The sequence below is a fragment of the Gopherus evgoodei genome, chromosome 13 (genome assembly GCF_007399415.2).
Source record: "Gopherus evgoodei ecotype Sinaloan lineage chromosome 13, rGopEvg1_v1.p, whole genome shotgun sequence".
NCBI classification, from domain to species: domain Eukaryota; kingdom Metazoa; phylum Chordata; order Testudines; family Testudinidae; genus Gopherus; species Gopherus evgoodei.
In genome coordinates, this window is record NC_044334.1 from 20704243 (window position 1) to 20817290 (window position 113048).

Here is a 113048-nt window from a genome sequence, read left to right on the forward strand (position 1 = left end):
TTGATGGCATACCCTTCCTTAGCTGCATCAGGGAAGCTGCCATTCTTTCAGTTAAAAGAAAAGATGAATTCCTACTGACTCAGTTCAGGCCTTAGCTCGGCACTGCAGCCTGTATGAAATTACTTAGTTATAAGGCAACCTGCTGATTCAGCACTAATGATTTCAGGAGCTGTTTACTTTAGAACAGAGGAAAGCAGTTCCAGAAGTCAAGAGGAGTACCTGTCACGCAGGTTAGGTTGGACAGGCTCCTGATGTCTTGTTTCATCCATTGACAATAGCATATGTCACACCATGATTTTCCAGCTCCACAGTGCAAGGGCTCTGACTGGTCCAGCCTCCCAGACACAGGTCTGAAGAGTTCACAGGATCCAGAATCAGCTAAGAGACTAAAACGAAAAGAGAAAATGAGCCTGCTCTGTGACAGTGTCTGTCCCACGTTGATCATAAGCCCGTTGGGGCAGGCGCCATCTTTTCATTCTGTTTGTACAGTACCTGGGCACAATGGGGTCCTGGTCTATGACTACAGCCTCTAGGTGCTACAGTAATACAAATACATACTTACAAATCAGCTTCATTCTCCGTTGTAGCCATCCAACAGCCACATGCAACGCCAGCCTGGCTGAATCCATCCAAGGTGTGTATTAGTGAGGTGTGGTTGGCTCAAACACCACCTAGCTTCTACCTGTGAATAAATTTCACTATCCAAGGCATTGGATTCTTCCCTTTATTAAAGCCCCAAAGTGAATGTGCTGTTAAATATGCAGCATGGCTGCCCTCCCAGAAAAAGCATGAACCTGAATTAAATTGCATTTTTTAAATTTACAATCTTCCTGTGAGGATTGTCTCTGTGAAACTCAGGTCTTTGTTGCTAAGGGAAGCCATGAAGACAGCAGATGGCCTGTCCTCCACAATAAAACCATTATCGCTGAGGCTGATTACTAAACAGCTTTTTAAAAAAAGGCAAAATAGCTGCATCATCCACCTCTGATCAGGAAGGCCACCTCTCAGTGAGCACACTGGTGCAGTTTTACCCTACAGAGCTTTAAGCAGAACTTTCAAAAATCAAAAGGGAGAGTGTTCCAACCAATTGGTGGCGAATTTTGAGGGCATTAGGATCGTATGCAAATTAAGATTCTTTACTTTGACTGGGGGGGCTATATTTACACCACCTCAGTCTGTGACATGAAAGTGATTGAGGCAGTTGGCAAATTCCTTTAAATGCCCTTTTGAAAAAATACTGCTTTGAGAGAGTAAATTATATTTTATTATCAGAGGGGTGGCCATGTTCGTCGGTATCCACAAAAACAAGGAGTCCAGTGGCACTTTAAAGACTAACAGATTTATTAGAGTATAAGTTTTTGTGGGTAAAAACCCCACTTCTTCAGATGCATGAAGTGAAAATTACAGTACAAGCACAAATATACTGGCACATGAAAGGAAGGGAGTTACCTTCCAAGTGGAGAGCCAGTGATGACAAGGCCAATTCAGTCAGGGTGGATGTGGTCCACTCCCAATACTTGATGAGGAGGTGTCAATACCAAGAGGGGGAAAATGGCTTTTGTAGTGAGCCAGCCACTCCCAGTCCATATTCAAGCCCAAATTAATGGTGTTAAGTTTGCAAATGAATTGTTCATTGGCCTTGTCATCACTGGGGTGCAATGAGAGTCAGTGGGGTTGGGGCTCTCTCTGGGTATGTCTACACCGCAAGTGGAAGTGAACCTCTGACCCTGGGTAGACCAGCCTGAGCTAGCATGCTAAAAACAGTGGTGTGGATAGTGCAGCTTGGGCATCAGCTCAGGTTCTCAAGTGCACCTGACCCCTGGCTCTGAGCTAGGTTGGCTAGTCTAGTCTTGGCCAGAGCCATGACATCCCCTATTTTTAGTGTGCTAGCTCAAGACAAGCTAGTGGAAGTCTATCTACCACATCCTGGAGGCACAGCTGGGGTAGGGGGTCCTATGAGGTTCAGTGAGATTGAAGGGTTGGGTCTCTCTGGGGAGAGATTCTCAGTGAGGTTCAGCAGGGCTTGGAGGTCTTTCTGGAGAGTGCTTTGAGTCCCTGGGGCCGGAGCCTGTGCTTGGGTGCTGCCCTTTCCAGGATTGCAGATGATAACCTCCTGTTCCTACTACTCTGTGTCCCAGTCCCCCCTGCTGGCAAGCCTGTCCCTAAGAGATGCTGCTTTTCCCGCAGGCTTCTCACAGACTGCCGGAATGACACGCATCCAGTTACAAAAATGCAACTGTAAACTAAAGTCATAGTCCCCTGCTAATGGGAAGGGCACACACAAAATTGCCAATGTTATCACAAGATTACTGGAAATAAGTCAGCAAGATGCAAAATACGACTGCAAATTAAGGAGATTCTTCACCTATACTTATGGGTTCAGAACTGAATGCGAGTTAAACCTGGTAAACTGCTAAAAATGATGTTAACAGCAAATCAAAATGATTCTTTTAACCTCTTACGATTACAGGTCAGGTGGTAGCAGCTGTGAAACTAAGCAATGACTGTCTTTCATTTTAAGCTCTCCAGATACACCAATTCACTTTACTGAAATATTGATTGCAGGGAACTATAAAACGATGCCGACTGACAAACCTTTCACATTTGCAAAGTCAGAGACCATGCTTATGCTATCCGCATCTTTCAAGAGAGAAAATCACAATTCAGATTCGAGATGCATTCTTATTGCAATATGTAAGATGCAAGGATCTATTTTTAGTTTGGCTTTCTCTGAATGTAGCGTAATAGTTTTGGCAGCAAATCCTCAACCGTCCAGCTGTTTACTCAATCATATTATTATGACCCAATAAGGTAGCCAGTCCCCAAATTCTCTTGTCCTCCTCATGATGTTGCATGCCTTTCCTTCACTCCCTCCCTACTGCTAATAGCACTGCAAAATGAGATAGCAGCTTCTTCAACAGCTCACTTGGTGATTTAGAGCAAACATCAAGAGATGGTGCTTACAGAACTGTCAGCAACGAATCAGTCACCCTCACCAAGATCCTGTATTGGGTCACAGCGAGACTTAAGGCCACAGCAACCCCCTGAAAAACTCCACATGGGACACAAGCACTCTGCCAGTTGAGAATGAATTCTCTTACCTAAAAATATGCATTTAGATCAGGGGAGGGCAAACTACAGCCCATGGGCTGGATGCGGCCCACAGGATTGCTAGCCCAGTGGAGCTAAGGCAGGCTCCCTGCCTGCCCTGGCCCCCGCCCCCCACACTCCTGGAAGCAGCCGGCATCACATCCCTGTGGCCCCAGGGATGTGGGGGGCAAAGGGCTCTGTGCCCTGCCCTCACCTGCAGACACCACCTCCCACAGCTCCCATTAGCTTGGAACAGGGAACCATGGCCAATGGGAGCTTCGGAGGTGGTACCCACAGACAAGGGCAGCACGCAGCGGAGTTGCCTGCCCCCCGCCCCAGGAGCCACTGCTGAACATGCTGGAAACTTCCGGGAGTGGTGCAGGGTCAGAGCAGGTAGGGAGCCTGCTTTAGCCCCGCTGCGCACCACTAACATCCTGGAGCCACTTGAGGTAAGTGGCACTGGGCCAGAGCCCACACCCTGCACCCCCTGCCCTGAGCCCCCTCCTGCACCCTGCAGCCTCTGCCCCGAGTCGCCTCCCACACCTCAACCCCTTGCCCCAGCCCTACATTCATGGCCCTGCATACAATTTCCCCACCAAGATGTGGCCCTCAGGCCAAAATGCTTGCCCACTCCTGATTTGGATAGTGAATGAACTCATTCTTCCAGAGTGGATGGCAACAGGATTTAGTGAGAAAAGTGAGGGACACAAAGACATTCTTGAAATTCAAGATTTAACAAAAAAATACTGAGAACCCAAATCCAGGTACCAGTCTCTCTATTTCAAGATGGATTTAGAAATAATCTGCTCTATTATCAATATGCAATACTCTTCCAACTACAAAAAGCCATCACCTCATCAGCTATGTCCCAGGCAAGACCTGTCAACACACAACAGCACACAAACTCTCTATTTTGTCAGAAACAGATTTTATTTAAACAAAACCCTAACTGCTGCACCTAAATTAAACCCTTAAAAAAAAAAAAAAAAAAGAGAGAGAGAGAAAGTTAAGTCCAAAATTATCTTCGCTTCTGGAAAATGTTGCCACGGCCCATTCCACGACCTCTTCCTCTTGCAGCCACTGAAGAGAAAAAATAGATCATGTGGATCTGACATAAGTGCATGTTTGTAAGAATCTACATACATTGTATCAAAGGTATTTTTGTGGTGCCAATCACTATAGTATCTAGCCTCTTGAGCTGGGTTAGCAGTGTGGAAACTAGGTTACCCTGTACAGTTCAGAAGGTGATGTATTGCTCTAATTCCCAGAGTGCTCTGTGATGAGGAGCAGAAGCTATTGTTTACATGCTTCTAGTCATGAAACAGATGCAACTAATATTGGATTGAAAGTAAAACAAAATGAAACATTTGTATTCATTCCATTTGGTGGCACAAACCTGCAGCCCAGGGGATCTGTATTAAGAAGTCAGTGCCGTGCCAGAGACATTTTTGAATAACATTTTACCATCACCATTATTACATACCATGCTTGAATAGATTTCAAAGTGCTCTACAAACATCTTAATCCCTATGAGCAAAAACCTTTCAAAGCATAAACAGACCCAAAATATTTGCTCTTAATCGTTATGCACCAAGCCGCATAATTTAGGCCTAGACAAAGATAAAGGAAGTCTGACTTTTCTGGCTTTTAAGTTCAAATCCTTGTGTATTTAAGTGCCATTTTTATATTTAAATTAATTCTTCAGTGATAACTGAAGTAGATTTGACTAACCCAATGCTCAGAAAAAGAGCACTGCATATAAGATCTAAGTGATGCAAATAGCTGCTCCAGAATCTGCACACATATACATGGGAAGCACTAAGATCTCGATATTTATGTGGGAAGGTTGAGTTGAGATTTTACCAGGCTAAGTGTCTAGTTATTTCTGAACAAATATTACTATTTTTAAATTTTCTAAAGCACTAGAAATTTGAGTTTGACAATAAAATCAAGGTAAGAAAAAAAAATAAAGTGCAAACTTTGCAATTATATAACTCTTCCCTCTGTCTACCAAATAAACTCCTCTTACTCCTTGTAATGTTCACAAACTCTTTGTACTACAGAACTCTATGATGACACCCGCTTCACTTTCCTAACAAATTGACAGGAAACGTAATTACCAAACACAGAGGTACCCACCTTGGGCTTTAAGAATAGCTGCTTTGCCTCGTCCGGCCCCAGAACCCTGGTTTTTATTCTTCATGCTCTTTAACATAGGAGCATTTTTCAACATATCTGGTAAAATGAGGAACCGTATCTTGCTACCCCTGATGTACACCTGCTCCAGCTGTGCCACTCGCCCATCTCTGTATGTCACTGTGATGTTGGACATCTGGAAGTCATAAAACTGATCAGTGCCTTATTATAATGGCCTCTTAAATAGTGAAGTGTTCCAGTTTGTTTTGGCTACTGAATTCTGATTCAAAGAAGTCTTCTTTCTAACACAGAAAGCTGTCTGACCAAAGAATAGCATGAACATGTGCGTTCAACAGAATAGCTTTCCAGAACTGGTCTGAAACTGATTTTTGAGAGAAGTTTTCATCTGTTTTGTGCTAACATGGACTGGTATTTTTCAGAAGCTTCAGCAAGATGACTAATGTAAATGGAATCCCAGTTAAGAGAATACACTGAAACAGCAGAGCAAGATCACCAAGAATTTTTCACAGACATCATAGCCTTACATAAGTTTTGTCTTTTACTTGTGTGCAAAGTGTTTGTTAGAGTAATCTAGCCAGCAAAAATCAGATTCAATATTCAAGATCAGATCAGATCAGCATACAAGTACACAGCAGATTAAATTAGACTGGTGGGTGGGTGTGGAAAATGATTGGAGGGGGCAGGGAGGGGAAGAGGGCAAGAAAGAAGAGAATAGGCGATGGAGCCTGGTACACAAAAAATAATACCACCAAGGACTATTTAATCAGTACTCAGAAGATCTGTTAACTCTGGCACCCTTTGTCAATTGCAGTTGCTTATGAGAGACAACAGCAGTTTAAGCTATTTGAATTTTACTAATCCTGGTGATTTCATAGGGTATTTTGATCACTCCCAGAGTTGTATTTCTAGTAACAAATTCCTAAAGTTGTTCACATAAACCGAAAATAAGCTTTGAGAACTCACTGACAAGAAGAAATCTCTTTTCTTTGTAATATCACATATATTATATATTAGTTTATTCTAACAAAAGTAATTTCTCATGAGACGAGAATGATATGCGATTTGAACATGAAACCCTAGTCTTACAAATCAATTAGAATTATACCATATTCAAGTACCTGGCTTTGTGTGTGCTTTTAAAAAAAATGTTTAAGAAAAAGCTTTTCAAAACACTGCAGTGGAGAAAACATATCCTGAGCTAATGAGTCAAGAGTCGAAGCTAGCTGTTGATATAACATATGGTTTTAGCAGAAATGCCATTCTCTCAAACTTGTCACAGAACAGAGCTCTGAAAAATGCATAAGAATTTCTGAGAGGAACAGGGGCTCTTGCCTATACACCAAAAAGTTTAAGCTGTCCCCTCTCTAGAATGTGAGAAGTGAGAATGTGTCATTTTGGCAAAGCTATGAAGCAAGATGACTCATCTTTCTTTATCTCTGAATAGAAATGTCAATGTTTAAGTAAAGCTGACAATCAGCCAAAGATGGAACTTTCCAAAAATACACCATTCACACCCCCTTTTCCCAGACATACCTGGCAGTTCATGTTGTCCTCCGCCTCAATGAGTTTGCCACGGTAGACTTCCCCTGTATTGGTCTCACATGTCACAATGTGGCCCTCTGCCTCATGCAGCACTTTAATTGGCACTCCGATGGACATCTTTGCAGCAGTGCAGCTCTAAACCTAGGATCAAAAAAAAAAAAAAAAAAGAGGATTAGTCTGGTAAGTTTCTTTGCCCACAAGCTCTGCCTACATAATACAGATTTTCTCTTAGAAGCCTTTAACAAACTTTTCTAGTCCAGAGAATACAGAACTACTTACTCCTGTTTTTGTCGTCCCCCCCCCCCGACACACACACACAAATTCAGTGCCCTTAAAAACTGTCAACTTGATAAACAGGACTTCTGTCACCATGGCTATTCCCAGAACAGGTAATCAGGATTAAGTCTTCTGTGCACATTGAACTGCTATGTAAATGCCAAAGAGTTTTATTTTAAAGATCATGTTGGTCTCAAAATCTTGGTAGTAGGGAAAGAAATGGGGAACTCAGAGAGTCATGGAGGATGGGGGGGAAAAAAAAAAAACTTTTCACATTTTCTACATTTTCAAAAGAATTACTGAGGAATTTGATGGGTTAGTCAAGAAAGAGGAGTGAGAGGCTCTTTTATAATAATTTTAGAAGAGTTAAGTAGACATAACTAACTTTGTGATGGTCCATACCAGCAAAATGAAACCAGAGTAAGAATATCAAAGCAGAGGAATCAGCCGTGCCAAAACACTAGCTTGCTACTAGCGAAAGTACTACTTTCCTTTCAGTTAGAGATGCTGACTCTCACACAGTGTATTCACAATCTCATTTATTAATGGAAGTGATATTTACAAAGAGATAGGAACTACAAAAAGAGTATTCCATATTACATTGCTGTATTTTTGAGCATCATATTAAAAACATACAACATGCTGGATATTCCCCAAGATATAGACGTTAGTGTAAAGTTTTACAAGCTTGGGATAGAGGCATCTGTACCATGCAGGGGATTTCCTCAAGCTTTGGGAGCACTGTTTAGTACATACGTTTTCTGTTAAAGTGACACAGAAGCAATGTGACTTAAAGTGACATTCTGATACAAGAGTTATTTCCTTTCAGAAATGACTGAGAATATACTTGGCCTCCACTAGAAGAATTACCTTACTATACAGGAAAGAGTTGTTATAGCCGTGTTGGTCCCAGGACATTAGAGAGAAAAAGTGGGTGAAGTAATCTCTTTATTAACAGAAGAAGAGCTCTGTGTAGCTTGAACCCTTGTCTCCTTCACTAACAGAATTTTGTACAACAAGAGATATTACTTCTTTTGAATTGGAAAGAAATGGCTAAGCAGCCTATTAAAAGGATATGTCAAGGCCACTGATGTGCATTATGGCCTGATACTGCAAATCCTTACTTATGCATTCACAGACTTCAAGAAAACTATGTGAGTTAAAAAAAAAAAAAGTCATTAAGTAATTCTTACTAAACATCTAGAGCAGTGGCCCTCAAACTTTTTTTTTTTTTTTTTAAACTGGTGACCCCTTTCACACAGCAAGTCTCTGAGGGTGACCCCCCCCATAAATTAAAAACACTTTTTTATATATTTAAACACAATTATAAATGCTGGAGGCAAGTGGGGTTTGGGGTGGAAGTTGACCTCATGACCCCCATTATATAATGCTTACATCTGTAACTTTCACTCCATGCATCTGAAGAAGTGAGGTTTATCACCCACGAAAACTTATGCCCAAATTAATCTGTTCGTCTTTAAGGTGCCACCGGACTCCCTGTTGTTTTTGTGGATACAGACTAACATGGCTACCCCCCAATACTTGTCCCAAACCCGACAGGTCCCAACCCTTAGTTTGAGAGAACCCCTGATCTAGAGGGTATGTTTTGAATTATGTAAAACACCCACAACTGTCTAACTGACTAGACGAAGGACTCACCTGGCACCTACACCTCACTGTTTTGGTCTCATCTCACCCTATTCCTTCCCCCATTGTAACTAGGGCTGTTGCAATTAAGGGGAAGAAAGATAGTGGGAAATGGGGGTGGGGGCGGAAGGGCAGGGGGCGAAATGGGATGTTTCAATACTCAGTTGAAGGCAGTTCTAAAACTTTAACCCTTTCTCTGTTTTATTAAAAGTCAAAGATGACACCTGAAAAGGAGCAGGTTAGTCAGACATACAGAACCTTCGAGCGTCGTGCTCAGTGATACCCTGCCAGTGTCCTGGGCCGGAAAAAAACATCCAAGCGAACCAACGCTCCACGGAGAGCCCCCGACACACTCATGGAGCGGAATAAAACAAACCAGCGCCCGGAGCCGCTAACGCCACACGATCTATAACGCTCATGGCACCCACGGTACCTGAGATCGCACAACACAGGCCCTGACAGAGTCCGCGACCCTGGGCACCGGCGGGAGCCCGGGCCCGACGGTCTCTAGGGGGAGGGGAGCGCGCTGAGGAGACGAGATCCTCCCGGAGTCTCCAGCCCAGCTCCCCGCACACAGGGCGGCCCGAGTTCACCCACCCGCCGGTGAGGGGCCGCACTCCCGCCCGCCACTTACGCTCCACGAGGCACGTCTCTGCTCAGCGTGGGCTCAGCTTTAGCGCTCTAATGGCCTCCACCGGTATCCCACCATGCACCGCGCACCGGATCCGGAAAGGCCTCGCTGCCCAGAGAGAGAACGCTCTTCCCGAGCAGCGCGAGCGCCTCTCTCCTTTGAGCTCTATGGTTTGTGAGCCCAAGGGGCCTCTGGAGAGGGCGTCCCGCGGGGAAACACCAGCCCGGAACAAGGGTTCCGCCTGCTTCCCTGGCCCACGACCCGGGAAGCGAAACGACAATGCCTCATGGCTTTGCCGCTGCGAGTTTTAACACACACGGCCCCGAGGCAGGAGTGAAAAGCCATCCCCGCCCGCCGTGTATCACTGGGGCATCTGACCGGGGGTGCAGATACCCCCATAACGCCTGGCCTGTGGGGACTGCTTCGCTGACACCCCCCGCCCCGGGGAGGGGGAGCGCGCTGCTGACAGCTCTCGGGGGGGGGGCCGGGAATAGTCCCCAAGGAGCCTTGCCCTGCGGCGGGCATGGCGATGCCGTCCTGAGCGCAGCCGGTTCCCCTCTCTCCACCTTCCCCCAGTCCCCTCTGTGCGGGGCTGGGCCCGGAGCCGCAGCTTTCCCCGCCCGGCCGCATCAGCAGGTCCCGCCGCCAGCCCCGCCCCGCCTCTGCCAGGCGCAGCGCCGGGGCTGGCAGGAGCGGCTCCGCGCCGAGACATGAGGGGGGCCCGGTCCCACCAAATCTTGCACCCTGGCCCGGGCCCGGCGGCCGCCCACTGAGCGGCCTGGGCCCCTCTTCGCCGTCATGAAAAGCCCCAAGGAGGCCGCGGACTCGGAGCCGCCCTCAGGTCAGTGTGTCCCTGGGCGCGGCCGGGACAGGTTCTGGGGCCCAGCAAACGAGCCGCTTCCGAGTGACGCCCCCAGGGCACCTTCGCCAGCCCCTGCCCGGGCAGCCAGTCCTCCCCGATGCCTCGGATCCCTGCCGGGGAGGGGGGAAGAAATCGGAGTCGCCTCGGACCTCTCCCCCCCCTTCACGGCGCCCTGCCAGGGGGGATCCGAGCCGCCTCGCCCCCCCCCCCAAGCCAGGGATCTGAGCTGCCTCTAATCTGAACCCCCTTCCGTTCCACAGCAGAACGCCCGTTGCCGGGTTGTGTTTGTCACAGCTCTCCTGCTTTGGGCACCCTCTATTGCCTGCGTGTCACGAGAACACGCTGCCTGCAGCTACTCCGTATTGCCTACTTCAGACCCTTTCTGCATAACGCACTAACCCCCAATTGGCCACTTCATTTCAAGTGACTGCCTCCAACATGCGTTACCCCTTCTGCTTGACAGTCTGTCCCAAATTGTATTTGGCTCAGCGTCTCTGCTTCCTTCCCCAGACCTGAGGAAAGATCTCTGCGTAGCTTGAAAGCTTGTACCTTCCACCAACAGAGGTTGGTCCAATCAAAGATGCCGACCTTGACTCTCTCATGAGAAGTTTGAGGCATTCACAGGCCCTGGCTGGTCTGCAGCCCTTATCAGCAATAGTCCTCTGCACACCTGCTGTTGTGCACACTCTGATCACTAATACCACAGGTGAAGATTTAGAGCTAAAGCAGTATTTTAAAGGCTCGAGGAAATCCAGAAAAAATTACCCGTCCCTATAAGAGATATTACCCCAGGGATATTAACACTCTGATTCTGCAGAGACACATGGATAGGATTTTGAAATCAGATGCTGCCGATGAATATAACTGCATGATTGGCGTTGGGGGCTAGAATTAAACAGCTAAAATGGGGTCTATGCCTGCTTCCCTGAGCACTGTTCTGCAGTGACTTCTATAACCAATACCTTGTGCTGAAGCTTTTAATGTTGAACTGGGCTCAGTGTGAGGATTTGGGTATAATTTAAATACCAGATCATTATTTTCCAACAGAACATTCTGGGCTTTTGAGTGTATAGTGAAAAGAAAGGAGCCCTGGGACTGAATTTTTATCACTCTGGACATACGATGGAACTAGAGCACTCAGTTTCGGAAGATACCACTGTACCAGGAAGATATGGTGTCTGTGCAAGCTATCAGCAGGTCCTTCAAGGATCTGTCTTCCCTGCACTTCCAGGTCTATCAGATCAGGGATACTGATTGTACCAACCTGCCTAAAATCCATATTGAGGAGGAGGGTAGTGCTGTCTCCTAGGGTTTTTGAATTAGTGGCTGCTTTTTGTCAACCTGTCACATTGAGTACTGTATTTACCAAACTGGCAATGATCATGCAGTTCAGTTTATTGCTGGAACATACTTTTTCACTTCATTTATTCTAGGACTGCTGGCAATCGTCCTCATCTAGGGAGCTTGAAAAATAATATGAAGTTGTTGCAGCAAAGGGTGTGTAAGGCAAGGCAGGATGGCTGGCAGTTCAATAAATCAAAGGAAATTAGTTGACACGTTAGGCTTCAGTTATTACTGTTTGAGATTATAATGCAGAAAATGTGTTCTTTTCTTGGGATCTAATGGGGTAGAGTCCTTAGTGGAAAATGAGATTAGTATAATCCACCAACAGGAATTTATGACAAATGATTTATAATTCCTAATGTGAGAAGGCTTTGGAGATTAGCATTTCCTTTAGTATGAGTTAGTACATTGATCTATACTGGCCAGACAGACTAACTAAAGAGACTTGATGACCTCAGCAGGAACACTAGTTTTCAAAGCCAGATAGGAAAGGCTAGAAAGAATGTAATAGATAGGAATGTGAGAAATTTTGGAAGGAGGCCACAAAATCCATGATGGCCTGTTTCTGCTAAAAGTATTTTGGGCATACCTTCCCTAGAAAATTACATCAAGTTAGAGCACAACCTTGAGGAGCTGATGTTGACCATGACTAGCCCATATAATGTTGAACGCACCTTGTTCCTGTCTTTACACTGACTGCAATGACACAGTTCACATTGCGTTAACACAACTTCTCACAGTCTTGCTGTAGCTCAGTGTAGTGTTCTTGAGGAAACAAGTCCTCCTATTGTTCCTGTTGATCACAGGCTCAGTTAGCACTTACTTATGGCATGATATGTTTTTTTTGCTAGATGAACACTTGGCACATCTTTGATGGTCAGACTGCACAGAAGGTTGCAACAGTCACAAAATCTGTTTAAACCCAGAGACTCAGTTTTGGACACACCACAATAAAAGATGAAAGTCTGTTGTTCTGGTATCTCTTAGGGTGTGATTACCGCTTCGTGCTCATACAGGGACCATAACCAGGAATAGGTAGATCTGACCGGAAAGAAGTTGAGGAGGAAGAGGATGAATTTGCTGCAGAATTGGCCAGACCTATAGCAAAGTGGGAGTGTCAGGTTAAAACAGACGCTTGATGGTTCACTTACTTTTATAATTTGGAAAAAGACCTTTTTTAAAAATAAAAAATTAATTTATGCTGAGAAGCATAACCTGCTAATGGGACAAAATAAAACATGTTTCTCAAGTGCCCCAGGACAGCACTAACTGTGATAGCAAGAGGACTGCTAATACTAATGTGTGGAAGGATACACATATCTGAGCTAACTCACCTATCATGCTCTTCTAACGATGCGTTGTCTTTACTACAGCTGACTATGTCCAGTTGCAAGTGCCAGTTATTCAGCAGTTGTACCATTGGGACTGTGGGCTAGCCTGCTCCAGGATGGCACTGCAGTAAGTAACTGATTTTGGTTCAGAGGGGTGGGTTTTGAGCATAGGGCTTTGGGAATGTTACCCCCACTGTGGGACCCTTCCTAAAACCAGGATCGAATGTCAAAGGAAAAAAGTTGGGTGGGGCATCTGTGACTAACCTCACAACTTCGTGAGCCTATATTTTCCCCAGTGCCCCGCTAAGGATTACTGTTGCCTCACTGAGCATAGCACCAGTATTCTAGCAGGAGAAGAAAACACAGATGAAGGATAATTAACCAAGTTTCTTGATATATACAAAATATCTGATTAACTTTAAGAACTTTGTAGATTAGCATGTTTAACCCAATAGAATGTTATCCCTGCAGATTAGCACGTTTTGTCTGATAAGAATGTTCTCTCTGCTTCTTGTTGGAACTGTTACTTATCACAGCAATTCACTTGAATTCCTTTCTGTGTGTCTTCAAATGACCAGCAGGTTTCTTCTGTATTATAAGAGTTAGTATCTTGCCACTGTCCTGTTGGGCATCTGTTCTGTGGGGTTAATGTTTTCCATTCCAGGAATATGAGAGTTTCAAATCTATTCTCTGTGTTGCCCATTTTCTTTAACCTACTAGCTGTTCTGCTGAACTAGTCTTTCCTTCCACAGAGGAACACGAGCTTAGGTGCAGGAGAGTGAAATACCTATTTAGATGTCCACTTAGTAGATATGAAGAAGATTTTCATTTCTCTCCATCCCTTCTGCCAAGACGTTAGTCCGTGCGCTGGTAATTTCCCATCTTGACTACTGTAACCTCTGCCTCTAGCCTCTCCGTCTCCCCTCACCTCTTTTCCTTTCCACTTCATTCAAAACCTCAGTTGCCAAGATTGATCTTCTTACCCTGCCAATCTGACCTTGTGTCTTTGCCTCTTGAATTCCAATGGCTTCCTTCTTTTTTTCTGCATTGTTTGTTTTTTTCTCACTTCCAAAGCTCTCCATAACTTTTTCTCTGAATAAATCTCTGTCCTCCCACATCACCTTCCCCCTCACCCATGCCTCTCCTCAACTGTTCTTCATTCACACCACCCTTGGTGCCTGAGGCAACCTTCCTTTGAATATTTACCAAGTTCCTTTCCTCCTTCAAAACACTCCTCCTCAAATGTACCTATTCCATGAATCAATCCAGCTATAATTGCCATATCCCTTCCTGCATTTGCTCTGTTGAATTCGTGCTTTTAGATTGTAAACTCTTCAGGATAGAGTCCCATTATTTGTTTAGCACAGCTCACCTCTTGTACAGCATCCTGTGTATCTTTAGAACTGTAAAATAATTAAGACAGCACTAAATTTCCAAAAGGGAAACCATCACCTGTGATAAATCCAGTGAAAAGCTCCCTACCCCATTTCCCTTGCTTTGGAATTTGTGGTTCATTTGTGGGTTGTATTTTGGTTGTTTCTCAACCAAACCCTAATGTTTCAGGTTTTCCCTTTTGTGTTACTAAGAGGTTTTGGACTGTTAGACACACTTTCTGCTAACGTCTTTGCTTCCCCATTTCCTCTAATACCCTAGGTACCTGAATCGTTTGAATGATGAGGAATTTCAGAAAGCCATCCGGGAACTCCGGTTAACGAAGAGTATCTGGACCATTGACTTGGCTTACCTAATGCGGCACTTTGGTGTTAAGCATAGGTTCTGCACACAGACACTTGGAGTCGACAAGGGCTATAAAAATCAGGTGAGCATCTTCATTCACTGGGAAATATCAGGCACTTTCCATCACAATCCATCAGGGCCATGCTGGTGGAGCTGTTATTGATATGGTTAACCACCATTTCTGTAAGCAAGGATTGCCTGTTGCCAAACTGTCCATGAAACAATTCCAGACCCAGGTTAGATGTGGTCCCAGATATTTTCCAGCTTGCATTTTAAAAAAACAGTACGAATTCAGTGTTCATGAAAGGTTCCAGCCTATTTAACAGCCTTGGACACTGAAGCCCTCTATTTATCTACAGAACAGGTACAGCCGGGGCAGCAGCAGTGCTAGCTTCCACTACAGTTCCCCCGCCAACGTGCCTCAACCCTGACCTGGAGGAACCACCTCTAGAGGTGAGAGGGGAATTCAGTCTCCATGTCCGTTCAATCCTTGGCCTCTGTTGATATTGCCAACAAAAGGGCCAATTCAATCCAGAAGTGGTTATGTTTTTTCTTACGTGGAGTCCTGAAATCTAGGAACTAAATTGAGAAGACCACATTAATTTCACATAGGCAGCTGAATAGCCATCAGCTGGAGACTGCAATCACTACAGACCTGGACTGAATTTGAACTGATGAATTAGAGGAGAGGTTCTTATCCTGTTTCCAGTGACCTGAGGGAGAATGACACCTTAACCCATTATCAATCCTCTAAACCACGTAGTCCCTCTCTAACCAGTTTTTAATTGAAGATTCACTTTACTAGGTTGAATTTCATTCTGATGAATTGTTCATAAATCATTCTTTATCCCTCAGTCGTTCTACAGGAAACACTTTGACACGGAAGAGAACAGAGTGAACCAGCTGTTCGCCCAGGCCAAAGCCAGCAAGGTGCTGGTGGAGAAGTGGTGAGCTTGTCATTTCATCTCCTTTTCCCTTTGGAAACTTTAGGGGCCCAAGTTTCCTTTCACACTTGTGTAATTCCACTGAGTTACTTCTGACTGTGACTGTGTAAGTCAGACTGAATTCAGGCTCCACCCCCCTCTTTATTTCCTATATCTTTTCACTTCCATTGAGACAGAGGGAGGAAGCAAAATGGTGACTGGGAAGAAGAGCAGAAAAGTGGAGCCCCGAAGAGGGAAAAGCAGCATTTTGGATTTGCTGATGGGAAACTGGCTATTTATTTAGGCTGAAAATTTGGTCTTCCATTAAGATAAATGAGTGGGGAATGTCTTCTGTCTTCTAAATAGCTTTTATTAAATAAAGTTGCCATCAATGCTGAAGCGAATGTTGCGGTGGCACAAAACCCATTGTTCCTAGAGCTGTGCTAACACTGCTGAGCTCTGTACCTAGAGAAATAAACCAAAATCAGGCATGCATGCTTGTGCTCCCTTGGAAAACCTGTAATTTACAATATTTGCCAAATGAAGGATGACATCATAGGAGAAGGAACCTCCCTGGAGAGTGACTCAAACATAGGAGAGAGAAAATCACACACACAGCTTAAAACCTTATTGTTGACAGCAAAATTCGGAAGAGGAGAAAAAACTTTGGGTCATATTCAGTCTGACTATAAATGGGTATAAACTGAAGTCAAGAATTGCATCCACTTTCACCAGGGCTGCATTTGACTCTGTATATTGTTTACTGGGGTGGATGAGTAGTAGCAAGAGAAGAAAGGAAGGTACTATTTGTGCCTGGAAACAATGGCCTTATTGTGCTTTTACATGTTTTTTTAAACCTGCATTTGCCAGACTCTTTAGTGTCCTGTTAATGTACTCAGAGTTTGCATGGCAGCATCTATCCACCTAGTGCTGTGACCTGGGAGGAGGAGGAGGCAGCAAAAATCTAGGCCATATCTAGTACAGTAAAAAAGATTTAGATTTGGCTCACATCAGGGAGGGGGAGGCGGTTGTATATGCACCTGTGCAATACTAGGATTGAGAAGGCAAAAGGGAAGAGCAGTGCTGGAAGAGATTAAAAAGGACATCAGTTCAGTGAGGCGTTGCACACAGCCTGAACATTTGGATCTGATCCAGGGGATGAGTGCAGACTGGTATGGAATACACCATCTGTCTGTGTCTCTGAATGAAGAACTTCAGCTCAAATAAATGGGATTACCAGGTGGGCATGGGTGATTTTCGTGCTCTAAATTGGGCACAATAAAATATTAGAACAACAATCCTGGCAAGAATAGAGAGCCAGACAATGCAACTTTATAATTGGGAAACTATTCTTACCTGACAAAGGTATCTTAGAATGCAGAGACCAAGATGATTGGGGATCTTGTGCCATCCAGTCCCTCAGCTGATAAAGACTTCATGCTTTAGAGACCATCTGCATTTGGGCTTTTGGATGGGTGGGATGGGATTCTACAGCATCCCCCACTGCCCCATAAATAAACTAATCTCCCTAGTGTTGAATGGTTGTCAAATACTTCTTACAAAAATGCTGCTCCTCCAGGGCATCTGGGACATCTTGAGAGTCCATTCATTTTAATGCATGCTCTACAGAACTTCAGACAGAATGGCTCTGCTCTTCACTGGCAGTGAGGGTATAATAGACTTGAATGGAACAACTACTGTCTGCGGCTGCAGTAGAGCCCTCAACAACAAAGATATGTAAAATAATCGTGGCAACCACATAACAGAGATGGACATCATCCACACTCACACTGTTGGGAGAGCCCAAACCAGTGAATACAGATCTCTCCTGAGCTTCTTTGTGAATGTCTGAATTTTCTTCTGCAGCACAGTGACTGTACAGGACATTCAGGAGCACCTGTCCCAAGGTCATGTAGCCATTGTCCTGGTGAATGCAGTCTTGTTGCTGTGTGAACTTTGCTCAAGTCCCGTCAAATATTGCTGTTTCCTCCCTATTGGCCAGAAGTGCTTCTGCAGGAATCCTGACTACCAGGGCCATTTCATTGTGTTGTGTGGCTACAACAAAGCCTCAGGGAGTGTCTACTATAACAACCCTGCCTATGCTGACCGTGAGTAGCTCTGAACTTTGCTTCATTCTGTGTGGATTCTCCATCTCCTCATTATTAACATGTGCATAATCCAAAACCAGCTGGAGTTTCCCTGATACCAGGCATCTGAGTCAGGTGGCACCAGCTGATTGGCCCATGATTGTTCTTACAAAATTCAATTATTTCATTCTTTTCTGAGCTGCGATTCAGATGAAGCATTGGAAATACATTCTAACAGGTTCTTCTATGGCTTCCGTATCTCTGATTGCAGAAGCCTTATGATTATTAAGAGGGACACAGTTTCGGAGAGCTAAACTATACACATTTAGTATCTTGAAGAAAGAACAACATGGTGTGTAGTTATACAGAGCCCACTTCTGCAGTTGTTATGCAAATAAGCATTCCCCTTGACATCAGTGGGACTACTCAAGCCCATGAGATCTAGTTCTCTGTTTACCCAAAGGCAGACTAAGAGCTTTTTCATGAGCAAATTCTTCCCCTGGCTGAGCTTGACTAACACTCTACTCCTGTCTCACAGGAACATGCAGCACCAGTATCAGTAACTTCGAGGAAGCCAGGACAAGTTACGGCACAGATGAGGATATCCTGTTTATCTACACGGACAGCTGACATCCAAGCTTGCTGCTTTGTCATTTCTGGCGCAGTCTGCCCAGCACCCGCATGGCAGCTGGCTGCTTGTCTCAGGACTCTTACTGCAGAGACTTAGCTCCTGAATTGCAGTGGGATCTTAAACAACGGATGCTTTATAGACATTCATACATTTATATTGCAGTGTTGTCTTCATCTTTTTATTCCTGATGATGAAATATCTGATGTTGCAATATCTAACATGCACATTTGAGAGCAGTTTCAAAATGCAATCCCCTCAGAGTCCAACTATTACAGTTGGCTGTGAGGTTGTTTCTGAATTAAAGACTTGAAATAAAACACACCAAGTACACAAATTTAGTCTACACTTGGGAATTTGTGCACAGGTTCAGCTACATGAAGCAAGAAAAGAAAAAGAGGAAATACACGTTGGTTTGCCTTCAAAACTGCCAGAGCTGAGCTTCACTCTAGATTTAGTTATGTAATGGTCAGAAGGGTGTAGATAGGATAAATGATTAACGTGGCCCATGATTTTTTGATTTTTTTCAAGGAAGAAAATGACTTGTCAGCTGTTGACATACTGTGGCAGATTCTGTCAGCGTTGCCTGCTTAATGGGAATGAAATACCATTTACAAAGCAAGCTTCTTGTGTAAACCCAGCTTGACTGCTCTCACCACTTGTACCTGGGAGTTGAGTTTACAGTTTGATCTTATTGTCAGCAGAGGACCAGTCTTCCTGCTAAGGGCTATAGGCTACTCCTTCCAAGTAGTAAGCACCTAGTGTCATTTTGCCTACTGAGTTATCTTGCATGAGTTAAAACATCTCTAGGAATGGCTTGACCAGAGTTCTGTGTTGCCCCAAAAGGCTGACTGGTGACATTTTATTTAGGCCTAAGAAATTTTTAAGTCTGTGTGCAAAGGCTTGGAAACATTTTTCTACCCACTACACCACACACAACATTCTGAAGTATCTGGGGATCGAGTCTAGGTACAGTTTTTAAACTGTTGATTAAACAAATGCACTAAGTAGCCACCCAAGCATTGAGGGTTTATGCCTTGTGTGCAGGGGGTTGTTTTAAATGTCTGGCAGGAGAGAGAACAGATTTTGCGCGAAGTCTGTATTGTAATTTGAGGTTAAACATTTGTTGTTGAGATTTATTGAGGGATTTCCCAGGAATAGACACTGCCAGCAGCCTGACTCAGAACTCTGCTTCTAATTGAGAAGGCAGGGAGAACAAACTTCTCTTGGCTGAAGTCCAAAGGTGTTATACAAGGAGCCCAGACTTTCTACCTCTTCTCACTCTACAGCTGTGTTTTGGAATAAGCAGCAGGGTCCTCACTGCATTCTGATGCTTTAAGCTAAACTGTAAGATTGCAGCAGGCTGCGTGCAGCCCCTTTAACATATTATCTGGGATCACCTGCCTGGCAGAGAAGCACTGAAGTGTAGGACATAATTCAGCTTTGATCTTACACTTCCTACAAATTTTTACTCCCAGTTTCATCGCCTCTTGAAGTTTAGCTTTATGACTTTAACTACAATATAAATGTGCTTGGTTTTATACTTAGCCTTTTCAGCTGAGGATTCAGATAATGTACAGTTGGCTTAAAGATATGCTGGCAAATACTTTGGGCCCCAAATCTGGTCTACTCTAAAATTATAACAAGCTGGAATTCACCTCCAAATTCTAAATGATTTTAAAAACAAAAGAAAAAATGTTGCTATCGATGTAAGCACTATAACATGATATGTTTTGTACCTAGACAACCAGCTGAGGAGACACATCTTAAACCCACTGCCTAAAGCTGTAATCCCTGATGGTGCAGATAATAAAGAAAAGGACCCTTTCTGGTGAAAACAGTGTACAGGGAGTCAAGTGTTTAGCAACATGCTAAAGGATAAAAGTTGTAAGGAAAAATATTTTCTAATCTAGGTGGCTTGCAAACACTGGAGAGTACGCAAAAAGTACTTGATCTAGAGTGCTCCTTTCTTCAGTGCCTGAAATACAGTGGCAGGTGAGTAGAAATGCAGTTCCTTTGCAAAATCTGAAAAACGAGTTTGATGGAAACATGTTTTCATTCAGAACTCATTTACAGCAGGTGTGGCTGGAATGCACTTGGGCACCTGCTGCATGTGAAGATGACTGGGAATTAGGATACAAGTTATTGGCTGACAAAACAGAAACATCAGCAGTTCCATTACAATCACTGCAGAGGCCCTGTGGACAAAACCAGTAACAGGTTTTGCCTTATAATGCCTACAAAACTGGCTAAGCTACCAGCTGGCCACTGACTTAGAGAATTGTATGTCCAATACCATTTGTGTGTAATGCTTCACTGTGAAGGATTTTTAGGTATGTTACTAATAACACGTCTGTAAACTAACTATTCAGTATCTTTTGTTAATCTGTGCTTTTTTCCCCCCATCATATAACTCCTCCAATATAATTTAAGCACCATGGAATATATTTTCTGAAAGGGGTGTGTTCAGCCCAATGAAAATCGTTCTAACAGCGGGGTTAAGAGTAATTATATGTTGCCATATAGCTGGTTTGAGCTGGACTGTATTTGGTTCTGGTGTTCAGATCCTGGTCTTGAACCAACTTGAGAGCAGATATTAGACTGCATGTATTCAACTCAAAGGCAAAATGGAATCTTGTCTCATTGTGAGAATACCTAATGTAAATGATGGAAGCGGATATATGGGTGTAATCATTTTTACTGCTGTTGGGTTAATAAGTATTTGGGTGGCTGGGTTTTAAATAGTTAAATGGAATGTAAAGATTAAATTACAGCTGATTAAATGACAAAGAAGAAAACAGGAGCCCCTCACTGTCACAGGCAGGGAAAACAAGTGAAGACTGCCCTGGAAGATGAGCCTAGAGAGAAGAGGTGAAGGCCATATTTGAGTAGAGCTGATATTGAGTAGGCACGAGTCAAACTTTAGGTTAAGAAAGCAGTTAACTGGGCAAAAATAAAGAATGTCTATCTTTTTTCTGTTAGAAGTTTACTTATCAAAAAGCTAACCCTGAAAATGTTTCTGTGTAATACCTTGTTTTATTCATACTGTCCACAGCAAAGAAAGGGATATTTTACATGCAGAGAAATTTTATACATAAATATATTTTGTCTGTAATTGAGCCATTCTCAATAAAGGTTTTAAGTGAACCCTATAGCATAGTGTAGCAGCTGTATTTGACAACCAGTTTATTATGCAAACGTGTGAAGATCTTTAAAAGAAGTATGTATTAAACTAGAAATGATACAATTAGCTGAAACTGCCATTTTGAAACTCTTAAGAGACAAATATTTACTTCGGCTGTGGGTATGCTGTCATTAGGATTTAGGTTCGTATTCCTTTCACTTTTCCCAGACACATCACTACATCAGACTATACTGGGCAAACAAAAAGGGATGCAAAACTGGTTACATTCCAAGCTCAAAGCATTCCATGTACCACTGCTTTCCACACACTACAGTTGTCTTAGGCATCACACAACCAGTGGGTATCCTAGCTGAATGCAACTCTTTGATTGAGATCTTCAGCTCTGCACTGGTGCAATCTACACCAATTTCTCTGCATTGTTTGAAAGAAGCCACAAGAATTGCAACTCCTGCACCAATTCAGCTGCTCTTTCTAATTCCATTTCACAATGCCATGGTGGGCTTTTGGAGGTTCCTTAAAAGCCTCTATGCCTCTAGCACCATTACTGGTTACTACAGGAGTACCCAAAGGCATTTGTTCAACTATGGTGGTATGGTATGGGGTGGGTATATGTGCTAAACTGCTGCAAAGTCAAACTAAGGGTATGTCTACACTTACGCTTTTGCAGCGCTGGTAGTTACAGCTGTGTTAGAACAGCTGTATAGGCCCAGCACTGCAGAGTGGCCACACTTACAGCAACCAGCGCTGCAGTGTGGCCACATTTAACAGTACTTGCAGCACTGTTGGGAGTGGTGCATTGTGGGCAGCTATCCCACAGAGCACCTCGTCCCATTTCAGCGCTGTGGCTTGTGGGAAGGGGAAGGAAGTGTGATTGTCTTTCCGCTTCCTGTTCCAACGCCCCGTGGTGCTTTGGTACACATTCCGAGCAGTGTGGCAGCATTGTGATTGTACAGCACTTTTTCTGCGATTTTTGTTATAAATGGATCCTGAGCAGCTGACGACCTTATTGATGAATGTTGCCAGCACATCGCGCTTGGCAGTGGAGCTATTCCTTCAGCTGCAAAATGAGAGTGACAGTGAGAGTGAGGAGTCAGACGATGATATTGAATCGCCTCACTGTGAAGACAGTAAATTGCTTGTAGCAGTAACAGACGTGCTCAGCTCCGTGGACTGGCGCGTTTGGGCTCGGGAAACCAGCACTCAGTGGTGGGATCACATCGTCCTGCAAGCATGGGATGATGAGCAGTGGCTGCAGAACTTTCGGATGAGAAAAGCCACTTTCATGGCACTGTGTGCTGAGCTCGCCCCTACCCTGCGGCGCAGGGACACGAGATTGAGAGCTGCCCTGCCAGTGGAGAAGCGGGTGGCTATTGCAATCTGGAAGCTGGCAACTCCAGACTGCTTCAGATCGGTGGCGAACCAGTTTGGAGTGGGAAAGTCCACCGTTGGAATGGTGCTGATGCAAGTTTGCACAGCCATTAATCGCACACTGCTAAGAAGAACCGTGACTCTTGGGAACGTGCAGGACATTGTGGATGGCTTTGCAGAAATGGGGTTCCCTAACTGTGGAGGGGCAATAGATGGGACGCATATTCCTATTCTGTCACCACCCCACCTGGCATCAGAGTACGTTAATCGCAAGGGGTATTTCTCCATGGTTCTGTAAGCGCTTGTGGATCACCATGGGCGTTTCACTGACATTTACTCAGGATGGCCTGGAAAGGTGCACTATGCAAACATATTTCGGAACAGTGCCCTGTTCAGGAGGCTGAGGGCTGGGACTTTTTTCCCAGACCGCAAGATCACAGTAGGGGACGTCGAAATGCCCACTGTGATCCTTGGAGACCCCGCTTACCCCTTAATGCCATGGCTCATGAAACCGTATACCGGGAAGCTTGACAGGAGCAAGGACCGGTTCAACTACAGGCTGAGCCGGTGCACAATGACTGTGGAGTGTGCTTTTGGCCGTTTGAAAGCTCGCTGGCGCTGTCTTTATGGGAAGCTAGATTTGGTGGAAAGCAGCATCACCGCTGTTATATCCGCGTGCTGTACCCTCCATAATATTTGTGAAGGGAAGGGTGAAAGATTCAGTGAGGAATGGACCTCCGAGGTTCGACGCCTGGAGGATGAGTTTGCTCAGCCAGAGAGCAGGGCTAATAGGGAGGCCCAGGAAAGGGCTTCAAGGATTAGGGATGCTTTAAGGGAGCAATTTGATGCTGAGAGCCAGCAGTAATGTTTGATGCATTTGATGTGCTTTGCTTTACCTTGGTGTGTAATATTTACCACTTCCAGCAACAATAAAACGTAGTGAAAGAAATAGAAAAAAAAAACTTTATTCAACATACAGTACATAACAGGCAAGGGGGTAGGGGTGGTGGACTGTACATTTACAGGTTTTAATATGTCCTATTTTGATCAATATTCACTGTCTGCTGCACTTCAGGATTACTATGCTGCAGAATAATGGGGGTGGAGTGAACAGGGTAAGAATTATAGTTATCAGGGCTGGTAGGTGATCTTACAGGTGTTGGGGGAAGCTGGGGATAATACGGAACTGGCTGCTGGAGCAAGTTGTTTTGTGGAAATACTGGGGAACAAGGAAGAGGGCTTTGGGAGGGCTGTGGGTTACCACGGTACATATTTGTCTGCATGGCTACAAGAGACTCGAAAGACTCAGTTTGGCGAGACAGGAGGCTTATCATCTGCTTTGTGGTTTTTTTGGCAGACAATTCCTTTCTCCTGCTTTCTGTTTGCCTCCATTCATCTACACTCTTTCTCCATTCATGTACACTGCTTCTCCATTCATAGGTCTTCTCTCTCCATTCCTCTGTCTTCCTACTTTCTCTGTTGTAGTGGCTCATAACAGATTTTATCAATTCCTCTTTTGATTTTCTAGGATTCTGTCTCAAGTTCTGCAACCTACGTGAGGCCAGTGATCCGGCTGCAGCAGTCAAGGTCACTAGAAAAATGAGAGATAGAAACATGTAATACACAGAGGCTACATTGTTTATTATCACTTGGTGAAGGACTTTTTAGACTTTTGGTAGCATCCTTCTCACATCCCTCACATAACACAGAGAGGGCAGGCAAGCTAAGTCATGGCGAGCAATGGGGTGAGTGGTTTTGCCCCGATTTCCCCTTGGGAGTGGGAATTGACCAGTGGGTCACTGGGGTTTATCAGCAATGGGTACAGGAGGTAGCTGGTGTCCTGAAGAGGGGACAGTAGTGAACAGGAAGGTGGTGAGCTAGCTGCTTGGGGGGGGGTTTCTTTGGTCTGCGTTCACGCACTCCTGCTGGTGACGGGGGGGGGGAGGGGGGCGGAACGCGGGGCTGGATGCCTGCTTGGAAGGGGTGTGGGGAACACAGGAGCACACAGCGGGGCTGGATGCCTGCTTGGAGGGGGGGACGGGGAACACGGGAGCACACCGCGGGGCTGGATGCCTGCTTGGAAGGGGTGTGGGGAACACAGGAGCACACCGCGGGGCTGGATGCCTGCTTGGAAGGGGGGACGGGGAACACGGGAGCACACCGCGGGGCTGGATGCCTGCTTGGAGGGGGGGACGGGGAACACGGGAGCACACCGCGGGGCTGGATGCCTGCTTGGAAGGGGTGTGGGGAACACGGGAGCACACCGCGGGGCTGGATGCCTGCTTGGATGGGGGGGTCGGGAACACAGGAGCGCACCGCATGGCTGCCTACGTGCTGGGAAGGGGGGGGTGTTAAAAACAGAGCGCCATGGGCTGGGGAAACGCGAACCTGGCGCCCTGCACTCAATTATCCCTAAACTCTCCACAGGGTTTCCTACTGCCAGACATATCATTGCTGCGTGTTACCTGGGAAGAGAGGGAGGGTCTTCTACAGGAATGTGGATACCGCCCTGGCCCCTATGCAGCTTGCCTGTGTGCAGCCATGGTCCCCCCACCCCTCGCTGCACAGTGGATCGGACGAGTTAGCCTGACTGGGACAGGGACCACGGTGGCTCTCCCAATCAATTTGAGAAAGCAAATTGCAAACGCTCTTGCAGCAACATTTCAAGAGATTACCGAGGCAGATTACAGAGACGTGATAGAGCAAATCAATGGGCTATTCCACGTTTAGGCATGCATGTAGGGAGCCATAACCAAAATCCTCCTCTCCCAAAACATAGAAATCTACTTACCCCGATCACGATCCTCAGCTTCCTCCTCAACATCAACTTCCAGCTGCTGCGACTGGCTAGCCTCCGGGCTTGAGAAGAGCTCCTGGCTGCATGTGTCCTGGGACTCCGGGGGGTCTCCCTCCACGCCAGTAGCCTCACTGTCTCCATCCTCTACAAACTCCCCCACTTCTCCCTGCTCTGAACTCTCCATCGTGCTTTTAGGATTTGCAGTGGGATCACACCCAAGTATGGCATCCAGCTCCTTGTAAAACCGGCAGGTTGTGGGGGCAGCTCCTGAGCGGCAATTTCCCTCACGGGCTTTGCAGTAAGCACTCCTCAGCTCTTTAGTTTTTACCCTGCACTGCAAGGCGTCCCGTTCATAGCCCCTTCTCATCAAGGAGTGCGATATCTGCCCATACGTATCATAATTTCTCCTTCTGGAGCGCAGCTGTGTTTGCACAGCCTCCTCTCCCCAAACACTAATGAGGTCCTGCAGCTCTGCATTGGTCCATGCTGGGGCTCGTTTGGTGTGTGGAGGCATGGTCGCTGAGTGATTGATAGATTAATTGCACTCCACACCTGGCTGAGCAAACAGGAAGGTGATTTTTAAAATTCCCGGGACATTTAAAGGAGAGGTCAGGTGAGCCCAGGGCAGTGGAGTTTGCTTGATTACCAGAGAGGCTTCTTCAGGTATGCTGGGATACCTGCTTATGCCACGGAGGTCAACAAAAACGTTGGTGAGTGTCTACACCTGATGACCAGCGCTGGTGATCCAGCGCTGGATCCTCTACACCCGAGGCTCGACCGGGTATATGGCCAGCGCTGCAAACAGGGAGTTGCAGCGCTGGTAGTGCTGTGCAGGTGTGTACACATCCTAAGTTGCAGCGCTATAACCCCCTCACCAGCGCTGCAACTCTGTAGTGTAGACAAGGCCTTAGTGATAAACTGTAACATCCTGTCAATCATCCTTGCAATAGTTTCCTTTGTTAGTGTTTACATACTTTTAATGGGATCAGTACACAGAAGCCTTATCTGCACCAATGATTCCCAACTAATAGGTCACGTCCTGTTTGGGAGCCACTATCTGGTTCTAGGTGTGCTGTATTAATGCTTTATAATACAAAACAATAGAAGGAAAGCAATTAAATCCCAGACTCTACAGTTAAATGGTATAAAAAACAAATATGGCCAAATGTCAACCTGGTGGTGGTGGTGGTATACAAAGGAATAACAGAAGATAGGCAAAAATACCCACCAGGAGAAAGAGAACCAGTCCTGCTGCTTACAAGCATTTCAGGCAGTTTGTTTTGCCACAGAGCTGAGGTTCTCTGCTTTCTTGTGCTACTTGGATTAAGTGCTTAATGTGGGTGTGACATGGGGAGAGATAGGAAGGTAAAAGCAAGCAGACAGATCCAATGCATATCCTGAACAAAGCTGAAAAATATTACATTTCTTTCTCTGTACTGACCCCCCCTTTTCCCCACTCACATCACATGGTCTGTTCCTGCATGTAATACTGAATGAATTCCACTATCATTTGTTATACCCAATGGATCATGCAATGGTTGTATTTCCAGTGGGACAGTCAGCAGACTGAAGGTTGGAAGCTACTCGCCTGTACTACAGAAAAAGCTTCCTAGGCCACCTTCTTAATTTTTAGAAGGGTAGCCGTGTTAGTCTGGATCTGTAAAAGCAGCAAAGAATCCTGTGGCACCTTATAGACTAATAGACGTTTTGGAGCATGAGCTTTCGTGGGTGAATACCCACTTCCTCACATGCATCTGAGGAAGTGGGTATTCACCCACGAAAGCTCATGCTCCAAAACGTCTGTTAGTCTATAAGGTGCCACAGGATTCTTTGCTGTTCTTAATTTTTGTTGTTGTTGTTGATGTAATTTGCTTAGAAGCTTAGTTTCCTGTGTTTAAACACTGGCTACAGGACAATAAGACAACAAAATCCTGAAGTGCTATGGAAGTCTGCAATAGTAATACATTCCATTACCAAGTACTGAACACTGTTAGAGTTCTTTTTAGCTTGGCTGTAATTTAAAAAGATGTCTTCTAACAAAGCAGTCTGTCCTTCACAGCCAAACTAATCAATGCTCTAGAAGGCAACATTCATAATAGCTTTATGGAGTTTAAATTAAAGCCCTAATAGAATGTGTAGCATTTAATCCTGCTTGACTGAGATTTTTTTAAATTGTAGAGCTTTAAGATGGTTAAGATACAAATTGGATATTAGGGATTAGATTCTGAACTAAAATTTATTAGTATAAAACAGAATAATGCCTTTGATTTCAATGGCGTTACTCTGGCATTACAGACAAGTTTGGTTTTAGCATGGAAAAGGTCTACAAAGTACCCAGTGCTACCCCCTGCCGTTGTAGGATTACTTTCTCCCACTGTTTACTGATCACTTGTCATAAGTGTCCCAAACAAGGGAACTTCCACCAATTCTCTTAAGAAAATTCTACCATTAAATTTTTTTATTGGGAATTCTACAAACAAATCTTTTCCTTTTTTTATTCCATCCTATATACTTTTAGACCTTTGGCTCACTTTAAACAATTATTTATCCTTCAAAGGTTTTTCAATATCCCCCAGATCCCTTTCATCTTCACTAAGTCAAGCCAAACCATACACATTTCATTTTAAATCTTTTTTCACAAGACAGAAGCCAAGACTTTTAAAAATGGTTGCCAAAAATTAGGCTCCTAAATCCTTATTTGAACCAACATAAGAACTTAATTTCAGCCACTCCGTTTTTGGCCAGACCTTTTCCTTCTGTATTTTCCCCTGTAAAACTAGTACATGGGACATGCAATTCATTTTTTTAACTACCAGTTTAGATACACCAATGCCCTTAAGGCAGTGGTGCCCAACCTTATTATACTAGAAGGCCAAATAAACCTAAGCACAACCTAGTGTGGGACAAACAGATTCTACATATTTTAATAAGATTTCAGCTGACAGCAGGAGTCTTGACACCCGGGCTGACAACCTGAGCCCTGCTGCGGGCCTTATGAATGCTCTGGTGAGCTGTGTAGGATTACGGGCCATATGTTGGGCACTCCGGCTCTAAGGCGGATGGCGCAACAGCAATGCTAAGGGCATTACCTCCCCAGCAAGATAAATAACCTAAGAGGTACAATGTCCACAAGCTGAAATATGTAGTGTGGCAGCATCCATATAGTAAGATTCTAGGAATGGCACTCTGACGTCTAAAATGTCTGCTGAGTCAGTGTGAAGCAATGAAAACAGGTCCAAGCATTGCTTGAAAGCTGTTTGTTTAGAATATCGCCAGGTTCCATCATCACTGGGCTTCATTGCCTACTACCATCCAATTTTTAAGTTCTCAGCCATTTTGACCTTATGTATTATACCTGTGTGGTGTACAGCTATAGTAAGGCATGCATCTCTAGGCTATGCCAAGAGTTCTAGACCATTGTGAGATCAGAGGTAACGACTACCAACCAACCTTACTCTACAGCTAATCTGCATGCAGTAATTTCCTTGGTTGTACTAGGGAAACTGCACAGATGCTGGATTACCTGGCCCAACTGCCACAGCCACAAAAATCAACATAAATCTCCCAGCACATCATAACCTCCACACACATAGTCCCTCACTGCAGCCACCCAGCACGACACCACCCACCCACAAATAGACGCAACCAGCACACACTACTCTGAAGCTTAGAATGTCTGTGTCAATGTGAAGCAATGAAAACAGCTACAAGAATAGCTGATGGCAGTTTTTATTTAGAGCAATTTTTGGCTTTTTCATAAACATGACTTAACAAATTACACCTGTGTGACAGCACAGGCATTCAGCTACTTGTGACAATGTAAAGTTATCGTGAAGTGAGGGGAAATACAGTCAGTTCCTTATCTAGCACTTCCTTTTGGGAAGTACCAAGAGTCAATGCTTGTATTCCTGATACTCTTCTGAACCATATGACTGATTCAGCATCCAAAGAAAAGGAGACTACATGTGTCAGAAGGTCTCAGACAAAGCCTTTAAGTGTTGACATTTTTATCCCACTGAAACAAAGCATATAGGGAAAGTGCATTAGCATTTCCTCAGGGCCAGATTGGTTTTGTTTATGCTATATCTTTTCACCAACACTCATACAGTATAATGCACATTTCAGAATTTACGCTAAATCTGACCAGGTGAGTTCCTCACCCAGCCCTCTATCATTTGCTCATCACTTCGCCGTAAGAGCTTTATAAAAATGTACAGTAAGTTTTGACTCACTGCCAAGTTTCAGTTGCAGTACCAACTGTAAGATAATAGAAGATGGAGACTTTTGCAGACTAACATACATACATCACTTTTGTTTTGTAAAAGGGATGCTATCACCTTGGTGTGAGAGCTCTCCTACCAGAGGACACCGCCACAGCTACTCTTTAATAATATTGGGTGCAAAGTTAAGCTGGACAGCCTTCATGAGTTCCTCTGCATACATCTCGTATCTACCAGTCATCTGGAAAAGAAAAGCAGAGCTGTAGTCTATTTCAGTAACTTCCCATTAGCTGCTCCTTCTCCTCCCCACTGCCACGGAGGATTACGGATGAACAGTTGAAGGAATTTCAACAGAAAATACTGATTTACATCACTTTTTTTAAAAAGAAACATTAACTACCTAGAATGATAAGGTCTTAATTCCACCAGTCTTCAAAAATTACCAATGCCCTGGCATAAGCAGTCTCTTGCAAAAGCTAAACTCTCATTTAAAAACAAATTACAAATGGAGTTCTGTGCTTCAAAGTGACTGTAAAATTGGCACCGTCTTGCTCAGCACATGTACTCCCTGTGTGTGTGTTCAGCGTCACATTTGCTGAATTCTTACTGCTTTTTTTTTTAACCTGTGTTAGCTTTGCAGGACTAACACAGGTCAGTGTGAGAGCTAGATTCTCTTTGCTGTGCACTGACAGAATTATATACTTAATTTCAGTTACACCAATGTACATCCAATGAAGGCAGTGGAACTACACAAGTAAGAAGTCTTCACACGATGCTCTCAGTAATACCTGAAAAGCCCACTGCTCAATGGATTTGCACAGGTGTCACTGTTGCATTTGGTCTGCAGAACCTGTATCTATGTAGGAACTTATACAGCTCCCATTATGGTAGCATGATCACCTGGTGATGATGCACAGTAAGGGAAGAACCCATCTTGACTTTCAGATCCCAGGCAGAATTTTCAGGGATGATCGTCAGAAAGAACATTATTATTATATTGTTATGTGTGTATGAAAAAAATATCCATATAAAACATGAATTCCATGCTGCTCTTTCTACAGTCACTTTTCACACTAAGTTTATAGCCATTATACTTGTGAAGAAAGCTTTCTAAATGTGACTTGATACTTTCCACAGATGTTAGGTCCAGTGTGTCACAGAATACATAAGACCATATGGCACAGGCATATGCAAGAGCAAAATGCAAGGAAGCTGGATGTATTTTTGTACAGATAAAGACCTAAAATTCTTTGTTACTATGTCTGAGTTTAGACACTGGAATACAGCATCACTGAAGAACTCAAGCAGGAGGAGGATGACGACAGATTGTAAAGGTCACTAGCTAGAGGGTTTATCCTACTTGTTGCCAGGAGTCAAAGTGCATATTGGATTCCGGAGGAAAGGTTGATTTAAATTCCAGACCAATAGCAGTTCTGAGGACTAAAACAAAGTGCTTGACTACATGTGGGTATGTCTACACAGTGAAAAAGCCGTGGCTGGCCCTGGTCAGCTGACTTGGACTCACAGGGCTTGAGCTCCAGGGCTGAAAAATTGCTGTGTTGACATTCAGGCTCAGGCTAGAGCCCGGGCTCTAGGACTCTGTGAGGTGGGAGGGTCCCCGAGCTTGGGCTGCAGCCTGAGATCGAACATATCTCCACCGCAATTAAACAGATCCTTAGCCTGAGCCCCATAAGCCCAAGTGAGCTGGCATGGGCCACCTGCGAGTTTTTAACTGCAGTATAGACATACCCTCAGGAAAGTTCATCTAAATTAACTAAAAGTGTATTAGATTAGTTAAACCACAGTAAACCCCTGTGTGGATGCTCTGATTCAGAATTAAAGTGGCCTAAATGCCATTTAGCTTAATTCACTTCCAAAGTGAAACGGAGCAAGAGGCTTCAGAGGTGAATGGAGGCGGTTTTCATGTCTGGCTGCAGGCTGTCTACAGGCTCAGGAAGTGAGCAATCCACCACTTAACCTTCTGAGTGTGATCTTCAGAATCATAAGGACCAGAAGGTTTCATTTTTTAGCAATAGCTTAAATTCCACAAAAACTAATGTGTAAGGCCCATTCAATGTCATATAAAAGTTAGCAAAATCTTCTTAGAGAACTGGCCAGGTTTCTTTAGGGAATAAGGACTTACCTTAAAATTCCATTTGTCACTGACTTGCCTGCAAAGGTTTAGATCCACTTCAGCCACCAAAAGCCCATCCTGTGTGCGAGACAGTCCAGGTGTCCGACTGCCATCCGGCGCAGCCACATAACTCGAGCCATAAAAATATCCCAAGTCATGGTGGGCTTAATAAATAAAAAATATAATAAATAATAATAATCAACATAAAATGCCATGGGCAAATAAGTATGCAACCTCACATGTTGTTTCCTGTGAGAAACTCAGGATAACTTCCTCTATTTTTTCACCCAGCTGTGCTCTCATTTAACCCAAGCCACAGTGAAGCCACAGGAAAACTGTAGCTCTAACCATTAGTTACCTTTCCCACAGAGGAGAGCTTTCACATAGACAAACAGGAATCCATGCAACTTTCATAGGCTTTTCATAATGGACTACTGTGCTTGCTAATTATTAAAACTATTTGCATTTAAATAAGGGCTTTGTTTCCTTCTCCCATCTACAATCAAGTAAATGCTAACTGTGACATCGCAATGTGTTTCAAAGCAACTGACAGAGTTCACAGCATTAGCTCTTCAGTACAGGACCAAAGTATAAAACATTGAGATAGGAGGAAGAAAAATCTTATAAAAAATGCAAATATCTTCAACAGGATCAAATGATTGGCCACAAGATCAAGAGCATCAGACACCTCGAAAGTTCTGCACTGCTCAGTGGGGGCAATCAAAGTGAGTGATGGCAACCACCAGCTACCTTCATGTAGCAGCTGCTAATACTGAGCTCCAATTGCAGGCCAATACAAGGATCTGTAGCAAATGAGTTGGCTGAGACTCGGACTGAGGCCAGAAAATAAACAGAGAAGATGGTGGTTCCCATAGGACAAATACTGAGGTTACAAATGAATATTGGTGGGTTACATCTACCCCAAGAGAAAGCAGTTCAGAATCTCAGACTTCTTTTGGATTTCTGAATAGATAATCGGAATCTGATACAGCACAAGTTTATTTGATTTTTATAACTTATCCTTTTGTTCAAGCCTGTAGTGAACACGACAATGCATTAGGTTATTCTTTTCTTATTTCTGAATTATAATTAGTGTTTGCTTTTGCCTGTCATGTTCTCACCATTTATAATGATATAAATTAAAGAACAGAATAAAACTGGCCAAGTATATTTTGGTTTGCTCCTGTGAAACCCCTCTAAGGTATGTCTTCACTGCAGTTAATTTGGGCTCTTACTCAGGTGTTGCCCCTCACCCCACTTCCATTCACACAAAAGCCTCTCCCCTGGGTCTGGTGGTGCTTTACACTCAGGCTGGCTGGCTGTATAGGCGAGAGCTCCTGTGCTGCTTCCACTTGGGCTGGCAACTTGTCCACTTTGCAGGAAAGATGCAGGCTAAATCACTCATGCACTGACACACCTCCAATGGCTTCCCACAATTTCTTCCATGTGCCCAAGACAGACAAGTTCTACCACGATTCACTGGGAAAGAATCATAGGATGTCTCAGCTTACTGCAGCACAAAGAACGATGGGATATACCCTCAAAAGTCATAGCAAAATAGTGAATGCAGCATCAGTGAGGATACAGTCACACAGGTATTGCACTCCCCCTGCTGGGGCTAGATTAATCCAGGTGCTGATCACTCATCTTAACTCTGCAGTGAAGACATATCTGTTGGGAATTGCACATGTCTATTTACAGAATAGGCATTACAACAGGAGTAATCTGACAGCCTAAGGGAAGGTTCTGGGAGTCTGCTATAACCTCATCAGACTCAGACAATTGTTATAAGGAGGCAACGTTTTATAAAGCAGTAAAATGGAGAAGTCCAGTGACAGTGTCTCCTGTATGTCTTAGCTCTGCACCCCATCTTCAGCATCATGTGGCTTGGCATGCCAGAATCTATAACTTTATGTAAACCATTCACAAAAACACATGAGACTCAATAAGATCACCTGTGTGTCTGGATATGGACTATATGAAGCTAATCATTTTTCACATTAACTTGTGTATGTAGCAACAGTACTTGGTAAGAGAAGTCCTGGCTTTTATGGATTTCAAGTCAGAACATGAAGGTTAATGCATCATCATAAACCACACTGACATCATAGGGCAAATTTATGGGGTTTTGCCTTGCAAGCTTCCAGGTATCAGACAGACTGGAGTCCTTAGGAAGGATATAGCAGCCCTAATATAAGCACCTCCAATGACCATATGCCATTGTACTTTGGCTATCTTTCCTACTAGTTGCCTGTAGGTTCTAAGACTGTGTCATTTCTGGGAAGTAAAGCTGCTCTTAGATACTACCATTGTCATGGAAACTTCAGGCAGATAGCCGGAAAGATAACTCTTCATGATTCAAAATCAACTATTAGCAACCCATGAAGGTATTTGCTGAACGTACCTTTCCCACCATCTCCAGATGTAAATGCATTCACGTAGTATTCCTGTGAAACAAAGGCCAGTTTGAAATGAGGCTGTAGATGGCACTATAATCTCATTTCATGCAAGAGAATCTTGCTGCAATACATTTAATAAACTAACATTAATTAATACTTGGCATATATCTGTTAAGATTTGTCTGGCTTACCGTCAACACTGCCTGTAGAAGGGAATCTTCAGTGTCACCTCGTTTCTAGATTCAAGGTAGTGATTGTCTTGCTAGAATTTTAGGATGGACTAGCCTGGAAGACAGGCATTTGCTTGGGTGACAGCCTTGTATTCACAGCACTTTGGGGAATATGAGTAGTAATACTAGGGTGTCACAACTCTGGTCATGGCAGAGGCCCATGCGTGAAATCTTTTAATGTGGGGGAGCTGGTGCGCAGGCAGCAACCTCATGAAATTTGACAGGAAGGAGCCCTGGACCTGGTGGCAGGGGAGTCTGAGACAACTGGAGGTCTCCGTCCTGCTGCAGCCCTCATCCGCTCTCACAGCCGCAGAGAACTGACAAGTCCTCAAATACACCTGTTCCACCATTGGGGTTTTGAGAAGTCTGGACCGTGCTTCATCTGGAATCTCACCTCAGAACTGTTTGCAAGGGTGACCCTACCAGGAGTACAAGACTCCAGACGACATAGTTCTGAGGGTCATTGGGACACACAAGCCCTTGCACCACAACAAGTTAACGATCCAAGGAGAGGACAGCTCTGGTATGGGGATGGGAGAAGAGAGATTTAAATGAGGTAGTCTTTGCAAATAATAGAAAGGAAGAACATATGGTCTAACCAGGTGGACACAAAGCCAGATTCATGGAGAGCACCTTACAAAAATATACACACTAAGGTGCCCAACAAAGAATCTGCATGTGCATTAGCTCTGAATGTTGCAGTGTTGATGTTGTCATGCTGGTCCCAGGATAATAGAGAAATAACTTTGGTGAGGTATAATATTTAATTGGACCAACTTCTGTTGGTGAAAGAGACAAGCTTTTGAGCTACACAGAGCGCTTCTTCAGGTCCTGGAAAGGTACTCAGATGTCGCAGCTAAATACAAGATTGTTTAGTAACTAACACATGTTTTAAGGAACCATTCACGTTGAATTGGCCCATTAACACTCCTCCAGTCACAGGACAAAAAAGGGGGTTAATGGGTTGCAGATTACTGTAATAAACCATAAATCCACTGTCTTCATTAAAACCATGATTTTTAATGTCCAGCAAAATTACGAATTTAAACTCCTAGGCTCATCTTTTGAAGGAATTGTGCTAGTTTCCTCTGAGGACGAGGACTGATAGGTCAGATATGGATGGAGTGATCGTTTTGTGAAAAGTATTTGCCCATGGATGATATGTTATTTTTGTCTTTTATCATTTTTCTGTGAGTTCATTCAAGAGCATAATGACTAACTGGCTTCAGCCACATAGTTGTTACTGGAGCATTTAGTGCACTGGAGGAGGTACATCACATGTTGTGATAGGCATATGCAGGACCCATACATTTTGAAACGTGTGTTGTGGGAGATATTGACCATTGTAGCGGTAGCAATACATCGGCAAGTTTTGCATCTGTTTTTATGGCTGGGTCTCGGTGGTGTGGCAAGGCACCTTCTCAGTCTCTGCTGCTTTTAGCCCTGGTAAGACAGGCTCAGGTAATGCAGTCCCCCTTGGGACACAGGGGAAGTTTGCTCCCTGTATCTCCACCAGTCCTGGTTAGCGAATTCTTACCCGCTTGTGGGAGAAAGTACTGCCTCTCCTCCTGGAAGGTCTCGCTGTTTTGCTGCTCCTGCACTCGTGGCAGCAGGGCTTCTTCTCTCTCTGCTCTCCCCCCTTCCTTCCACAGGGAAGGGTTTAAAAAGGTCTCAGGCAGCCCCAAGTTGGAATCAGCTGGTGCCAATTAACCTCAGGTAGCTCCTCCCTCAGCTGATTCTAATTTGCTACCTTGGTAACCTTTCACAGCTGAACCTGATTGACCTGTGGTTGCCTCTCAGTTGATAAGGAGGAGGGCCTTTTAACCTTCTGGTACTGATTCCTACTCCTCCCTTGCAGCTATCCATCCTGAGTTTATCACACATCCCCCTGCCCTGCTCAACACTACAGGGTTGGGCTACTTGGGTCGGCAAACAATGTACCCTTGAAAGGTCATCCGCGTTGCCATGCTTGATTCCAGACCTATGTTGTACTCTGAAGTGGAAGGGCTGTAGCGACAGGAACCACCTTGTCACTCTCGCATTTTTCTCTTTGTTTTGGTGCATCCACTTCAGAGAGGCATGGTCCGTGACAAGGGTAAACCTCCGTCTGAGTAGGTAGTAGCGAAGGCTTTCTACGGCCCACTTCACGGCCAGGCATTCCTTCTCTACTACGGCATATTTACGTTCCCTGGGCAGGAGTTTCCTACTGAGGAACAGGACTGGGTGTTCTTCTGCTCCAACCATTTGGGAAAGAACTGCTCCCAATCCAACCTCAGAAGCATCCGTTTGCAAGATAAACTCTTTCTCCCAGTCTGGAGTACCAGCATTGGGTCGGTGCAGAGGGCGGTCTGCAGATCTGCAAAAGCCTCCTCAGCCGCGCTAGACCATCTTCCTATGTCCAGACCACGGGCTTTCGTTAGGTCTGTTAGCGGGCATGCCCTGGTGGCAAAGTGGGGGATGAACCGCCTGTAGTACCCAACCAGCCCCAGGAATGCTCTGAAACTTGTTTCTTCCGGACTGGTCAGGGCCAATTCTGAATTGCCTCTAACTTGTTGAGTTGGGGCTTCACCACGCCTCTCCCCACTATATACTTGGCTTCTGCTAGCCCAATTGTACATTTGGAGGGATTTGCAGTCAGCCCCGCCTTCCTCAAGGTGTCGAGGACTGCTTCCACCTTTCCCAAGTGCGTCTCCCAATCTGGACTATGTATAATGACGTCATCAAGATAGACGGCTGCATACTTGCCATGTGGAAGCAACAGTTTGTCCATAAGCAGTTGGAAGGTTGCAGGAGCCCCATGTAAACCAAAAGGGAGGACAGTGTATTGATACAGTCCCTCTGGTGTTGAGAAGGCCGTCTTCTCTTTGTTGGCCTTGGCCAAGGGAATTTTCCAATAACCCTTAGTCAGGTCAAGGGTGGACAAAAATCATGCTTTCCCCAGTCGGTCAATTAACTCATCTACCCGGGGTATGGGGTACGCATCAAATTGGGACACCTCATTCAGTTTCCGGAAGTCATTGCAAAATCTCATACTGCCATCCGGTTTAGGTACAAGGACCACTGAGCTTGACCATTGGCTATGCGACTCTTCAATGACTCCTAACTTCAACATTTTCCTGACTTCTGTTTTGATCTCTTCTCTTTTCGCCTCTGGGACCCGGTATGGTTTGACATTCACCTTCACTCCAGGCTTTGTGAGGATGTGATGGTGAACCTCAGTAGTCCTGCCTGGCTTTTCCGAGAACAAGTCCCGGTTGTGCTTGATCATGTTGATCACCTCAGATCGTTGGTCAGGGGTCAATTCTGGGGATATTATCACTTGGCCAGGTGGGTTGCTCTTGGGAGGAGGTGACCCTAGAGTGACCACATGAGCTTCTCTGTCTTGCCAAGGTTTCAACAGGTTTACATGATAGATTTGCTCCAGCTTCCGGCATCCAGGCTGTCGGACCTTGTAATCGACTTCTCCAATGGCTTCTATTATCTCATATGGCCCCTGCCATCTGGCCAGGAGCTTGCTCTCCGCTGTGGGTACAAGCACCATTACCCGATCTCCCACCTGGAATTTTCAGATCGTCGCTTGGCAATTGTAGTATGTTTGTTGGGCCCCTTGTGCCCTTTCCACGTGTTCCCACACTATGGGGGTGACTTGGGCTATCCTGTCTTTCATCTGCTTGATGCTCGATGAGGTTTTTCCTTGGGTTCGGCTGTTCTTCCCAGCTTTCCTTGGCAATGTCCAGTATGCCACGAGGATGGCGACCATATAACAGTTCGAATGGGGAGAACCCAGTTGAAGCCTGTGGTACCTCCCTTATTGCAAACATTAGGTACGGTAGCAGGGTGTCCCAGTTCTTCCCATCCCGGCTTACCACCTTTCGTATTATGTTCTTCAATGTTCTATTAAAACGCTCGACGAGGCCGTCTGTCTGCAGATGATAGACTGATGTACTTAGGGTCCGTATGTGGAGCATTGCACATAGGTCCTTCATTAATTTAGACATAAAGGGAGTCCCTTGATCTGTCAGGATCTCTTTGGGTATTCCCACTCTAGCAAAAATTTGGATTAATTCTTTAGCTATGATCTTGGACGTAGTGTTCCGTAGGGGAACGGCCTTGGGGTACCAGTGGCATAATCTATCACCACCAGTATGTGCTGATGGCCTCGGGATGATTTTTCTAGCAGCCTTACTAGGTCCATAGCTATTTGCTCAGAGGGGACTTCATTAATCGGCATAGGTACCAAAGGTGCCCTTAGGCGTGGTCGGGGCCCATGTAATTGGCATTCCGGACAGGAGGCACAATATCGTCGGACTGCCGCATATATTCCAGGCCAAAAAAACCTCTGCAGAATTCGATCCAGGGTTTTATCTATTCCCACATGGCCCCCGAACAAATGGCTGTGGACTAGCTCCATCACTCCCCTCTGATGTTTCTGTGGTACTAGGAGCTGTTCCACGACCTGCTCTTGGATACGGACTGCCCTGTATAGCAGATCCTTCTTGATCATATAATATGGCCCCGGGCCCTTGGCTCTTCCTTCCACAGGGACCCCATTCACCTCAACTACTTCTTTACGATTATTATTATATACTGGATCATTGGCCTGATCCTGCCCAAAATTCTCTAGTGAAGGTCCAATTTGCCCAAACTCAGGGGGTTCTACTTCCCTCTCCCCCTCGAGGGAGGTCCCTGGGGAACTGGGCCGAGTTGCTGGCCCCCCAACCTCCTGCCTAGTTTCCTTGTCAGTCTGACCAACTCTTTCCCCTATGAGTATAGCCTTCTGGTTCTGGGTCAGGATTCTCGTTCCTCTCCTCTTATCTGCCCTCCTTTCTTTCTGAGTCTTCCTGGGCTTCCCAGGGGGCGAGAATAAATCCTGGGCAAATTCATGGAAGGCCGGGGGGTCACTATCGAGGCCATCCCATTGCTTTCTGGGTCGTTACCACCTTCTGACTCCCCTCCAGGAAGTAGACTGCCAAACCCTGGGAAGTCTCGTCGTATGAGGACTGGGTAGAGGAGTTTCGGGACCACCCCTACCATCACCTTAGTGGAGTTTCCCAGGACCTCCATTTTTACTGGGATGGTCGGGTAGTAATTGACATCCCCATGGACACAGGATATCCCTGTGCGCTTGGCCCGGGATAGTTGATCATACCTGACCGGCTTTCCCAAGACCAGCGTGACTGCACTTCCTGAGTCTACTAACATGGTGGTCTTTATGCCATTCATTTTAACTGACCTAGTATATCTATGAGGGACCATCGCTACCCCTACTAGATTTATCAGGTCACATGGCTCTTCCAGATTTCCCAGGTCACATTGCATGGGCTCCTCTAGTTTGGGCACTGGGCAGCTATATGCCCTATCTCTCCACGTGCATAACATCGGTATCCTGTTCGGGGCAGCCCCCTAGTTTTCAGGCTGTGAGGCCTTACCACCCGAGTCTTTCTCTCCCAGTCCCCAAGTCCCTCCGAGTACCCTGGCTGCTCTTCGGCCTCCTTCCTCCCCTCCACAGTTTGGCCCAGAGCTACAGCAACTTGAGCCTTTGGTACATAAACTTGCCTCCTATTCTGGCGCCTCCCTTCCCCGGTGGTCTGAGAAAGTTCCTGCGCTGCTAGATGTCTCTTTACAAGGGCAACTAGCTCATCCTAGGAGGAGGGATCATTTTGACTGACTCATCCTCGTATGTCCAGCGGTAGCCCTCTCATGTACCTGTCCAGCACCATGTTTTCCACGATTTCCTCCGGCCGGTGGGTCTCGGGGCACAACCACTTCCTGGCTAGATGGATCAGGTCAAACAGCTGAGACCTCGGGGCTTTGTTGACCCGGTATTTCCACTCATGGAACCGTTGTGCCCTTACAGCTGTCGTCACGCCAGACCTTGCCAGGATCTCCGCCTTTAGCTGGGAGTAATCTGAAGCTGCTTCTGTTGTCATATCAAAATATGCTTTCTGTACCTCCCCACACAGAAAAGGAGCCAGAATACTGGCCCACTGGTCTTGGGGCCAGGCCTCCCGGGGGCCGTTCTCTCAAACGCAAAGAGGTATGCCTCCACGTCATCATCCATCATCATCGTCTGTAAGTAGTGACTTGCCTGCAGGGGCCGAGTCCCAGGGGGGCCGTGCGCTAGGGTGGTCAGGGCCTTTAACTGGTTCACAACCTCATGCAGGGTGGCTCGATCCTGAGCCGCCTGGCTCATCAGTGGTTGATTTGTCTCCTGCTGAACTCGCACTGCCTCCTGTTGGGCAGCTATCTGCACCCTGGTAGCTTCTTGTTGGGCCACAGCGGCCTGCACCAATGCCTTCACTACATCCTCCATTTTGGGTTTGTTTGTTTGTTTGTTTGTTGTTGTTGTTGTTTTTTGGTTGGGGGTGCTTTACCCCGCCCCGAGATGACTTGCCACGAAGTCTCACTCACATCCCACTCCTGACACCACGTGTGGCAAGGCACCTTCTCAGTCTCCTCAGTCTCTGCTGCTTTTAGCCCTGGTAAGACAGGCTCAGGTAATGCAGTCCCCCTTGGGACACAGGGGAAGTTTGCTCCCTGTATCTCCACCAGTCCTGGTTAGCGAATTCTTACCCGCTTGTGGGAGAAAGTACTGCCTCTCCTCCTGGAGGGTCTCGCTGTTTTGCTGCTCCTACACTCCTGGCAGCAGGGCTTCTTCTCTCTCTGCTCTCCCCCCTTCCTTCCACAGGGAAGGGTTTAAAAAGGTCTCAGGCAGCCCCAAGTTGGAATCAGCTGGTGCCAATTAACCTCAGGTAGCTCCCCCCTCAGCTGATTCTAATTTGCTACCTTGGTAACCTTTCACAGCTGAACCTGATTGACCTGTGGTTGCCTCTCAGTTGATAAGGAGGAAGGCCTTTTAACCTTCTGGTACGGATTCCGATCCCTCCCTTGCAGCTGTCTGTCCTGAGTTTATCACAGTGGGTAATGGTCTCTGGGGAGCTTGCTTCTGACAATAAACCTGGAGACATTATTGGGTTGTTTGAAGGCCAGAAGAGGAGGGTTGGATACACTTCTTTAGGAGGTGCTCCCCATCGAGTATGGGTTGTAACTGTTTAAAGATACCCCACACTGGTTCCAGTATGCCATGGTAGGTGACAACTTTGGGGGTGTGATTGGAGGGCCCCCCCCCCGGTAGTGAAGTAGGGTCTCTTGGGATTTTGGGGTGGCTCATTCCATGATGTGATCTACTTCTCTGGTGGAATATCCTTGTCTGGTAAAGGTGGTTTTTCGTGTGTTAAGGTGTGTATCCCAGACTTTCTCCTTGGAGCATATTCTGTGGTAGCTGAGGGCCTGGCTGTAGATAACAGATCTCTTGGGGTGGTTACTAGATCTGTGAAGGTAAGTGCGGTTATCCATGGGGTTTCTTATATACAGTTGTCTGTAAGGTTCCACTGTTGAAGCTAATCATGGCCAGGAAGTTTTTGCTGCTGTGAGAGTGTTCTAAGGAGAGTCTGATGGATGGGTGGTGGTTGTTGAAGTAGTGGTGGAAATCCAGAAGGAAGTTAGGTCATCTGTCCAGAGGATGAATATAATATCGATGTATCTTAGGTACACTGGTTTCACGGTGCATTTGTCCAGAAATTATTCCTCAAGGTAGCCCACAAAGAGGTTGATATCAGTATTATTTTCATCCTGTGGACAAATGATTGAAACTTCCCTACAGGTTTCCACCACAACTTCCCTTAAATGGTCTCTTAATATATGTGTTAACAACTTATGCTAAGTAGTTCCACCTTGTATTTAGCTGCATCACTCTGAGCACCTTTCCCAGATCTGACGAAGAGCTTGGCATAGCTCAAAAGCTTGTCACCATCACCAACAGAAATTGGTTCAATACAATATATTATACCTCATACACCTTGTGTCACTAGGTCTGAAGACAGGCCTCATCTACTGCACATGACAGTAGAATTGGTTCCATGATCTCAGCTGTTCAGGAGAGAAGGTGTCTGACTAGCAGGAACTAGCTCCGTTACAGAAGTGCAAGGACACATTTCATTTTCAATAATCCTAGTGAAGGAGACATTGAGTTCTACATAGGAGCTAGGAGAATTAGCGAGAAGGGGAGGAGCATTCATCTTAGGCCATGTCTACACTAAAGGGAAAAGTCAATCTAAGCTACGCAATTTGAGTTACGTGAATAGCGTATCTCAAATCGACATAGCTTAGGTTTACTTCCCGCAGGGTCCACACTATGCGACGTCGATGGGAGACGCTCTCTCACTGACTCCCCTTACTCTTCTCGATCCGGTGGAGCACAGGAGTCGAAAGGAGAGCAATCTACGGTTGATTTAGTGGGTCTTCACTAGACCCGTTAAATCAACGTTGATGCATGTATCGCCACTCGCTGATCCCCCAGTAAGGATAAACAAGCCCTTAGTTAAATCCTTCACCACAGAGAAAGAACAAGTCAAGAATAGGAAGGAGCCGCAGCAGAATGCAGGCTGCTGGCAGCAGGGCAGGTGGCTCACACTCTCCCTGCTTACTAGGTATCATAACAACACTTTCAATCTTCAAAGCACATTGCAAACGTTCATGAGAGAGGAGGTCTCATGCTATACAGAGGAATACAGGAGTTTTCCAGGTGTCCTAGTGCTACCATGTAATCCTGTTAGCATTATACAATTCATTAGCTAGGACTAAAATGTGCTCAAATGCATAGATTCTGAAACTAAGGCTACAAAGCAAAGTGTTCAAATACTTACCGTTCCAACTCGGTTTATGGCACATGTAAAACAGTGGTTAGCAATAGCTGCATTTCTTGCTTCAATTGGCCACAGTGACTCGCTGCAAAATAGTAACAAAAAAGGTGGTGATTATTGTTTATTTGCATGGCTCATAGATACATTTGGATATTTCATGGGCTATGGACACCTGTAATTTTGAGCCTCTCGATCAGGGAAACCAAAGCTAACTACAGCCAACTGCTGTCAATGATCTTGGATCACAAACAGTGGTCACCATTAATAGTCAGCATTTTACACCAGTTTCAGCATAGTTACCAACATTATTTCCATTCTACATATAGAGAGAGGCTATTTTATCTGGTAACTTGACAAAGCTGACTTTTAATGGTGACCACCATGATGAGAGTTTTAAATGCCTGGCTTGAGATGTCCAAGCAGTCCAGGGAATTTAGATATGCACCTTCCATTAAAGTTCTTGGGAGAAAAAATTTTCAACACAGTCTGGAAGACTTATACATTAATTTTCAGGAATCCAAATAATATTTTGCAGCGGAGTAGAAAGTTTCTCGCTCTAATTGCCCCCCTCTCCCTTTCTCCAGGAGCAGTTTCTGAGGCAGGCAATGGGAAACCAGATTGTCTGAAAGCTAGAAAAAAATTCCACCCCTTCTGCTCACCTTGTTCTACTTGCAGGTTTCATAGAAATTTTCAGCAAGTCATTCCCCTATGTTGGGCTGACAGAACAAAAGAGCAAGCTTGACAAAAGCTGCCCTGTAACATTTCAATCATTATCCGTTAAACCAGTCTCTACACTGTATAGAAAACCAAGAACCGAGAAATGGAAAGAATTCCTCCTCCTCCACCTTAACCCCTCAGTCCTTTTCCAAACTGGGATTCAATTTTGGAGACACTGAAAACTCAGTGTAGTTTTAGCCATGTCAGTCCCAGGGTATTAGAGAGACTAGGTGTGTGAGGTAATATCTTTTATTAGACTAACTTTTGAAGAAGAGCTCTGTGTGGCTCGAAAACGTCTCTCTCTCTCATCAACAGCAGTTGGGCCCATAAAAGATATTACTTCACTCCCCTTGTCTCACTGAAAACACAGGAAGCCTTCCTTTCATTAAGCATATTGAGACACAGGGATCAGATCATTTGAGAAGATATGGTTTGACAGTACCTACAGCACTGAGAAACAAGAGTGACTGGGTGTACACTCCTCTACAAAATCACCCTCATAACAGCAGGTAGCTGTCCAAGGGGAGAGTGTGGGTGGATGACTGTCATAAGTAAATCTCAAGAAGACTCAGGCATCTACAAGATGCTCATTGGCTTGATTGAAAGGACTTGGTTTATTATTCCCCCTCTTCCGCCCCCACCCTCATCCCCAACTGCTGAGCCAGCCTGCCAGCACTTCTAAGAAAAAGGGACTTCGTTGAAAGGCTCCTGCAAATTACAATTTCACAGAAGGAAGGAGAAATACTGAGGGAAAAGAGACTATAGCCAAGAGGTTACTACAGAACAGCATTCTTCCATTTTCCTAGAGACTCTTTTCTGCATGGGACTCAAGAGTCCTCTTCCTGCAATAAAAATTATACCCTCAAAAAGTAACCAAGAGAAGAAAACCAATAATCAGGAGAGCCTGGAGCACCCAGAAAAGCAATGAAGTGCCTCAGGAAGGCAGTGTAATTTCTGTTTGCTCTCCTCCTAATGGGCTGTAAATGGACCAACATCACAAACATTATTTTAATGGTGATATTTGTAAAGCCCACTACACGTGACTTTGTATTTACTAAATTCTTTTCTAAGGACATTTTCCAATATTAAACAACCTAAATCAGCAGTTATTAGCTCTTATCGGGAAACAGAATTGCCTTAGGCAGTCTGAGTGACAGGATGCTGTACACTTATTGATTCAAATTATAGTTCCCTTCCACACCACTCCAAATACACAATCCCTGTACTGGGCTTGGTTGTGGGTGCATGATTTATGTATTCACTATGCATTTATTTATCCATAATCACACTTCTCTAGCTACTGCAATCTCCCTACTCTGAGCGGCTCACGTATTCAGAATGTTCAAGCTGTTTGCCAGCAACAAAGACTGGCCTCACTGCTTCAATCCCTTTGGCTGATGCAGAAAAATTCCAAATGTACATGAAAGAGAAGAGGAGCCACGGGAGAGCACAGAAAATGGGGCTGTCAAAACTTTTAAAAAAATGAATCCCTTCTCCATGATTTAAAACTTTTCTGTTCTCTCCTGTTCCGTACAGCAGGGCTCTTGTTCCCAGAATAACTCATACATTTATGTTTACACAGTTTACGCTGGGAAAGGCCCCTCCCATCTCTTTGTTTTTAAAGACAATGAAAGCGAAGATATATTGCAATTATTCTGGACAGACAAGCCCTGCTGAGTCAGAGGAAGGGAAAGCAGGGGCCTAAAGGGGGTGCAGTTAGTTTGGCGAGGTTGATTCCTTTTGTAAGATTTTCTTCCTTCACTTTCAATTTGAATATTACATTTAAAATTTCAATAGCTTAAAACAACAGAACGGGCTTCCTGTTACCTTGATAAAAGCCATATCTTGGGGCTGACAGACTCAAAGGCAGAGTTTATTCAGCCCAGGAAGTGGTTATGACCTCAAATAGGAAGCACTATGGTCTCAGTTCTGGCAGGAGCTCTGCACCCCTGTAGAGTTCCTTGCATTACTGGGGCCTAAGTTATTAGAGTCTTCTAACACTACCTACAAATGTTCTGTTGAACAGCTCCTCACCTAGGGAAGGAGTGAGCTTCTGAAACAGGCTTAGCATTACTAAATATATTAATATTATTGTTATGCTGGAGGTTGGGCAATCACCCCACTTTGATGAAGTTGTTATGCATGTTATATTAGTTGCCTTCCATTCAGGCTATATGAGGGGAAAACTAAATGCCCCTTTGTTTAGTGATGGCTGAAGCAATGGAAACCACTGCCCAAGGACTAGACCCCGGGCCAAGGGGTTTCATGGGGGTCTTATGAACACAAACACAGGAATGGGATACTGATTTGATTACAGGGTGTGGGAAGGGGGCAGAGAGGCAGTACAAACACAACAGAAGCACACAGGAAAGGTAGCAAGGAAGCCTACCAGCCAGCCAGAGAAGCACTTGTAGTGTGACTTTGAGAAAAAGCTGAAAAAGAGCACATTTGGGTAGAGTGCTGGCTGGAAAGAGGCTTGGAACTGTGAGCAAATAACTGCCTCCTGCTGTTTGATTCCCAGTGCATTCAGGAAAAAAGGATTTTATGTACATTCTTTGTAAATAAACAGGATTGCACCTGACTCCATCATCAGTTTCTCCTAACGGAAACAAGTGCTTAGGCCAAAAAGAGTAATGTTATTATTTCTTATTGGTACTACATTAGCACCTAGATACCAACTGAAATTGGGGCCTCACTATGCAAGACACTCTATAAACAAACTGTGAGAGACAGTTCCTGCCCCAGAAATATATATGTTTGAGCTCGGCTTTTACTTAGCTTAACCCATTTGACTCCTAGCATCAAAACAGAGCTAATTAAGAACCTGATGTAGGGCAGGGAAGATGCCTCAAGGAATCCACTAATGCTATTTATGTATATTATGTCAAAATAACTAATTTATATAACTTCCTCCTTGATAATTTGACTCCTGCTATAAAACTTAGTGAATTTCCCACTTAGAGGAGCATCTTTATAAAGAGACAAACATTAAGGGAACAGAGAAAAGATAATATGGTATAAAATCCTAAAAAAAATGCACATTTGAATACCAGCATTTATACCACAGAGCATAAAACAGGATCACAGCATCTGTAGCCAATAGATAAGGGGTAGGTCTAAGTTAAGATAGTATTGCAATGAGCCCACAAACCTCAAGGCATGTAAGAGAATAGCTTAGTTAAACTAATTAATGTACAAGGCTCAAAAAGCCTTAGGACAAGCAGCTAACCCTAACCAAGAGTAACCCTAGATCACAAGATATCCCAAGATAGAATGCTGTAATATGCAAGAATGACTAAACTGCTGACAAGCTAACCACAAGATGCTAATTTATACCAGCCTGGAATATTTTAAATTATGAACATCAACAGATGGCTGACCATCAGATTGCCACAGTAATTAACTGATGTATATGCTAAAAAACTTGAGGTAAAAGGATTAGTAACTATAGGAGAAGGGCACCTCAACATTAGTAGGGTGAGGAAATACAAATAAGGAAAAGAGAATGAAACTCCTACTGAATATACATTTGGCATAGTGGTTTCAGTGTAACACATTATCAAAGTTGTATCCCAGCCTACATACCGTGGGGAGATGTGACTCTTGAGAGATGCCAGGATGGTAACCACTGGTGATAGTGAATCTGACAGTAAGGACATTGAGTAACATTTCGGATCCTTTTGCAAAGAATGGTGCGAGTATATGGATGTTCAGAAGCACGTTCTGTATTCTCTCTATCTACCTTGCTGGGTTGGAGTGTTTGTGATTTTATTAATTGTGTTAATAAAACTATTACATATACAAAAGGTTTTCCTAATTGAGAGTGTTGGAACCATGCATGTCGGGGCTCTCAACTGGATAGTAATTTTAATAATACTGGGCCTGATCTTGGGATGAGAACCTACTAATCCTCTGAGTGTAAGCAATAGAATAAATACATAATCAACAGGTCAGGCAACACGGCTTACTAGTAGAGGAGTGTACATCCTACAGAACTGGATTTCTTTCAGACTCCACTGTCATTTGGATAAATGAAAAAGTACATGTACTATACTGCGTGTCAAGATGATACATTAACACATTCTGGAATACTGGACCTTAGCTAATAGATGCACTTGTGATACTGGCAGACCATGTGCCAGCTCATGCCAAAGCCGCAGGCCTCAATGAATGCTTACAAATGCATAGCTGGAAGCCAGGCCAATCACTTGTATAGCAGTATAGAGCAAAGTGACTGCTAAACGTATGAGAGTGTATTTGGTGTTTAAACATCATAAAAAGTAATGGGATGTTACATACACTGTTTTAACTTATCTGTATCCCATTGTAATAGCAAATATTTATATTGGTTATACCCCAGTAACTAAATAACCCATCAATCTGAGAAAGAAGCCTTATGGAACGCAAATGAAGAACTTTAACAGCAAAGTGCTAATTTCAAATCAAGTGGTCATTTTGTGTGGTGACTGGAGAGCAATGACTCTAAACGCATTCCTCACTCTCCGTCCCCAAACAGCCCACGTGGGTAGTGACCCTGTCAGCTTGTTTCCTATGAGAAGAAGCTAGAAGTATGGATTCAGGGAAAGATCCCTCATCTCTGGAGTGTTTGGACTCTTACGGGGAAGGATATCAGATGCAAAGTGGTGATCCCTAGAGACAATCTGGGTACCTTGAAAAGACTTTTGGGAAACTGGAAATTTATTACATCACTACCACCATTTGGAATTACAAACTGTCTCTCACCTGTACATACATTTTACCTGCTTTAACCTCTCAATAACTCTTATTTCCTTTTCTTGGCTAATAAGCCTTTAGTTAGTTTACTCTAGAATTGGCCAACCGTGTTGCCTTTCGTGTAAGATCTAGGATACCAATTGATTTGAGGTAAGTGATGGTTTTCTTGGGACTGGGAGCAACCTGAATCTGGTGTGATTTTGGTGTAAGTGACCTTTTATCAGAAAGTCCAGTTTGTCTGGGTGGAAAGATAGACTAAAGAGTTTAAGGGGACTGTCTGTGACTCCATGGTAAAACTGGTATAGTGGTCTAGGAGTTCACATTTGTTACTCGGTTGGTGAAATCTAATTATAGAACACACCACCAGTTTGGGGTGTCTGCCCTGCTTTTGACAGTCTGCTCTGTTGTAGGCACTCACAGTTGTGAGCCACTCCAAACAGATATCACCCCCCCCCCCAAAAAAAATTAAGTGTAATTCAAAACATTTTTAAAATGCTGCTGTCCAAAAGAAACATTTAGGAAAAACAACATTTAGGAAAAACAAGTTTTCCTCTTTCAGGAAACATGGGACACGCAGGTATTTCACTCCACAATACAGCTCATCCCAAGCAATGGACAGCCCACAAGTTGTTTGTACTTTACCTGAGTTCTCCAGTAGTAGCTGAAGGGTTAAAGATAATCTCTGCTCCATTTAGACTGTACATGAGCCAGTTCAGGGGGTGATGGCGCCCAAAACAGATATTCACAGCAATCCTTCCAAACTGAGTCTGGAACACAGGGTGCCCTGTGTTGCCCTCCATATAGTAAGTAGACTAAGAAAAAAAAACAAAAGCAGGTGTCTTCAGGTATTGTCTCCAAGTTCACCCACCCCCCAGTACCATCCTTTAAAATCCACTAGATCTCTGAGGCACAACAGTATGTGAAAAGACAACACCCGTCAGCCACTAAATACCTGCAGTGTATGTACAGATCCAACAGAAATGGCTCTCTTGAGCTGTAGAGATCAAATTCCAGTTCCATTTCTACTTCTCTTTACTCACTGCTGGACATAAGTGCTGTGCCGCTTTTTCACGTGCTCCTGTAGCAATACTGCATTCTCTACAGACTTTATAACCTGATCACCCTACCCTCCATGCCAAAATGATAAGAGCAAAAATTACAGCTGCTGCAATTGAAAGCAAGGTGTGACGCATGGCCAGAAAGGTTTAAACATCCTGCAAAATAAATAACCCTCAAAAGGTGGGGAGATAATGTTTGTGTATTTACGTATGTATGAGTAGGGTCAACAATGTAATCAATAGTCCCTGACTATGTTGTATTCCAATAAAGCAGAGACCAGAAGGAGAGAGCTGGGCAGTACAAGACACACAATTCTGGGGGAAGGTCTGAGACTGGGAAATCACTGGTGTCGTCCTGACTGTAATATAAGTGGCTGACCAGAGTATTCATGTAATTCAGCTGCAAGTGATTTTGCATGCTAGAGACTGTGTGAGAGCAGGACCAGGAATGGTTCCTCTCACAGCAAGGTAGTGTAAAAGGCACCCTAGGTTGGAGATTTAAGGGGGCACAGCTGTTCAGCAATCCAGATTTTACCCTAGGGAATGTCACAGAAGGGCCTGGAATTACTTTGTATTAATCTATGAATACTGATGTGTAATAATTTTGACTGCGACCTGGTCAGTGAGGTAAAATTACTGTATAATTATGGTGGGTTACTAGAGTTTCCTATATGACTGTATTTCTCTAACTTAATACAGAGCTGTGGGAAGAGCAAACAGGAAAGCAACACAATAGATCTAGTTAAGAATACCCAAGCACACACTTGAAAAACTGAGAGCTTCAGTGTCTGCAGCAAGCTGCAAACCTTGTTTTGCCAGAGCTGGGAGATACCAGATCAAAAGACTATGAACAGTTTAAAAATGTTTTGATTCCTGCGGGGAGGAAGAGGTCACCTGTCAGCAGCTGTCTGTGGAGACAGGCTGAGACAGAAAGAGATGGACTCTGTGGAGGGAGTCTAAAGAAGCAGGCCATCCCACATCCAGGGAATGGTATGTCTTAAGGAGAAATCAGATATGAATATAGTGTGTTTTATTGTTTTTAAGATAAACATTTAAGAGAAAAGCCTTGTTCTAAACAAAGCCTTGTTCTAAACAAAGCCTTGTTCTGCATTTACGTCTGTCATTGCTCTCAGAGGGAACAGAACAGTATGGTCCGAGCCTTGGCCAGACCAGCGGAGATAATCATTGGTAGCACCTGGTCTGAGAGTGGAAGAATTACACAATCCCACCTCAAGTGTGATCCTAAGAGCCCCTCAGTGCCAACTGGCAGAAGGCCCAGTGTTCTGCCCACCACGGCTGCTAGTCTGAAACCTAATATCATTGTGTGATGTATGTACAGATGATGTGTATGGAGTTGTGTGCGCGCTGGAAATATGGAATACAAAGGTCATAATTCTTTGCATCTATGAATAGCGGGTCCCAACTATATGGTTGGTGATTCTGAGAAGCAGCTGTGAGAAAACCACTTTAGACAAAGGTTGGAGCCTACTGAGGTTATGTGTAATCTCTTAGAAGCGTGTTATACTTTTGTTTCCGTTGTAATCATTTTCTGTTTTATTTCTTGGTATCACCTAAATCTCTGTTTTTTATTAATAAAAATACTCTTGTTTTATTATAAACTTCCTTCAAAGGTGTTATAGTCAGGCATTCATTCTCAGCTGAGCGAGCAGGCTGGTATGTATTCTGTCTCTTTGGAGACAGTGGACTTGGTATTTCTGTGGTAATCTAGTGACAGGGGCTGGATGCTGCAGGGAGATGCTTTTGGAGAGTTTGGGAACTGAAATACACCAAGAGTTCACTTGCAAGGCCAAGTTAGGACTGGCAGAGTCCTACAGTATTTGTTTGGCTGGCTAACAGATTGGGGGAGGCAGGGAGCTGCCAAACAGTATATTACCAAAAAAATCCCTCCTTTGCTAAGGCAGAAGGATAACAGGGTGACTTACAGTTTTGGATGCCCCGAGAAAGCATCATAAGACAGAGGTGATGGTTAGAGGCTTGAGTCAGGTGCAATGGAGTCTTCCTAAAAGTATGTTGTGGGGGGGAGCCATGGTAAGAGCCACCCAGGCAGCTGTGGGAAACCACGGATCCTCCATCTGCCCTGGTTTGGGGTCCAAGGGGTGAAGACATGGGCTGGGGCCTGCTCTCAGACCCCCTAATCCTGAGCAGATGAAGGATCCGCAGCTCCCCACAGCTACCCAGACTCCTTGGGCCACTCTTACCCGGGTCAGGCTCCAGCTTCTGGCCTGGCTGAGGGGCGGGATCTCAGGGGGTAGAGGAGGGGCAGGGGACCATGCCATGGCGAAAAGTGGGTGGCCCTGGCTCGGCCACTTTCAAAAGTGCAAGGGCCGTGGTCCCTTGCCCCTCCACCCCGTTTTGGCACACCTGCAAGATATGAGGGGGTCATGCTCAGAGATACCAGGAGGGGTTACAGGTATGGTTCCCAGTAACTGTGGCAATCTCCTGTCTAATCTGTACTGTCAATGACTCCTTAAATTGTGAACTCCCATGGCAACTGACAATATCTCCTCCTATGTCTATACAGGGTGTACCACACTGAGGCTTAGGGTGACCAGATGCCCCAGTTTTTATAGGGACAGTCCTGATCTTTGGGTCTTTTTCTTGTATAGGCTCCTATTACCCCCCACCTCCATCCTGATTTTTCACACTTGCTGTCTGGTCACCCTACTGAGGCTGCTCAATAAAGAATCTGAGAAGCAACCTATTGTTAGTTTGAGTGTCTCCAGCAAGACATTTTTTTAAGTCCATCAGAAGCAGGATGCCTGCCAAACAAGCAGTAGGGCCATTAGATGACCAAGATGTTAAAAAGGGAACTCAAGGATGACAAGGCCATTCCAGAGAAGCTAAATTAATTCTTTGCATCAGTTTTCACTGTAGAGGATGTAGGGGAGATACCCACATCAGAGCTATTATTTTTGGTCGACAAATCTGAAGTACTGTCCCACACTGATGTGTAAACAGAGGACGTGTTAAAACAAATTGGTAAATTAAACAGTAATAACTCACCAGGACCAAATGGTATTCACCCAGGAGTTCTGAAAGAACTCATATATGAAACTCCAAAACTACTAACTGCAGTATTTAACCTACTGCTGAAATCAGCCTCTGTACCAGATGACTGGAAGGTAACTAAGGTAGCACGGGTATTTAAAAAGGGCTCCAGAGGCAACCTTGGCAACTACAGGCCACTGAGCCTAATTTCAGTACCAGGCAAATTGACAGATGCTATAGTACAGAATAGAATTATCAGACACATAGTAAACATGATTTGTAGGGGAAGAGTCAACATGGCTTTTGTTAAGGAAAGTCATGCCTCAGCAATCCATCAGAATTCTTTGAGGATATGTGGATAAGGTGATCCAGTCCATATAGCATACCTGGATCTTCAGAAAGCCTTTGACCAGTTTCCTCACCATAGGTTCTTAAGGAAACTAATTAGTACAGCTACAATTTAGGCATGGGTATTTTTAGTAGAAGTCATGGCCAGGTCATGGCCAATAAACAAAAATTCATGGCCCATGACCTGTTCATGACTTCTACTATAAATAACCCTCATTAAATCTTAGGGAAAGTAGGGGGGACTGCTGCTGGGGGAAGTGAGCTAGGGGGCCACTGCTGGGAGGGAGTACTGGGGGAGCTGCTGCTGGGAGGGGCAGTGGCACCAGCTGCTGAGGGCCAACAGAGCAGCAGCTGCTTCAGCCACTCTGGGAACACTTCCAGGGGCCGCTGAGCAGCGACTGCTCCAGCCACTCGAGAGAGCACTGCCTGGGCAGTTCCAGGACCAGCCACCCCAAGAACTGCTGCCTGGGGAGTCCCCGGGGCCAGCCACACCGGCCGCTGCTCGGGTGGGTCCCTGGAGCCAGCTGCGCGAGGCTGCCTGAGCAGTGGCCAGTGTAGCTGGCTACAGGGCCACCTAAGTGGCTGGCTGAAGAGCCACTCTAGCAGCGGCCAATGTGGCTGTCCCTGGGGCTACCTGAGCACCTGGCCCTGGAGCCAACTGCTTGGGCGCCCACAGTGGCTGCTGCTTGGGTGCCCAGGGGTCTGCCACAGTGGCTGCTGCTTGGGCGCCCAGGGGTCTGCCACAGTGGCTGCTGCAGAAGTCACGGAAAATTACCAGAATCCGTGACTTCCGCAACCTCCAGGACAGATACAGAGCCCTACTAATTAATCATGGGATAAGAGGGAAGGTCCTCTCATGGCTCAGTAACTGGTCAAAAGTTAGCAAAAAAGAGTATAAATAAATGGTCAATTTTCACAATGGAAAGCAGTCAACAGGGGTGAGCCCTAAGGATCTGTATTGACACCAGTGCTGTTCGACATTCATAAGTTATCTGGAAAAGGGAGTGAACAGTGAAGTGGCAACATCTGCAGATGATATAAAATTATTCAAGATAGTTAAGTCCAAAGTTGACTGCAAAGAGTTAGGTTAGGTCTACACTTAAAACACTATAATGGCACAGCTGCAGCTGTGCTGCTGTACCCCTTCAGTGTAGACACTACAGCGACAGGAGGGATTCTCCCATCGCTGTAGGTAATCCACCTGCCCAAGAGGTGGTAAATAGGTTGACAGAAGAATTCTTCCATCACCCTAGCACTGTCTACACTGGAGGTTAGGTCAACTTAATGATGTCTCTCAGATATATGGATTTTTCACACCCCTTTTCAGTGTAGACCAGTCCTTACAAGGGGAATCTCACAAAACTGAGTGACTGAGCAACATGGCAGATGAAATTCAACACTGATAAGTGCAAAGTAATGCACATTAGAAAAAATAATCCCAACTATACATACATAATGATGGGTTCTAAATTAGCTGTTACCACGCAAGAAACAGATCTTGGAGTCACCGTGGATAGTTCTCTGAAAACTTCAGCTCAATACACAGCAGTGGTCAAAAAGGCTAAAAGAATATTAGGAACTATTAGGAAAGGAATAGAAAGAAGACAGAAAATATCATAATGCCACTATATAAATCCAAGGTTTGCCCACACTTTGAATACTATGTCCAGTTCTGGTCACCCAATGTCAAAAAGGGTCTAGTGGAACTGGCAAAGGTACAAAGAATGGCAACAAAGGGAAGAGCTTCCATATGAGGAGAGACTAAAAGGATTAGGGCTGGTCATCTTAGAAAAGAGATGACTAAAGAGAGATATGACAGAGGTCTATAAAATCATGAATGGTGTCAAGAAAAAGTGTTATTTACCTCTTAACATAACACACAAACCAGGGGTCACCCGATAAAATTAATAGGCAGCAGGTTTAAAAACATAAGTACTTCTTCCCACAATGCACCATCAACCTGTGGAACTCACTGCCAGGGGATAGTGTGAAGACAAAAAAGATAACTGGGTTCAAAAAAGAATTAGATAAATTCCTGGAAGATAGGTCCATCAATGGCTATTAGCCAAGATGGGCAGGGATGAAATCTCATGCTCCAGGCAACTCTTAACCTTTGACTGCCAGAAGCCAGGAGTGGAAGACAAGGTGAATCATTCCCAAATTCCCCTTAAAGCTCTAGTACTAGCCATTGTCAGAGATACGATACTGGGCTAGATGGACCACTGGTCTGATCCAGCATTACAGTTATGTTCTTATAAATAATTCTATTTCAAAACAGATCTGCCTATATTGTATCTTTTAAATTTATTTTTATTTCTCAGTCCTATGTTTTTTCTACTATGATAGGAGAAGAAGAACAAGATTGTTATTGCTTGAGGGAATTCATCAGCTCTTGCTCTTTATTCCTCGCCAGAGGTCATAATGATCTCCACAGCAACTAACTGATGTCTCAAGGAGGATTGATTTTTGTTTATTTATACACCCTCCCACACAGGGCTGAAAAGGTTAGAGACCAGTCTTTTTCCCCTTTACATTTAGTTCTCATTGATTTGCCATGGATGATTGCAAACTGGCATGTTTCCCAACCTGCTCCACAAAGACAGTCCACCCAGTCTGAGAAGTCCAACTTACTGCCGTCCTCAGGTTTCGGTTTTGTTACTTTATTGTTGTTTTCTCTGTTAATAAAGATCCAAATAATCCTTCCCCCTAGGCTGAGCTGCTCAGCCCTCACCCAAGGTCTATCTGTCTCTCTCTTTTCAGAGAGCCAGGACCACCTCTGTAATATCCAGGCAGAGTAACAAGTCACCAGAAGAATATCCTTAACCCCTTCCAAGCAGGATCAACACTTTTTAACGAGGTGGGGGTGTTTTAGGCAAACACTACTTACCCGTTACAGTAAAGCTGATAGAGCAGGAATAGTCAAATTGTTTAAATATGTTAATCAATTGTTTTGATGCTTCTCCTGTCACTCATGATCACATGGACCACCTCCCATTGGTGATCACATAACATCCCTGTGGCAACTGCAGCAATTGAATGCATAGAAAAGTGAAAGTACTCATATATATAGTTTAGCTGCCTTTCATTGGTTTCACAGCTGGAAATGAAGAGAAATATGCAACCAGCAAGTGCTGTACAGACGACAGTTGGGAACCTCTGAGACAGAGTGTTCTAGGCCCATACAGTACGAATATGGTATTTATTATGTATGGATTTAACTGTTAAATAAGGTGTGAAGAACATGGAAGGTATGTGTATTAATTTTTATGAATATTTATGTGTGTGTGTAGGGAAGGGGGAAGATTTGGTGGTTAGTGTAGTGCTGGCTAAAAGGCAGCTAAGGGTTAAATCTTTCAGGAACCTGAAACAATTGCTGAAGACAGAAGTCAGTTGCCTGGTGCTCAGTCAATACTATGAATCCATTCCAACCGGCTCTGGTTTGGCTCTGGTTTCTCAGCTCTAGGGGCTTGGCTTGAAACATCAGGAGATCTCAGGGTGGGAAATTTCAAACAAAGGAACTTTGAAATGGATAAAAGGCAGCTTGGATCTTGAGGGACACAGCATGCTGACGGGATGGTGGGGGAGGGCTGTCTATGAGACAGGCAATAGTTGCAGGGGTGCAGCCTGCTTCATGCAACCCAAAGCTTTGGAGCTGCCTGAGTTAAGCAGAATCTATTTAAACTAGCAAGGAAAGGTTAGGTTTAGGTAAGACAATATGCATTTAGGCATTTGTTATTTTAACCCTTTTCTCTCTGCTTGTGATGTTCCTACAGATAAATAAATCATACTCTGTTTTGAACAAGCTGCCCTCTGTCATTGCATTTACAGCTCCCTGAGAGAATTCTGGATCGGGTCAAACCCAGTTGGCTCTGCTGGAGGTAATATGGTTTGTAAATAAAGGTGCTGTAAACTCGTGGTCCAGTCAAAAGTGGGATGAATTGCAGGATTTTACTTAGAGAAGTGCAGGTATAGGCCAGTCACCTGAAAGAAGCGCCCATGGAGAGATACAAAGAGATCACAGGTACAGTTCATCCCTGAATAGGGTGACCAGATGTCCCGATTTTATAGAGAGAGTCCCGATTTTTGGGTCTTTTTCTTATATAGGCTCCTATTACCCCTCACCCTCGTCCTGATTTTTCACATTTACAGTCTGGTCACCCTATCCCTGAACCATATAATACAAGGCTCACCAGCTTACAAGAAATTCACCAGGAGTATGACTTCATCAGTGCCCCACAACTGACACACCATAGCTATGAATTACACAATTTTTATAAAGCTCCTCAATATTTTTGTGAAGTTGCTTTGTACAGAAAAACCCATTGGGATGATAACTTGTAGAGAGGAGCAGATTATTTTGGGGAAATATTATAAAACAAAGAAAATAACTTAAAATAAATCAAAGCTACAATAGCATCTTGAGGATTCTGGTGGCATCATATTCCATGCTTTTGATTTATGAGCGCACCAGAAACCCTTCAGTGGCATCATCATAGCCACACAATTCTACCTTGACAAAATGGATAGGACAGTTATGCAGCTACACTTTCCAACACTCTACCATACAGAGACAAGCAAGAGCTACAAAGTGAGGACAGTTTATTATAAATAATGCTACATCTCACCTCATTGAAATCTCCAATCCTTGGAATGTGATTTTTCCTGCTCTTCCCAAGGACAGATCCAGAGTTTGAAATCACCACTGCAGTGTTCCACAAAGTTCCTCCATGTACATCATCTCTCTCCAGAATTGGAGACACCACAACCATATTGTGCTTCTTTGCCAGCTATAGAAATGAATAGAAAATCTCTCTTACAGAAAAGCCTGTTATGATTAACTCTGTTTTCATCTTTTCCCCCTCAAAGTAGAATACAGGAGAGGTTTTCATTCTGTGCATTATTCTGACCTCAGCTAAGCACTAGTGATGAATATATGATGCACTGAAACTCTAGTGTTACAACATTTTTCTTGTTCAGAGAGGGATACCTCAGTGAAAACTTTTGTCTGAATCCTTCTAGAACAAGCATCAAGTTCCAGTTCGATGAATTCTGCTGTAGAAGCAGTTTTTAACCTGTAAGCCAGATCCACCCGCACCCAAAAGGGGCATAAGGAACTGCTGAGAAATAAGAACGGGGAGAGAGTGTAATTCTGCTCGCATTCCTTCATTCTGATACACTGCTTAGTGGATTTGCATAACAAGAGCTGGTCGAAAAAGGTTAAAAAAATAATAAAATAAAATTATGGGACATGCTTAAAAGAACATTTTTTATTTTCTGAAAAATAATAAATCAGTTTTTCAAAAAAAACCCCAAAAAACAGAAAACTAATTTTTTTTCAATTTTTGTTTTACCTTCATTCTCCAGTGACAAATTTTTCAAAAAGTTTCTCATTTCATTCAAATAGCCATTTTCCACTGAAAAAATGTTTCTACTCAGAATTTTGACCAGCTCTACTTACAACTTGCCTCTGAGCCTCAGATTCTAAAGCTTCCCATAAACCCTGGTGCTGATTCCTGATGCCTTCTACAGAGAACCGGAGCAAAGGATTAATGAACGCACTTGCTAAGGCTTTCCTGTGAATGCCTGATATGTGAAGTCACAATACGGAAAGTGGACAACTCTATGCAGACATTTATTAAACCAGTCTGGACCTACTAGTCATTTTTATTCTCTTTGCAAAGCATCTCATGTATGGCTTTTAGCTATGGGATAAAGCATTCAGGTTCTCTTCAGCACCAATACAGAGGCATGTGAAACTGAACTCCAACAGTTGGGAACAAAAGGATTCAGGCAAGGCAGAGTCTTCAAAGAATGTCTCAGGAATGACTCTCTAGAACTAAGTCCTGGATTCTACTGGCTGCTCATCATTTAAGCATTGTTCGTCCTTGTATTCTTCCTTCCATTAAATATAGTGTTAGTGACATAACAGACAACATTACACAATTTGATGATCCCCAATTATGCTAGGTATAGAACCACGGCACTGTGCAGCAATAGCAAATCCTTTTTTGAGTAGGAATTTAAATTAGTCATAGAGTCATAGACTTTAAGGTCAGAAGGGCCCTCTATGATCATCTAGTCTGACCTCCTGCACAATGCACCCACCCACTCCTGTAATAAACCCCTAACCTATGTCTGAGTTATTAAAGTCCTCAAATCATGGTTTAAAGATTTCAGGGTGCAGCGAATCTTCCAGTAAGTGACCTGTGACCCACGCTGCAGAGGAAGGCGAAACCCCCCCAGGCCTCTGCCAATCTGCCCTGGAGGAAAATTCCTTCCCGACCCTAAATATGGCGATCAGCTAAACTCTGAGCATGTGGGCAAGACTCATGAGCCAGACAAACAGGAAAGAATTCTCTGTAATAACTCTGATCCCACCCCATCTAACATCTCATCACAGGCCATTGGCCATATTTATCGCTAATAGTCAAAGATCAATTAATTGCCAAAATTAGGCTCTCTCATCACACCATCCCTTCCATAAACTTATCAAGCTTAGTCTTGAAGCCAGATATGTCTTCTGCCTCCACTGCTCCCCTTGGAAGGCTGTTCCAGAACTTCACTCTGATGGTTAGAAACCTTCGTCTAATTTCAAGTCTAAACTTCCTGATGGCCAGTTTGTATCCATTTGTTCTTGTGTCCACATTGGTACTCAGCTTAAATAATTCCTCTCCCTCCCTGGTATTTATCCCTCTGATATACTTATACAGAGCAATCATATCTCCCCTCAGCCTTCTTTTGATTAGGCTAAACAAGCCAAGCTCTTTGAGTCTCCTTTCATAAGACAGGTTTTCCATTCCTCGGATCATCCTAGTTGCCCTTTTCCGTACCTGTTCCAGTTTGAATTCATCCTTCTTAAACATGGGAGGATAATTTAGAACTGCATGCAGTATTCCAGATGAGGTCTCACCAGTGCCTTGTATAACGGTACTAACACCTCCTTATCTCTACTGGAAATACCTCGCCTGATGCATCCCAAGACTGCATTAGCTTTTTTCACGGCGATATCACATTGGTGGCTCATAGTCATCTTGTGATCAACCAATACTCCGAGGTCCTTCTCCTCCTCTGTTACTTCCAACTGATGAGTCCCCAGCTTGTAACAAATATTCTTGTTATTAATCCCAAACGCATGACCTTGCACTTTTCACTATTAAATTTCATCCTATTACTATTACTCCAGTTTACAAGGTCATCCAGATCTTCCTGTAGGATATCCCAGTCCTTCTCTGTACTGGCAATACCTCCAAGCTTTGTGTCATCCACAAACTTTATTAGCACACTCCTGCTTTTTGTGCCAAAGTCAGTAACAAAAAGATTAAATAAGATTGGTCCCAAAACCGATCCCTGAGAAACTCCACTAGTAACCTCCCTCCAGCCTGACAGTTCACCTTTCAGTATGATCTGTTGTAGTCTCCCCTTTACCCAGTTCCTTATCCACCTTTCAATTTTCATACTGATCCCCATCTTTTTCAATTTAACTAATAAATTCCCATGTTGAACCATATCAAATGCCTTACTGAAATCGAGGTAAATTAGATCCACTGCATTTCCTTTGTTTAAAAAATCTGTTACCTTCTCAAAGAAGAAGATCAGGCTGGGTCTTGATCAGGATCTACCATTTGTAAAAACATGTTGTACTTTGTCCCAATTACCACTGATCTCAATGTCCTTAACTACTGTCTCCTTCAAATTTTTTTCTAAGACCTTTTTCTTTCCTTTCTTAAAAATAGGAACTATGTTAGCAATTCTCCAGTCATACGGTACAACCCGAGGTTACAGATTCATTAAAAATTCTTGCTAATGGGCTTGCAATTTCATGTTCCAGTCCCTTTAATATTCTTGGATGAAGATTATCTGGGCCCTCCAATTTAGTTCCATTAAGCTGTTTGAGTTTGGCTTCTACCTCGGATGTAGTAATATCTACCTCCATATCCTCATTCCCATTTGTCATCCTGCCATTATCCCTAAGCTCGTCATTAAAGATTGAGGCAAAGTATTTGTTTAGCTATTGGGCCATGCCTAAATTATCCTTAACCTCCACTCCATCCTCAGTGTTTAGTGGTCCCACTTCTTTCTTTGTTTTCCTCTTATTTATATGGCTATAGAACCTTTTACTATTAGTTTTAATTCCCTTTGCAAGGTCCAACTCTACATGGCTTTTGGCCTTTCTCACTCAATCCCTATATGTTCTGACCTCAATAAGTTAAAGTCTCCCATGATCACACCATTCCCATTAGTATTTACTTCATTAAAAACATTAAAGAGGTCTCTATCCATATCCAGATCAGATCCCAGTGATCTATAGCACACCCCAAGCACTATCCCAGGAGAGGCTCTAGTAGCTTTCTTCCCCCAATGTGATTTCTGCCCAGAGAGACTCTGTCTTATCCATTCCATGACTTCTTATTTCTTTACAGTTAACCTCATCATTGATATACAGTGCTACTCCACCACCTTTGCCTTTATTTCTGTCTTTCCTAAACAGCACATACCCTTCAATACTTGTATTCCAGTCATGACTATAATTCCACCACGTTTCTGTTATCCCTATAATATCTGGTTTCACTTCCTGCACCAGTAACTCTAGTTCCTCCATTTTGTTACCTAGGCTCCTCGCATTGGTGTACAAACATCTTAATTTTTGCTGTTTGGCTTCACTCACATTCTTTACCCAATTAGGCACAGACATTCTATCGTCACTATCTCCTATTACACTGGTATCTACACTACCCTTCCTCCTTATGTCCATTCTCCTGCCCACGGCTGTATCCTTTCTTACTTCATTTTCTTCCCTCTCAATGTTAAAATCTGGCATGGAGATTACTTGGACATTTCTCAATCATCTCCCCCAAATTCCTAGTTTAAAGCTCTCTTAATCAGTTGTGCCAGCCTCCATCCTAGAAGTCTATTTCCCTCCATACTTAGGTGAAGTCCATCCTGAGAGAACCGTCCTCTGTCCATGAATGCCTCCCAGCAGCCATACATCCCAAAGTTCTCCTTATAGTACCCCACCTGAACCATCTGTTAATTATCAAAATCTTGTCACACCTTTGTTGCCCTTCTCTAAGAACAGGCAGAATCCCACTGAAGATCACCTGAGCCTCAATTTCCTTAAGCGTCTTCCCCAGCCTGGCATAGTCTCCTTTGATATGTTCTAGCGAGAATCTAGCCGTATAATTTGTTGCCACATGAAGGACAATCAGTGGATTCTTTCCCAATCCCGGGATCCTCTTCAGCCTCAGGTCCACATCCCGTATCTGAATGGCTTGCCAACTACAAAAGCAGTTTCTCTTCCCTTGGTTTTCACACCTCAACCGCTAGAAGAGGGCCTCATCCTTCCTGATTGAACTAACCTCGTTATATCTAGCCTGCTTCTTGCTTGCATATATATACCTGCCCCTGGAAATTTCCACTACGTGCATCCGACGAAGTGGGTATTCACCCACGAAAGCTCATGCTCCAATATGTCTGTTAGTCTATAAGGTGCCACAGGACTCTTCACTGCTTTTACAGATCCAGACTAACACGGCTACCCCTCTGATACTTGATCCCATATCTTAGCACCCAGCAGAAAGCACACCCTTCTGTTCTCTGGATCAGGTCTGGTTACAGGACTGTCTATTCTTCTCAGTAAGGAGTCCCCAGTCATGTAGACCTGGTGATGGTGCAATTCTCTGGTCTATCACCTGTTCCCTCTGGCTGCAAGTCCTCTCGATTCCTATTCTCCCTTGCAATCCTCTGTAACCCATCCTGTATCCTCCTGGGGCTCATATTTGGTGTTATCTCTATTGACTCTTCCCCTCTTCCTACAGAACTAGCTGCTCTTCTCTTCTTCCTTGCCCTCCCACCTTCGGTGACCACCTGCTGTGCCCCTTCTTCATTTTCCAACTCCACAAACCTGTTCCTGAGCTCTATTTCTCCTTCACTAGCCCATCTTTTCGTCTGCCTGATTCTCTTAGTCACATGCTTCCACCGTCCACTTTCCTCACCCAGCAGTCTCCCCTCAGAGTTCTTTGGTCCTGCTTCCATCTGCAAGTCTGAGCTTTTCCCTTCAGCCTCCTCATGTCTCTGCTCCATCATCTGCTTGAACTCCCTTCTAAACTCAACCAGAGTTTCCACCTGCATCTCCAATCCTCGGATCTTTTCTTCCATCAGCTCTATCAAGCGACATTTCATGCAGACGAAATTCTTTACATGATCTTGAAAGGGGTACCTGAAGATACCGCAGCTTCTATATCCAGTCGTCTTCATTGTGTCTTCCACTGCTTGGGTCACTACTACTGCTGCATCTGTATCTGTCATAGCCTTCCCACCTAAGTCCTGTTAGTCTGGGAAACACAAACCAAACCAAACCACCACCCACAGCAAAACAAACCGCCCATGAGCACCACAACACTGCCAGAACGCCACACACTCCCTTCACTAGCCTCTCTGTTCCTCTGCCTGGTTTTCCTAGTCTTCCCCACAAACTCCCCTTAAGAACTCCCACTTAAACTCCCCTATTCACAGCTCTGTTTGCTGGCTCCTGTGCCTAAATTAATCTTTATTGCAATAGATCAAATATAAGAAAGCCTTTGATCAACGAGTTACTGTAGTTATACAGTAGGTAGTGGATCCATACATGTAAATGCATTTATGTTAAAAAGTACAGGTGCTGCCTTGTCCACAGGAATCATAGCATCACAGTACCTTTTAATAGTCTAGCAAGAATATTTTGCACTAAATTTTAGTACTGATAAGTTATTTAACCTTTGGCTAAATGACATATTCTCTTCTTTCCCCTCATGCCATTTTACTTTTCCAAAAGTCTGAATATTTCTTGCAGGATCTGCCCTTAGGTCATTAACCTCACATTGAGAAGTGCCCCACACTTGGCCTAGGTCAGACGGAAGCTGTAAAGTCGTTACACATACATGCTTAGTAGGTCAGATCACATCTGGATAGATTCAGGCCCACAACAAACCTGATCATGTCAGTGAATCATTTAATAAAGAAAAATACAACGTCCCTTATAAAACTAGAGAGCTGTAGACTATTTAAGATGGCAGAAAGTGAAAATTATCCCACAATCACTCTTTCACTTAGTGATCCCTGGCCAAATGACTGCCAGCTATTAAAAGGTCACCTCTGTTGCACAGAAAGTTGTATTCTGTGTTACATGTCAGAGGAAGGATGTAGAAGAATCATATGAAAGTGTTTCCTTTTCAGAACATTAGTTAACTCATCAGTTAATATTCTTTGTGTAATGCTTTACTAATGCATAGTCTGTTCCATTCAAAAGGAATATCTTGACTAGAAGTTAAAGGTGACTGATTGTGAAGCTTATTTTCTTCTTGTAAAAATATGGGAAAAATCAGGATAGGAAGTCTCACATATCTTACAGGGTAAAAGGCACTATATAAATGTAAAGTAAGATTTTTAAAAAACTTTCATATTGCATGTGTTGTTGTCCATTTGCACTTTCACTAACTCTCACAATACATGCTTTGAACGTGCTGGAAAATTATTTTTGGTTATTTAATTCTTACAACTTATAAGACTGATATACAAAAAGTGATCACTACACAATGGTATGAATTCAGCTTTTTACCTTCTGACAGAACCTTGTTGTGAGACCATCCTCTGCTGACTCAGCAAATTCAGTCCATGGAAGCTTCTCTCTTGTACAGAATGCAAAGGGCATAGCTAATAAAATACCAAGTCAATACAAAGGCTTCAGATCACTGAGCTGGTATGGAGTGGGTTCTGCTTTACTCATATAAAACAGGTCAATGAAATGTGTTCAGAAGTTGCTTCTGTGAAAACTGAGAAATAATTACCACATCTGAGTATGGTACTACTATCTCCTTCTCCCTGAACAAAGGAGTTTGATTCTTGAGAATGTATCATTTAGGGGTCTCCAATCTTTAGATTGTCTAGGTTGCATTCTCACAGGGACACCAAGACAAGACCAGCCACGTATAGTTCCAGTGCTCTATATGCAACAGACCAGGATTTCCTCTTACTCCACAGCCCAGGAAGGACAGGAAATGTTGCAGAATCACTCAGCACTATGGAGCAAAGACAGCACCTTGTAATCAGCCAACATTTGTTCAATTAAGAAGTCAGGCTAAGTCCCTACTAATTTGAAATGGGAGGCTTAGCTGGCCAGAAGAGAGGTAGTGGTTATGATTAGAGACCAGGAGAGTGAAGTTAATATAGGTGAAATGAGAGGGGAAGATTACCCACTATCTCACACAGAGCAGAGGATCCCCTGAAGGAGTGTCTGAGGAAGAAACCTACAAATTAATGACTAAGATATATTTCCCCCAACAGTCACACAAGAGGTCTTTAAATTTTGGTTTTGGCCAGTCTTAATCCCACACATCCTCCATTTTCATTTAAATATTATTTTTCTGTTATTGAGAATCTTCCTAAATGAAACAAAACTTCCAAGGAAGAAAAGGGGAAGAGCAGGTGAAAGAACACAGAGTAAGCATAACTAAAAGCATCGCCGAGATGCAGGCCCTGCCTTTGCAGACCTACATAGGACCTGCACACAGCTCTGTTAACAAGGATTCTTTTAAGTTTCTTTCAGAAAATAACGATTAGGATCAGTGGATTGTATCCTGGAATCTCTGTTTCATAGTAGCAGCGGAAAATTTTTTAAATATAGAGTACCTGTTAAATGGAGAGGAATTGGCTATTTTCAGAAAATTAGGCATTTTAAAGGCAAAGAATCTGGACTTGGGGAGGCTACAGAAAATACTCACTCCAAGCCTCTTGAAAGCAGATCACATTGACCCCACACATTGCAGCCACCTCCACGATCTCCTCTATTCGCCTGTGCAGTGCAGCCACCTGGTTGTAAGAAATTTGACCCTATAAAAACTCATAAATCATAATTCACTTGTAACATTAAGGTTTTGGTTCTGCTACCTTTATTCACACTAAGTAGTACCTTGCTTGGCACTTCACCCCATTAATTTCAGTGAGAATACTTGTAGGGTAAGTTACTGCTCAACACAAGCAATGTTGTAGAATTAGGCCCTAAAGAGTTAGGGCACAGGTCGGCAACCTTTCCAAAGTGCTGTGCCGAGTCTTCATTTATTCACTCTAATTTAAGGTTTTGCATGCCAGTGATACTTTCTAAAAACGTTAAAATGTATCTTTCTATAAGTCTATAATATATAACTAAACTATTGTTGTATGTAAAGTAAATAAGGATTTTTAAATGTTTAAGAAGCTTCATTTAAAATTAAATTAAAATGCAGAGCCCTCTGGAGTGGTGGCCAGGACCCGGGCAGTGTGAATGCCACTGAAAATCAGCTCGCATGCTGCCTTTGGCACGTGTGCCATAGGTTGCCTACCCCTGAGTTAGGGTATTTTTAAAGGTATTTAGGTGCCTAATCGTTCACACAGGTACCTAACGGGATTTTCAAAAGCACATATCTGCATCTTTAGGCATTCTATTCTAGATACATTTAAAAAACTGGCCTTCATTCCCTACATGTGCATTAGAGATCTATATACCTTAAAAGATCCACACACAAAAAACCTTTCTGAGGCTGTTTTGAGATGTGACACTTAGCAATGTGAATGAGTAAGCATAATACCACCAGAGGTTAGACCAGTCTCTTGAATTGATATCTGTACATCCTGCAAGCACATGTAGATTCCAGAACATTCCCTAAAATACCAGCCCTGGAGCTAGCAGAGTTATGAACTGACAAAATGCTTGTTGGAGCAGTATGTTGCTTCACTCTTGAGCCCCATACATCTGACAACTTCGACCAGAAGTTCTTTGACTAGAAGTTAGGAGGCCATCGGCCTATGGTTATCTGTGGGACAGTTGCTTATGTTTGGATAAAGGAGAGATGGGATGATCAGGGACAGGGATGGCCATGGACTTGCTATTTCTGAAATGCAGACAAGCTCCTCCTTTTGGCATATGTTCTGGGTCTAATGAGAGAAGCTCATTCTCTGAGGCTTGAAATGCATGTGCACACACACACAGAGTTAGTAAACATGCTTCAATCAGTAACATACAAGTTATTAACCTCAAGCATGTTTTAGTGCATCCCTAAGAAGAACCAAGCAGTGCACCAATGATGGACTGTTTGTATTTTTCTTTAATTAAAAATCTTTACACAGGAACTCTTCTCACTGGAGAACTCTAGTTACAGAGAGGCATAGGGACAGTGGCAATGAGATTTGGAGCCATTCATATATCTCCATCTCAAATCCAATCCAGACTGATACCGACTAAACAGATATAACAGCTGTGTAGCGTTATGCAAAATGACTTGGTGGTCTTGGGCCAGTTTCTAGTGGAGAGGCATCCACATAACAAATGGCAGCAACTGGCACTCTTTTTAGCAGACCACACAGATAAAGCAAGAATTTGACTAACACAGAGAATAAGCTACTCTCTCTCTCCAAAACACAGTGTCTGAGTGAACTTTCTGCCCTGTGGATAAATCGGACAATCAGTCCAGCATATTTCACAAATGTGAAATTCACCTTCATTTTGCTTTTAAAAAGACTATAGATTTACATAAAACTTGCACCTGAAGGTGTGCATCTTGTATCAGACACGCCGGTGTTCATCTGATGAAAGACTCTCCTCAGACCTAAAGAGTTTTAGAGCATAGAATTTATACAAATCACCAACCCTGCATTCTGCAATCATCAACTTCAATTCTCTGAACATGAGACTTTTCTGGCTCATTTGACAGGTAAAGGCTTTTAGCTTAGAAAGCCAGCAACTAAATATTTAGCTTCAAGAAAACTACAAATAGCTTGGGCGAGTCAATAAGTAAACAATAGAAATGAGATTTTCTGATGAAGCTGCATGTTCTACTTTGAGTCACAAAACTTCTTGGCAATTTACCATTCAACAAGTCAAATCCAAGGCCATTAGGTAACGTAGGCCCTAAAACTGATAGCGGACAACACAAGAAATGCAGAACTGATAGTGTGACGTGTGAAAGACAAGGTGGGTGAGGTAATATCTTTTACTGGAACAACTTCTGTTGGTGAATGAGACAAGCTTTGAGATACACAGAGGTCCGGGAAAGGTACTCAGGGCTTGTCCTCATGTACAGTAATTCAGCTATGCCACAGTAGCATTTTAGTGAAGATGTTCCTACGCTGACAAGAGAGCAGCGTAATAAATCCACCTCCTTGAGAAGCTGTCCCATCAACACAGTATTGTCTACATGGGGTGGCGGGGAATTGTAGATCAGTATCACTCAAGGGTATGGATTTTTCCACATAAGCAATGTAATTATACCAATATAGGTCTATAACCTAGATTTGGGCTCAGAGTGTCACAGCTCAGTACAAGGTGGAACAGACTGATAAATATGAGGAGTTAAGACGTGTTGCAAGAGACCATTCGGGATGATGTGCACAATTATCACCTCTGCAACCACTGGACAAAGAAGTGTTAAGGGGTTACATACTGTTGTAATGAGACACAAGACCAGCCTCTCAGTCTAACAGCTTGTTTACACTACCACTTTTTACAGTCATAATTTACATCACTCAGGGGTGTAATGCTCTTCTCTAGGATTGCCAACACTACAAGGTTGTCCTGGAGTCTCCAGGAATTAAAGATTAATCTTTTAATTAAAAAGGATGTTATGTGACAAAACCTCCAGGAACAGGGACAACCAAAGTTGGCACCCCTTTGTCCTGCAGACATAGCTTCCGCTTCTCATTGGGGTGGAGTAACTACCTCCATGGGAGAGTGCTCACCTGCAGGGCTGCCCAGATGATTCAGGAAGCCTGGGACAAAACAATTTCAGGGACCCCTTCCATAAAAAAAAGTTGCAATACTATAGAATAATATATTCTCGTGGGGGCCCCTGTCGGGTCCGGGGCCTGGGGCAGCTTGCCCCACCTCCCCAGCGGCCCTGCTCTCCTGTCGACATAGTGTGTCTTTACCAGACATGCTACATCCATGCAGCTGTACCAATGTGGGCCGGTAGTGAAGACAGGCCCTAAAGAATGAGTCCCTGATTTCAATGTCAGAGTTTTAGGAATTTAAGCTGCCAGGCTCATGTGATGGCTGCTGATCCAACCGAAGAGCTGCAGCCGGCTGACCCAGAGCCCCCTTTCCAGGTGACTGTACCTGTTCCGCCACGGGTGTGTCTGTGGGCAGGGGGATTTGATTCTGAACCAGCCCCACTCGAACCACACGGGGCTGCCTCAGCTGCTCGGGCGCAGCTCCAAATCCACAGCCCTGCAGCTCAAACGCCCTCTGGCTCGCAGCCGACAGAGCCGCAGCCGGCAAGGCCAGTTTTCTGAAACGGCAAAGGGCGGGAATGAAGGGCGCGCGCGCGAGCGCCTCCCCCCTGCACGCAGCCCGAGCGCCACGCGCCTCAGCGGGACACGGCAAGGGCGCCTGGAGGCTGCGCGGCCACCACGCCTCGGGCGAATCTGCGCCCCAAACGCTCCAGCTATGGCCACGTCCCCTCCCCCCAGGCTAGGTTACCCCCAAAGGCCGCCGAGCTAAGACGCCCCCCACAGCCTTTTCCCCCTTCGCGTTCACGCCCCCCAGTTCCACAGCGAGGCCGACAGCTGGCGCAGGGCCTGCTGGGAGCTGTAGTCCTCCCGCACCTGCTCAGGCTGCCGTAGAGGATCCGCTTCACTTCGCCGAGCTCCTCGGGCGGGAGGTGCCGCTCCAGGCATTTCTCCAGCGAATCTAGACTCCCCGCCATGGCGGCTCCGAGGACGAGGGAGGCAGCGGTGGCCGACAGCTGAGCGGACTGCACGGGAGCGGGCAGGCTAAGTGACCGTTACCCCCCCTCCCCGGGGCGGCCAGCCCGAACACGCCCAGCAAATGGGACCCGTGGCCCGGGAGACACGCCCCCGCCTCTTCCCCCCAGAGGGGTTTTGGCGCGTTCCCCTGCTAGGGAGGGGCCTGCTGTGGGGTTAGACGTGTGAGGCCGGGTGGGGTCACGGAGATGTTCATCCACTGGCAGCAGCCTGGGCAGGAGCAGTGCCAGCGTGGCTCCCAGGGCCCCTCCACCCTGCTGCTCACAGCACCCTGGGAGTAGCACCGCCATAGAGGTGGGGTGGGGTGGGGTAGGGGCACCACCCATCTCCATGGCCTGTGCACCCCTTTGTGGCTGCCCACCAAGGGCTGGTTGGGATGTGCCCCTCTGGCCTAGTCTGTCGCTGCGTAGAAAGCAGCCTGCACTGGAGTGGAACCGGCCCCCAGCACTGAACGGCTGCATCTTCTACCAACCCCCCGGAGCCAGGCAGGCCCTCCGTTTACCCCCTCTTCCCCTTAGAGTCACTAAGGGGCGACGGTCCCTGCCATGCCCAGGATGTTTTTCTAACAGATCTGCTCTGGGCACTATTTTGGGGGAAGTTCTATAGCCTGTGTTATACAAGAGATCAGACAAGATGGTCACAGGTTCCAGTTGGCCCCTTCAGCCTCTAATCCCTTGCTAACCTAGAACCAGAACACGGGCACAACACACACTTAAGAACTTTTTAGATGCCCAGTAAGCAAATCTACAATATGAGCAGGCGAGGAAAAGAGGGAGTATCATAGTTTACACAAAATGTCATGCATCTCATTGTGTGTATAATTTTTAATAGCAAAAAGACACCACACAGCAGCCAGAAACAGTAATGATTAACCTAGTCCTCAGCTTGGCTTTGAGCCCCAGGTTATCACTGGAAAATCATCCCAGAGCCAGAATCAATCTACCATACAAAGGACAGCTCAGACAAAATAAGGAGGCAATGTACCAGCCTCTATTTAAACACCTATCTGAGACAAGGAACAGTGGGTATGAATAAAGGATAGTTCCTTTAGTAAGTACCAAAAGGCCAGCCTGTTTAAACCTCATTATTCCCACCAGAGTCAATAACTACTGGCTATGTTTTGTGCTTCAAGGTGTTATTGTGAAATGAATAATATGTAAGCATTTTGTTCCCATGAGAAGACTGATTACAGAGTCCAGTGACTGTTACAAATGTCTTAATAGATCAAAACTATGACTTTTAGAATCTTTTCTTTAAGTCTCCTACAAGACAAGGTGTAACGAAGTGGGGATTTTCTTGGTTTTTTTCAGTGGTTTGCATGCAGAGGGGGTGGGACTCGGTTTCCCTGGGTTTTACTGGTTCAATGAGGTGATGGGAGAGGGAGTTCATTGTTACAGAGGCCTAGCGATGGAACTTGGGACCCCAGCCAATGGCCAGGAAAATGGATACCCCAGTGACTGGTGACCTAGTGACCAGGAGGCCCAGCTTGGCTGACACAGCCAGTTCTGGCCAATGGGAGGACAATGGGCTGCGGAGAGAAGACCCCAGTGACCTGACCAGCTGGTTTCAGCCAGTGGGGAACAAAGGATGGCTGAGAGGAGAGGAGGCCCAGGTGACCTTGTTTACCTGGACAGAAGACAAAGGACAGAGGCGGTGCTTGGGGGCAGGTGATATCGGATGCCCCATTGGAAAGCAGGAGGTCTCTGGACTGGAGAGGGAGAGAAGGATGCAGGAGAGATTTAGATGTACTATGCTGAGGGAGGCCAGGCCTGAGGGCCCTAAGAGTTTCCTATTCTGTGTTCACACGCTCAGTAAACCTTCCTGGTTTACGCTGGATGAGAGTTGCTCCGGTCTAGAGAACAGGGTTGCATTATTCCCTCTGAGAGTGGTGGCCCCGGGGTTCCAGAGCAAGTGGACTCCCTGAAGGGGCCCATGGCAAGAGACAGGTGTGCCAAAGGCTCAGAGAGGTGTGGTTCCAAGAGGTGGAGGGGCTTAACCCCCAAGTGCGAGTGGACCCCTGAAAAAAGCTGTCACACTGAAGGGGGTTCCCTTCAGGGACTGTACGGGGCCAAGAGTGGGCATGACCTGTGAGTCTGTGACACATGGCAACACACAGCACTTGAAAACCCTGATAATAGCAAATGTTAACTAAGTTAAATATTAAGCCTCTTAAATATTTGCAAGGGAAGAGTAACTTATATTAACTTTTAATGTAAACAAAAAGAATCCAGGGGTCATCTGCATTTAGAAATGCCAGCCTTTGCAGATCCGCCCATATGCTCTCCTGTGATGGTACCCAGGGTTGTGAGGCACCTCACCACTGCCTGCCCTTAGCACAAAATAGTTTTGTCTGCGCCTGTTGTGGATCTGTGCCCTGAAACCACCAGCCTTTAGCAGCAAAACACTACTTTCCAGGCCTTGCTCTCTCTGTACAGGTAGTGATAGGCACACACCAACCCCTGAATACTCAGAGCATTCTCTGCAGCATCCAGCCCCTTATCCAGTGAACACTCACACAAATCACCAGGCCTGCTGTTCCCAAAGGAATAGTACACTCAAGCTTGTAAGATTCAGTTTAGGACTATCACTTTGCTTAGTTAAATTCATTCTTGTTTTCACTATAACTATATTATCATAGCAGAGATTCAAGTAATAGTGTTAGGTAATAAAGCAAGTCCTTACTCACCTCTCCAGCACCCGAGTTCGTGCGGGAGGCTATGGGCACACAATTCTGTCAGAGACCAGACACAAATGCGTTGATCAACGGGCTCACACTAACCCAAAAGCTTTAGAATAAGTGTGGCCCCTTTATTAGGGGTGAGCATCAATATTTATACACAGAAGTAAACAAAGTGATTAATAAAAGATAATGGTCATGCATAATCAAGATTTTACAGGAAAAGCAAGTTTAACAAGTAAATGCATAGAGATAAAGGCTAATGGCTACTTGATAAAGGGGGTGTCATGAGTAGTTTGCAGGTCAGTGCTTTGTTCGATAAAGGGTTCAGAAAGGATTATGCAGAGACGGCCAGTCTGGGTGTGTTTTGGCTCCAAAGTTCACCAAAAGTTTAGACCCAACATTCCTCCATTTGTAGCTTTGAGATAACTATTAATCAAAAAGCTACACCCTATTTCAAGATCTCAAGGGCCGCTTGGCAATTTCAGCCTGGGCCAATTCGAAGAGAGTGAGGCTTTTAGCTGAAGTGGGAAAAGAATAAACTGACTTACATGAGTTTATGAGGGAGGGGACACACTGAATACAGCAACACAGTATTATAAGGACTACTATGGCCCCAACAACACCCACCAAGAGGTTTTTAACCCACCCAAGTCCGGGCAGCCAATTCCATAAGGCTCCCCACCAATCATAAGGTGGCTGGCCAGAGGAGTAGTTTTTAGCCATTTCCCTTAGGTGTTTGGTACGTTGAAAAGTGTCAAAGTAGGTGTCATTTACAAAAACACAGCATTCTTCATTTATGAGGGCGCAAGTTCCTCCCTGGGCTGCTAACATCATATCTAAAGCCATTCTGTTTTGCAAAGCTAACTGGCGCAGCTGGGACATTTTCCCGGCCTGATTTTCAAATAGGGTTGCAGTTTCATTGGTCAAAGATTCTAATAGTCCCTGTAGACGGATGATAGCACCCTTCAAGCTAGTGTGACCAGCCCACCGCTGCCAGGACAAACCATCACGGAGATTAATATCTCTGTCAGTTTCACGAATGTTACGAACGTGGGGAAAATGAGGGGGAGTGAGGGAGATGCGAGAAGGCGGTGCCATTAAAATATATGTTGCATTTACTTGTTCCCACAAAAGTTGACCCTTTTTCTTTAACAAAACACAGTGATCCTGTTTGATTGGTTACCCTGAGATATTTGTTAATTAGCACTTCTGTTTTGTCCCATGTAAGATTGGGTTGGACTGGATCTTTTATTCTAGTCGGTGGCATCCAAGTCATATTAGCAGTGGTTAGGGGAATGGGTGTGAAGGGGAGTCCCTGTGCTGCATTTACTGGAAATTGAGTACATACCCAGCAATTACTTTTATTTTCTAAAATACGAGTTTTAACCTCGTGGGAATATCTAATAAAAGCATTATCTTCATAAGCAGAAAATAAACTAAAAAAGCATAAAAAACATACAGTTGTCAGAATAAAGGGTCCTCTCATTTTTTCCGAGTTAATTTAAGTCTAATGTCTGAGAGAGGTAAGCTGGTCCACTGGTCGAAGGCAGTGTCCTCAGTGGTGACAAGAGCTGCTGGTCCGTCACTGTGGTCCACTACGGCTGGCTTGACGTGGGAGTGGTGGATCCAAGATTTGCGTCCTTTCAGGAACACTGCAGTCTGGGTTGTCAAAAGAACCTGGTGGGGTCCAGTAAACCTTGGCTGGAGGGTGTCGTCACGAAGGAACTTTTTGGCCCAGACGAAGTCCCCTGGTTGGAACGGGTGGATTTGTTCCTCCAGCGGCACGGTCTGGGAAAACTGCGAGGCTTTCCAAAGGGTACGGAGGCGAGCCTGTAGGGAGAGAAACTGACACGCGGTCATATGATCCCCTCCCAATAGTGAAACATCAGCACGTGGTAGAGCCCCGCCTTTGAAAGGGGGGTGTCCATAGAGCAGTTCAAAGGGGGATAATCCCAATGCGCGGGTTGGGCGAGTACGAAGGTGAAACAGGACCAAGGGAAGTACCTGAGGCCACTTTAATCCTGTTTCCTGACAGTATTTAGCCAATGTAAACTTAAGTTTCCTATTCATACGCTCAACTTTCCCGCTAGACTGGGGGTGGTAGGGTGTATGAAAGGAGTGTGAAATGCCCAGTCCTTGTTCTAAACGGCCAAGGACATGACCAGTAAAGTGAGGTCCGCGATCTGAGTCGAGCACAAGAGGGATGCCAAAACGGGGTACAATATCTCTAAGGAGAATCTTCGCCACTGTGGCAGCAGTACAATTAGCAGTAGGAAAAGCTTCGACCCAGGAAGTCAGAGGGCAAACCAAAACAAGGAGGTGCTTTTTCCCAAAAGCCTTTGGCATATCTGCAAAGTCAATTTGAAGATGTTGAAATGGAGCAGCAGGCGGAGGTCTTCCACCCTTAATTTTGTTAAGAGGCGGAGCAGGTCCATTACGCTGACATGTGCTGCATGCTTTCACTATTGATAGGCAATAGGGTTGAATGCCTGGAGCATACCAAAAGCGAGCGATAGTGTCCACGAGGGCGTGCGTGCCGTAGTGACCCCCTTTATCATGGTGCCAGCGAACTGCCACGGGGTATGTGGAGCGAGGGAGGCAGGCTCGGCCATCTGGCATAAGCCAGGTCCCTTTGACCAGAGTGGCCCCGAGGCTCTCCCACGATTGTAGTTCAGCAGCGGGTACTGGTACGGGGTGCGGTGGAGTAAAGGAGGAGGTTGCAATAGCCAATGTGGGCATGGCTAAAGGTAAGGTGGCAGCCTTCTTGGCGGAGGCGTCAGCCAGGGCATTCCCACGGGTAACGGGGCTACTATCTTTAGTATGGGCCCGGCAGTGAACTACAGCCAGGACAGAGGGTTTTTGGAGGGCGTCCAAAAGCTTGTGGATGAGGGGGAGGTGCTGAATGGGTTTACCGGCAGCTGTCTGGAAACCTCGAAACTTCCAGAGGTGGATATGACAATGCACAACTCCAAAAGCATATTTGCTATCAGTAAAAATGGTAACGGTCTTACCAGCGGCCAACTGGCAAGCTCGGGCCAGGGCATAGAGTTCAGCGGCTTGGGCTCCCCAGTTGCCTGGCAGTGAGGCGGCCTCTTGAATGTCCAGCATAACCAGTGAAACGCTTGCCATTAACATAGAAGGAGCTTTCGTCCGAGAAGAGGATGCAATCGGGATTGTCCAGTGGCACGTCAAACAGGTTGTCCCTTATCTGTAAGATGCTGGAAACTACTTCCACACAGTCGTGCTGATCCTGGAGGACTGGCAGGTCAGGAAGCAAGGTAGCTGGATTAAGGGGTCCACACCTTTCAAAAATTAGGTTAGTGTCTTCTAAGAGTTTGGCCTCTAGCTGTTGCTGACGATGGGCCGAAAAGACTTGGGTTGTGCCCCTACGCAGAAGGGCTGACAAGGCATGAGAGGTCCAAACCGTGGTAAAATGACCCAGGGTTAGGCTCTTTGCCTTTGTGATCAGCAGGGCAGCTGCTGCCAGAGTCCGGGTGCAGGATGGGGTTTCCTGAGCGACAGGGTCGATTTGCTGAGAGTAAAAAGCAAGCGGGAAATGGTGGGGCCCGCTCAGCTGGGTAAGGACACCACTAGCAATTCCGCCCCTCTCGTGGACAAAAAGGTGAAAGGGTTTGCTGTAATTGGGGGGGGCGGAGAGACATGGAGGAGGCCACACTGTCCTTGAGTAACTGAAAGGCTTTAATAGTGTCCGGGGACCACTGCAAAGGGTCAGGAGCAAGGTTAGCAGTGAGTCGGTGGAGCGGTTTGCTTAACTCCCCGCAGGATGGCAACCAGGGGCGACAGAAGCCAATTAATCCTAAGAAACCTCGAAGTTGTTTCTTGGTGTTCGGTAGAGGGCAGTTTTGAATAGTCTTTATGCGGGCTGGGTCCATCTGTTTTCCCTCTGGGGTTAACAGGAAGCCCAGATATCGGACCTTCTGTGAGACCCACTGAATCTTTTTAGGGTCTACCTTGTGGCCTCTGGTGTGTAGGTATAATAAAAGTGCCTTACCATTGATGCGGAGGGCAGCTTCTTCGCGATTACCTAATAGGATGTCATCTACGTATAGGACCAATGTGGATCCCTGCGGACTGGTGAAACCTTCCAAGTCGTGGCGGAGGCACTGGCTGAAAATCGTGGGGCTGTCTCTGTAGCCTTGAGGAAGTCGTTGCCAGACATAACTTTGTCCCTCCCAGGTGAAACCAAAGAGATACTGAGAGTCTGGGTGCACAGGAATGCTGAAAAAAGCTGATTTTAAGTCAATAACAGTGAACCACTCAGCATCCCAGGGGATTTGGCTGATGATAGTAGCTGGGTCAGGGACTACTGCATGAAGAGGGACCACATACTGATTAACAACTCGTAGATCCTGTACAAAGCGCCAACGAACAGGGTCTCCGTTCTTTTTAGGAGGCTTTTTGACAGGCAGTATAGGGGTGTTACAGGGAGTGCGCTGAGGGCGGACTAGCTTTTGTGCAATGAATCCCTCGATAATGGGGCGGATGCCCTCCCGGGCTTCCAGCGACAGGGGGTATTGAGGGACTGACGGGGGGGTTAAGGAAGGCTTCACCTGAATCCTTACGGGTTCTGCCGAAAGGAGCAGGCCAACATCAGTGTCAGAAATTCCCCAGAGGGTTGAAGGCAAGTCAGTGAGGTCAGGGGAGAGAGAGAGGGGTGTTTCCCAATTACCCTGAGTAGGGGCCGAATCTCCTAACACTGTCATCAATAATCCTACCCCTTCAGGAGTGCAGGTTAAAGTAGCCTCAAGCTTACAGAGTAAATCCCGGCCCATCAAAGGGATCGGACAAGCTGGGGAAAAAAGAAAACGGTGAGGAAAACATTTATCAGCATAAACAACATTCAAAGGCAAAGTGAGTTCCAGAGACTGTGGGTTGCCCTCCACCCCAGTCGCAGTTTTAACCTCAGAGGATAGCCAGGGAGAGGGGGCATGATTTAAAAGAGAGAAAGTAGCCCCAGTATCAATGAGGAAAGAGACAGGCAGTCCCTGGACTGAAAGGGTTAAACGAGGCTCTTTGCTGGGAGGGGAGAAAGTGAGAAAGGAGCCGGCTAAAGACATTAAGGAAACAAGACCATCACATTGTTTGCCTTCGCCCCCGGGGTACCGTCATTGAGGAGGCTGAGTTTGCTGCAGCTGCTGCTGTTTCCCGTAGTTGATCCAGGCCTGGGGAATTGGCTGAGCTGGTGGTGCAGGGGTGTATTCCTCACTTGTGTAAGCATCTGCGGATGCAACCAGACCCTCTGGGCGTCCCCAGGGGCATTCACGTTTAAAGTGACCAGGCTGTCCGCACTGAAAACAATTTCCTGATGGCTGGGGTCGCCAGGACCCTCTTCCTCGGGCACCCTGGAATCCCCTGCCACGGCCACGGCCTTTGCCTCGAACACCGCCGTGAAAAGCTAAAGCCATCAGCTTATATTCTTCCTTAACAACTGATCCACATCCGTATAAGTAGGATTATAACTTAAAAACAATCTTTCTAGAAGTTCTATGATCTTTCGGGGATTTTCCCCAAAAGACCCTGACAACTGTCCCCAGTCTTTCAAGTCCCATTCTAGCCATCCTTTATATTCCACAATACTAGCATGTTGCAACCGTCCATCATTGCCCATATAAGGTTGATCATGCACCTGTAAAGGCATCTCTCTAACTATACTTTCCTCAGGGGGGGGGCATGCACCCTGCCGTACCTGCTTGGACATAAGCCTAGTAACTACTCCTCCCGAGGTTTGCCCCTCCATTTCCTCCTCATCCTTCTGCACAAATTCCAATCTGGTATCCTGCAGATTCCCCTCTGCTACAAGGAGAGAGTCCCCCTGCGGAGGAATAGGGGCAGGTGCAGAGGGGACCAGCTGACGAGTCAAAACACGCCGTGGTCTACACCCTTCATCGAAATAACCTGGAGGGGGTTCACTCTCGGGAGAGTACCTGACTGCCATAATTTTTAAAGATTTCCACAGCTCTGCTGCTGTGTCCCAACAAAACCAGTAACATAACTGTCCCGGATGGTCTTTTTCGATCTGGCTCTTTACTCCTCTTAAGGCAGCCTGTTCGAAAGAGCCATACGAAGGCCACCTTATCTCCGGGTCGGCCAATACCGCGGTATACCCAGTCCAATTCCTTACACATAGTGTGTACAATTTCTTCCTAGACATTCCTGTCTGTACTGGGAGTTTCCCTTCGTTCCATAACTTATTTACAATCCCCAACGGACTCTCAAGAGGCACGCTAGTCCCTTGACCCATGGTGTCTGACAGGAGCCCTCCAACTGGCATTTACCCTGCTGTCCAATACACGACCCCTCAATATTGAATTGGCTGGGAGAAATCTCCTGTGGCGCCTTGCCAATTCATATATGAGTGGTCTGACCACTGGACAGAGGTACCGCACCAGAAGGTATCCCGGACGAGCCCCCAAATTGTTAGGTAATAAAGCAAGTCCTTACTCACCTCTCCAGCACCCGAGTTCGTGCGGGAGGCTATGGGCACACAATTCTGTCAGAGACCAGACACAAATGCGTTGATCAACGGGCTCACACTAACCCAAAAGCTTTAGAATAAGTGTGGCCCCTTTATTAGGGGTGAGCATCAATATTTATACACAGAAGTAAACAAAGTGATTAATAAAAGATAATGGTCATGCATAATCAATCAAGATTTTACAGGAAAAGCAAGTTTAACAAGTAAATGCATAGAGATAAAGGCTAATGGCTACTTGATAAAGAGGGTGTCATGAGTAGTTTGCAGGTCAGTGCTTTGTTCGATAAAGGGTTCAGAAAGGATTATGCAGAGACGGCCAGTCTGGGTGTGTTTTGGCTCCAAAGTTCACCAAAAGTTTAGACCCAACAATAGCGAGTAAGAATATTGGAAACAAATGGCTACGTATAAAGCAAAATCATAACTTGCTTTCTAGAGACTAAACTTAACTAACAGTTTAACCTCTAAAGAAGTTTATCTCACCCAAAGTTCTCTTCAGCATTTCCACCAAAGCTGGTTGAGACCCCCTTTTCATGAAGCAAAACTGCTGTCCTTCTCTTACTTCCTTAGTGAAGGCTGCCTGAGGCCTGGTCTACACTACAAGTTTAGATCAAATTTGGCAGCGCTAAATCGAATTAACACTGCACCCGTCCACACAACGAAGCCATTTACTTCGATGTAAAGGGCTCTTAAAAATCGATTTCTGTACTCCTCCCCGACGAGAGGAGTAGCGCTGAAATCGACATTGTCGGTTCGAATTAGGGTTAGTGTGGACGCAATTCAACAGCCACTGTCCCACAGTACATCCTTGTGACCGCTCTGGACAGCAGTCTGAACTTGGATGCGCTGGCCAGGTAGACAGGAAAAGCCCCAGGAATTTTTGAATTTTATTTCCTGTTTGCCCAGCCAGGAGAGCTGATGAGCACAGGTGACCATGCAGAGCTCATCAGCACAGGTAACCATGCAGTCCGAGAATCGAAAAAGAGCTTCAGCATGGACCATACGGGAGGTACTTGATCTGATTGCTGTATGGGGAGAGGATTCCATGCTAGCAGAACTACGTTCCAGAAGACGAAATGCCAAAACATTTGAAAAAGTCTCCAAGGGGATGATAGAGAGAGGACACAATAGGGACTCACTACAGTGCCGTGTGAAAGTTAAGGAGCTCAGACAAGCATACCAGAAAACCAAAAGAAGCAAACGGACGGTCCAGTGCAGAGCCGCAGACATGCCACTTCTACACTGAGCTGCATGGAATTCTAGGGGGCGCCACCACCACTACCCCACCCCTGACTGTGGATTTGGAGGAGGGAGTACTCTTAGCCATGCCTGAGGATTTTGCGGATGGGGAAGATGAGGAGGAGGACGAGCTTGCGGAGAGCACGCAGCACACCGTTCTCACCAGCAGCCCGGATCTTTTCCTCAGCCTGACTGAAGTAGCCTCCCAAGGCAGTATCCCGGACCATGAAGCCATAGAAGGGACCTCTGGTGAGTGTACCTTTGTAAATATAAAACGTGGTTTAAAAGCAAACATTTTTAATGACTAATTTGCCCTGAGGACTTGGGATGCATTCGCGGCCAGTACAGCTACTGGAAAAGTCTGTTAACGTGTCTGGGGATGGAGCAGAAATCCTCCAGGGACATCTCCAGGAAGCTCTCCTGGAGGTGCTCCAAAAGCCTTTGCAGAAGGTTTCTGGGCAGGGCAGCCTTATTCTGTCCTCCATGGTAGGACACCTTACCACGCCATGCTAGTAGCAAGTAATCTGGTATCATTGCATGGCAGCGTATGGTCCCGGTGTTTGCTGGCATTCAAGCAACATCCATTCTTTATCTCACTGTGTTATCCTCAGGAAAGTGATATTGTTCATGGTAACCTGGTTGAAATATGGGAATTTAAATAAGGGGACAGAGGTAGCCGATCCTACGGGGCTGTTTGCCTGTGGCCAAAAATAAATCCTTCCCTGCAGTTAGCCAAGCGGTTGGGGGGCATAGGCACTGAGCCGTTTGCGTTTGGCTAGCAGGGATCTTCCCTGATACCAGCCTCGCGGTGCGGTGTAAAGTAATCATCCCAGATAATTGGATGGGGGGAGGGGTTAGTTGGTTTCTGCTGCTGCACGTTAACACGAAAACCGGAACACTCAACGGGCTTTGCTTGGTATGGGAAAGAAGAGCACTGTTTTTATGAAGGTTGCAGAAGCCAAAAGACAATGGCTTACCATGGCCGCATGCAAGCCGAATTCTGTTGCCCGGCCCTGCATCTGTGATCTCTAACACAAAAGTCGCAGGAACTCAATATTAAGATGCAACGAGCGACCTTGTACCGAAATCACATGTGCTATGTAATGTGACTAGTGTTGTTCACTGTGAAAGAGTATACTCATTGTTCTATAAAATATGTCCTTTTAAATACTTCTCTCCCTTTTTTCCCTCCCGCAGCTGCAAATTTTTCAAGCCTCCTTCCTCCATCCCGAAGGCTATCTCAGATAAGGCGGAGAAAAAAACGCATGTGAGATGAAATGTTCTCTGAGATCATGCGGGCGATCCGCAGTGAAAGAGCTCATTTGAATGAGTGGAAGGACACAGTATCACAGTACAGGAAAGCGGCCAATGAACATGAGGACAGGAGGGATGAATGTGAGGACAGGAGAGAAACATGAGGACAGGAGGGATGCTCAAGATGAGAGGTGGCAAGATGCAACGCTGGAGCTACTGCGGGATCAAACGAACGTGCTCCAGCGTCTGGTGGAGCTTCCGGAACGGCAGCAGGATCGCAGAGTGCCACTGCAGCCCTGTATAACCCCTCTCCCCATGTTCCATAGCCTCCTCACCCAGATGCCCAAGAATGTGGGGAGGGAGGATCCATGCACCCTGTCACTCCACCCCAGTGGACAGCCCAAGCAAAAGGCTGTCATTGAACAAGTTTTGAAGTAGCCTTTAGGAAAAGGCTTCCCTCCTCCCACACCTCAGCCAGGCTACCTTGTCAGTTCTCTCCCTATTTTTATAATCAATTAATAAAGAATACATGGTTTTTAAACGATAGTGACTTTATTTCCTTTTAAAGCAAGCTGTGATCAAAGGGGGGAGGGTGGGTGGCTTACAGAGAATGAGTCAATCAAGAGGGCAAGTTTTCATCAAGGAGAAAAACAGAATTGTCACACCATAGCCTGGTCAGTCATGAAACTGGTTTTCAAAGCTTCTTTGATGCGCAGCATTTCCTGGTGTGCTCTTCTAATCGCCCTGGTGTCTGGCTGCGCGTGTTCAGCAGCCGGGCGATTTGCCTCAACCTCCCACCTGCCATAAATGTCTCCCCTTTACTCTCACACAGATTGTGGAGCACACAGCAAGCAGCAATAACAGGGGGAATATTGGGTTGGCTGAGGTCTGAGCACGTCAGTAAAGTGCACCAGCGACCGTTTAAACATCCAAATGCACATTCTACCACCATTCTGCACTTGCTCAGCCTATAGTTGAACAGCTCCTGACTACAGTCCAGGCTGCATGTGTATGGCTTCATGAGCCATGGCATTAAGTTGTAGGCTGGGTGCCCAAGAATAACTATAGGCATTTCAACATCCCCAACGGTTATTTTCTGGTCTGGGAAGTAAATCCCTGCTGCAGCCGTTTAAACAGATTAGTGTTCCTGAAGACACAAGCATCATGAACCCTTCCCGGCCATCTCATATGGATGTTGGTGAAACGTCCCTTGTGATCCACCAGTGCTTGCAGCACCATTGAAAAGTACCCCTTGCGGTTTATGTACTGGCTGCCCTAGTGCTCCGGTGCCAAGATAGGGATATGGGTTCCATCTGTCGCCCCACCACAGTTAGGGAATCCCATTGCAGCAAAGCCATCCAATATGACCTGCACATGTCCCAGAGTCACTGCCTTTGGTAGCAGCAGCTCAGTGATTGCTTTGGCTACTTGCATCACAGCAGCCTCCACAGTAGATTTGCCCACTCCAAATTGATTCCCGACTGACCGGTAGCTGTCTGGCGTTGCAAGCTTCCACAGGGCTATCACCACTTGCTTCTCAACTGCGAAGGCTGCTCTCATCTTGGTATTCTGGCGCTTCAGAGCAGGGGAAAGCAAATCATGAAGTTCCATGAAAGTGGCCCTACGCATACAAAAGTTTCGCATCCACTGGGAATCGTCCCACACCTGCAACACTATGTGGTCCCGCCAGTCTGTACTTGTTTCCTGGGCCCAGAATCGGCGTTCCACGGCATGAACCTGTCCCATGAACACCATGATCTCCAAAGCACCGGGGCCTGCGGTTTGAGAGAATTCTATGTCCATGTCCTCATCACTCTCGTTGCCGCGCTGCCGCCTCCTCGCCTGGTTTTGCAGGTTCTGGTTCAGCATAAACTGCACCATAATGCGTGAGGTGTTTACAATGTTCATCACTGCTGCGTTGAGCTGAGTAGGCTCCGTGCTTGCCCTGGTATGGCATCTGCACAGGTAACCCAGGAAAAAAGGCGCAAAATGATTGTCTGCCATTGCTTTCACGGCAGGAAGGGGGGGGAGAGGGGGCCTGACAACATGTACCCAAACCACTCGCAACAATGTTTTTCCCCCCATCAGGCATTGGGATCTCAACTCAGAATTCCAATGGGTGGGGGAGACTGCGGGAACTATGGGATAGTTACCTACAGTGCAACGCTCTGGAATTCAACGCTAGCCTCAGTACTGTGGACACACACTGCCAAATTTATGTGCTTAGTGTGGCTGCATGCACTCGACTTTATATAATGTGTTTCCAAAACTCAAATTCTGTAAAATCGGAGTAATCCCAGAGCGTAGACATACCCTGAGTGTCTTCTCTATTGCCCAGATATACTCAGCCAGATCTTTGATCTGTACCACCAGATAAGATTCTCTCCCCTAAGCTGTTTTTTCTCTGTTAGTTTCTTTCTGATGTCCCCACAACCGTTATTTGCATTCAGTTCAGACTAGTGTTGGGAGACCCATTGTGAACAAGACAATACTCATTTCACATGTAAACAGGTAGATAGATATACAGCTCTTCTCTGACAGGAAACCTGTTTTTCACCTTTGCTGGTGACCAGAGCCAGGATGGACCAGGGCAACAGCCCCGGGTCCCACACTTTGAGGGGCCTTGCGCTTTGGGACATGGGGTCCACGGCGGCCTGGGGGTTTAGCAGGGGGCCTGGTGCTGGCAGCAGCAAGCATCCCAGCCCCAGCCTGCCCCACAGGCTCCTGGTGTCGCTCGAGGGAGGAGGCAGAAGCTGGAAAGAGGTGGGATGGGGACTTGGGGGAAGGGGTGGAATGGGGGTGGAGCAGGGGCGGGAACAGGCGAGGCAAAGGCGGGAGTGGACTGCATGTCCCTCCAGCTCCCAGGGGGAGGGAAGGCCAGGGGGGCTCTATGCACTGCCCCTGCCACAAGCTCCTGCTCTGCAGCTGCCATTGCCCAGGAACCTCAGCCAATGGGAGCTGCAGAGATGATGCCTCTGGGCGTGGGCAGCGCACAGAGCTCCCTGGCCCCTCTGCCCAGGAGCTGGAGGGACTCGCTGGCCACTTTCAGGGAGCACCCCACCCCCAGTAAGCACCACCCTGCACCCCTGCCCCAGCCCCATCCCACACCAAAACTGCCCCAGCAGCAGCCGGTGCGGCTGGCCCAGGCGCTGCCTGATCTGTTTGGGCAGCCCTGGAGCCAGCCACACCAACTGCTATATAAATCACGGAGATCATGGAAAGTCACGCAGTCTGTGACTTCCATGACAGACATGCAGCCTTACTTATGTGCAAATTGTAGAGGAGGAAAGGCACTGATTTGATGTTTGTGTGAGTAGAGGAGGGGGCGTGGAAGTAGGACACAGGAAATTAGTTAAACAATTTTCTAGTCTTTTGCGGAATTTTCAAGATTAGTTAATAGTTGGGATGGTGCTATGCTGTGACACAAAAGGTGGCAAATACAAATTGCAAATGGAAAAGGGGAACAGTTTGGGAAGGGAGTAACTCATTTAGACAGAGGGTAGTTAGCATATTATTTTATTTACGCCTTCCTACTAGATACATCACCATAGTTCTCCCTGAATGTCCAGGGCTATGAGCCTGGAGAATTGTTTTTTGAGGAAATATTTGTTTCCCCAGTGCTTTCCTGCAATGCGATGATAATAATGACTGATATTTATATAGAAGCTTTCATCTGAAGATCCGGAAGTGCTCTACTAGCTGATTTAAAAGCTATATATAAAGAATCACTTCATCCACCTCTTGGGTGAAGGTGGCAGATATTTAACAGTGCACAACAACACTGCACAACAGAAAATCAATGTTGTATCCAGCTGAAATTACAGGGGGATTTTTAAGGGATCGACACATAGCTCATTTTTATGTCAATACCCAGCATGGCTGTGAGCTGGGAAAGCATTTCCTAGCTGTGCTATTGCTGGAGCCCATCCTGGGAACAAACTGATTAGGGTCTTGCCTTGTTTTGGGATTGACCAAGTTCTTTTCTGTGTGCGTTGCAAAGGATAGAAAACAACATAGCAGCAAGTCCATTCCATGTCCAACTCCTGAATAAGGTCACATAGCTGAACTGTTCTCCAAGTTTCTTTTCTAATCTTAGCATGAACTCACAGTGACTTCTCTTTTGGTGGCTTGTTTGTTTGCAGTTTAGCCTTGTTTAAACTGTACTACGTGTAGGAAATTGACTTCAGAGCAATAAAGTTGAAGCCTCTGAAAAGAATACTTGTGTAGGGAAGAGACCTGAAAAAACAATCCATTTCCTGTGTACTAGACTAACCACCCTGCATCAATACGACAAAGGCCTAGGCTGTGTCTACATTGCCACTTTCAGCGCTAAAACTTTAGTCGTCTGGGGTGTGAAAAAACACACTCCGAGCAACAGAAGTTTTAGTGCTGAAAAGTGCCAGTATAGACAGTGCTTTATTGCCGGGAGCCGTGCTCCCAGCAATAAAACTACCACCCCTTGTTCAGGGTGGGTTTTTATTGCCAGGAGAGCTCTCCCCTGGCAATGAAGCATGTCGACACTGCCGATGTCACAGCACTGCTGCAGCTGCGCTGTAACATGGGCAATGTAGACATTCCTATTCATTGCTACTAAGGGTAATGACAGAACTAGAAGTAGTAATAGGGATGGAGGGAGACCAGACCATTCCTCTGGCACTGTGTATGGATAAAGGAATAGAATGGCCAACATAAATTTCCAAAGCACCAAATATTAAAATTCAGCAGGAAAATAACCTAATAAAGGAATATGATTTCTGTTCCCCCAGATGATGGCATATCAAATACCGAGAGAGCCTGGATCCAAATCTGAACATTCCGACTCAATCCCTTACAAAGATAGATCAGAGTTATGATGCTTGAACCCAGCTCTGAATGCTGACTCAGAACTTCCCCAAAATTCTGAAAGAGGTTTGCATCCAGTGTTCTGGATTACCTGGACCATCTAATATTCTGTGAAATAATGGAATCCTCTGATATGAATGGAGGTTGCTCTGGTAATCAGCTCAGATGGAGATAGTTGACCAAGGAGATCATTTTAAATGGTTGACAACTCCCTCAAAACAAATTCTAAATGGTGCACACACTTCCTTTCTGTCAACATGATCTTTTTACTAAATAGTTGGATGTCAAAGATGCCTTGGACAGCACTGGTCCAGAAGTAAATGCCCACTGATGCCAGGTTCCAGAGTAAAAAACTGGGTACCACCTGGATGCCATCTGTACAGAAAGCAGTTCTTCACCTGCATGCCCCAGTTTGAAATCCCAGTTTGGGCAGACAGCATTCCAGTGCTAAAACTGAAGTCTGATTAAAATAGTCCAGATTCTTTGCTGCAAGATTCTCCTCCCAGAAGCTTCCTATAGCCAGGAGTCATCAGCTATGCTTATTATTCTGCACAAGCTCCAGGTTAGTGTCCCTAGCATAACTGAGAGACACTCAGAGCCCTGAGGCACCAAGTGGAATTAAGGGCCAAACAAACCCAAAAGTCAGGCCAAGGCTGGGAAAAAAAACAAGAACTGATTCAAACAAACAATCTTTCCACTGTAACTTAAGTCATAAGCAAAGGGTGAGCATGGCTGCAGGTCAGAACCAGCAGACAGGATTGTATTTATAAAGTAGAATCTCTGTCTTCCCTCCTGCATAATTAGTATGTACATTCTGTCCCACCCAGAATGCCTGTGTTCCTCCCAAGACTCTGTTGCTTTTTCCTAGAACACGTTTCCTAACAATTTCTCTCACCATCATTCCCTGAAACAAGAAACAAAGATCTCTCCAAAGAGACTAGAATGCTAACAGCTCGCACCCTTGACCCACCAACACCCTCTTACCTTCTAAAGGGTTATGCTGCTTTTTATCAATATCAGCAAAGGGATTTCACTGCATGTGGGAGCAGCGGAAACTAGTGGTCATGTAAACTCATGCTTAACTTCACCTCTGCTTTCTATGATATGGTGCCATTGCCCTTTTCACATGAAAAAAAACTAAAGTACTGTGCTGCAATGTGGAATGTGCCACTGAAATGGATTTTGATATCAGATATGCTGGCAGGATCCACTCCTTCTAATGCAGATATGAAAAAAAATCCCTCACACAGTATTTCTGATCACAGTAATCCCATATGTTTAAAAAGAGATGGTGGGCAGGCAGCAAATGAGCAATGGAAAAAATCAGAGGTATGACAGCTATAAAATAACATGGGGAGGAGAAAAGGATTAGTTGTATTAGATTAGTCAAAGTGTAACTAACACTAACTAGCTTCTTCCCTGCCCCTCTTTGGTTCACAAACCAATCTAGGGGACTTCTGTGGGGCAGTTGTAGTGTGAGAAGATTCCCTTAGCTCTGTTTTAAACTGTCCCCTTTACAACGTGGCTTCTTGTTGATATCATGGACTTTTTTTTTATACAATACAGTTGACTGAGTCTCTTTCTGATTCTGCTTTATTCAAATGTGAGAAGTATTTGTGTGAGATTTAGAGATGGGCCCAACTTGGGGCAGGGCCAAAATTGGGTTTATGATGGTGGTTTAAAAATCTGAACCCAGATCAGAATTTTCAGATAGCCCTTATCTTTATAATGGAGCACAGTAAAGCCCGAGATTCAATCACTCCTGGGTTGGGGGAAGCCCTGTGTATTAGAAACCTGACATAGTTGGCTTTATCCCATCTACTTGGTCTCCTGCCAGAATAGGTGGCATGCTGGAGATCAGAAGAGGAGTGGCTGAAGCCCCTTGGAAACCGTTACTGTTGGCATAAAATTTAGGCTGTTCTAAAGCATGCCAAGGACCAAACCAACTCCCAGCCAGCCCCTGGATTAGGAAGTGAAAAGTGACTTCAAGCCATCTTCCCCTCTTCCACAGGCCCTGCAGATTAGCCAGGTGTAAAAATCCTACCCACAGTCTTCATGGTGGGTAGTGGGCCCCAATTTGTGCCAATCTAGCTTCTGTACACTGCATTGGCTTGTCTCTATCTGGAAAAACACTTCTGTTTAACTGGAGAGAGAGGTTCCATGGGATAGTGGTCTAAGCATGATTGGAGCCTGAAACTAGTTGTAATGGCATTTCTCACATTGACTCGCTGTGTGACCTTGGTTTGGTCACAATTTAATTTCTATTTCCGTTTCCCCATCAATAAAATGAGGCTAATATTACAGTCCACAGGGGTTCTATGACAATTAATTAGCTCATCTTTGTAAAGCACTGTGAAGATGAGGAATGCTAGTAATTATTTATCTGCTGCAGCATTATACATGTTTAGCACTCAGGATAAAAGTTCTTTTCTTCTGTACTTAACCCAAATATATAGAGAGTAACAGTTTTCAGCTGGCTAACGCCGTAAGGAAAATATTTTACAAGTTGATGTTTTCAGCAATGTGGCCACCAGCAGAGGGCTCTCAAATACCCATTTTAATTAACTGCAATTTCACATTCAGTTGAGCAGAGTTTAGAAAGCTGCTTTCAGTAATATGGGTGCTGGCTTCTTTTTAACATCCTCCATGAGTGAGAAAGACCAAGACGTTCAAGTCCTGGGGTTATCCTGTATACTACTGACCTTTCTGGAGATGGTCAGTAGCCAATATAAATTGTGAGTTTGATTCCTCAGCCCTCACTTGCTCTTCAGTTCTATGGCATAGTGCTAAGCATATGGCTGCATATATTTGTTGAGCAGTAATTAGAAATGAAGGGTCAAACCTATCTACATTACTATTAGACAAAAGGGTCTGGGGATTTTCCTCCTGTGCTCTCCAGTCCCATTCTCAATCCAGCTCAGCAATCCACCAGAATCCCTGGCTGTGTTATTTCTTCCTCCAAAAGGATGTCAGTCATCTGCTGCAGGCACCCCGAGCTCTTAAATGTGGCCCAAATCCTGTGATGCTGCAAAGGAGATTAGAGGTAGCCCGCAATCCCAGCAGTTTTTCTGACATTTTCTCATTGCTTAGTTCAAAGGGGAAGCTCTTGTTTGATCTCTAGTCTAGACCTCTGCTGGCAAGATTGTCAATGGGCATATGGCATGGAACTGCTCAAAGGAGAATGCCGACTTTCACTGTTACTTGCAGGGCTTTGAAGCGGAGCTGGAGCACGGAGCAGCTCCAGAGCAGTGGAGCTGCAGGTTTTTGCCTGGAGCTGGAGCGGAGCCGGAACACAGCTCCAAAGCCCTGGTTACTTGATATTACTGTGATTAGATCATAGTATAACAGATTGGATGTCAGTATACAGTGTGGTAGTCTAACAAGATAAACTGCAGGATGCACTGAATTCTGAAGATCCTCCACATCCGGTGGGATCCATTTGGACCATGGCATATGGCAACCATGGAATTTTGAGCTAGCCTGAGAACCATTCTGGGGAGCTTCTGTGTTACTTCTATGAAGAGGAAAAGATGATTACTCACCTTTGTAACTATCGTTCTTCGAGATGTGTTGCTCATATCCATTCCAGTTAGGTGTGCGCGCTGTGCGTGCACGTCTGCCAGAAACTTTTTACCCTAGCAACTCCAGTGGGCCGGCAGGTCGCCCCCTAGAGTGGCGCCACCATGGCGCTTGATATGTACCCCTGCCGGCCTGCCCGCTCCTCAGTTCCTTCTTGCCGGCTGCTCCAACAGTGGGGAAGGAGGGCGGGTGTGGAATGGATATGAGCAATAAATCTTGAAGAATAACAGTTACAAAGGTGAGTAACCGTCTTTTCTTCTTCGAGTGATTGCTCATATCCATTCCAGTTAGGTGACTCCCAAGTCGCGGCATGGAGCACTGCTGAGCCGAAGGCCGCGTCATCTCTGGACTGCTGGACCAGGGCGTAATGGGAAGTGAAAGTGTGGACCGATGACCAGGTCGCCGCCCTACAGATCTCTTGGATCGGCACTCGGGCAAGGAAAGCCAGCGATGACGCCTGCGCCCTGGTAGAGTGCGCAGTCACACGGCCCGTAGGGATGTGAGCCAAGTCATAACAGGTCCTGATACAGGATGTTACCCATGAGGATATCCTCGGCGAGGAAATAGGAAGGCCCTTGACACGGTCCGCTATCGCCATGAAGAGCTGAGGGGGCTTGCGGAACGGTTTGGTCCTCTCCACATAAAACGCTAGTGCCCGACGGACATCCAGCGAGTGGAGTTGTTGCTCCCTGCGGGACGAATGGGGCTTTGGGAAAAAGACGGGAAGGAAGATCTCCTGGTTAATGTGAAAGGCTGAGACCACCTTGGGGAGAAAGGCAGGGTGCGGTTTCAGCTGCACTTTGTCCTTATGGAAGACCGTATACGGGGGGTCTACCGTGAGGGCCCGGAGTTCCGACACCCATCTAGCTGAGGTGATGGCCACTAGAAAGGCGGTCTTCCAGGAGAGGTAGAGCAGGGAGCAAGTTGCTAACGGCTCAAATGGAGGGCCCATAAGCCGAGACAGAACGAGGTTGAGATCCCATGAAGGGGCAGAGGGACGGACCTGTGGGTAGAGACGTTCCAGCCCCTTCAGGAATCTCGCCACCATAGGGTGGGAGAAGACAGAACGGCCATCTCCTCCTGGATGAAAGGTGGAGATGGCCGCTAGGTGAACCCGAAGGGACGATATCACCAGACCCTGGTCCTTGAGGGACCAGATGTAGTCCAGAATATTGGCGATGGAAACCTCCATAGGGAGAAAACCCTTCTCCGAGCACCAACAGGAAAAACGCTTCCACTTGGCTGAATACGTAACTCTAGTGGAAGGCTTCCTACTGCCCAGGAGAACCTCCTGAACCGGGGTAGAGCAGCGTAACTCGGAGCCGGTCAGCCACGCAGGAGCCACGCCATGAGATGCAGAGACCGAAGGTCCAGGTGACAGAGTCTGCCGTGGTCCTGGGTGATCAGATCCAGGTGAAGGGGCAGGGGAACTGGGTTGGTTATTGAGAGGTCCAGCAACATGGGGTACCAGTGTTGCCTGGGCCACTTTGGGGCTATCAGAATCACGCGAGCTCTGTCTCTGCGCACCTTGAGGAGGACCTTGTGGACCAGCGGAAACGGAGGGAACGCATAAAACAGATGGGTCACCCATGGGATAAGGAAGGCGTCCGCTAATGACCCGGGCTCCCAACCCTGAAAGGAGCAGAATGCCTGGCATTTCCTGTTCCCCCTGGACGTGAAGAAATCCATCCGGGGACAACCCCACCTCTGGAAGAGTGAGAGGGCGACGTCCGGGCGAAGGGACCACTCGTGTGAGCGGAAGGATCTGCTCAGGCGATCCGCCAGTGTGTTTTGTACTCCAGGGAGGTAGGAGGCCGTGAGGTGAATGGCATGGGCTATACAAAATTCCCAGAGCCGCGTCGCCTCCTGACAACAACCCTGCTTGTTGATATAGTACATGGTCGTCGTGTTGTCGGTGAACACCATGACACAGCAACCTTGAAGGTGATGGACGAACGCTTGACAAACAAGACGGACAGCTCTCAACTCCCGTATGTTGATGTGGAGGTCCAGTTCCTGGGGGGACCACAGGCCCTGAGTCCTCAGGGTTCCGCTGTGCGCCCCCCAGCCCAGATCTGAGGCGTCCGTCATCAGGGACGCCGAGGGTTGGGGCGGATGGAACGGGAGACCTGCACACACGACGGACTGCTCTAGCCACCACCGGAGGGAGTCCAGTACCCGCTGGGGGATGGTGACAACCGTGTCTAACGAATGTCTGGCCGGCCGGTACTGCGCGATGAGCCAAGATTGGAGGGGCCTCATGTGGAGTCGAGCATACGCTGTCACGAACGTACAGGCCACCATATGGCCCAGGAGGGTCAGACATGTTCTTATGGAGGTCAGGGGGGCCGCCTGCAAGCGCAGAATGATGGCCGATAGCGACTGGAACCTGGGCAATGGTAGCAAGGCCCTGGCCAAGGTGGAATCCAGAACGGCCCTGATGAACTCTATCCTCTGCGTGGGGAGCAGAGTGGACTTGTCCACATTGACAATGAAGCCTAGGGTAGCAAAGAGGTCAGTGATCCTGTGGACGTGGTCGCGGACCTGCAGCTCTGATGTGCCTCGTACCAACCAGTCGTCGAGGTAGGGGAACATGTGAATGTGGCTGTGCCGAAGATGTGCGACGATGACTGCCATGCATTTCGTGAATACCCTCGGGGCCGTAGAAAGGCCAAATGGGAGGACCGCAAATTGATAATGCTGGCGGTCGACCACAAAGTGAAGGAAACGCCTGTGCTGTGGAAATATGGCGATATGAAAGTAAGCGTCCTGCATGTTGAGGGCGGCGTACCAGTCTCCAGGATCCAGCAATGGGATGATGGTCCCCAGGGATACCATGCGGAACTTCAACTTCACCATATGCTTGTTGAGTTCTCGCAGGTCGAGGATAGGCCTGAGGCCTCCCTTGGCCTTGGGGATCAGAAAGTATCGGGAATAAAACCCCTTGCCCTTCTTGCTCTCTGGAACCTCTTCTGTGGTTCCCTTGTCGAGGAGCGTCTGTACCTCCTGACGGAGGAATTGCTCGTGAGAGGGGTCCCTGAAGAGGGATGAGGGTGGGGGGTGGGAGGGGGGGCGATGAAAACTGCAGGCGGTAACTGGCCTGTACAGTGCGTAAGACCCAACGGTCTGATGTTATTCGGGTCCACGCCTGGAGGAAAAACGAAAGACGGTTGGAAAACTGTGGGGAAGGATCCGAAGGGGAAACTGGTACTGCGCCCTCGGGCGCACCTTCAAAATGAAGGCTTGGGTCCGGGTGGGGCCTAGGAGGAGCCCTGGTTCTGCCCCCCAGCTGTCTGCACCTACTGTTCCTGCCCCGGCGCCTATTAAGGTCCTGCCGTGGGCGGAACGGCCGGCATTGTTGCTGCTGGTTCTGCGGCCGGAAGGGTCTGTGCTGCATCACGGGCGCGTGCATCCCCAAAGAGCGCATGATGACCCGATTGTCTTTAAGGCTCTTTAGCCTGGGGTCTGTCTTGTCTGAAAACAGGCCCTGGCCTTCGAAGGGGAGGTCCTGGATGGTATACTGGAGCTCCGGTGGAAGGCCAGAGACCTGAAGCCAGGATATGCGGCGCATCGTAAGCCCTGAGGCAAGGGTCCGAGCGGCCGAGTCTGCAGCGTTCAATGAGGCCTGCAGCGAGGTCCTTGCGACTTTCTTGCCCTCTTCAAGAATAGCCGCAAATTCTTGACGTGCCTCCTGCAGCAACAGCTCCTTAAAGTTGTCCGCCGTTACCCAGGAGTTAAAAGAGTAGCAACTAAGGAGGGCCTGTTGGTTGGAGACCCTGAGCTGTAGCGCCCCCGCCGAATAGACTTTACGACCTAGGAGGTCCATCCGCCTCGCCTCCTTAGATTTGGGTGCCAGGGCCTCTTGTCCATGGCGCTCCCTCTCGTTCACCGACTGTACCATGAGGGAGCACGGTGTCGGGTGGACGTGTAGGAATTCATAGCCCTTGGAGGGGGCCATGTACTTTCTCTCCACGCCTCGTGCGGTAGGAGGGATGGAGGCCGGTGACTGCCAGATAGTGGTGGAGTTGGCCTGAATGGTCCTAATGAAAGGCAGGGCAACCCTGGTGGGAGCATCTGCGGAGAGGATGCTGACCACCGGATCCTCCATCTCAGCGACCTCCTCCGCTTGTAAATTCAAGTTTTGCGCCACGCGCCTGAGGAGGTCCTGATGTGCCCTGAGGTCGAGAGGGGGAGGGCTGGAGGACGAGGTGCCTGCCACTGCCTCGTCAGGGGAAGATGATGAGGAGACCCCTGGCAGCAGAGCGTCCACAGGGGGTTCCGTCTGGGCCCAGCCCTCCGGCTCCGGAGGGAGCTCTGGGTCCTGGTGGCTGTACCTGTCCTCGCCTTCCGGAGAGGGAGGGGGGCGAGACAGCGTTGACTCTGGTGGTCTTCGGTCCGCCGCAGGCCAGGGGAAGTATGTTGCGGACCCTGGGCTTGATGGTATGCCCAGGGAGTCCAAAACCCCCACTGCTGTGGCCCTTGGTCTTGAGGCGGAGGGTCCTGAAAGAGGGCCGCGTGTCTGTCCGGGCCCAGCGTATAAACGCTGTCCGCCTGAGAGGAGACCGATGGCTGCCTCGAAGGCCATGGAGGTGCTGAACTCGGCTGATAGGCATCTCTCAGTCCCGACGCCGACGATCCTCTCGGTGCCGAGGATCGGTACCGGGAGCCATACCGGTGCCGGGACTGGGACCGGGATCGGTCTGGTACTCGGTGCCAGGATCCGGACCGGGACCTGCCTCCAGCTCGGTGCCGGAATCGGGACCGTGATCTACGTCTGATGCGGTGCCGGGATGGCGCTGGGGACCGGGACCTGCCACCGACACAGTGCTGGGAGGTCGACCGGGACTGGGACCTGCCACCGGCTCGGTGCCCGAAGGTTGACCGGGGAGTTGATTGCCAACACGAACGGCTCCTAGAGTCCCGGTGCCGGTATCGAGAAGAGCCAGACCGGGACTGTACCGACGTTGACCTGTGCCGCGAGTGCGACCGGTACCACCTAGGAGAGCGGTGCCGGGACTGCGAGCAGCGCTGAGGGCGCGAGCGTCCACGTCGTCGGGGCCTCGAAGGCGATCAATGCCTAGATTCCGGAGATGGCGCTCTCAACGTTGGCTTGCCTCTGGAGATGACCCGCACCAGGGGTACCGGGGGTTGAGGCTGGGATGGCTCAGTCGGAGCTATCAGGTCCCGCGCCGAAGCAAAGGTCTCCGGCGTGGACGGGACTAATAGCTTGACCCCAGATCTTAAGGGGGAGCTAGGAGGGGCCGGACTTGACGGACCTTCCGGGCCCGGAGTCGACGGCAACCCTGCAGGCGGTGCCGCGGCAGAGGTAGGTGCTGGGCGCTCCACTCGAGCCTGCAGAGATGATGTCACAGACGTCAAGGGTCTTTGATCGGATCCCGGTGCCGGGGATGGGCGGTGCCGGGGTGTCTTTCCGGTGCCGGTGTAGAGGTGGCCGGCTGCGCTGATGGTACCGGATTCAGTGCCGCTTCCATCAGGAGAGTCCGCAGTCTTTGATCTCTCTCTTTCTTTGTTCGAGGCTTAAAGGCCTTGCAGATGCGACACTTATCGGCGATATGCGATTCCCCGAGGCACTTCAGGCACACGTCATGGGGATCGCTAGTTGGCATCGGCTTCTTGCAGGCCGAGCACTGCTTGAAGCCCGGCGAACCAGGCATGGGCCCGGTGCCGGGCGCCGGGAAGGGCAACGGCCCAACCCGCGAATAAGTTCTATAAACTATATACAATGACTACTAATTACTATACAACTCTAAACTGTTTTTTAAACTATTTACAACTACAACTATTGACAGTAACGAAGGAGAGCTAGGGACGTGGAGGACAGCAAGCCGCACTCTACAGTTCCAGCAACCGACACGGCGGTAAGAAGGAACTGAGGAGCGGGCGGACCGGCAGGGGTATATATCAAGCGCCATGGCGGCGCCACTCTAGGGGGCGACCTGCCGGCCCACTGGAGTTGCTAGGGTAAAAAGTTTCTGGCAGACGAGCACGCGCGGTACGCACACCTAACTGGAATGCATATGAGCAATCACTCAAAGAAGAACTGTCAGCTCAAGCAGAGACTCTGGAGCTGTGGGGGATCTTTACATCTACCCTACAGGCACTACACCAGCACCAGTTCTATTTTAACTCCATCCCACATACTGAACATGCTGTATTAGACTTGGATTTGGGTGGGAGGACTACGTTTAATATCAGCTGTCTCCCGCATGATAACACTGCCTCCTCAATCACCATGCTGAACTGAGTACCCTCTGCATGACATCTGGGCTACCATGACACTGCAGCAGCATCCAACCAGGTTGCAGTTGCAACATCAGACACCTTATCCATAATTAAATCATGGACTATGTTAACCTCATTAGCCTCTGATCTTCCACTGAACAGCATGAAATGGAGAGCAGAGTCTTTATCAGCTGACACCCAGAACTGTTGATAGACACTTCAGCTGGGACCAAATGAATCAGTAATAAAACATCTTGGGCCTCTTCAACTCCCAAAGAACTATGTGTTCCTACTCCTACCTACAACTGGAACTGACAGAGTCAAACTGCAGTAACTAGTCCCCCTTGAACCTTTATATCCCCAGGCCACAGCAGTGGCCCTCAACCCTCTCAGATACAGTAAGGTGTCCAGTAAAAGGTCACAGTACTACAAATGGGTTCTCAGGTGTAGACCTCCATGGCAGATTGCATGGACCGGCAGGAAGACGCAACATTTTGCAGACTCCTCTCAATCACCTAGATTAAAAAGCCTCCCCAGAGTCATCCACTCTCAACTGTTCAACTCTCATGAATCTCTCAAACTCCATGGAGTTGATGTCCAAAACTGCAGGAGCCCTGACTCCTAATTTTCTGGCCGTTATCACTAGACCATACCTTCTCTCTTACGTTAGGAGACGTGGAAGAAACACTGAGCGTGATAGCTTTTTTAAAAGCAATTCTCATGTGAGGGATGTTCGCTAATCCCAGTGAGATTTTCCTTCCGTTTCTTAAGGCTAATTTTGCTGGCTCCACAGTAACACGTGGAATTGAACAGACGGACTGAATTCTGAAAACAAACAGTAGTAACCTAAGCCTGACATTGTAAATGATGCTTATTGAACCCATGTCCTGATGAAAAGGCTAGGGGCTGGCAACATGGTACAAGGAAGACAAAACAGAAGCTTAATTAACTTAACAGGAAAGCAAAAAGCTTTTAGATAAAAGGGAGAGGGCCAATTCTCAGTCAAAAGTTTAGAGGCTTCTCAGAACCTTCCAAGGCCAAACATGTGTAATGCTGACTTCCTTCCAGCTCTCTTAGTGACAGAAATAACTTCAACAGAGCGAATTCCATCAACGTACCTTTTACCCAAAGCCAGTTCCTCAAATGAAAGCCACACATGTTGCTAAATTGAAAGGTAAATGAGGAACAGGAAAGGAAACTCCATTTGTGAAAGTGTGACTCTTCCCACGCTTATGCCCTAGCACGTGAGAATGGCTGCCAGCTTGTAAGGACATGAGCTAACCAGGCGGAAATGAGATCCAGGAGAATAAGCCTATAGCCAACAAGCAGCATGGAAAGGGGAAAAGGGTGAGATTGGCCTCTCTGTGGTCCTGGGCTGGGAGATGGCGTCTTGTATCATTGATGTTGTCGCTAATTTCTTGTCATTGTTCCAGATTGTGGTCTAAACTACAGAGGTGTAAATTTAGAGTTATTTAATATGTATGCCATGCAGCTGAGATTGGAATCTTGCCAGTTAGAGCAGTAAGCTAAAAGCAGTTACAGTCACCACCCAAGAGCCGGCATATTATCTGAAGGAACTATACATGGGGCCCTGGGCTGATAAAACCATGAGACACACATATTGCCCAGAGGGTAAAGCATTCAGACACCAGCTGTATCTATGTGACCTCCAGGACCTCAGCTTTCATTTAAAGAGAAAAGTTTCTAGCCCTCAGGGTTCCAAAGACAACCTTCCAAACATGACCTAAGTGTAACTAATGCAGTGTTGTCTGCCTGAGTCAGTAGACAACCTGAAACAAATCCACTGGGAGGAGTGAATTCCCCAACCCAGAAATCTCACCAGGGTGCTAACTCTAAAAGCTGATGATGACACTTTCAAATGCCAGCATTAATTGCTTCATTTTTGGAAGGAGGCATATGGGGACAGGAACTGGAACTAGTTGCAGAGGGAAAAAAAGAGGAGACACAGAAAGATGAAGGGAAATAGAAGCACAGAAAGGAGAATGGGGCAGAGAGAAACACAAGCCAGAGATCCTCCTCTTTAGGCCCAGGACTATTTTCGAATGATACTTAAGGTGCCAGTAAGGTTCTGAATAAATGATTAAGGATGATAATAACTAAAGGTTTAGTTGCTAACTAGATTCTACCCTTGATCTTTGTGCAGACCTCCCATTGCCATCAGTGGGAATTCTGCTGTGGGTCCAGAGGGGAATATAGGCCTAAATTTATAGCCTACAGCTGAGGTCATCATTAAAGATGGAATTTGGTCTTCTCCACAGAATGAGTTTGACATCTCTGATATGGCTAAATAGAATGGGTTTTGTTCTTTATATACAAATCACACACACACACACACACACACACACACACACACACACACACACACACACACACACACACACACACACACACACACAGAGCGCTGCTTCCTGAGACATATAAATTTGTTTTCCTTTGGTTATTTATGGTTGTAGCCACCAGCTGGCCTGTCTCAATGCTGAAATGCTCTGCATATTATTCCATTATCCCATTAGGTTGAACATGTCCTTCCTCCCTCAAGAGCTGTTAAGACATCAATCGTACTGGAAAGAGACAGCCCTAGTCACAGGCAAAGAAAGCCCAGCATCCAACAGGCACTGTTACCCCTTTCCCTTCTCCTTGGGGAAGATCTTCTGCTTATAGACAACCAGCTGGGTGATCTTGTATCTCAAGATGCACAGGTGACTTCTCACACCATGCAATGTCTTGTGCTCGTGCCTTAAGAGGTGATACTCTGGTCATTTGATGCCAAGCTCTCTGACTAAGTAGGTCACATTTATGTTATTTCTCAAGTATGTATAAAATCTTATTAATAATGCTAGTTGGCTCGAAGCCTCTGGAAGAACATTTCCTGCTGCTTTATCTTTTCAGATGTCCATTTGCTAACGCTGCATTATTTCAAGGTCTTGCCCTATCCCTCCTATCAGGATTGGAAACTATATTCCAGACTGCCACCTCAATTGCACTGAATCTTGGAAAATGACCCTGACTCAGGGCAATGACTTTTAAATTGGGGTAATGGTCACCTTTATTTTCCCTGTGAACCCACATTGTCCCCCTGGGTGGTGTGAGAGAGAACATTCCTGGCTGGCTTCCCTGACCCTGAAGCTGGGCTTGACAGATCATTCCTTGTTTGTGGAATTCTCTTTGCCCCTGCACCAAATGACAATGATGTAGCTGGTGTCAGAAGAGGAGATCATACAGACAAAGCCACTTAAACTCATAAGTGGGTCTGTCCACCTAGCCACACTTTCCTATTCTGCCTTCCATATTAGGGAACTGGCAGTTGACCATGTCTCCACCCACAAACAAACACATTGATATTAAATGAAACTCTTCCTGGCCCCAGCATAATGAGAACTAGCAGCATCAGCTCAGCTTCAGTCACTGAGTAACATAAATCATCTTTCTCATGGTCCCATGAAGCCAGCCTGGGCTCAGAGGCGGGGGTGGAGGGGAGCCTTCTTCTGACATAATTAGACAGTCATTGAAGGACAAAAACAACTCCTCTCCACACAAGCCCAGTTCTCCCACCTCACCCCAACACATCACTTCATTGGCAGAGCACCAGCTGATGCTCAGAGCCAGAGGGTGGGGGTGGAGAAGCAGACACATGCACACACAGCTTCTGCCAGGAGGATCAAGAGGCTGGAATGTTCCAAGAGGACAGAGCTGCTGGACTCTGCTGCTGGACTCACTCCAGATGGAATTTTTCATGGCCCTGACAGGCAGGGGATTGCATGGTTCCCCCAGAGAGTGGGATGTGATGGGTAAAAGTTAACAAACGTGCATCTAACGGGGTGAGCATGGGAAGTTAATGAATTAGCAGAAACCAGTGGCAAGGGAAAGAGTTTACTATTGGCAGCTCCCAGTGCAGGGATAGTAGTGGAGAGAGAGGCTAATGGATTATCATTTACAGATGATCCCGTAGCTGGTTGTGTGTGGGAATCCAGCTTTGGGACAGCCAACATGTTTTACACTGAATAGCCACTGCCCACAAGCAACAATTCCTAAGAGAGCAAATCAGCAACGTTGATGGTGGTGGTGTTAGGAGATGCCAGAATGCGTCTCGCAGTGCTGTGCAACTCAGCTCATGCCCAGCCTCAGTTCTTATACATGGTATTGTTTTTCCTCTCCATCACTGTTCGGCTCCCTTCATTACTGTACATCCAGATACAGGCCTTGGGAAAAAAATTATAACAATTATAATCTAGCCATCTATTTGCAGTGTTCATTCACCCCCTTCATGTTTTGACGTAGGCCCACATTTTCTAGTCTTCTGTAGAATATTTTTCATAACAGAGGGCTAGTCAATACTAAAAAATTACATCATGTTGATCATGAGGAACTTTGGCAACTAAAATAAGGTGAAATATGATTTATTCCTCAGTTTAGACAGAAACTCATTTAACATCATGTCAGCTGGTCATGGTTAACCCTATTGTCTTAGTCTATTCTGAATGTTTAACATGTTATCAGAGTTCCTCAAGACTGCTTTCTAACACAATTGAATTTTCCAGTGTAAACAAGCCCTCTATGGTAGTCCAGTAATCTCAAAAAACTATACAAAACAGTTTTCTTTGCATGATACTTCAGTTTTGAATTAGAAATGTTGTGCCCTACTGAGGCTTGAAGCAAAAAAGTCTTAGGTCATTGAAAGGGGTGAATTCCTGGCTAAGCACATTTCTACCTCTGATGAAGGAATCACAATATATCAGACTTTGAATTAGTGGACCAAGACTGAAAGACCCATCCTGCACCGCAGCCTTGTGCAATATTTTAGATAAGAGAGAGAAGTAGAGATGGGGGTAGAAATTCACTGCTGGGAGAGAAAGAAGGAACCCTTTAATTCATTTTAAAATAGCATCTGTTTGAATCTGGTCAAAGAGTTTTGGAATGTTAGAATAAATCCCAGGGGAGATGGGCTAGAGGTCAGTGCCTAGGGAAGGAAATCAAAGGTGCCTGTAAATGCTGTGTATCACGTGGCAGTGTCATTCATCACAACTGTCAGCACCATATATGTAAATATAGTGTTGCACACAGTTTACTGATTGCATCAAACACATTGACTATTTATGTAGTATTCAGCCTTGGGGGTGGGGGACATTTTTTTTTTTTTAAATCCAATGATAAATATACCCACATGGCCTTTCTACAGGATCTCTCCATTTGTCAAAGCTGCAGCTCATACATCCTCAGGATGTCAGAGCCACTCAGTGTTAGGTTTCTGACGCATTAGAAGCCCATGAAATCCTCCTGGCAGAGCAATTCAGGGGAGCAGTCAGTGATGGATGTACAAGTTCTTTAAAGGTAGGATTTTCAGAAGTGCTCACTGTTGGCCTAACTCTGCTCCCATTGAAATCAACGCATGTTTTACTATGGACGTCAGTGGGACTTGAGTTAGGCCAAGGACGAGCCCTTTTGATAACTCTACACTAAGTCCCTTCATTGGCTCCCTTTCTTCTAGTGCATCAAAACACAAACTTCTTGTCCAGACTTTCAATGCCATCCACAGTTTAGCCCTGCCCTATCTTCCCATCCCACCACAAGGCTAACTCCTGCCTTTGCTCTGCCAGCTTCAAATAACTTCTTTGGCTGCTTCACTCACAATTCCCTTTATATTTGCTCTCACATTCCCAGTCCAAATCCACAAAGCCGCCACCTTATCTTCTCCCAAGTCCCTCCTCAGAGCTTACACCTTCCGTAATGCATACAGGGAATTACTGCTCCTAACTGGGTATGAACTGTACACAGCTAGTCTGGGCTAAAACATCCCAGCACTTGTTACTCGTACTCCTGCATCCCTCCTGCTGCTTGTCTATCTCAGCGACCATGTCTTGTCTCTGTACTGTAAGCTCTTTTACTGTGTGTTTATGCCACACCTGAAACTATGGGAACCGAGACTGTTGAGGCCTTGAGATACTACCACAATATAAGTGGTTAATACATTTCCTTCCCTTCTTACACACACAGCTTGGATTAACCAGTAAAGACTCCCTCCCTTTATTAGTTCAGCAACAATCGGCCACATCAAAGAACCCAGGGCATTTTTCTCAGACCCATTTACAGGACTGTAATCTGGCGTTTTCTATTTATGTATCAGACTGTCCTGCAATGACACCTTATTGTCCAGTCCATGACAAAAGATGGGGAAAGGCCCTGAAAACCATCCAGTGCCAGACCTATTAGGGTGATTTACCCTATTTAATAACCAGCCCTTTGGGTCTGTTGAACCTCCAGGTAAAAATAGCACAACCTGTGCATGTTGTGACATGTTAGCAGCTGTACTGAGGTGAAGAAAATGGCACCTTATGAGCTGCAAGGTAAGTGAGCAGAGTCACAGCAGGTGTCAGGAAGCTGTTGAGAAGGCCCTTTTGATCTCAGACCTACTTAGACTGCAGAGGCCCAGCCTAAGTGAGAGAGATTTGAATGTGTTATAGGAGAGATTGGAAACTTCTCACTGATCATGCCCCAGAGTCCAGCCTTGCCAGAGAAAGATCTGGAAAAACTGCCCACAACTGAGACCAGAATGAAGGGAGAAGCTCTCGTTGAGGTAGCTGCATGTTTACCTTGCCACCTTCCTCTTTGGGAGAAAGGATGCACTAGCCTTCCAAAGGCAAAGGGGGAGAACGGCTCAACCCTTAGGATATTGTAAGTGCCACCGGGTGAGGCTGACCAGTTGAATTAGAGGGAACATTTTCTAAATTTTCAGTTAAACTCAGACAAGTGAGGCCACAATGACTGGCTAGGAATCTCAAAGGGCCCAATGTTCAGAGCAAAGTGGGGGCATTAGGTTTTCAAAAGTGCCTATGTCAATGGGATTTGTGCTCCTAAATCACGTAGGGATTTTTGAAAATCCCCCGCTGGAAAAGCTGGGGCAGGTTCAGTCAGATCTTTTCCACCGTTCCTGACAATGCACATCAAATGGGCACATCAAAGCAGTGGCAGACTCACTGCTGCTGATGGAAGGATGATTGGTAAGTATCCAAATGAGAGCATCCTCCAGCAAGTTAAGAGTCTGTTTCATGGCTCTGTTTACAGAAAGGAAAGATTCCCGAAGATAACTTAAAATAAGAGTCAGGATCAGGGGAATGCAGCTTTGTGCAGACCAGTAGTTCTCCTCTTTCCGGGCTCAGAGAGAAGCAGGCTGAGCCCAGGAGGGTCTGGGGTGGAGGGTTCCTGGTGGCAGGCGTCGGTCAGAGGGAATATTCCACTAACACCACTCCTGACCTTTTGTGAAATCCTGCAAGACATTTCTATCTGAAGGAGCCCTGCCAAAAGGACATGGAATTTGCCCTCCTGCACAGACGCATAGTTCTCTAGTCTGGCATTCTGACTCTGGCACCACATGGTGTACTGGAGGCTTCAGAGAAAGGCGCTAATGGTGGTTTTAAACTGTTCAGAAATAAGGCATTAAACAGAGGAACAGAGTAACCTGCACAGGAGCGATGAGCTGATCTCCCCCTGTCTCAGGTCCCCCCAAAGACCAACTTTTTGACCATGATTCATGTTCCTCTGAAAAAAGAAGCCTTGGGGGTTTTAAATACACAAACTCTACTTGGGCTGAATTTTGTGCACTAGTGTCTGTGTCTTAGTCTATACAAGTATGATCTGGGGCATGTTTGTGTGTGGCCTATGGATTCTTCACAAGTTAAACCCAACTGGGTGTCTAAGAAGGAAAATGAATTAAACATTTATATTGTGGTAGCACCTAGAGGCCTCATGGGAGTAAGTCTCATTCTTGTCTCATGTTCCTGATCATTCATGTTCAGGGTCAGATTTTCAAACAAGGTTCCATTGATGCTGTCGTGTGCTGACAGGACAGGCACAGCTGTGGTTTGAGCAGCTGGAATGGAAGGCAGAAATGACAACTGGCAAAAACTCCTGAAGGAGCAAGTGAGAATGATGCTGTGGAGAGGAGAGGGTATGGCGGTGGGCATGTGAAAAAGGAACTTGTAAGCAGCGACTGACAAGCTATAAAAAGTGTCAGAGGAGAAGATCTTCAAGGTAGAATGCAAGAAAGATGGGGGGAAGAGGGGAAGGTGACAAGGAAGTGGAATGGACAGGAGAGCAGACCTGTGAATACAGAGAATTTGGGTGGGATGTTGGGGACTATCAGACCTTGTACATTAAAGAGTTAACAGGAACACAGTATCTTTGCTGTGCTAAAGCACAAGAGTGAGAATCAGGCGCTCTGGGTTCTATGTCTATCTCTGCCACAACGGGGGGTAGTTCTCTCTCCTGGGAGCATCAGCAAGGCTTTGTTGCTATCTGTGAAACACACTGAACTCTTTGGACGGATGGCGCCATTCTAGTACAAAGCAAACGGTGGTGACCAAGTCAAACCTTGACATTTGACCTCAGCTGGGATGAATTAGGAAGCTCAAAGCACCAAGAGGAGCACCAAACAAGTAGAAACGTACCCAGACCAGCCTGACTCAAAGATGACATCCTCCATGTCTGTGCTCCCTGTTCTCATTCTCTCTGCTTTCCCTTCAGGTCTGTCTCTGACCCCATTTCTCTCCATTCAGGTCTTATCTCTCTACTCTCCACTGGGAGTAGACTGGAACAGCATGGGAGGGGAAGTTGCAGGCTCCCTGATCCAGCCCAGCATATGCATGCTCACTCACTGCAAACATGCTGCTGAATCTGCAGGTTGAACCATGCATCTTCGCACCCTGCTCCCACTATGATCCTTAAGAAAAGCAGCTGTGGAGTCAACTCACATGTCCAGGTGTGCAGGCTCCAGCAGCACCCAGCTAGCTCAAGCTTCTCTCCTCTGCTCAGCCCAGCCTTGGGCAACTTCCACAGACACGCTCATCTCCCATAGCAATGAAGCTTTCTGGGAAGTGGGAGAACGGGGAGAGGGAAGAGGACTAAAGGCGGCAAAACACAATGTAAACAGGGGAAAGAAGAAGAAGAAAAACAGAAAAAACAAGAGAGGAAAAGGACCGAAAAAAGAGTGACAGCAGCCACTACCAGGATCTGGTACAAGGGGACAACACACACCTGTCCCCTAATTTATGCCAAAATTTAGTTCTCTATCCCCCTCTCTCCTTTATGCAGATCTGCCCAGCTCTCTACTTTCTCTGCCATCCCCTCCCTGCCTTCACATTCAATTACCTTCAGGAACATTTGCTACAGGAAGATGCTCAGAATGTATCAAATTAACGCATTATGAAAATACAGTCAGGAAATGTCCATCTGATCCTTATTCAGTTAACGGGAGATGATAGAGTGTGGATGCCAAGCTAGAAGCAGGGGACACTGTTCTACCTAGACATATGCTTTCTGGGCCACAGTGTCATCTCATGTTCCAAACGCTGCTGCTGCCAATCTCCATCACCTCTTTCTGCTTCCACCCTTGTTTATACCCTCAGAGAGGGGATAGGAGGGAGATAAGATAAAGTGAAAGTACCCCTCCCTATTACTTTTAAAGAACATGCTTGTTCTTGGCTACTTTAAATCTGTATTGGTGGCCACGTGACAAGGCCAGCATAGACCAATGACATTTTTTTTCTCCAGGATAGCTACACACGGCCTGTGGCTCCTATTACATCACTTTCCTTTCCCAGATGTTTTCATAGTGGCCCCTTCCTTTGCTGACACTTTTCTACTATCTGAGACCTTACTGGGATCCCAAGGAGAAAGGTCGGAAGTCACTATTATTAGAAGGGTGGATTAGTTACTGTGAATTAAGGGCTAGATTTTCAAAACTGACTAATGATTTTGAGTGCTCAACCTGAGACATCTCAAAAGGGCCTGATTTCCAGAGGGTGTGTGGCTCACACATCCTGAAAATCAGACCTCTTTCAAGTGTCCATCTGGGCCCTCAAAAATCAAGGAACTTGAAATGAGTAGTCTCTTTTGAAAATGTATGTTTTAGCCCTTGTTTCTGTTCATGAACAGATCCTAAGCTCCAAGAACACAGTAGTTATTTGTAAATGTTCCCCAGATCATTTGGAGGAACAATTTTCAGCTCTCTAACTCCATTTGTTAATCTTTATTCATGTACTATTATTTCTGTTCCTTGATTAGATGACAAACTCTTTAAACTTAAAAACAACAAATTACTGCACTTTCTGCAATTAAATTTTTGAACAGCTTGTGCTAAAACTCAAGAAACGTTGAGGATTTGTGAACATTTTCACCAGTCCCCACTGCTTTTCCCAGACGTGCAAATAATGAACACTGATTCTAATTTAACTGTCTAAAACTGTGCCCATGTTGTGGCTGAAAGCACACTAGCATCAACAGTCTTTAATAGGGAACTAACACTGTTTTCCTAACTGTTGTGCATCAAGTTATCATCTTGAGATCCATGCTGCAGTCTAACCCCACTGCCACACAGGTAGGATATAGCACAGTTTAGTAATGGAGTCTCTGGGGGAAAATCACCACAGCTGTCCATGCTGCACCAGGGAAGCTGAGCTGGAATGTGCTCACAGCTGCTGTGAGCAAACAGGATTGTTCAATGTGTCAGCTGTGGTGCGGACAGGCCCTAATAGAGATGGCATCCCTGAGTCCAACAAGGGCTGAATGTGCTTCAGATAGCAAGCTGCACACCACCCAGCTCTCCACTGACTTCATTTAAGCAGAGAACCTCTGAGATTCCACTTTGAGCAAGCGAGGAAAAGTAGCTGAGTGAGCCTGCTTAGATCTATTTTTATATTCCTTCTCCATCTGTTCCTCTCCACAGCTGGCAGAGCCAGGGACTGCAGTGTTAGATCTTCATAACAAAAGCTTCCTTATGAAACATGGGGCACTCCTCTCTCCCCACTCCGTTTGAGGCAATCTATTTTGGGAGACACAGATGGCATGCCCATCTTCTCACTGAGCACCAGAGAAGAACAAGCAAACGCTAGCCAGTGATAAATGCTCAGCCAAATACAACATTGGCGTCACATCAAGGGTCTGAAAAACCCAAAAGCCTGGGGAGGGAGTTCATGGCTTGGGCTGACACACGGGTCCCATCAAGGGAAATGGGGTTCATGGGTGAGTCTGAGTTACTGGACAGTTTTCACTAGTATAAAGGCTTTTGAGAGGCATAAAGACATAGCAGAGAGCTCCCTGCCATGGTATGTTCATAGCACAGAGCTGTATGTCCCAGCTCTATGTTGTTTGATTGTGTTGAGGCTATGTCCTGTGTTCATTTTTCTTGTGCAAATATCCAGATGGGGAATGGGGGAGGGGTCAGGTTTGACCTGCTGGAAAGCCATTGAATCTCTAACTGCAGCACTGACCAAAAATCAGCAAAGAACTACATAAGGCAGCTTCTATCTACCTTAGGATGCATAGAAGCAAGGGGAAGTCAAAGGCTGTGGATCTTGAAAGATTCACAGGAACCTGTTTCCTCATCTTGAAGGTGATGTCAGCGGCTGTGTCTATTCAGGAAGAAAAACAGGGACACGCATTTTAACACTGAGATATCTGACATACAGAGCACTGGACCAAATGGAAAAACAGCAAATGCATTGCTAAACACCTAAGGATCTACATTCTTAGATAGGCAGAACATGGCTGTACTGGGGGCAGAGAAGCACTTCTATCAGGGCCTGATTCATAAAAAGGCCTTAATGTAAATGAGATCCAGGCCCTCAACATTTAGCCTCACTGGTTCTGAGCTATCTGCGTTTTACAGACCTTCAGGCCCAAAAGCCAGAGCAGCTTGACCCAGGGTTTGAAGGGAAGAGAAAGTTAATCTGTCATTGCAAGGGTTCCATGCTGAATACACCATTTTCCAGAGTGAAAGATGAATCGAAGATCCCCATGGAGGAAAATGAAACAGAAGGCGATATCAACATGCAGACACGGCATCTCATACTTGAGTGGTACAGTGAAATCTTACTGTGAGATTGTTTCTGATGATCATCAAGAAGGTCATGCAGCATTAATATCATGGGAGGTACAATCATCCTGGGGATCTCTGATAACACAGGCTATGCTGTCTGGATCTCGTTTTGTGGAAAGTGCTAAGTTTTGACATTACTTTAAAACACAGGAATCAGTATGGAAAGGAAACTCCTTGGGGAGCAGGCATTAAGAGACAGCAGCCAGCTGAAAACTGCCTTTTAGACAACTGCTTCCCACAGAGTTGGGGCAGATTTAAAGAACACAAGACTCTGTTTTCTGATTACACACACGTATGCTGCATTGCTTAGTTCTGCAGCTTGAAAGGTTTTAGTGCGAATCGGAGATATTACTGTGTATTTCCTCTGGAAGGAAATCAAGATGTTAGGTCTGATGAATTCAGAAAGACACAGCTGTAGGACAAGTAGCTGGCCTTAGATTTTGTTTATGGTGTTGAGTTATTAGTAATGGGAGAAGAGAATTTTTTTATGCAACCTTTAGCATGGTCTTCTGTTGGAAGTAAAGGAGGGCAGAAGGGTCTCTGGGAGGGGTTGATGTTCTCCCCCTCTCCCCTTCTGTTAATGTCTTCAGAAGAGATTTAGAGAAAGGCAGGGAATACCTACAGTATTGTGCCAATCCCAAATGGTAAGCACCTTAGTAATGAAGGAGCCAAGAGAGTGTGTTGCTGCAAGATGTGAGCACCCCTCTGGCAGGCATGAAGCACCCTCATCTCCCATCAAAATCAGTCTCTGATGCTGAGGGCACCTTACAGGAGATGCTCAGCACCTTTAGCACTAGGCCCCTGGGTATAAAGCTGGACATGAAGATGCCAGTTCAGCTCTGGGGTTACACTCTCATTATCATCACTGGAAAGGGAGGTCATTTGTGCTAGGGCTGAACTTGGGTGAGGAGTGGGCTATATAGACATGTGTGGATGCAGCCGAACATCTGAACTTACTTGTTAACATACCGGTGTCTGTAGAGTCAGCCAATGCAGCATCGTTTGATTACCCATCACAATGAGATTTTCAGCTTCCCAAAATACAGAGGAGCTTTCCAACATGTTCTAGGCTATTGTACTCAAAGAGGTGTGGGGGTTACTTGCTCACAGTAATGCTTGTTCTCCGAACATATTGCCCCCCGCAGAGCCTCACTGTAGGGTCTACCTAGATGCACCTTCCCTGAGCTGGGTGGCTAAGGAGCCCTGCTGATTTAACGTGAAAGCAGCACGTCTCTTCCCAAGGATCATCTGCTCTTGCTGCAGTGTCGAGAGAATAGCAATTGGTGTCAGTTCAGGAATGTGTAATTAGTTGTTGCTCCCCTTCCCAACACAAGGGAGAGTCAATAAAAGGCACCGGATGTCTCACTTATAACTCCACACCCAGTCCTGCAGATGGTTAAAAAAGGAGTCTCTATAACAGTTTGGTTAGAATAGGTCAGTGGTGACCAATCTTATTTAACTAGAGGGCCACATAAACCTAAGCACAATCTTGTGTGGGCCAAACAGAGTCTACATATTTTAATAAGATTTAAAGTGACCTCTATTGATGTATATTTTAAGTTCAGCTTGTTTCATATGTATTTAGATAGACAACACTGTACATAGACAGTCTATTTACACACTTGTGTAAACTAAAGTGATGTAAACATGACAAAATGCTAATGAATCATCCATTAGTATATTATGGTGAAGCCTTATGAAATGCTCAGGTGGGCCATATACAGCCCGCAGGCTCTAGGTTGGCCACTGCTGGAGTAGGTGGTGGCTCTGCCATTCAAACTGATCTGTGTGTCTGCATAGGGCTTGGTCAACATGACTTACTGTGTGTAGCATGGAACTTAACTGTGACCATTTTTGAACTCCATGAAAGTCTCCTGTCCACCGTGTACAATTTCCATAGGATACTATGTGGCCAACTGACAACTTGTTTTACATGTTTCTTACAAATGGATCTTTGGTTTGAGGCAATCCATTCAAGAATGAAGTGTTCACCCAAAAAATAATACAGATGGTGCTTAGACAGTGCTGCTGTGTGGAGCATTTCTGTATGTAGCTAAGAAGTTGACCAGTTTCTCTTCCATTTCTTCTGTTGCAGTTTCCATTGACACAGCAAATCCACACTTCAGGAAAACACAAGATCAATCTCCAATGGCAAGCATTTCTGTCTGGGTTCATGTTTGTGGGCACACCCAAGTGACTCAGAGCATCATCCAAGTTTGCTCCTGATTCACAATGCTGGTTCAAACTTTTCAGTTCTGCCAGAAACATCTACGAACTTTACAAATTGCTTATTCTGTGGATGAAACCAGAAGTCTTTTCACTGGAACAGTGGTATTGGAGACACATGTCTTCATGAGTTAGCTGCAATCGCCATATAACTCTCCTTCTTTGGCTTTAGTGGTACTGTAAGTACACACAACAGTCCACAAGGTCATTTATGGCTCAAAAGGGATAATACACAATTAGCATCAAGAAACTGCTCCACTATTTCATTATATGATTCCCAACCCTCTTTATAAAGATCCATATGTATCAGAACCCCAGCCACCATGTCTAGGACTAAACAGATTAGGCATACTCTTACTTATGCCAATATTTAACATAAGACGGGATGTGGCAGGAATTCATCCAAAAGCTAGCAAGTCTCAAAGCTACAATTCGTGCTGCTTGCTATGAGCCAAGTTTTCCAAATGACTGAGTGATTTAATATCACTGGTGTCCATTGTGCAGCAAGGGAACGGCTGTTTGGAAGGAATGAAGGCAGGAAACAATAATGGTGGAGATTTATTTAATCCTCAGAGCTGCTGAGCACCTGCGACTTTCAGTAATTTCGAGGCCTGGACTCAGCCACAGGAGCTGGAGGGTCTCCTCCCCACCAGCTTTCAGACCACTGAGAAAACTATTGGTTTGTTCATTAGTTTCTGTTTCTGGCTCAGTTTTAAAGGCAGAATCAGCATAGAGCCTAAGCAACCTTCTCCATCCAGGATCAGAAGCAACAGACACATGTACGCACTAAATGCAATGCCTCTGTCCTACAGAAAGCAGCTTCAGCACCTACCACAGCTCAGTCCTTTAACATGCCTCTGAAATAGGCATTTAAAGCTAAACAGAATACATTGCTAAGCAGAACATTCTGCCAAGTCCTGCCACCAGGACTACATGTTATAGGGCACTTGCCAATTCCCTAGTCAATTTTATTTATTATAGTCTAGGAAAGGTCACGACGAATCTCAAAAGATAAAAATCTGTCTCTCTCAGGATGCCTTCCTTATTTTCATTGGCTCAAGCCTCTGCGTTCCACACTAACAATAACAGGACACGGGTTCAAGAGGCACCATCAGCGCAGCTCACACTTAAATGGTCTGGGTTTGTTTTTCATTCCTTGTATAGCTGATCCTTACTGCTCAATTCTCGATTAATTAGATTTCTCTTGGGTAAGATTACGGTAAGTATAAGAGCCTGACGCCACCCCAGAACCCAAACACAGTTACATTAGACATTTGCAGCTCAGGGAGTGCCAGTTCTCTTCCAAAGGATGCAGCTGCAAGTCCTTAGTCCAGATGTAAACTCACCAGAATTTCAGAGTACCTGTCTGAGACATCCTCAGCTCTCACAGGGACATTTTGTGCTGCACTTCCCATGTCCATACTTTTCTGAAGTTGCAGGACGATTTTAGCATCTCTATCTCTCACCCTCCTGTCCCTCAGAACCATCCTAGCAGATACCAACCACTCCATTTGGCTGAGAACACCTTCTCTTGTAAGGTGCAAGGTAGCCGAAATCATCTTCATAACGCTCTCCTGGATTCTGAGCAGAAGCTTCCTGTCTCCCTGCGGGATATTACCAGTGACAGTTCCTACCATGTAGGATTAAGGTGCCGACTTGGCTGGCACTGCAGCCCTCTGATCCCATCCTCCTCCTGTTGTGGATTTCAAACTCAGTCTGTCTGTCATGGCTTTATAGGGAAGAGCTGCTTCCCTGTAGCACCAAAGTGCTGAGCTTGCTTCCTGTACAGGCTTGTGAGACTTTCCCCTCAGCTGCATATTTAACCTGGGATTTTCAAAGAAGCATAAGGGAGCTAGGCATGAAGGTCAATAGGAGCAGGATGTGCCTAACTCCCATAAGCTCTCCTTTGAAAATCCCACCCCCTATTTTATGAGGTGAGAATGTGAATCTCAGATATTTTAAGTGCCCATCATTGCACACACATTGTCCTCAGGGGAGTCACAGAAGGGAACTGGGGAAAATCCAGTCCTCTAACTACCCATTACAGGTATGTCTACACCCCAAATTAAGGTGTAATTGAGGATGCTTTCATCTCGCTAGCGTAACAATAGCAGTGAAGACAGTGGCATGGCCTGTGACCCAGGTCAACAATCCATGTATAGAACCAGGTTTAATCCTCACTCCAGAGCAAGGACTTGAACTCAGAGCTTCCCTGCTCCCCAGTGAGAAGGCTACAGGCTAGTCTGGGGTGCATTGCTCTCAATCTGTCCTGTTGAAACTGTTCCGCTTTGTGTAAATACTTACCTGTTCAGTAGGCCAGAGCGAGTGAGCATGACTATAGCCTGGTGATTAAAGCACTTACCTGAGAGGTAGGAGATGTGGATTCAAATCTCTCTCTGAACCAGACAGAGAGAGAGGAGCCCACCCCAGAACAACCGGTCGCCTGGGGGTTAGGGTGCTTACCTGGGAGGAGGGACAATTGGGTTCAAGTCCTTGCTCCAGAGTCGGGATTCAAACCTCTGTTCTCCAAAGCGGGGAGGGGAGAATGGACACACATACTCTCTCTCTATTTGCTGGCCTGGAAAAAGTTTTCTCCAACCAAAACTAATCGGGTCAAATTCATGAATAGTTTCAGGTCGATTGAAACAGCATTTTTCAGTGATTAAGCTACGTGAGTGAAAAATTTCACCCACTTCTCATGCTGAACCCCATCAACTGC

General features: G+C 45.9%; 3 protein-coding genes across 6 annotated transcripts; 1 reads left to right on the plus strand and 2 right to left on the minus strand.

Annotated features, from left to right (window-relative positions):
- Nucleotides 1-3995: 3995 nt before the first annotated feature.
- SNRPD3 (small nuclear ribonucleoprotein D3 polypeptide) lies at nt 3996-9459 on the minus strand. Its single transcript, XM_030582650.1, has 4 exons — nt 9347-9459; nt 6781-6930; nt 5230-5422; nt 3996-4170 (listed from the first exon to the last, which is right to left on the minus strand). The coding sequence occupies exons 2-4, from the start codon at nt 6904-6906 to the stop codon at nt 4109-4111; spliced, it is 381 nt and encodes a 126-aa protein (XP_030438510.1). The 5' UTR covers nt 6907-6930; nt 9347-9459; the 3' UTR covers nt 3996-4108.
- A 541-nt stretch (nt 9460-10000) lies between these two features.
- On the plus strand, nt 10001-21407 carry GUCD1 (guanylyl cyclase domain containing 1). 2 transcript variants are annotated; one of them, XM_030582648.1, is made up of 7 exons: nt 10170-10184; nt 10716-10911; nt 12923-13007; nt 14534-14699; nt 15473-15564; nt 17407-17648; nt 18166-21407. In XM_030582648.1, the coding sequence occupies exons 2-7, from the start codon at nt 10806-10808 to the stop codon at nt 18255-18257; spliced, it is 783 nt and encodes a 260-aa protein (XP_030438508.1). In that variant the 5' UTR covers nt 10170-10184; nt 10716-10805; the 3' UTR covers nt 18258-21407. The 2 variants fall into 2 exon arrangements, with proteins under 2 accessions (XP_030438509.1, XP_030438508.1); XM_030582649.1 differs by lacking the exon at nt 10716-10911 and having other exon boundaries at nt 10001-10184.
- Nucleotides 21408-29278: 7871 nt separating this feature from the next.
- UPB1 (beta-ureidopropionase 1) lies at nt 29279-72535 on the minus strand. Of its 3 annotated transcripts, none has more exons than XM_030582945.1 (11): nt 69725-72535; nt 69237-69408; nt 65872-65959; nt 64710-64804; nt 57742-57903; nt 49344-49513; nt 43254-43335; nt 34324-34366; nt 31929-32083; nt 29925-30026; nt 29279-29580 (listed from the first exon to the last, which is right to left on the minus strand). In XM_030582945.1, exons 1-10 carry the CDS (start codon nt 69823-69825, stop codon nt 29943-29945), a joined length of 1152 nt encoding a protein of 383 aa, XP_030438805.1. In that variant the 5' UTR covers nt 69826-72535; the 3' UTR covers nt 29279-29580; nt 29925-29942. The 3 variants fall into 3 exon arrangements, with proteins under 3 accessions (XP_030438805.1, XP_030438804.1, XP_030438806.1); XM_030582944.1 differs by having other exon boundaries at nt 29903-30026; XM_030582946.1 differs by lacking the exon at nt 69237-69408 and having other exon boundaries at nt 29903-30026.
- Between the last annotated feature and the right edge of the window lie 40513 nt (nt 72536-113048).

Bases quoted from the DNA above. Each gene is read 5' to 3' on its own strand.
- SNRPD3 (XM_030582650.1), bottom strand. From the start codon at position 6,906: ATGTCCATCGGAGTGCCAATTAAAGTGCTGCATGAGGCAGAGGGCCAC. The intron at 5,423-6,780 runs GTATGTCTGGGA...TATGACTTCCAG, and splicing joins AGGACAACATGAACTGCCAG to ATGTCCAACATCACAGTGAC. The intron at 4,171-5,229 runs GTGGGTACCTCT...TTTTCTCTTCAG, and splicing joins AGCTATTCTTAAAGCCCAAG to TGGCTGCAAGAGGAAGAGGT.
- GUCD1 (XM_030582648.1), top strand. From the start codon at position 10,806: ATGAGAAGTTTGAGGCATTCACAGGCCCTGGCTGGTCTGCAGCCCTTA. The intron at 13,008-14,533 runs GTAAGTAACTGA...CTAATACCCTAG, and splicing joins TGCTCCAGGATGGCACTGCA to GTACCTGAATCGTTTGAATG. The intron at 17,649-18,165 runs GTGAGTAGCTCT...CCTGTCTCACAG, and splicing joins CAACCCTGCCTATGCTGACC to GAACATGCAGCACCAGTATC.
- UPB1 (XM_030582945.1), bottom strand. From the start codon at position 69,825: ATGGCGGGGAGTCTAGATTCGCTGGAGAAATGCCTGGAGCGGCACCTC. The intron at 69,409-69,724 runs GTGCGGGAGGAC...TTGCCGTTTCAG, and splicing joins CTCTACGGCAGCCTGAGCAG to AAAACTGGCCTTGCCGGCTG. The intron at 32,084-34,323 runs GTACGTTCAGCA...TTATTTATTAAG, and splicing joins ATCTGGAGATGGTGGGAAAG to CCCACCATGACTTGGGATAT.